The sequence below is a fragment of the Varanus komodoensis genome, unplaced genomic scaffold, assembly GCF_004798865.1.
Source record: "Varanus komodoensis strain SLA01 unplaced genomic scaffold, ASM479886v1 scaffold230, whole genome shotgun sequence".
Taxonomy (NCBI): domain Eukaryota; kingdom Metazoa; phylum Chordata; class Lepidosauria; order Squamata; family Varanidae; genus Varanus; species Varanus komodoensis.
The window spans coordinates 1-100,961 of record NW_025335628.1 but is presented as its reverse complement, the minus strand read 5'-3'; the positions used below and the strand labels follow the sequence as shown (position 1 = coordinate 100,961).

The following is a 100,961-nucleotide window of genomic DNA, read 5'->3' as shown; positions in this document are numbered from 1 at the left end:
TGTCAGGATATGCTGAATGATGTGGTCCCAGTCTCTGCACCTCCCTGCAGAACACCCGTTTGCTCTTTCTCCGAAGACAGTTTGCTGACTTGGAAAAGCAGCTGGTATGGCTCTTTAACTGCTAGCTACAATGTAGAGAAGGGTAATCTGGGTGCAGATCCCCAGAACTGAGGTCAGAGCACTGTCACTGAGCTCAGATCTGGAAACTAAGGATCCCATGGCCCCCTAGGCACTGTCACTCTGCCCAACAATAGACAGAACCATGAAAATAAAACATACTAAAACATTAACAGTGCAATCCTGCGCTTTTAATATGTTTACTCAGAGGTCAGTTCCATTACTGAAGATTATTCCCAGATAAGTGAGTATGGGTAAAGTGAGTTTCTAGCATTCAAAATGTTAAAAACTTTAATCAGCATTGTTACCCCTAATGATGTTTAATAATGCAAATTCAAAAAACTTTTGAGATAAAATCCCATAAGATTTTTCAACTCTTCAGGGACCATGAATATAGGTCCTCATAAAATTAAGTACCTACAGGATAACAGTCCCTAACTACTATTTCTACCAGGTAAGAAGCCTCAACAGGTCATTTTCATCGAAAACAAAAGGCAGACTGGAACAGAGAACTGTTCCTCTCTTTCTTTTTCATTTCTACACTGCTTCCCTTTTCACATCCGATATGAACTTTTTCCTCCTAACAGAGACAGTACAGCTTTTTTCACCCTAGCAGAACAGGGGCTACAACAGGACCCTCCTCCAGCCCTTTTCATTTTGAATTCCATCCTCTGTGACAATCTTCTCATTTTACTTGGGTCTGCAAATCTATTTCAACCCTTAGGGCTATATCCAAACTGACATTACCTCTAATGTAAGTTATGTTGCACTGGTATAAGTCAGCTCTAGTGCAATGCATGTTGTTTTCCTGATGTGAAAGGTTTCCTGGGGAAACCCTTTGCATCCACTAATGCTGTGGGCATTTCCCTATGGGTCTCGTGCACCAATGCAACATAATTTATATTAATGGGAGTGTCAACCTGGATACTGCCCCCGTTTCAAACACTAATCAAGTTAAAAGCCCTGTTTAATTTTTTCTGAGTCCTGAAGAGTTAAAATGAGGTAATTCAGAATACCATACACAGAAAGTTGCATCTTATCCAAATTTAATACAAGATTTTAAAAAGACTTGTAAAAATACCAACACTTATGCCATAAAATTAAGAGAAATAAAGATACAGTATTGCTGTTTTAATGTAATAAAAAGGTGTTTTTAATAATAAAACAAACTTGCACTGGAGCAAAATGATATAAATTCAAATTGATTATACTACCTGTTTGGCACACACATCATAAAAACAGTTAATACGACTTGGTTTGTCAATGCTGGGAACTTATGGTGCTGGGATCTGATTTCATCACAGCTATGAATTTTTGTTGACAAGACTGTCAATTCAAGAGCAAACTTATTCTGAACAGTTTTCACCTTTGCTAGAACAGACCACTGTTATGCATTAAGAACCATGTAACTTAAATTTAATACTTTGCATTCAAATAGCATTGTAAATGTATGTGTTATGTTAACAAATACTGCAGAGTGAAATTCATTACCCTTCACCAACTTCTGGCCAGGGTGACTTCTTTTCTTTTCTTTTCTAACTTCTTCATATTGTTTATATTTTTTATTTATTTTATATTATTAATTTTAATTTTATATTGTTATTTTTGTATTGTATTGTATTTTATTGTGTTGTAAGCCGCCCCGAAGCTTCGGCAAGGGGCGGCATAGAAATGTTCTAATAATAATAACTAAGTATAAGAATCTAAGAACCAGCCTTCCTACTTCCCTATTCTTTAATTCATTATGATCTTGCTTCTTTTCCCTGCTCCCTCTTGGACTTTTTACTCTTTTTCATTTCCCCACTGCTCTCTCCTTCTCTGTTCACTCTATCAGCCTTGCCTTCTCCCAATCCTCACCCTGCAACACATCAGTTTCATCTGATCACAAGCTTCCAACCATCTCTACATTGAGATAACTTGTTTTATTTTCATTTTATTGCAACAGCAACAGCCTATCAAAATTTTTTTGCTGAAGAAAATATGTGAACAGTAACATAGATCTGAACAAATATTACTACTCCTTGTTGATCCTGCAGGCAACAGGTGAATTATTGGATCTGTTAATTTATTGCCAATCACTTAGCTTCACTCATTCCTCTCCTTACCCACACTGTTTTCCTTGCCCACCATCCCTACTCTAAAATATATGGAAGCACCAAGGCAAAATAATGTTTTATATCTAAAAGGTCAGCTGATAGTGTTCATTAATTTGTAAAATAAACTGGAAACCAATCAAACCTTGGAAAACTTGCAATAAAGACAAGGAAATATTAAATTCTGTAAAATAATAAACATTTGCTTACTGTACCATCTTTGCATATTTCTCTCTAGTTTTACATGAGGCATTGGCTACTCTTATACATGGACAAATGAAATTCACAGCAAAAGATCACTGGGAATAACCAAAACTGTTTTGTATCTTTACAGATAACAAGCACTTGGCAAACTTCAAGGGATGTTTGGGCTGCAGGCCTGATGAAGTCAAAGTGATGTTAGTGAATTGGAATGAGTTCAGTATGCTGATAAAAGGATGCCAGTAGCCACACCTTATTTAGTAAGATATGTACACAGACATTAACTTGTTGCTACAAACAAAAGCTTTCAGAAGGTGTTATCACCAAAGGAATAACTTTCCCCCTTTCCATATCATATCATATTCTGTTCAGCTTGGGAAAAAAGATAAATCATATCATTTCCAGAATGAAAAGAGCATCTAGAAGCCATCTGAAAGTAAAACTGCAAAGCATTCAGTATTGTCGTTTAGTGGAGTTTCCATGATATACAAGCTTAGAGGGACACACAAAATACAGTCTGAATAGCCCACAATTAGTAATTAGTTTCCCACAATTAGTAATGTTCTCTCTACTTTTGCACATATTCCACACAGAGAAACAAATACAATAATGTTCTCCAACCAAAGCAGATGGGGGTGAGGGTGGGTGGGAGTATTCAAGCAATTTCTGAGACGCTTAAGACAGTCTCTCCACATGCTGTTCTACTAAAATCCGGAGTAAGCTGTTTCATTAGTAATGCAAGTTCAGTATAACAGAATCAGAGTGACATCAACTGAACCACATTGATATAATCTGGTTTTTAGAATGAAGAGTTTGGGTTAATAAAAGGACCACCATTTGGAAATTATTTAGTTAACTTCATAGTATTCTACTGCCAAAATTTAGAGGATATTTTTTAATTTACCTGGAGATTTTTTGCTTGCTCTTGATTGCATCAAATAGGCATGACGAGGCAGTAAAGGTGAGGATGGCAAAGACATGGAAACTCCTTTGGCCAGGTTCATTCTGTAGACATCCTCACCTTTACTGCCTCGTCATGCCTATTTGATGCAATCAAGAGCAAGCAAAAAATCTCCAGGTAAATTAAAAAATATCCTCTAAATTTTGGCAGTAGAATACTATGAAGTTAACTAAATAATTTCCAAATGGTGGTCCTTTTATTAACCCAAACTCTTCATTCTAAAAACCAGATTATATCAATGTGGTTCAGTTGATGTCACTCTGATTCTGTTATACTGAACTTGCATTACTAATGAAACAGCTTACTCCGGATTTTAGTAGAACAGCATGTGGAGAGACTGTCTTAAGCGTCTCAGAAATTGCTTGAATACTCCCACCCACCCTCACCCCCATCTGCTTTGGTTGGAGAACATTATTGTATTTGTTTCTCTGTGTGGAATATGTGCAAAAGTAGAGAGAACATTACTAATTGTGGGAAACTAATTACTAATTGTGGGCTATTCAGACTGTATTTTGTGTGTCCCTCTAAGCTTGTATATCATGGAAACTCCACTAAACGACAATACTGAATGCTTTGCAGTTTTACTTTCAGATGGCTTCTAGATGCTCTTTTCATTCTGGAAATGATATGATTTATCTTTTTTCCCAAGCTGAACAGAATATGATATGATATGGAAAGGGGGAAAGTTATTCCTTTGGTGATAACACCTTCTGAAAGCTTTTGTTTGTAGCAACAAGTTAATGTCTGTGTACATATCTTACTAAATAAGGTGTGGCTACTGGCATCCTTTTATCAGCATACTGAACTCATTCCAATTCACTAACATCACTTTGACTTCATCAGGCCTGCAGCCCAAACATCCCTTGAAGTTTGCCAAGTGCTTGTTATCTGTAAAGATACAAAACAGTTTTGGTTATTCCCAGTGATCTTTTGCTGTGAATTTCATTTGTCCATGTATAAGAGTAGCCAATGCCTCATGTAAAACTAGAGAGAAATATGCAAAGATGGTACAGTAAGCAAATGTTTATTATTTTACAGAATTTAATATTTCCTTGTCTTTATTGCAAGTTTTCCAAGGTTTGATTGGTTTCCAGTTTATTTTACAAATTAATGAACACTATCAGCTGACCTTTTAGATATAAAACATTATTTTGCCTTGGTGCTTCCATATATTTTAGAGTAGGGATGGTGGGCAAGGAAAACAGTGTGGGTAAGGAGAGGAATGAGTGAAGCTAAGTGATTGGCAATAAATTAACAGATCCAATAATTCACCTGTTGCCTGCAGGATCAACAAGGAGTAGTAATATTTGTTCAGATCTATGTTACTGTTCACATATTTTCTTCAGCAAAAAAATTTTGATAGGCTGTTGCTGTTGCAATAAAATGAAAATAAAACAAGTTATCTCAATGTAGAGATGGTTGGAAGCTTGTGATCAGATGAAACTGATGTGTTGCAGGGTGAGGATTGGGAGAAGGCAAGGCTGATAGAGTGAACAGAGAAGGAGAGAGCAGTGGGGAAATGAAAAAGAGTAAAAAGTCCAAGAGGGAGCAGGGAAAAGAAGCAAGATCATAATGAATTAAAGAATAGGGAAGTAGGAAGGCTGGTTCTTAGATTCTTATACTTAGTTATTATTATTAGAACATTTCTATGCCGCCCCTTGCCGAAGCTTCGGGGCGGCTTACAACACAATAAAATACAATACAATACAAAAATAACAATATAAAATTAAAATTAATAATATAAAATAAATAAAAAATATAAACAATATGAAGAAGTTAGAAAAGAAAAGAAAAGAAGTCACCCTGGCCAGAAGTTGGTGAAGGGTAATGAATTTCACTCTGCAGTATTTGTTAACATAACACATACATTTACAATGCTATTTGAATGCAAAGTATTAAATTTAAGTTACATGGTTCTTAATGCATAACAGTGGTCTGTTCTAGCAAAGGTGAAAACTGTTCAGAATAAGTTTGCTCTTGAATTGACAGTCTTGTCAACAAAAATTCATAGCTGTGATGAAATCAGATCCCAGCACCATAAGTTCCCAGCATTGACAAACCAAGTCGTATTAACTGTTTTTATGATGTGTGTGCCAAACAGGTAGTATAATCAATTTGAATTTATATCATTTTGCTCCAGTGCAAGTTTGTTTTATTATTAAAAACACCTTTTTATTACATTAAAACAGCAATACTGTATCTTTATTTCTCTTAATTTTATGGCATAAGTGTTGGTATTTTTACAAGTCTTTTTAAAATCTTGTATTAAATTTGGATAAGATGCAACTTTCTGTGTATGGTATTCTGAATTACCTCATTTTAACTCTTCAGGACTCAGAAAAAATTAAACAGGGCTTTTAACTTGATTAGTGTTTGAAACGGGGGCAGTATCCAGGTTGACACTCCCATTAATATAAATTATGTTGCATTGGTGCACGAGACCCATAGGGAAATGCCCACAGCATTAGTGGATGCAAAGGGTTTCCCCAGGAAACCTTTCACATCAGGAAAACAACATGCATTGCACTAGAGCTGACTTATACCAGTGCAACATAACTTACATTAGAGGTAATGTCAGTTTGGATATAGCCCTAAGGGTTGAAATAGATTTGCAGACCCAAGTAAAATGAGAAGATTGTCACAGAGGATGGAATTCAAAATGAAAAGGGCTGGAGGAGGGTCCTGTTGTAGCCCCTGTTCTGCTAGGGTGAAAAAAGCTGTACTGTCTCTGTTAGGAGGAAAAAGTTCATATCGGATGTGAAAAGGGAAGCAGTGTAGAAATGAAAAAGAAAGAGAGGAACAGTTCTCTGTTCCAGTCTGCCTTTTGTTTTCGATGAAAATGACCTGTTGAGGCTTCTTACCTGGTAGAAATAGTAGTTAGGGACTGTTATCCTGTAGGTACTTAATTTTATGAGGACCTATATTCATGGTCCCTGAAGAGTTGAAAAATCTTATGGGATTTTATCTCAAAAGTTTTTTGAATTTGCATTATTAAACATCATTAGGGGTAACAATGCTGATTAAAGTTTTTAACATTTTGAATGCTAGAAACTCACTTTACCCATACTCACTTATCTGGGAATAATCTTCAGTAATGGAACTGACCTCTGAGTAAACATATTAAAAGCGCAGGATTGCACTGTTAATGTTTTAGTATGTTTTATTTTCATGGTTCTGTCTATTGTTGGGCAGAGTGACAGTGCCTAGGGGGCCATGGGATCCTTAGTTTCCAGATCTGAGCTCAGTGACAGTGCTCTGACCTCAGTTCTGGGGATCTGCACCCAGATTACCCTTCTCTACATTGTAGCTAGCAGTTAAAGAGCCATACCAGCTGCTTTTCCAAGTCAGCAAACTGTCTTCGGAGAAAGAGCAAACGGGTGTTCTGCAGGGAGGTGCAGAGACTGGGACCACATCATTCAGCATATCCTGACAGCATTCCAACCCCTCCCTGTCCGAAGCACCTCAGCTAGATGGCCCAAGAATAGGTTGAAAGCTTACCCAGTTGGATTGCACTATAGTATGTATTTATTTTATTTGTTTCAATCTACTTCTATGCTGCGCTATAACCTGAAGTTTATCTGGTTGTTGTTTTATTGTTTTATATTTATAAACTGTCCTAAAAGCACCCACCTTATGGGTGGTCTATGTATTTAATAAAATAAATAAATTGATAAATTTCTGCAACTCTTTATAAATGGATGCTGTTTTCTGACTCTGCAGTTTTAAACTATGTGTTTAGATATGATTTAAAGTTATTTTTAAGTATGAATGCCTCTCCTTTCTACTGCAGTCTTTAGGCTGGCTTACAATAAAAATGGTCAGATAAAACCCACATAAATTAATGACCAATCTAAAAAGCACATAAACTTGGTAAAAAAGAACCACTAGCGACAAAATTGAAGGCAGATTCAATCCAAAAGAGAATAAATTATTTTAAGTTGGCATTTGAAAAATAGGATAATAGGTCTTTCGACAGTGTATTCCATAATTGGAATGCCACAAAGAAGGCCTGTTTCCTAGTAGCCACCCCTGTAATTTCTAGAAGCAAGAGTCCTTGGAACTGCAGGTTATACTTACATTGCTTTGAACATGGCAGGGTTGGATAGCAAGAACCTGGGAAACATTTCTAAAAAAATTAAATCATATATTGGTCTGTATGAGTTTCTTTGCAAATTCTGGTGCCTGCTAAGAAAGAATGCAAGCTTCTAGTTTTCTTTAAAAGTAAGCTTTTAATCCCAGTGAAGTACAGAATGTTCTCCTTCTCTAGACAAAATCTGAATTTAGTGTTTGGAAACAAGTGATGGCAGGATGAGCAGGGAAGCTATTCTTTTGAAGACTGTTCTAACAATAAAATGCAATACTTTGCTGAAATATCATCCGCATCTTCCATTGGGCTGTTAACATATCTTCAGGAATACTTCAGTCCTGCATGTGTTTACCCAAAGGTAAACCCCAATGTATTTTAATTGTTAAATTACAGATTTTTATAAAAATTATATTCATATCTTTGTTTATTATTTAGTTATTCCTTATTTTTGTTGGTTGGCTCAGCTTTGGGACTGCTGAAATGTATTGTTATTGAAATGTATCATTATTGTATTGTTACTTTATTATTATTATTTTAATTCTTGTAAACTGTTCAGAGCGCCAAATTGACTATGGAGGATGGTATATAAAAGTTTATATAAATAAAATGAATAAATGTGTTCTGTGGGAGTTATTCCCAGGTAAATGTGTAGCCCAAGTTTGTAAAATTTCAATAGACTGTAACTTATGTGTATATCAGTAGATGTAATAATTTAATTTAGGGTATGATTCTACCAAAATTAAGGGTTTCTAAGTCTTGTTGCTTTCAGTTGGAGCCAGTAGGTTAAGCATATGCTTAAGGCTCTCATTTAAATTAGTGGGGGTTAATAATGCATAATTGTGGCTCAGTTTTGTATTTTCTCTTGAAGAGGCTCAAGAGATGATTTCCTCCCTTAACTTCACAACTTCTTTGCATTCAGAAAGGCTCATCATTCCGGTGGTGGTGTCTGTGTGTAGAACATTAAAATACAATGCCAAACCATGCTGCATGCTTCCTTTTCTCCCCCTCTCACGTGTCTACTCCTGATATCTGATTCTTGCTTTCAGTAAACTGATGTGTGGCAGTTCATCTACAAGACAGGGTCACTAATCAGATTACTTTTTAGGGAAGCAGAAACTTAGTCCACTTTGTAGATAAACTGGAGCACACAGTTAACACTGTGAGTAAGAAGGGAGTGTGCAAGCTCAAGACTGCCCAGAGTTCATACAGTAATGACCTATTACAATATTACTCTGTGGCAAAATGACTTAATTAGTCAAAGCTTCTTCCATCTGTTGTGGCTTTTCCCTGTTCATCCTGATATAGCATATCTCAAGCTGGGTGCAAGGAGCTATCTTTTGAGGTTGATGGAGGGAGTACTGACTGGCTTTGGAATCAATCAATCAATATAGGAACACAGAAACAGAGCGAGTCAGAAGGGGTCTCCCGGGCCATCTAGTCTGACCTCTGGCACCAGCCGGTTCCACTCACGACATGCCCACCATGTGGACGTCCAGCCTATCCTTGAACACCCGCACCGATGGGGCCTCAACGACCTCTCGTGGAAGCCCATTCCACACCCTCGGGGTCCTCACCTTTCTTCCTGCAATGGCACTTAAATATTTTTAGTATATTCAAGCCTTCATATATTCAAGTTTCTTAACTACTCTCCAGTTCTGAAATCCTTTCAAATGTTTATATGTAAGGGTTTGCAGCATGCTTAGAGTTGGGTTTGGTTCTTGAGAAGTCCCTGAGAGTATAGTTTATGCAACTCTTTTTACATTGCTGTAACGTGTCTATATACACTCTTGAGAAATGCGAGTGACTAGTTTTAAAAACCAGCTAAGGAAAAAGTGACCTCAACACTGAGTTTCCCATGTTCCTGCAAATGTGAAAAATATTGTAAGGGAAGCCATGCAACTTCAAATGCCAGCATTACTACCTTTCATTTTGATACTGTCATTTTACTACCTCTCGTTTATTAATCTAATCCTGATTAAAATGGTTGCCCTTTACTATTCTAGTTTACTGTATCTAATTATAGCATTGTTTGATGTAAAGAAGCTAGAACAATTGTCTTTTGAAAGGATGTGGTTTATATATGTTCAGTTATGTATCGAAGTGGCACCCTCTGCTGGAAATTTATGTGTAAACCTTTTCTTTTTAGATTTATTAAAAAATCTTTGACATATCTCTGTCATTTTTCTTTGCATTTCATTTGCCTAGGAGCTGTAAAATAGAGAAATATTGAATTGGTTTGCTGAGTTCCATTTATATCAGAAATTAAAACTGTAAATAAGCTATGCAAAGTAAACAGGATAAACTGTGCATCAGATGTTTTACTGCATGCATACCACTGAATTCTGCCTCATACCAGCGAGGTGAAAATTTGTAAGCATGCCAAGTAAAGACTCGCTTTAGTCCCAGCCCCAATCCCAAAGACTCCATTTGGGGCAGGAGGCAGCATAGAAATGCAAAAATAAAGAAAAATAAAGAAATGTTTAAAAATTTCATAATGCAGGTTCCTTGCTGCATAACATCTTTTTAACCCTTCTATTGTACTCAGAAACTGTATATTTTTGGCTGAAGTGGTGATTGTAATCTACATTAATAATTGTAGGTGTTATTTAATATGGAAGAATATAATGATGTGATTTTGCATACATGATATTAATGATCACAGCTGGCTTCAGCTTTGTTGATTTGAGAAATAAGGTGCATTTCTCCCATAGAAGTTTATCTGGTGAAACCTTGATGTGGTTGCATAAACCAGCTGGAGGCTGGTGAATAAGACCTAATCTATTGATTATCCCAAAGTAACACTCTTTGAAGTACTTTCATCCTTGAATTTGTTTGTACAATCAAAGGGTAAATCTAAGGTTTAAATCATTTAAATATGCTGAAAGAAATGTGAGTATTATTTTCTCATCTCGCTTTTATTGTCTTGGAGAAACTGATGATACATTTCCATCAGTATTTCTCATCGTATATGAGGGGAACATGCTGTCAGTACCAGAGCTGAAAGAGATAGAGTTGTGCCAGGGAATGACTGTGTTCAAGATATAAGCCCATTTTTCATATTCTGTGTCTTCCCAGCACATTTAATATCAAGAGAACCCTAGAGGACAGAAGAGAAATGAACTTTTCCTTATTCTTAGTATATTAAGTTGGTAGAGCAAACGTGATTTTCTGGCTGTTGGTTCTAGAATCTTGTCCCCTGTCCCCTTCCTCCCTTCAAAATCTAGTAACAGCTTTAGAGCGTAATGCAAGTTACTTGAGACCCTGCTTGCTCAGATCTAGATCCCTGCCTGGCCTTCAATAACACATCTGCCTGTAGGCCTCTTGCTCCTTTATTGCTAGTCAGATATGCAAACCCTCCCCCTTTTAGAGCCCTCTCCTTCTTCCCACCCAGTTACAGCCACTTTCTTTTTTAAACTTCTTGTTCTAGATCTGGAGTACCTAGAATCTGATATTTGCTGAGGCCTGAAAATAGTGTGTGTGACTTGCTCTGAAGTTAGATATACAAGCTCCATTATGGATGTTAACTCATTTTTACTCTCTTTCATCCCCACTCACCCCCCACCCCCCTACATCTTGAAAGCTTCTGAAATTGCCTTAGTATATTCTATGTTCCTTTTGGGAGAAATGGCCCCCTTCCCTGTGTAGTCGTGGGAACACTCCAGTTTTGGGAGAAATGATTATAATTAAAGATGTGACAGGGTAGAAAAGGAGTCCTCCAAAGCATGCCTTCCTGCTCCACCCATCCAGAGAGGGAAATCTCTTTGGCATTTCTCGCTGCAAAGAGGAGGTGCTGGTGAGTTTGGGACGGTGGGAGGAATGGAGATATTCATGGTTTTTCCACTTCCGCAGAGGTCCTGTGTTCTTAACCCCCGTGAATGTATAGGGCTAACTATATGTGAGCTGACTTACATCAAATGCAACTTAAAGATGAATTTCCATTTTCTCAGGAATAGAACTTGTTCATAACCCAGGGACTGCTTGTATTTTCTTTCTTGAAATGCAACTAAAATACTTCTAAAGCAGGGTTTAAAACAATGCTGTTCCAGTGAACTCATGCTGCTGATCTCCTGAATCTAAGATCGAATAGTAGCAATGCTAGTGATAACATTGCTACTGAGAGTTTAGTAAACAAGTGCCTCTCTTGGCATTTGATGTTGTGAAAGTACTTTCAAATGTTTCAGAATACAAAACATCTTCAAGTATTGTCCCAGGAGTACAACTTGGGGCTGCGCCAGGCATATTGTTTTTGCTGCATGCTGGTAAGACAAGGCCTTTGCACAGTCTTTGACATTGCTTGCTTCTTCACTTAACTTGCCCTGCAAACTAGGATTGTGTAGTAGGATGAGGCAAAGGAGCTTTTGAGGTTGTTGCTGACTGCTGTCTGCCAAAACATCAAGGAAAATTGCCCTCTTTTGTTGCATGAACAAATGTCCTTGAAGATTGTGAAGCTCACAAAGATTAATAGTTTACCTGCTTTATAGAGTTCCTTAAAATTATAGATCAAAGCAGATAGGTAGCAGAAATTATCAGTATTGCCTTGACATTTTTGTGAAATGTTCCTTCTTAATATAAGGATATAGGAAATAGTTGCCACATTTAGACTAGTTAGTACTTGGTATAAGGAAGAGGAAGATGGGTCTTGTTAATAAAAGCTTTACAGACTGCCAGGCTGATCTACAGAGTAAAAGTTGTTCTTGTTTTAGGCTTTGGGGGTGACATTTATGTTCCAATGCAGAAGACTGCTAAGATAAAACCTCCATGCATTAAAAATTTGTGTGTGTGCATGCACACACACACACAGACACACACACACACACAAAAGCAAGAACACAGTGTTCAGTGTAATATGAATTCAGAGTACAGGAGGATTATGGATTATTTAATTTTAAAATCCTCTTTGGTTAATTCCAGCTTGTCTTTTATGTTTTATGTGTGTATTTGTGAGCAGAATTATAAATATTAAGTACTTATTATAGAATTCTAGAATAGTAGGAAGAAAAGGAAAGTAAAACTTATATAGTCCATTCTACCAACATACGTATATGTTCATAGGGATGAAGTGGGGAGAAGATGTAGCAAAATTATATATTCTTGAGGAAGTTAATGGAAGAACACACTACAGGTCTTCAGCACTTTCCTTAAACTGATTGTCAGGTGGTGGTGGCAGTTTTTAAGTAACCCATACTTACTAAAGAAGCACTTAAACCTTCTGGCAGTTTCAGTAGGCATGGGAGCCATCTGTTTCAACAAGGAGATGCTTAAATTATGCCACGTCCTGCTCCCATTGCATCTATACAGAGTCCTCTAGTGGAGCTGATTTTGACCTTTATTATAGTGTAGCTCAGCTTGGGACCAGAATACCCGAAAAGCTGCTTGTTTCCGCATGTGCCTGCACGTGTATTCAGATCTTCAGAGCTGGCTGTTATTTGATTGCCCCAATATCTAAGATGTGGCAGGTGACCACATGGCAAAGGCCCTATTCATGGTAGCACCATAAATGTGGAAAAGAAATGTCCCCAGGGACGCTCATCTAACCAGGAAAAGAAGTTCTGGATGATTTGTAAAGCTTGTATTAGTTGCTTTTATGTTGCTTGGCGTTTGTTTATTATATAGGAGCCTTGTCCCCCAAAACCCTCCATAAACAGCACATTGTACGCCTTCCCAACTACTTGTCTTTTTCTGCAGATGCTTTCAGCTTTTGCAGCCTGAGGATGTGGAGAGAGCTTTTTTAAGTGCAAGGCTGATTAGATTTGTCCCTTGCCCATTGTTGATTGAGGGCAAGGACAGTTGAGGAAATACAGCTGTTAAATATGACCTTGAAAGAGGGTATAGCTTCATTTATATGTCATTATGTAGCATCCTCCCAAGGGGGGGTGGCAGTTGCTAGTAGGATTATTTATCTAAAACATTTGTATGCCGCCCACTTGTGCCACAGCATCTCTGTGCATTTCTCTATGCACCTCTGTGCAGAAAAAGATTGAACCAGAAGAAGAAAAAGGAATCACCAGGTTGGGGGCACTTTGGCTGAACTGTAGTTCAAAGCAGACTGAAATTGATGGAGATGGTCAGTCTTGTCCCAGAAATATATGTATTTGAGTTTTTATTATTTATTTATTTTATTAAAACATTTCTATGCCGCCCCTTGCCGAGGCCTCAGGGCGGCTTACAACATCAAATAAAATACAAAATACATTAAAACAATAACAATTAAAATATATACAGTAAAATAAAATAAGCCGCCCTGGCCGAATAAAATTCAATAATATTAACATTTAAAATGCTGCTTAAATAAAAAGGTCTTCGCCTGGCGCCGAAAAACAAATAACGACGGCGCCAGGTGGACCTCTCTGGGGAGCGCATTCCATAACTTAGGCGCCACCGCTGAGAAAGCCCTCCTCCGAGTAGCCACCCTCCTAATTTCCTTCACTGAGGGCTCCCGGAGGAGGGCCTCTCCCACTGATCTCAAGGGGCGGCTGGGCATATATGGACATAAGCGCTCCTTCAGGTAACCAGGACCCAAGCCGTTTAGGGCTTTATAGGTCATCACCAACACCTTGAATTGGGCCCGGACTTCAATGGGAAGCCAATGAAGCTGCCAGAGAACTGGAGTCATGTGAGCATAGCGTCCAGTTCCCGTCAGCAGCCTGGCAGCTCTATTTTGAACCAATTGAAGTATCCGGACCGTCTTCAAGGGTAGCCCCACGTAGAGCGCGTTACAGAAGTCAAGGCGGGAAGTCACCAGTGCATGAGTCACTGTTGCGAGGCTGTCGTGCTCCAGATAGGGGCACAGCTGATGGATCAGCTGAAGCTGGAGGAAAGCGCTCCTCGCCGCTGCTGTTACCTGAGCTTCGAGTGAAAGCTCCGGGTCGAGGAGCACTCCCAAGCTGCGGACCTTATAAGTTGCTACGCATGTCTAAGCACCATGCCTTTAGAATGGGATATTGAATGTTGGTTAGGAATTTTCAAGGATAATTAGGAAAAGGTGAGGGCTTTTTACTACCCCCATCATTACTTTAGCAGTTATTTGGCTGGCAGGAGAAACATCATAGCCACAGCTTAGAAAACCATTTCTCATAGACTGATGAGGAAAAGATACACCAGTCTTCCTTCCACCATCCCTCCAGTTTTTCTCAGCCTTGTATGGCTAGACTGAAATAAAAACTAGATGAGTGAGACAGTTATTATTTTTTTATTCTTCTGGACCTCTGCCTTTAATACAATTGACAATGGTATTCTGGACCATCTGACCAGAATGATTCTTGTATATGTAGATCTAATTTGTCCTAGAGTGCTGCTTTCTAATTTTTGCTTGACACAATGGTGTTTAGATTATATTGATACAGTGTTCAACTGTACAATAGACCATTGGGGAAAATTAGTATGGGGAGCTGGGGTTCAGTGTCATAGGTATGCTTATGAAATTCTAGATCTTAGCTTTCTCTTCCTTCCTGTTCAAATGTTTTGTTTTATTTTATTTATTTATTTATTTATTTATTTATTTATTTAAACATTTCTATGCCGCCCCTTGCCGAAGCCTTGGGGCAGCTCACAGCAGAAATAAAATACAATAAAATACAAAAATAACAATATAAAATTAAAATAAATAACAGTATAAAAAGTCACCCTGGCCAGATAAATAAGCAAATATTGTTAACAATTAAAATGACGTTTAAATAAAAAGGTCTTTGCCTGGCGCCGAAAAACAAATAACAACAAATATTTATCGATTTATATCCTGCCTTTTTCCTACAAAGGGCTCAAGGCAGCTTACATCATTCTCCTCCTCCATCTTATCCCCACAACAACCACCCTGTGCGGTAGGTTGGGCTGAGAGTCTGTGACTGGCCCAAAGTCACCCAATGGGCTCCTTGGCTGAGCGGGGACTAGAACCCAGATCGACTGAGTTCCAGTCCCGTGCTCTTAACCACTACACCACACTGGCCTAACCACAGGATGGTTGGACAGGATGTCTCCTAACAGAGAGACATAGCATAGGCAAGTCAGTAAGACTACTAATCATGAGATAAGGATGAAGTCTCACTGGGGCAGGGTTGCACCCCTTCTGAAGAAATCCACATCTTAGGAATGCTTTTTCTGGATCCAGTGTTGCTTCTGGTTGGCCAGGTGACAACTGTGGCTAGGTGTGCCATTGCCAAGCCTAGTCTGGTAGACCAGTTGTGCCTGCTGCTGAAAAAGGGGCACTTGGCTATAATCATGCATGTCATAGTTATTTCAAGGTTGAATTACTGTAGCATACCTTTGAAAAGTTCAACTGTTACAAAATGTGGCAGTGAAAGTGATAACCAGAGCCAGATTTGTGTAACATATTTCTCCATTGTTCTGCCCATACTGGCTTCTAGGTAATTTCTAATCCTAATTCAAAGTCTTTTAAAACTTGATCAGTTTGGGACCAAATTACCTGAAGGATCTGTTTGCCAAGCCTTTGGATTCCCTGTCCTGTAGAATCAGAATGGCCTTTTCCCTTGGTGGCCTTTAGATACCAGACCAAAATAGCTTTTCAGTATGTGGGCCTTAATGATTTAACTCATTCCTTAATTTGGCTGAAGAATATTACAGTTCTTGTTATTTTCTGTGTTGTTCAGTTTGATTCCTAGTGTTTAGCTCACATGAATTGTTCCCAGATTATTGTGTAAACTGTTTTGGGCATCACACTGTGAACTGGAAACATGGGATATAAATATTTTAATAAAGATGTACAAAAATATTGATTAAAATCAATAAGTTGCCCTGATGAAGATTATCTGTCAGTATTCTAATTGTACAGACCAGCCTTTCCAAAGCTGGGTTCTCCTGATATTTGGACTGCAACACCCCTTAGCTGCTGCCTGGGTGACTAGTGGTCAAGGTTGACTGGAGTTGTAATGCAAAACATCTGGAGGGAGTAGATTGAGGAAAGCTGGTATAAATGATCTTACCTGCACGATCCTCTCTGGCTGGACAGTTTAACAAATCATGCAAAATAAATAAACAAACCACCCATCTTTTGTTTGAACAGGTTTATCATTTCTGCTTCTCTGACTCTTACTTGAATAACATATGCAAGATACTGCAGGCATCATATCTCATAGTGTTTCCCTTTGTGTTGGCAGCTAGCTCTTCAATTGGTAGTCTTTGATGCTCCAGAGAAAGTGACAGGAAAAGGGGTGATTCTGTTAAGGTGGGTGGTCAGTCTTTCAATCAGTGAGCCATGACAAGGGTACTGTAATAAAAGACAAGACTATGTTAAAGTATGTTTTCTACTCTGTCTTTAACCCAGGGTGGCTTTATGTTCACACAACTGTTCTGAAATGCTTATTTATTTATTGTTGTGAGCTGCCCTGAGGCTTAGGCGAATGGGGCGGCATAGAAACTTCAGAAGGAAGGAAGGAAGGAAGGAAGGAAGGAAGGAAGGAAGGAAAGAATGAATTCCACCACTGCATGCAAAACATGGTTAAAGGCTTACAAATTCGACCTTATTTTAATATCCACATGTAGCCATTATGCAGAGTTCATCTAATGTTCCTCTGCTAATGCAGACACACATGCATAACACCTCTAATGTCTTAGAATTCCACACAAATTTGTAATACGCCATTTGCTGAATAGTACCTCAAATGTGAACAACTGAAATTTTTATAGCTACTGTTTACTGGAAAACAGGGCGTCTTAATTATTTACACAGCAATCATATGCACTAGTTACGCCTGCTGAATGGGGAAGGATTGTTTCTAAATCCTATTGTGTCCATGCAATTAAAAGCTGCAACTGCACGAAGGGCCTGGGAAGAAAGGAAGCATCTTGTTAGAGCATGAATGTGTCATACAGTTACTTGGGTGAGACGGTTTCTATGAGCCTATCATTCTTTGTGTGTCAAGTTGCATATGAGTGCATGTACATGTCTTTTTCTTCCCAGACTTTTCTTCTGGATGCCTTGTAGCCAGCTTGCAAGCCTGGAATGTGTTGTATATTATTCCACTGAGCTATAGTTTCCCATACATCCTATTCAGTACTAATCTATATGCCTGAGTTCTTGAGCACATTGCTTGGAGTGAAGGGGCATTTCATCGGTTAGGTCTGCAGGGTGCTACAAAAGTCCCATTGTGTACTTTTTTCTTTTTGGTCTGGCTGTAGCTGTGTGGTTAGGGTATTGATCTTCAGTATGAGAACTTTTGATTATAGCCTGCTGCCTCTGTGTATTGGCTTGGTTGCAATGTCATGGTTATAGTGTTGCCCTTTGTAGAAAAGCCTGGCTCAGATCTGCAAGACCCAACTCAGGAAGATTGGTCATGTATTTGCCTTTGCATTTTAATGGGGGTGGCCTTTTTCATGCCAAAGCAAATGAAGCAATGGATTTAGTACCAAATGCAAAAATGACGGCTTGGAAGATGAGATTGAAGCAAAGCTTCAGACTAACAGGATCTTAATTTTTCAGTAGCGGCTGAGCACAGTAATGGCTTGCTCAGCTCTTCCACTTGGCAAATGGACTTGACAAATGACCTCCCATTCTGAGCAGAGTTTCTCTCTCAAAATCCAACATCCAGACCTGTCCACAATCAAGATGATCATTTGCAGAATTTGCCTATAGCTGAGAAAATAGCTTTACCCTCAGGGTTACGTGAACTTTTGACTGCTGTTAGAAAACCAACCATGAGTATATCCTGTGCAAAAAAGTGGACTTCTTTTTAGAACTTTGTAACTGCTGTACAGATCAAACCCTGCAACTGCTCTGTTGAGCATGTTCTTAATTTCCCTTTCTTTTTGTTTGAAAAGGGTCAAAGGTGTCTTCATTGTGAGTCTGTAATTTTGGCCTATCACCAGCCTATAGATGGTTCCTCAGTTGTTTCCTCACCCAGTTATCCAACCAGTTATTCATGGAGTCAGCAATGCGCTCCATTGATCTAGAAGCTGGTGCCTCAATGGATTCTGTTGGTTGTTCTCCATACCTTTGTAGGGAAAACATCTGAGCCACTGGAAATGACAGATCTCCACCTCCTCTTTTGAAGAGCTGCAATCTTGCTAGCAGTCACCTCAGCTAGGAGGGCAACTGAAATATGTGGTGTCCAGATTGGCCCAGCATATGTCGTGTTCCATAAGAATATGGTGGCTCTTTGTTCCAGTATTGCTTTTCTGCCCAGGGTTGTTTCGGACTTCCATTAAAACAGGATATCAGGGGGAAAAGCCTGTCTTTTTTTCCTGCGGCATTTTCAGAGATGGAACAAACGTTTTACACTTTGGACACCAGGAGGGACCTGGCTTTCTACTACCCCAGAACTAAATCTTTCCCTCAGTCTCCATGTTTATTTTCTTGTAATGGGGGGGGCAAAGGAAAGAGCTTCCTGTTTCTAAGAGACTGTGGTGGATTGTCCAGACTATCCCACTAGCCTATGAGCTGGCAGTCTCTAGCCTGTAAACTATGTGGGAGTACATATTGCAAAGGAATGCACAACCTCCATTTCATTTGCTACAGGGGTCTCAAATGACTGCCAAGCTGCAACTTGGTCTGTAGCATTAACTTTAATTCATCACTACTGCTTGGATGTCCAGGCAAGGGCTCTTTTGGTCATGCAGTCATAACTTAAATACTGATATGATGTCACCAGAAAACAGCTTCTTATTGTCCTTATCTGTAAACACTCAGATAACCATTCAAAAAACTGCAGCCTGTCTTTACATTCCCAGGAATGAGATTCTGACCCACACATTTCCTATTCCTATTGCATTGCCATTTTCCACTGGAATACCAGTGTTCTTTGGTAGCTTTCAGAAACAAGCTGCTTTTTGTGGTGTGCCTGTTTTCTTGTCTTTCTCCATTGCAAAATGCTTGCTCCATCACACTGATGCTAATGCATATGCGGTACTGGTATCACAGTAGAATTTGCAGTCTTCACCTGTGGGTTCTTCATGTGACCCCTTAACTGCTGAAATAGAGAGAGCCCTGTGCTGGGGAGGCATTGTGGCTGCTCTTGGGTGTGTGTATCTGCAATATAAGTAGCTGGAATTGTGACTAGGATCTGTGATGAACTGGTGGAATCTTAGCAAACACAATATGTTGGGTATCTTTCCTTGGGGTGAATTGGCGGGGGGATGTGAGAGTGCAACTCATTGGTATTGGTTTGGATATTATTAGTAATAGTATTATTTCATCGTTTGATCTTCTCTACTACAGAGGCTAAATAAAATTCTAACTTATTAACACCAGGATCATAGGTTAGGCCTGTTAGATTTTTAAAGCAGTTGCTTCACTATTTGGAGCATTTCTCTAAAAAACCCTTAGATGGCAGTATTGTTCCCACTGTGGTACTATTTTCGTGAACAGAATTTCTGTTGTGCATTTAATGTTTCCTGTAATTGTTGCATTCAGTAGAGTGTGCTGCCATTAATAATGTAAATACTGAAATGAAAGTAGTGAATTCATTTTCTTAAGTTTGATGAACATAAACTGTTGATAAACTGTTTTCCATCTCAACCCGAAAACTAAATAGATGGCTTTAAAATGCCAAGCATGTTTTGGTTTAATTTTACTAAAATTGTTGTCTCCCTTTCTTTTTAAATGAACATATTGAGAGCTAGCTGCCAAACAGATCTTTCTCCTCCCCACCCCACCGCCCTCTTACAATCAACATTGTGCGTCATTTGCTTGGGTAGAAATACTGTACTCAGTAATATAAAGCTGCTGGATGGGAATATTTGGAGTGTTAAATGTTGCAAGCTGTCTGCTTTGTAATCCTTGCCTCCTGGCTTTCAAAGATTATACTAGTAAACAGGGTTATCTTCAAATTGAGGTGGAAAACAGAGGTTCTGCCTAGAGAGGCTCAGTCTGAGGCTGTGTGTGTTTCAACCATGTCAGAGTCACACTCTTTACATATGCTAGAGGCTGCTTCAGAAGCATCACAGCAAGGAAACTGCTTTTGTTCCACAGCAGAGTTTACATTCCAAAAAGTGAGCCTGACTAGAGCTTGTTGCTGCTGCTTTTTCCCCCTGACAACAGACTGCAAGAGTGGAAGTACGAGAGAATTCACTATCTTTCTTATAACATGGGTAGCGTCTGCATCACTTAGCTTTGCTTTTGGAGTTGTTCTCCTCCTCCACCTGTCTTCTGAAATTTGTGTCCTGTCTGAGCAATAGTAGGTGAGCTAAAATGTTTCCTGTTGCAGGTCCCATCAGGAAGCCCAAATACGTGGAAAGCCCCCGAATACCGGGGGATGCAGTCGTCGTTCCAATGAGGAAGGTGTTGGAACCAACTGAACACAACCAGAATGGTGAGTATGTGTGTTTAGAGTGGTTTTACCTTTATTAAATGATTGGACTTTGACTTGAAAAGGAAATGGCTATAAAAACAGTAAAAATTGTACTCTTTGTATAGAACCGTTTTGCAGATATTGTGCTAGGTTAATATGTGCCATGTCTAGCAGCCCAGAATCCTAGAATGGTGTAAATATTCCAGTAAAATTAAGAATAAGATTTGTGGGTCGCTATTACTGTGCGAGTAGTACTTGGATTTTGCTTGCTTTCAGTCTTTCAAGTGAAAGTGTTCTACTTTGCTGTGTTAAAGAGATGTGTCTTGCCACTGCAGTGAAAAGCTTACTAAATCAGACAGCAAATAACAATAGATGACTGTGTTGGCAAGGCTGGTAATAGCCCAACCCTGGAGTTAATTGGTATTCTTGAAAAGTTCCAAGTTCATTAAATTTGACTACAGCATAACAGAGCGTGGTTTCAATGAATGTCACTGTGAAATGAGAATCAAGATACTCTGTTAGTATTTGTACAATAATGAGGATTTCATATTCACTGTGATTTTAGATTTATAGCCTAATTGATACCAGTGGACTCAACATACACCTTCAAGCTAAATACACCTTCCTTGTTTTTCTGGAGCTTTCTATCTGAGACTGAGTTCACAACATCTCTTTCCATAGTGGTAAAAGTTTCTAGGAGAGACAAACATTCCTCTGTGGAACCCTGTCCACATTTTTTGTGCATATCTGGATTCGAGAGCAGAGTATGGCCCCATTCTTTTAAATTCACATCAGTGTAACCTATATTTTGTGACTGTCTGCATTTTTCTGCACTCTAGACCTTACTTTTCACAGTTAGAAAATCTGTTGAACTTTCAAAACATGTTAAAAAGTATGCTCTGTCTAATTTTGACATGGAGATTTTATCCCAACTTTTTATTTTTATAGCTGTTTTATTCATTCATTTTTGTACTGGCCATGGCTGATTGACAGCAAATTATGTTGTTGTTGTTGTTGTTAAAGAAGAGCACTCTTTTTGCAGAGGAAGCTTTGTAGTTATTAGTTGCATGATAATGGTTTATTCTTCCATCGTCTCTTAACTCCCACTGTTTAGTGGTTCTCTTTTTGGACAAGTGGGCCTTGCTCTTTTGAGCCCAAAAGGTTACTAAAGACCATCATATAAACCCTGAGAAACAGATCACTGTTTGCTAATTTAGATGGCTTAAGTCTCCATCCTCCTGCTTCCATATGGCAGCAGATTTCACTGTCACTTGGCCACTAGCCTGCATAGTATATACAGTTAAAAAAAAAGTAACATCATCAGAGATGGCAAAGGAACAAAATGTCTAGCGTTTTCCCAGCTAGAGGACATGTACCACTGGTGACTAAGAGGCATGCCAGTAGTAGGAGTTTCGTTTGCCTACACAAATTGATTCCAGTTCCACATTTATTCTGTGGCAACTAGCATTCTCATCAGAACACATGAGCAATAGCGCTTAGTCTTGTGGGAGGCTCTTTGTAGATGGATTCAAGGAAACAGGTGAGATAGACCATCTGTATGAATGCTCTGTCATGTCTCTTGCATCACATTTCAGGCACAAATCCATACCACTGCATTGCCCATGATGTGTTTTTTTTTTCTGGGGGTGGTTTGTGCACAAGTAAGTACAAGTGTCATAAAGAAAGGCTTCACACATTCCAGGTATTTCTTCCACACGTGCGCACACACATGCACGCACACACACACAATCATGCACTCACGCAGTTATTGAGGGACAGACCCAGCCCCTATTTTCCCCTCTGTGCTAATACAGTTACATGTGATGGCAGGTAACTGTGGAAATGTGTACTCGAGCTCCACTTTCCTTGCAACGTTGTGCCCGTTTTCTCCCTTGCTTTCCCCAAAGCTGATACAGACAAAGACCAGCATAGAAGGAGCCTTCATGGTACTTCTGGCTAAGAAAAAGTGTGCTCCCCACTCACTGTCCTTGACCTTGTACTCTGCTGTGGCTGTTGATCAAAAGATGTGCTTACCGGGGTTCAGATGGTTGTCTCTTCAGGCTAAGTGTCTGTTTGACATGAATAGCAATATTAGCTAAGATGACACTGCTTTGAAATGTGGAATATCTTTGGTGTCAGGATCTGGACTTCCCTGGGGCTCTAAATGGTGGCCAGAACCGGTAAACCCACCAGTATTTGCAGGATTGGTCCCAGGCCCTGCTGGAGCTCCTGGCAAGTTCTTCCCTCCAGAACTTACTTCAGCAACACAGGTCTTCCTGTCTGCTGTAGTGCCTGCACCGTGTCCCACCCAGATCCTGTCTCACCTCAGTAATGCAAGTCTTCCTGCCAGTTGTGGTGTGGCTTGGCTCCTATACCTTGCCTGACCCTGCTGCATTTGGACCCTTGCTGTGAATCTTCCTTTGCCATGTTGCGTCAGCAATGCAGGTTTTCCTGCTACCTTGTCTGTCCTTGCCATGCATTTTGCCTTGCTGGGTATCCTGCCTAGTTACCCTGCCTCAAAGTACCTGCAATTCTGTTTGTCTTCCTGTTCCTTGCCCTGCCCTGGTATGCATTTCTGGTTCCTGAACTGGCCTGCTCTGTGACTACAACCTGGACATGCGATTGAGCCTTGCTATTTGACTTGGACTCTGTCTTGGCTCAGGTTCAGTTGCCCTTGTCCTGGTGCCTCCGTCTTGTGTTTTGCTGCCCACACCTCAGCTGCTTCATTTGGTCCATTTGTGGCAAAAATATGTGGGAAATGAGAGATGAGATGTGTGGATTTATTTTTTACACTGCTTAGCTTTTCTTTGTATTAGGTAATGATAGAAACAGAGAGTAGTAGTTCTGCACTAAAATATAAACACTAAATATAAATGAAAACTGAAGTGGAGGGGAGAACCCTTTTTTCCCTGGAACCTCATGCTAATTTTAGTCAGTGGCACTAGAATTTCTGAGTTCCTGTCCATAGAAAATTCTGAACCACTTCAGTAAATCTAAATATATTTCTTAAGTTTTTTGTTGGTTTATTCACATCACTACTTTTTATTTACACTTTTTGAAAAAGTATGTGGCTCTTAAATTCTTTAAAAATCTCATAGATTGAATTGGTTCAGGAGTAATGCTGACCCATGATTGTTGCCCTACTTCTGACAGAAAAACAAACCATGGCTTGTTTTCTTAGTTTGTGGCTTGTTTGTTCTGTCTTCTGCCTGCTCCCTGGGATTCCCTTCTGATTCCCAGATACCTTTGCAGCACAGTAGTATCAATACGTAGAGCGGCTTTTTAAAAAACTGCTTTTGTCTAATGCCTTTGCAGCATGGCACAACAATCCATGAACAACCCATGGTGCTGCATTCTTTCAGGAGTGTGTGTATTCATATTCTGAATATTGAAGTTCAATCCCCTCCCTGCCATCTCTCTCTCTTTCACTGAGGTTTCAAACTCAGTCTCCTCTGTATATTAATTTTGTTCAACATTCTATACTGGTAATTCCCAAATGAAAAATTGGGCCTTACATGTTTATGGAATTCTGTCAATGGTTTGCCATCAGTACTTATATCAAGAAATGAGAAAAAAATGAATAAAATGAGCAAAAGGCTTGGCACCTCCACCACACTGTGTCTTAGTATATCTCAGTGGACATTTTATTTTGGCAATTTTTGCTATGAAGTCTGTGACCCTGAAATTATGCTTACAGAAGTATCAGGGCCTCTGGTCATACAAAAAATGGGCCCTCACATTTGTACCACAGGTTCACAAATTTTCTATAACACACAACATAGGCAGAATAAATAGAGAAAAGGCAGAATAAATAGACAGTGGATACAAGCCTGTGGGTGACTCATAAGCCCCAGAGCAGAAGATTATGATCATCCTATGCAGAGTAGGAGTTATGGGAGAAATGCGCTTTGCCTCCCTGTTCTCTCACCCTGCATTTTTGCTAGACATTCTTTTTTGACTATCTAGCAAAGGAGTTTTGGAGGGAGAGGAACAGAAGCTGACAGAGGCTCAGAAAAGGTTGTATCATGTTCTTTTCAGTCTCCACTTGTTCTTCCTGACACGCCACTTGCCCCTTTGTCCCTCTTTGAGGTAGTATTTCCTACCTTGAAGAATCAGCTAGTACGGCTCTGCATGTCACATGCAGTAGGGAGTAGGAGAGGTTAGGAGCTCTGAGGCTGGAGGTCTGGACACTCTCCAACCTCAGAACTAAACATCCAAAATACCCTGTTGTCCCACAGACTCTGTCTAGAGACTATAGGTTTGCTCCCTAAAGAGACCAAAATCATATCTAGGCCAAAACTGTTCCTTCCTTGTTTACTAGCTCTCCATAGGTCAGATTCTTTATTAATCCCAGACACCTGACTAGGAGTGAAGTTTCCATGGTAAAACCCAGTGAGGATTTCTGAGCAGTAAGTACTGATTTTATCAAAGCTTCATAGGTAAAGAAAAGTTTTACAGGGAAGTTACATGTGAAAATATATCAGTATTGCAGGAAAGGTTTGACCCACAGTGATAAATCCATCTTCTGCCAGAACATGAGGAGGAGACATCAGAGTCAATTATATGAATCAGATGTAACTTATCTTTTATGATTAATTGTATTTGGTCACCCAGTGATTTATTTTCAGTTTCCATTGGTACTGAACACATTACCAAACTGGAATATAAATTCTGGATATATTTAACATGGTGAAGGGCAAAAGAAAACCAGCTCTTCTGTATCTTGGGCCTTGATGAGGCAGTACACGACAGCAGTTCATTCTTCTGGGTCTTCCTGGAGGATGTGCCCCCGCCCCTATGTCTGTATTTGCCCTGCAATTGCAGCAGGGTGCAGGAAAGCTGTGTTGTCTTAGGGCTCCTTAGGAAGAGACCCAGGAGAAAGTATCTTGTGACTTGTTGTGGTGGCAGTTTAGCAACAGGAGATGGGTCATGTCCTTCTGGATCTCCTTTGCTTGCTGCAGTGACAAGGGGCATAAGCCATAATCTCCTGGATCTTCTAAGGACATGGCCTGTATTCACATGTCCCCATTGCTGAGTGGCAGGAAAACCTGCCCCTGTTGTTAAGCAGCCCCCATGGCAAGTGATGTGGAGGGAACATGAGTTATGTTCACCTGAGTCGACTTGAAAATGCTGCTTGGACTCTCTGGGCAACAGTGATCCTTATTCAGTCCCCCTCAGGGCTCCCTCAGTGGTCCCTCGGATACCGGTGCGATGACTGAGTAAGGTGGAAGTGCCTCAGGATTTGCACTTTGCTCCATTGTTTGTCAGGCACAGCAGAGGCTCCAGAGTAATTTGACAGCTCAGGTAGATTAACAAACTGTGGTTTCAATAAACTGGGTTAGTATTATGTGCAGTACGACATCATTAAGCAAAGTATTGTATCTGCTTGTGCTTGCACAACCAGTAGAAGAACAATGCTGGCTCTTCTACTGTTTCCACGAGCCTACTGTTAGACAGAACTCATTGTTAATGGCATTAAGGAACAGAAGATTACTTTCTATAAGGATTAGATATTGTGTAAACTAAAGCTCTGAACAGTTTGAATGATTGAAAGACATGATGGGAAGAGAAACAAGGAGGTGTTTTCATCATTTGGAGGATATTGGAAAAACTGTTAAATCCCTTCCATTGAGGGCCCAGGCTGTTTTGATAGTTTAGCTCAAGATTAAGCAGATGTCTTGTCCACTACAGGCAAGTGGAATTGTCTTTCAGTAATTCCTCCTGAGCCAGTTGTTGCAATTCATTTAAGATTCAACTTGTCTTATTAAAGGTCACCTCTGTTTTGTCACAACACTACTTGGATACAGGAATTAAAGAAAAAAGGCATTACCCAAAGAACAACATTTACTTGCTTGCAGCATCTATAGGCCGCCATAAAACAAAGAGTTTATAACATTAAATAAAGCAAGTTGAAATGCAACAATGGAAATAATAAATTATGACATGGATTAAAACTCAAAGCTTGACAATCTCTGAACTGGTTGTATAGAGGCAAAAAGTTGATAGAATTAGTGCTTAATTGTCTACTCTCTGACTCATTTCACAGAATTGATTCTCAGTTTTCCTTTAGGCCACTTCAGGGATATGTAAAAGTGTTAGTTGGCATAAGTGAAGCACTTTGACGACCAAACTGGTGTGAAATGGGAGATTTTCAGTGGATTGAGTGATCAGCATAATAATAAGTAGCTCCATGAAAAATGGCAGAAGAGGAAGAGGCTTTTTTGTCCATTTCTGCCACAACATTTCCATATTCTAAGTCTTCCTTGAAGTTACTGTTACCTTATAGTGAAAAACCATGCTGGCATTATAGTGGGTACTTTTTATGTTTTCACCCATTAAGATCATGGCAAAGTCAGGTAGGACGTGTAACAAGAGACCAAGTTCAGGATCTCCAGTGAAATTCTCCCTATCCAGATTACACTTCCCCTGTATTCAAAGCAGCCCTACATCTTGCTTTTTAAAGTAAATCACTGGAGATCTAGTTTGACACGTGGATTCAAAAGTGATAAGTGCTGGGATCTCACCCAATGCAATCAGTGGGACTTAAAGACAATTCACATTAGTGGGGCTGAGTCCTAGATTTTAAACCTTGGGACAGCTACCTCTAATATATTTCTGCCATACCCATCCGTTAAGGTAATTGACCGTATTTGTGGGGGGTCATGGGAAATACAGTCCAATACATCTGCAAGACAGCAGGTTGGGGAAGGCTACTTTAGTATAGAATACTCTGGAATATAAGAAGGCAATACAGAGTGATATCCATTTCATACCCATATTTGCTCCTCTTTTGGAAGCTGTAGAATATTTGCTTAGAAAAGAATTCAAACTTGAAAGAACGTTGCTTCTTGTTAGTCTTTCAAAATATATCTCTGCAGCCCTGATTTATAGATTGTTTCTTCTCTTCTTCTTTGTGTGTGTATGTGTGTATGTGCATGTATGTGTGTATGCCGGCACAGAAACAAAGTCAGAGAAAGAATCAAGCTGTTCACCAGCGGCTCAAGAACTGATGACAAGGCTGGGATTTTTACTGGGAGAAGGGATTCCAAGCTCTGCCCAGATCTCTCCAGAAGAAAAACATGAAACTATGGTATGCTAGAGGAAATAAGTTATAAATAGCAGTGTGGCTCAATTTAAGAGGCCAACAACTTCTTTACTTGAAAAATATTCAATAATAAAGTTGTTAGCATACAGTGATATTTACTTATACTAATGCGTATGCCTGTAACATGTGTCGATAGCACTAATGAAAAAATAGAGCTGTGAGTCCATCTTCTCTGTGGCTTTCAATGTATTTATAAATAAATAAATAAAATAATTTAAGTTGGATGGAGTTCTGAGTGCACATGGCATGTTAATTTTAATCAGAAGCTTCCAGAGGATTTAAAGTATAATAGCAATATAATAATATTAATGCTTTAGTGTGTGTACCTCCCTGACAAGCATCAGAGGCAGTTGCAATAAATTTAGGGTGCTATCTGGCATGCTGGAGATGTGTAGAAAAAGGGAGATGGATTTGCAGCATACACAGTTTTCATTTTTGCATTTGGAAATCAGATTGAAATAATGATGCAGATTACATCTTTTTCTGTATAATACAGCAGCCATGACTCACTTGTTTATGCCATCTGCTTTTTCACATGTATATTTTATATGCACATGTACACTTCAAATTTTCTTTCAAAGGTACGTAATTATCTAGCCTTTTGTAGGGTCTAGGAGGTGAAAAGTGACTCTATAATATGACAGAAGTGTGTCTTATTCTAAAAGCTTTTTAATCATTTGTGACAAAAGCTTTTAAACCATGTCTTCCTTGTTCTTTTTGTTTCTGAATACCCAGTGAAGCATGGTCTGCATTTGGCCATCATCCTGAATAAGGCCTGGATTTTGCATTATCATTTCCAAGTGTGGTTCATCTGATCCATTTTTTCACTGTCACTTCAGAAATGATGTACTGAACTTTACAAAACCTGGTTACAGTACTAAGGGGCCATAAGCGGGCATAGTCTCAAAGGTAGCAACTGATTTCCCTGCCTTCTTGAGAAGGATTCAAAAGATCCTTTAAAATGTTCTTTAGAAGATCCATGTGTTTACTTTAAGTTTGTTTGGTTTTCTTCTTGGTATTAACTGTGTCCTCATCATAGAGGTATATGCAGCACTTCTGTGGGCTGATTCTTTGTTTCATTCATTTTTCAGTGCACGGTAGCTAGTCAAAGAGTCAGCCCCTGTTCTACACTAACAAGCAGCACTACGTCGCCTAGCACCGATAGTCCTTGCTCAACCCTGAATAGCTGTGCTGGCAAAACAGCAGCCAACAAAAGTAGTCCCTGTGGGACCATTAGCAGCCCGAGCTCCACATTAGAAAGCAAGGACAGTGGAATTATAGGTAAGCAGTTTAATTCGTAGTAATGCACTGGCTTCTAGCTATCTGTTTTGTTGCGTGCTTTTCTGTATCAGTAGGTGGGCTGCTGTGGGACTGCCTGGATGTATAGAGCCAGAGCTAAAGCTCTCTAGTCTTGATTCCTGTTAGTACTTGGCTCCACTTTCAAAATCTCCATGCTCCAAAAATTTTTAGAGAGCTCTTTCATTTCAATTAATTATGCTGTCCTCAGTGGTTCTCTTGTCTTTTTCTTGTAGGCATTTAGTCATGCTTAAACTTCCTTTTGATGAAAGCGCTTATTGCATTTGGATGGGACTGAAATTCTGAATTTCTTCACTATAGTATGATAATTGGATTCCATGATGTAGACAGCAAAGGATGTGGTTATGCTGCTGAAAACTATATGCTGGTATAATACAGTGGTTAAGATTGTTCATGAGCAGTGAATCTCTAAAATCACAGTTCAGCTGTTACTGCAACTATGAACTTGCTAGATAGCCCTAGGTAGGACACTGTCTTTCAACCCCATCTATCATACAGGAACAATATCATCCAGGAAGGACTGCCCAAAAGGTTACTGGAATAATGTCTGTGCAGCATACTGAGAACTTAGTTAAAGCACTAAAAGATTATTTTCTTATCCTGACATTTCTGTGTTCTGTCCTTTGCTAACAGCTGGAACAGGCCCTTCCTGGAAAATTCTCTGTTCTTTTTATCACTGCAGCCATTCAAGTTCATGAAATGAAGTTACAGCCTAGCAAAAGTGGGCAAACTTGTTGTGTGTGCTTCTGTGCGTAAGAGTGTCTGTTGTGGGGATGTGTAGCTCAGGTACAAAGCACATACTTCTTATGAGGAAGGTTCCAGTCTCATTCCCCAGGTATCTGAAACCCTGGAGAGCTTCTCCCAACCAGTGCACATACTGAGCTAGAAGAACCAATCACTCAATTTATAGAAGCATCCTGGTTGCATAAGTATGTATTTATTTAGGGGGCCTTTAAACTAGTAGTACCTGACTGTTCCAATTCTGCAGTGTTTGGAGAAAGATGCTTCATCCGTAGCAATACTTTACTAAGTTGGAAGTTAGCCCAACAGGACTTGTCTGACTGGAATTTTAGTTGTCTTCTGTAGCAGGCAGAATGTTGTTACATGTCTGGTGTGAAACATGAGGAATATGTAGAAAAATGTTGTAGTTTAAATACCTTGGTTTTAACCATTACCGTCCAAGAATGCATATTTGCTAGCAGTACTTAGCAGAGCGTATTGACTCTCCTTCTCCTGAATCTCTGGGAAGTCCAACAGCCAAGCTGGAACACTGGATATGTTCCTTCAGTGCTTGCAAAAGGCAGTAGTTACTCAAAGAGGTATCCCAGTGAAGGCAAACAATGGAGATAAATAGTGAAATGTTGTTTCTGTGCTAAGGGAGGCTGAAAAATTTCCTATCTACATGTACTTGTGGTGGAAAATATTTGTACTGAAGAGTAGTTTGAATGATTAATTCAGAATTGGGAAACCGACATAGTGCAAGAGAGGATTGGGCAAAATAAAACCTTTAGAACATACAGAAATAGTTAGGATGATATGGAACTGTATATGTGTATGAGTGTGCATGTGTTATACATGCCTCAAGATGTTATAGAAACACATAGGATGTTCTGTTGTGCAACAAGGCTGATTTAAAAAAAAATACCCCCACATACTTCCCTGAAAATACTGAAAGACAGTAAAGGGTTTGAAAGCTGGGCTGCACAGTATGTTTTTCAGACCTGTTTCCACAAAGGGACAGAAAAGAAAGTAGGATAGAAATGAAAATGAACTTGTACACCCGTCAGTATCCTCAGTCCCATCTATTTCTTATAGAGTTACTCCTTCTGCAATTATTTAGGAGTGGGGAATGTAGATTTCCATTTTCAAAGGAACCTTTGCATTTTCGGAGAACTCTCTAGCTGTTCATACAAAGATATTAAAATATTAAATGCTCATTCCATACAGATTTAACAGGTATAACTTTTGTAACAGTTGTTGGCAGACTCTACCCAACCGCAACAATAGCTTGTTCTTCTATACTACTTAAGTAGACTTCCATTGTATTTCCATTCCTGCTGTGTTATTCTGGGCCAGTAGACCCTTTGAGGGGAGAACTGCCCTTACCCTCCCTCTCCCACACTTTCTGCTGGCTCAGGCTTCTTGCCTTCTTTTTTAGTGTTTTATTGCCTTAGTTGAAATTGTCTCTGCCTCTACTGACATAATAGAGGTGAGGGCAGATTTTCATCTTTTTCAGTGAGCTAAGTAAGAGAAACGTCTGGGCTAGAGGCCAAAATGAGAGGAGAAATCTGGCAATATGCCTTCTTTTCAGTATTAGAAACTTGAGTGGAAATCTTTCTTGACCCACCTCTTCCTCTGAATTATTAAATGAGAAGGAACACTTAGCTCATAATATATCAAAAGGCCAAGTTTTTTTCCCTTTAATCGAAAACTGTAATAATTCTATCCTACAGAAGCACAGGCTAAGGTTTTCATCAAACCTGCACAACTATTTACAGTTTTTGAATTGCTAGTATTCTTGAAATGGGGTCATGTATTTCATGCCATATACCCTTAAATCTTGAGGTGTATGTAGTTGTAACCATTGTGAGCTGTCCAGGTGTGCTGTGGTACAATTGGGCACCATACAAATATTTTAAATTAATAAATAAGCATGCACAGTGCTTTCTGGCCGAAAGCTACCTAAGTATTCTGATCTAGTGTGTCTTGAAAGAACTTGTCAGCTTCCTTCGGTCAAGAAATACTGACAGAAACAGAGAAGAAAAAACTGACAACTAGTGGGAGGAGTAACTGGAAAAAATGAAAATGGCTGAGGGAGGGATGCAGTGGGATGGTTCAACAAAAAGCAGGGAGAAAGGGACAGGAGATGGTACCCACCACAGGCGAAAGTATATTATTGTCTGGATAGCTAATTTCTTGGTTCACACTGAGAAGCTACTGTAAAATGTCTCAGGGAGAGAACCGAGAGGTTCTCATGGACATTAATGAAGTAATACAATATTTTAATGTAGCTGCCTGGAACTCAGAGTAAGTGCATCAGCCCTAGCCCTAGGAAACTGATCTAAATAGAGAAAAGTGGTTGCTGGAATACTCTGAGCAGAAGGGTTCCACACTGCAGCATTTTGTTACAGTGCCCCAGTTGGTCCAAGACTTCACACAGAATATCGTTCTTTTTTTATTTTTGTGAAAGAAATCACTAGTTGCCTCCTTCCTTTCTGTCTTTCTTTCTGTCTTAGCAACAGTTACAAGTTCATCTGAAAACGATGACCGTAGTGGATCCAGTTTGGAGTGGAGTAAGGACGGGAGTCTCAGAACAGCTGCGCATCAAGGAATTATTCATGAACGAAGGGCAGATAATTGCTCACCAGTGGCAGAAGAGGAGACTGGTGGATCTTCAGAAAGTTTGCCAAAAGTAGAAGCTGCTGGAGATGGCCCTGTTACATATACTCAAAGCTCTGGTTCATTAGTAATGCCTCGACCTAATTCTGTTGCAGGTAAGAAAAACTGAAAAGGTGTTGATGTGTTCAGGATCTACCTACCTACCTACCTATTTTTAAAGCACAATTCCTTTTAGTGCTGTATTCCCAATAGTGTGGACCAGTTCCCATCAAATTGTATCTGATTTCCATAAAATGGAAATGTAGGTGAAGGGTAATGCACAGACTCTAACAGAAAACATTAAAAACAAAGTACAAAGGTCTGCAAAGTGGTGGGATCATGCTGTGTGGAAATGAAGTAGTTTTCCGTATGCTCATTACTGTAAAAAAAAGATGTAAGGAGTGAAATGTGCTCTTCTGCTAGAGTTATAGCAGGAAGCACTTTGCCACTAAATTAAGTTAGAAAAACAAACCATAAAACAGTTTTAAAAGATACATGCAATGATGTAGGGGGATAGTGTCACCTGTGCCATCACAAGCAAAATCTAAAATGGGACTCAACTATTATATAGCCATATTTCATCCACTGCCTTACCAGTTGCAGTGGAACTACTGACTATGTGAATGATCATTTTATCCTAGCAACAAAACAACACAGGTTGAGTGCATGGAAAAGGGTGATATTTCCCAGTTAAGTGCTTCTGGTACAGTAGCGAACAATCTGAAAGTGTAGCATGGTGGTAAATTTGCTGTGTTGGATGGACATGATAGCTGCGAAAAGAGCTTTTTCATACTGCTGCAAGAAAAACTTGCAAGATCTGTTCAATGGCACTATGTGCTTTGCTTTCCAAAGGAGTTTTTGCTGCCACTTTCTCTGATATCAGTAGATGATCCATGATCAGGCTCTACCCAAGATCTCCAATTCAGCCTCTACTCAGATTTTGGTTGCACAGTCTTCTGGGTCTTGTAATGGGGCACTTCAAAGGATTTGGATCTAGCCTTCACATCTAATTGACTTTCTGTGTGCTGGCATGTTATCTAAGGAGTGGCTTCAGATTTATAATTTGGACTCTTTCAACAATCTAAAAAAGAGGAAGAAAGGAAATAAGGCTGTTCAAGATCTTTCATGATCGTACTGACTGTAGTTCTGACTCTGAGCTCCAGTGTTGAAAGCTGTTGAGGCCTTGTGCCACTGGTCTTTAGTAAAGTCCATCTGTTCATATTCTCTGTAATCAAAAGAACCTTCTTGGTGTGCTTTGGGTCACTTTTTAAAAATTCCAAGAAATACATCTGTTACTGTGTGAGGAAGAAAACTTTAGTGAACTGCTAATAATGCCCACAATTAATCTTGTTTATTGATTATTGGAATATACTGATCTTTACAGTAAATTGATTATCTCTGTAGAAAGCACTAAGGAGTTTCCTAGAATTCTAGTCAGGGAGTTAATGCTCCTGGCATTCTCTTTGAGATTGTCCTATCTGAAAATGTCTTGCAAGATGGGATGGACATCTTCCTGGAAGACTTGGTTTTCTCATATCAGCTGCTTTTTTCACAGAATGATCCTAGAGGGGGGATATTTCCCAGTCACGTGCAGGAAACAGTAAAGCCCTTGAGCTAGCTAATTCAGGGGCATATACAAACCTTGCAATGTAAGGAGCTATGCAATCGCTGAATGATCCTAGGAAAATTCCTCAGCTGCTCAAGGTTTGGTTCCCCCTGGAGTGCCATTGCATCCTTTCCACAACCGATGCAATTGGTACAAGATGCTTTTTTGCTACAGCCAACTTTGCTGTATCTGTCATTGAGACATAATTTGCTGAATGACTTGTTATGTCAAGTCACTTATGCTTTTGTAATACTTGTTTAATTAGTCAGGTGATATTAATTCTAGTTCACATACTAGAATAAGATGTGTGTGTGTATGTGTGTGAGTGTGCATGCGCATGTTTGGTGCATGTGTAAATACATGTTTTCTTCCTTTAAATGATAAGCTTGGAAATACCATGATTTAAAGTACAGAAGTAGATTTTCTTTAGATTGTGAAACACTGATCTGAATTCCACTTATATTCCAGTACTATTGTTACTTCTCTTTTATGTAGGGTACACAATTTTTACAGCTCTGAGGGCCAGGGTTAATGGGGCTGGGGAGCTGCATATGTGTGTATCCATATCTCCCAGTGATCCTGAAATAAACCACTCTTCTGCAGAGATATGGACAGAGCTGTGCATTCACATACATGGATATGCATGCTCGCTCGCTCTCACGTGCGTGCGCGCGCTCGCTCTCTCTCTCTCTCTCTCTCTCTCTCTCTCTCTCTCTCTCTCTCTCTCACACACACACACACACACACACACACACACAATGTAAAGAAACATTCTATGAAACAGGGCTGCAAGAAATATTTTGCAAGAATAGAAAACCACCTTCTTTCAAGCTTGAATTCTCTCATGGGTTAATTAGAATGCAGCTTTCAATTGAAGGGCAAATGTGAGTGTGAAAGGGATATCAGTGGGTATTATTTTGTTGCATGCCAAAGCCAGAGGAAGCATAATCTCTATGACTATCTCTGGAAGAAAAAGTAAAGTTTACCCATGTTTTATGGTTCTCAGTTTCAAAACACTTAGTAAACATATTTTTACTGTAGTGTAAAGGTAAAGGTTTCCCCTTGACATGAAGTCCAGTCATGCCTGACTCTAGGGGGCAGTGCTCATCTCCGTTTTCTGGCCGAGGGAGCCAGCATTTGTCCGCAGACAGTCTCCGTGGTCATGTGGCCGGCATGACTAAACACTGAAGTGCACGGAACACTGTTACCTGCCCACCGAAGTGGTACCTTTTTATCTACTGGCATTTGCATGCTTTCAAACTGCAAGGTTGGCAGGAGCTGGGACGGAGCAATGGGAACTCACCCCGTTGTGCAGATTTGAACCGGCGACCTTTCAATCTACCAACCCAGCAGCACAGCGGTTTAAACCACTGCGCCACCTGCAGTCCTACTGTAGTGTAGTTAGGATCATTAATTAGTTGAAATAGGGAAAATACCTTCTACATTACTTAAAATGAATTCCTTTAAAATTAAAATCACCATTGTTTAACTATTTTGTTTTGAATGCCTTTATTTAGTCTAATGCCAAGGTGGAGAACATCCTGTGGACTGTGTGCATGCCTTTGCATACCCCCACCATCACACTCTGAAATTTGGTGCAATGGCAAAAACATGGACAGTTTACAAATGGTTGTCCTTTTTTACCACCAACACCACTAAATTCAGAAGGAATGTGGCCCATGGAGCAGGGGAATCCAAGGGACAAAAATAATTCCCCTGGCCCATGGAAGTTTTCCATCCTGATTTAATAAGGCAGTAGGATGGTAGTTGTATTTAAAGGGATGGGCACTCCCTCCTGTTAATCCCTGCCTGATATCCATGGACCTCCCTCCCTTTGGCCTTAGAACGGCCATGCAAGTACATGCTTGGGTCCAGCAGCTTTTCTTTGCACTGTCCCAAATTTTGGAGGAAAGAAGTAGTCCCTCCCTCCCTCCCCCCCTCCCTCCCTCCCTCCCTCCCTCCCTCTTTCTTTCTTTCTTTCTTTCTTTCTTTCTTTCTTTCTTTCTTTCTTTCTTTCTTTCTTTCTTGGCATAGCATAGCACTACTGCTTCCAGATGGACTCTTTTCTGTTTTCCTGCATGTTGCAAAGTTTTTCGTGCTGACAGTGCCATTGCTATAATATTTTGGCGCACAGGGCTGTTATAGAGGTAGTGGCATTGTGAACCCCTCCTCCCTCCGTGAATCTCACTGCAGCACTACTTTGTTTTTCCAGCTCTTTCTTTCATCCAACTAGAACCATGTGCCTGATTGGTCAGGACATGTATGCATGTTCATCATTTCTTGTCCAGTACAAGAGTCTCCATGTTAACCTCGAAAGCTGTTTTTGATTACTGAGGTAGCTGGTGGGTGGTAATGATGCCTGTGAAAGTTTCTCGCAATGTAGAAGATAAAAACCACAGTTACTTAGGTATAAGGAGGGGATGAGATCATCACTTGTGGATGGATTTTACCAGGAAATTACCCCCTAGGACCACTGCCTGAATTTTATTTTTTTGTGTATTGGGAGAAAAAGCTTGTCTTTCAGCTGATAGGAACAAAAGATTAACATAGTGAGTAGATCAAACAATTTCCCCCTGCTTTCTATGAGAACTACGTGTGATTGAAATGGTTGAAATACATTCCTGTGAATGTGGTGTTCTTACTGGGTTCAGATGCAACTGGCTACACATGTACTGGCTTATGTATTGCTTCTTACACTTTCATGGGGCACATGTGAAATATCTCAGAAAGCCTGAATGAGATTTGGGTACCATTTTGAATATTTATAGTATTATTTTGAATGCTGGCATTAAGATCTTTGTGCTAAAATATGCTAGCATTTTTTATATTTTGGACCCGCTTTTTTGCTTTCAACCACATCTGTCACTACAATGTGCCCCGCAAAGGAGTGGAATTCAACCCTTGGGCTGAAAAAAGTTCTGTACTCTAGAATAAGAAAATTAACTGATATTTTGTTCAGCTGTTGGTATAAAGTGCTTTGGTTGCTTCCACCTTCTGTTCTTCATTTTTAACTTCTTGTATATTGTTAAAGTGCTTTATAACAATATGTAGTCAGTTTAAAAACGATCCAGAATGTTGCTCATATCTTCAGGAAGCTGGTCAAAGTGATTTTTCACAAAGAAGAAAAGCCGTAATAAATGGAATAATTGAAAAGGAAAACCTCCAGATAAGAGTACTTGTTTCATGTAAATACTTGGTAATAATTTAATGTTGGAATTAGCCATTGCCATAAGGAAACAGATTTCAGGCTGAAATAGTCTTAAAAGAGTTTTAGTAGCTTTATTCATAGAATAGTGGAAAGTCTCTTACATACATGAATTCTTGTCCCAATTGCTGTCATGTCAAAATAGGTTTTTTTTAAAATGAATGTACTACTTTTTTCATTTCTTCTAGGAAGAGATGGATTTCCCTTTTAGATTTTATTGGCACTGCAAGTAAAATAAACAAAATGTATGTTGGTGTCTATTTCATTGAATACTTTCTAGGGCATATGAGGTAGTAGGGCAAGTGGATTCCTGCCAATGGAAGGCCTAAATATGGTAATTCTTCATTTCAGTGAAGAATTTCATTTGATCCCTCAACAGCCTTCAAGTTAAATTACATGTGATGTGGACAGTTGGAAGCATCATGCAAGCACTGAAGTTCTGATAATCACTGGACAATCTCTCTATGTCTCCTATATGTTGCTTATTATATTTGCAATGTACTTCTGTTCATTTCAATAGGGTTATGTTTGAGAGATTTTCCTGGTAAGTTGCAATAATGAACCACAGGTTTATTTCAGATTTCCATTGTGTATGCTCACTGTGCCTAAAAGGCAAATCTCTTTTTCAGTTTTAAAAAGCAACTTGATTCTAAAAACTTCAGCAAAAACTCTGATTATGGTACAGTTCTTTCTGCACATGAGCTTTGGATCATGTCCGTTTTTTAAAAAAACTTCAGTACTCTTATGTAGCTGCTCTTATTAATTTGTTGAGGATGACCAGTTTATTTTCCAGTACATTTCACAATGTCTTAAAAGCTTTTATAGTTTGGCATGTATATATCTTTGTAAAAAAAGAGAGGCTGAGAATCTTCCCTTTAATGGGAGACTGTTGATGTTCCGGATGCTGTGAAATACTGTACAAAGTGTCTGCCTTTTTCCTTGTAAGCTTTTGGACTGTCTGCTTGCAAGATTTGAAATGCCAGTAATTCTGAATTGAAATCATTGGGGCAGAAGATTCATGTTTAGCTACCTTGCTGTGTTTTAGTATGGAAATACTGAAGCTTTAACAAATATTTTGACTGCCAAACTGGCAATAAAAATACATTGTGCTTGTCATCTCTTATGTATCACCTAAAAGTAAATCAGCCATTTTAAAGCTTTTCTGATGTCATTTTATTTTTTATGCATACACATCATGAAGGAGTATGTTTAATTCAGAGAATGGGACCTTGAACCAAATATTTAATGGCAGAGGTAGTATATTTCAAAAATTGTTTCTTACTCTTTAGAAGTAGAAAAATATACAAGCTTTAGGGTTGTTTCCATGCACAAAAATATTTCCCACTGAAGAACATCATTGTTCATACAATGATTTCTTAAGAATACTGGGTAGTGTCTTGAATACACAATATTTTGTACATTTTATCAAAGGTGGAGGCATTACAGGAAGCATAAGCAGTCTTTAGAATTTTAATGCCTTGGGAAGTTGTGTTTGATCATTAAAATAAAATTGTAATGTAGCTGGTAACTAACATGATTTCTATAGAAGCTCAAGAGCATGGTTTCCAATCCAAAGTGCTGTTAAAGGAGAAGATAAGGTGTTGTGTTGGAAGAACTTCAGACCGGTTTTTGTTTTTGTTTACTATGCATTGTTTGTATCTTACTCTTCTTTGGAGAAACTCAGCATTCAATGTTAACTTGACAATAACTTTCTGAAGTCTCAATGGGACCAGGACCTAAATGTTATCTATATTGAAGAAGCTTTAATGCAGCGGCTAAAATACATTCTTTTTGTGCAGAAGATACCAACTTTGATTCTTGGTCAGTTTCTCTTTGATCTCTTTGTGCCTGAAGATGTGTAGCATGTTTGTGCATTAATGTATGCTCCCAAATGACAAAGGCAAAGGCTGAGACCCAACCCTTTGTACCAGTGAGCAATTCCACCACATATGCAGGTAGAAGCCACTGGTGACTCTACACTTCCAACAAATAGGCTCCATATTGCAATTAAATTAGTTCTGCTTTAGTGGTGTAACATGGCATCTATAACTCACCTTCAGTGTCTTTTGTCTCACTCTGTGTAATACAAACTTCATGGGGCCTTAGAGCATATTATTATGCACTGTTCTGATATGCTAGTTCAGTAAAGGACTTTTTCCCATGCTGGATTTGCCCCTTCTGTTTTGCTAATAACCATAGCATTTAACAGCATGTAAATAATTTCAGTAAAGCCCTTTGTTTCAGATTTTGCCTAAGCCACTAAACTTTCAAATTCATTTAGTGTATGACCTGAGAATTTATGGCTGCTGTAGGTGTGAAATGAAGAATATGGTGTCTCTGAAATCATGATATATCTTCTGATAATTGTTCTCTTACCTGTTTCCCAATTTCATATGTTTTCATTGAACCTAAGTCTTTAATTATCAAAAACAACATGTAGAATGATCAAATGACTTGATTAAACATTTGTTCAGGTAAAATCACAGGTAATGTTTGAAATATATTTGTTAATTTTGGTAATATTTCATCTGAATCACCATTTTCCCAACCATTTCAGTTTGGACCATTGTTTCAATTTTTGTTTAATATATTTGGGCATGGATTGGTAATTTAGTTTTATCACTTGATGGATCAGTTGGTATAATTACTCATGAATATTTTACCTTCATAGTCTCCATCAGTACCCCTGAGTTTTTTCCTCAAAAGTAATTGTTATTATCCATGTCTATACATAGGCTGCTATGTATTGTCTTGCATTCTGCTTCTTGTCTAAAGTCTTTTATGATTTACACGCCCATTGTTAAGCTCCTAATAGAATTTGATAATGTTAAAAAGATACTGTTCACAAATTATCAAATTTGGTAATATTAGCATGAATCCCTTCTACTGATGGAGAGCTGAAGCATAAGTTTGCTACGTGAATGGCAAATCCATACTGGGGAAAAGAGGACAACCTTGCTTAGTTTTCCTGTTAATCTTAGTATGAGAGGAATCTGTTTCATTTGATGTCTGCTTAGTTTTGAAAGTATAATTGAGAAAGACAATTGTGAAATCTATATCCCATCATCTTATGCTTAAGGAAAATAACTATGTCCATTCTAGCTTATCAAAAGCTTTAGCTGAGTCTAATAATGTTATAGCAAAAAGGATTGTGCTCTTTTTCATAGATTTCATTTCATTGTATATAAACTATGTTATATACTCTTCTCAGGTCACCTATATTACATTTTCTAATAAAGCAAATTCATCTGCAGCAACATGTTGTGAATCTGTTGTACTTCAGCCAGATTCCACATGAATATCTTCAGATCCTGATTTAATAACATAATATGGAAATGTGAATCAGTTTTTTTCAGAGTTCCTCCTTGGTTTATGTAAGAGTATAATCTGGGAAACTTGTAAAATGTGAGGCATTATATTACGTATAATTCTATTGAATAGCACTATCATGTAAGGTGTGAATCTGTTGCAATATGCTTTATAGAAGACTCCTATAATACCTTAAATCCCAGGTAATTTATAATTTTTAATAACCTTTTCTACTTCCTTTTCTGTAATGACATGTTTACATAAGTTTGTCTGACAACTATTTCATATTTGCTAGAGCATATTTTTTGAATTTGATTTATTTCTTGTTGCCTAGATGTGCATAATAGGATACACTTATTAGATTTGTTATTTTAACCTCAATTTTCCTTGTTGGGTCTTAACCAAGGTTATACTATTTCTGTCTCAGTCTAAAAGCTAATAATTTCATACGTCTATTTCCAAATCCATAAAAAGTGTCAATATATTGGATACGATTAGTTATCTGATTAATTCCCAATGATTTAAGCTCATCTTTTTTATTTATTTTTATTTAATGCTTTCTTCTTTAGCATGTTTATATACTGCTTCTAAATTTTGAATTTCTTTTGTAAGCTACTGTGCATAAAAATGAAGGTACTGTGCATTTTTCCCTAAAGTAGCTTAAAGTGTTTATGTATTTTCCTAAAACTGCAGCTGTAGTGCATCTTGTAATGCTTTTGAATACAGTATACCCCTGTGAAGTCACAGTTCAGCGTTTGCTGCTTCAATCTTTCGCGGGATTTTTCTGCGAGCGAGTCCAAGCCGATCTTCTCGTGAGTAAGCTGGCACCTCACTTTGCAGCGGCTTACTCGCAAGGAGATAATTTCTTCCAAGTTTGGACTCGCTTGGAGAAAGTGATCTCTATGTGCCCCTGCCTCCCACCTGCACCAAATTCGCAGTTTTTCACAATTCGCAGGTGCTTTAGGAACATAACCCCTGCAAATTTCGGGGGACTACTGTACTCACATCCTGAGCATCATTTTGCTTTGGAGTTTATTACTGATCCATGCTGTGAAACAGTGAATAGCCCCATCCTTGCACCCCTCTGTAGCAATTTTGGATTCTGAGAAAATTAGATATAAACTTCTATGCCTTGTGGAATAAAATAAGACTTCTCATCTGAAACTTGACATGTCCGTGCATCTATCAATTTATATTTTGTAAACTACATAATAATACTTGATTGTGCTATATAAGTGTTGTTCCATGTCACTGCCCTGTTTTCTTTCCTATTTTTCTATCTTCCTTTCAGATCTTGTTGTTTCTTTATTCCCCCCCCCCCAAATTTCCCATGAGGCATTTAATAATTGTAATACAAGAACAATCACATAACACACATTCATCCCTTCCTTCTCTGCAAAACCCCTTGCTTCAGGGAATTGCAGTAGGAGTATTTGTTCACCATTGAAAGGAATAATATATCTTCAATTGCCGAAGTCTGGTAGTTATTCTGTGATGTTTCCTGAGATGTCTCACAGGTTATTTGTGTTTGTTTATTTTGCAATGCTGGTAGAGAGTTGAGGGAATAGGCAGCCGTCTTGGTTGCAAGCTGATCTCACATTTTTACTTGGTTTCTGACATTTGCACTGTGCCTTCTTAAAAGAACCTAAGGTGATGGTGGTTCTTCTTTTTTAAATATACTGTGCAGATCACCCTTTTGCAGCATTGATGCAGTAAGCTATTTTTTTGATTTTTTAAAAAATTGCTTCCTTCCCATTCTTCTGTAATGGAAAACAATGCGGTATACATAGGATGTTTTTTCTTGCTGATATGACACAAACACTACCCCTCTACCACTGTTTGTAATGATAAATAACGCCTTTTATTGAATAATGTGCCTTTCAAAGGAGACACTTCAGAAAAAGAATTTGGGGGTCATGTGCACATGCTGATGTGCACTTCTGGCACACCGCGACTCATAAGTATTATAGTTCAGCTATTTACATGTATTTGCCTCTGCCCAGGGTAAAAGAGGTATGTGCTTTGGAGAGATAGTAGGGCTATTAGTAAGCAGTGTTCAGTGTTTCTGATGGGCCTATAATCCAGGCTGTAAGAGGAACTGGAAAGCATTCAGTGTGTGTTCTGTTTCATAATACATAGCTTACCTGATGTTCCGTGATACATAGCTTACAGCCCATCAGTCTAACCATATAATTTTATTATTACAGCAACAAGTTCCACAAAACTAGAAGACCTAACCTATTTGGATGGACAGAGGAATACTCCACTGCGGACCTCAATTCGCTTACCTTGGCACAATACTGCTGGAGGAAGAGTTCAGCAAGAAATAAAAGGTTATAAACACAAATTAACAATGCATTGTCCTTATCTTAAAATGCCACAGTTACCTAGTTGGAGGCCACAAGTGTTAAGTAGTGGTGTTTTCTTTGAGAATTCCATTTCTGCCTGTCTGTCATGTACTGCTGAAACTTCATTTAGTACACCTCACTCTTACCTGCCACTTGGGTATTTATCCAGTGGCATCTGCTGTGAATATATATGTGGAAGGCAAATAGGGCTGATTTTGGAATATCGGGTTCCCCAAAGGAAGGGTTAGTGGAATTAAAGGTGAGGGCTGTGCCTCAGAATCAGAATGGCAGAACACCTTTTCTCAGGGTTACCACTTGTTGCCATGATTTTGTTTCTATCTGAGCCGATGCCAAGACATTGCAGAAGGTCCTAGTTGTAGTGTATTAATGTTTCTTCAGTTATACTAAGAAACAAGATCCACGCATGCAAATTTTGTCAGGAAGCAGAGAAACAGCCTTGATACAGTATTGAAATCAGATATATTGTACATACTATATATTTAAAGTAGATGTCACTATGGTTACTTATTTTGTTGCATTATGTTTTTTTAAAAAAAATATGTACTACTTCTCAAGAATCTGAACATGTTTTATACTGGCCTCCCATAGAACATAACCATGATATCTCAAATGATCAGGTTCCAGATATAGAGATATCCAGCTTTTTTAACAGTTCTGCATTGTAGAAATCTTCAGTGGAAACTTTAGATGTTAAGTATATGAAATTAAGTTTGCATTGTCTAAAACTTGAATACTGTTGCCCTAAATCAATTTTTCCCTGCTTAAAATATTGCCTTCTAATAAGTTCTTTCCCTTGTCTCAGCACGTTTTGTCCCCTATAAGCCTCAAGATATTTTGCTAAAGCCACTGTTGTTTGAAGTGCCAAGCATAACAACGGACTCTGTGTTTGTCGGGCGAGACTGGCTGTTTCAAGCAATAGAGGAAAAGTTGAAGAATACAGAGCAGGCAGAAACCGGGGGTGCTGTTGTTGTTGGAAATGTAGGATTTGGGAAGACTGCGATTATTTCTAAGCTTGTGGCGCTCAGCTGCCATGGAAGTCGCATGAGACAGATTGCTTCCACCAGCTCTAATTCTTCTTCCAAAAGTATGTTTAAATTTTTGTTTGTTTTAAGGATTATTTTTGCAAGTTCAGAAAAGTCAACTATTGTAGCCATACTTTAGGATGCATGTGCTACTTGAACGGGTATTTATAGAAAGAAAGTTTCATTAGATATTCATAACACTGATAACACCTTCCTCCACCCCCCACCCCAGACTGTTTTCTTTGTTAGCAAAAGCCCTGTTTCCTTACCTAGCCCATTGTCTTCTCAAGTTTTGAATCTATACCCTTCCCTAGTTTTTCCAGCTCATGCTTCAACCCTTCCCCAACGGCCCCAACATAAGACATGCTGAAAGCCACTCTGACTTGCATCAGAAGGGGTTCCACCCCTGTGTGATGCATAGATACCTTCCCTGTGTTTATTGAAGGTCCACCAAGGGCAGTAGCACATAGAACACAACAGAGCTGTGGAGATTCTTGAAAAACCAAGCTCTCCCAGTATTTCACATAGCTACCCCACCTCTGAGATGAGTTAAGAGCTTTGTATGGAACCAAATAATCTGTTGTATTGTATGCTGCTTTAGTGAGCAATCCAGTTGAAAGATTGACTGTGCATTGTTTAAATAAATAGCAACATGGTACTATGTGCAGTACTGGCTCTCTTCTTAAAGTGCAATCAGTCTGATTTCTCTACAGTTTTCAAACACTTCTTTGTGTACCAGACTTTAATTCACACAAGATGCCAAGTACCCCATGGTCCATGCCTTTTTGCATCTTATGCTTTGTTATTTTTTAGTCTGAGAATTTGAACTAATGGGAAGGCCAGAAGGTTTCTGTTGTTTGCTGCACTGAGTGTGACAAGATTATGCACTTATTTTCTGCACCTTTGTTGCGGGGGGAGGGGTATATATAGTTTTTCCATTTGAGAGAAAAAGTGTATTCACAGAAATCCTGGGTAAAGTTCTGAAAGCTGTAGGTCAAGAAGTTAAAACTGTCTTCTGAAAGCAAACTTTGAGGAGAATTAAGAGTAGCCAAAGAAAGGGGAGTGTGAATGAAAGGGCTATTGTGTTGCCTGTGCAGACTGCCATTCTCTTGGGTCATAGTTTGGCATGCAGAAATGGAGAGCAACATCTCTTAACAGGCAGCAAATAAAGGAAAATGAAGCACTGGGTTGAGCCAACATCCTGTACTGTGTCAGCCCCGTTTCTTCTTAGGCCTGCCTTGAGCAGATATGAGAGGCACCTAAGATGTGCAGGATGAATTTGAAGGCAGGTGACAGCAGGTGCTCCTTCACACTCCCAAAGAAATGATTTGCTGAGGACTGTAACTGGTGAGTGAAGGAAAGTGCAAAGCATAAGCTGAAGTTATTAACTAGGAATCTTTAGCTGAAGAAAAGTTCGTAAGTCAGTTATTAAAATATCAGGAACGCTCAGTGGAATTCCTTGGAGCTGAAATAAGGAACAAATCAGGTCTGTTTTAAAAGAAGAGGGTGTGAACGGTGTGGGAAACCTCCACAGTTAAAAGAGAGCTTTGTCTCTTACTAGTACAGTTCATTGGCAGTTCCACCAACTCAAGTTTGTATTTATTTGTTTTCTTTTGACCTGATGGATGCCTCAGGAGAAACTCTGAATTGTCCCAATTTATAGTGATTTTATTTTTAAGCACTAAATGTCCCTTTGGTTTACCTTTGCCAGCTCCACTCACACACACAGAGTCCCTCACAGTTGGATCTGGAGAAGAGCCTGTGGAAGAGGATAGGCAGGTGACTTTCTGCTCCACAGTATCTCCTCAGCCCCTGAAGAACCTCCCCCAAGGGGGGGACCATGCTGAATGAGTCAGGCTTTGGCATGGAAAACTAAGAGGAAAATACTGAAATCCATTCAGTATGACTCCATTCATATAAAATGCCTCTACTTGAATTGGGGTGGGGGGAGCTGCCCTCTTTTAGTGCCACATACTACAGCTCCAAACCACAGGATCCACATTTTGGGGTGGTTGATGGGGTTGCCAGGGGTAGGAGGGGTGAAAAATGGGTTCTCCACATGCTTTTTCAACTCTTGCTCCTCGTCTGGGATTTTTGCTAGCTCACCTTAATAGGTGAGGCCACAGAGTCTCACACGTAGTGCATACCCAGTGCTCATGCAGCTTTTCTGGAGAGAGGCTGTGGGTGGTAAAATGTGGTAATGTTTAAAAATATATATTTAAGGATACAAGTGATTCTATTTATAAAGAAACCAATGTCTTTTGAATCCTCATATTGGAGTTAACACTGGAAAGGAAGGCTTGCATGTGTGTGTGATGCTTTCACCCCAACCAAACCATGTGGGGATGCGTGTGTCTGTACAGATATAGCTGTCCTATCTGATACTGGGATGTTGTTACACCGAGACCCTGCAGTGAAATGTAGCCATGGGGTCCATTTGAGCAGAGTGTCTCTTATTACAGAGGAAAGCAAACGTGTGTTTTTTTCCTTCTGTTTTTCATTTGGCTATTGGCTGTTATGGCATCACTGAATTAGCATAGTGTATCTTCAAAGAAGAGTGATGAACATGTGCAGCTGCATAAATGAAGTCATAACTGCTAACACATGAGGACAGGCCGGGGAGTTCAAACAATGTTTAGCTTTCTGTAGAAGACTAAACATCGCCAACATGACAGATACCTAATTTATACCACAAAATAAGTATCCCTGCTTATAACGCTGGTGTCTGCCTGTCTCTCTTCCCACAGCCAGTGACCCCTGTCAAGAGATTCCTCTTAGCCAGTTACCCCCTTCTGTTGTTACCTCAGCTGGTACCAGTACAGGCAAGGCTTTGAACTTCCCCCCTGCTCAGGAACATCAGAACCAAATGGACGAATCAGTTAGACGTCTTGCCTCAAAGGTAACACCTGAATACCTTTTGTGTTGTGTTCCCAAAAAAAAAAAAAAAAAAACATCTGTATGTAACTAACCTGATACTGGGTTTCCTTTAGAAGAGTTCAGGATACTTAGAAACTCTGTGTTAGGGAACCAGGTAACATGTTTTTGTATTCTTTCTGCAGCTTTAATAAAACAATGAAATCACTTCCTGATGTTCTGTGCACAGGTCATGAAGAGATACTGGTTTTCCTTTTCTCTCTCTGCCATTTCCCCCTTCCTTTTTGTTTCTGGCAACACGATGCAAAGCCATAGTTTTCCTTGAATTCTGGGAGTATTCTTTTTTCTGTCTAGCTTTGGCAGATGGTGATCCCTAATTCCAGAGGAAACAACTTCCCCCACCTATTTACTTATTCAGTGTAGCTTCCTGCAAAGCATGTATCAGGAAGGGGTGAGGAGAGTAAAACATTTGATCTAGGCAGCTTACAGTGTGTTCGTCACTCATGTATCTAGTGGTTATATAAACTGGAATTAACAGCAAATTGCACTGCAGGCATTCTAATGCTTTATTTTCGAAGAAGGGATTGTGAAAGAAGGAAAGCCTTACAGAGTGTTGAAACTAGAGAGGATTTCCTTGGGTACTGCAGCATTACTTAGTACAGTCTTTATGTAAGAGATGTCCTAATGTTGTCGTCAAAGCCACTGCTATATTTAGAACGTGTCAAAATAAAAATATATTAAGTTGGCCCCAACCGATTTAAGCTACAGTCTTATGTAGCTTTACTTGAGATTAAGCTGCATGGATTTTGGTGGAATGTACTTTTGAGTTAAAAGCGCATAGGTTTGCCACAGTTAGTTCTAATGTCCTGTTTGTAGGTGCACAAGGAGAAACATGTAATTCTCTGATACTGCATTTTAAAAGAAACAAAGTATGATTGTCAGCACTCAAAATTTTTAAATTGATTGAATTAGAGCAGAGTGCTTTCCAGATGTTTTGGATTACAGTGCCCATTAGCCCCAGCCAGCATGTTCATTGGTCAGGAAATGTGTGAGGTGCAGCTCAAAATATTTGGACCTCACCGAATTACTTACCTCTGAATTAGAGCGTAGCCATATAGTCTAGTAATCTTCTGGAAAAAGTGGACCAATAACAAATTCAATGGCTAAGTTAAAAAAAAAAAAAGACGACTTTCAGGGGTTAGGCAGTGCTCTTGTGGCATTCTGTAATTAACAAGGACCATGTGGTGTGGCCTGGTTAGAGACTGACCCAGAAGAGCTTGTTGTAGTCCCTGCTTGGCCATGAAGTTCACTGGCTGAGCTTGAGTGTCAGCCTGGAGCAGTTGTTGCAAAGATGAAGTGGAGGGAGCGAGAACTTTGTTAACCACTTTGGGTTCTTTACAAGAAGAAGAAAGATGGGATAGAAATGTAAGAGGAAGAGGAAGATGATATCATTTTGGCTTCACTTACATGTCAGTGGGAACATTTTACCTGCCTTGGACTACTAGGTCTACTTTGCTTTAGTCACAGATTTGAGTGCTGTACAAGATGGGCAGTGCTTGCGCACATGCGCGCGCACACACTTGAGCATGCACAAATTGCCAGCATGACACTTCTAATCTATACCGGATCCTTAGCATGGAGAGTTTTCATCTCCATTGCTGTGGTCTCTCTTTGGATTGGGAACCTTGCATTTGCTGTTTGCCTTACCATTAAAGGGTCTGTTTGTTACAGCTAAGGTAATAATAAGCAGTTTGGCTGTGATTGTTCTTTAACTGGATAGTCTGCATCCTCCAACTTCTCTATAGTTAGGGCCATACATTTATGTGCAATTGTGTATTTGATCTTATCCCAGAATTGATCTTGGGGAATCTGTTTCACCTAGTGAGAACCCAGAGAGAGAAATGGCTTGGGAGCCATTTCTTTTAAGGATGACTTGTGCCCACATGAATTGCTTTATATATACAAATGGAATAAAAACATAAATTTATTTTTATTCTGTTTGAATATATGCTTATTATTGTGCTGTTTTAATAAAGTTTTCTTTATGTTGGGAAGCCACTTCAAGTGCAACGTTTTCTTGTCACAAATTTGTGTTTTCTTTAATACAAATTAAATAAACACAATTTGGTTGGCAGGGACAAGAGATAGGATCTTTCCTGCAGTGGCCTCATCCATATGAAATTTGTACCATGTAATATGCACCTAGACTTCCCACAAAACTGTTTTTAAATGGGCTTCAAAGACATTACTGTTCCAGTCTGCTTTTAAATGAATATCTGTCTATTTTTATTTTTAAATGTCATTTTTCATTGCTGTTACTTTAAGAACCTGTTCATATGCACCAGGTATGTGCCAGAGGTATGCTGGGGTCATTTTGAATATTCAATCCAGATTGGGCTAATTAGGCGTTGGTCCTGATTTACTGTGGGTTAAATGAATATACAAACTTCAAGTTAATAGTTTAATGTGGGTTGTTTAACCCTTGATTAACCTACCCTGTCTCAGATAGCATGCGGTAACCCCCAATTGAGCTGATCAGGATCGAATATTCAGAAAGCCTTCTGAACACATCCAGCATGTGCCAAAAATACATTTCTTGATTAACATGCAACTAACTACCATTACATGTCAACATTCCCTAAATGTTTCAGACTTTAAAAAAAAATGTATTTTATTGTTTTCATTTTTTGCTTGGTAAATGGCCTGGAGGAAATTCTGCCTTGAAAAGTACCACAACATATTTGAAAGGAAGAAAGAAAGAGAAATGAATTCTAGGGAGTGAGCATGGCTTGGACCAGCTTTCAATTTACAGTCCCTGGTTTTGAAGGAGCCAGCATACGTCCAAAAATGGAGCTTTTGGAGAAAAGCTTGAAAAAGTTTTACCCGTAAAATAGACATTACACTTAGACATTTTTTCTTAAATAATAATTTTTGGTTAGGTGATGGGTACGGGTGGGTTTTGGAAGTTACATTCTTCGCATATTAATGGTTCAGATTTCCAAAGGTTCCAACTGTTAATGGGGAAGAAATGTGATGTGTCTTTTCCAAGGCAGTATATCTTGATTCAATGATAAGTGTTCTTAAATCCCATTAATCTTAAAAGAATTTGAACATGCTTTCTCAAGTCATAGTGTAATCTGTAGAGCACATAAAAGATGCGGGTCATACTTCTCTCAAGAAAACCAGTGCAAAAACTTCTATCTAATGTCTGTCCAAGAGATGTTCTTGCAGAATTCTTCTTAGCATAAAAGATAAAAATAAACTCATAAAAAAGCTAAGAAGAATGTATCTGAGTCATTGAAGATTTCCAAGAAGTTTTATATCAGTGTCTTAGATGCTACAGCCTTCAGCACTTCCTTTTTTGGAAAGAAAAAACATAGAATCATAGAATTGTAGAGTTGGAAGGGGCTATGAAAGCCATTGGGTTCAACCCCCTGCTGTTGCAGGACACCATGTCCTGATCCTGATCCAGTGTATCAGGGCGGAGAATAAAAAGACATGTATAAGTGAATTACTACAATTAAGACAAGTTTATTATTATTCTGCTTCTTCAGAGAACATAGTCTTATGATACTTCTATTCAACAGAGAACCATATTGGTTCTATTCAACAGAGAACCAATGCTGCAAACTAGATATGTAACTAATGATGCTTGACAACTGAACCTACTTTGTCAAATTTTAGCTAAGATTTGAAATTTAATTGAGATGAAATTATATATCATAAAGGGATTGTGATTCCGCATGACTTCCTCTTGGTTTTACCATTATAATTTGACACTGCCATTCTAAAGTTTCAATGGTATTTTGATTGCACAAAACACGCTTCAGTTCTAAGCAAGTTTACATGTAAGCAAATTGATGAGGGTGTAAGCTTAGGCTCTAAACCTTTAAAATCTTAAGATGTGAATCAGAGGCCCTTCTTAAAGAACTGTCCCCCAAAGAGGTGATGGGAATGGCAAATAGAAGGAGGGCCTTTTTAGTGGTTGAGCCTCACCTCTGGAATAGACTCTCCATATAGGTTCACTCTAACCTCTATTAGATCTGATAGACAGAGTGCCGGAAGAACTATGCACAGAGGTTCGCAACATTGTTCAAAAGGTAGCAACTAAAGCCATCTCAAAGAAAAATAAATGCAAGAAAGCAAAATGACTGTCTGAGGAAGCTTTACAAATAGCTGAGGAAAGAAGGGAAGCGAAAGGCAAGGGAGAAAGATACACCCAATTGAATGCAGAATTCCAGAGAATAGCTAGAAGAGATAAGAATGTCTTCTTAAATGAACAGTGCAAAGAAATAGAAGAAAGCAATAGAATAGGGAGGACCAGAGATCTCTTCAAGAAAATTACAGATATGAAGGGAACATTTCATGCAAAGATGGGCATGATAAAGGACCAAAATGGCAGGGACTTAACAGAAGCAGAAGAGATTAAGAAGAGGTGGCAAGATTACACAGAAGAACTATACAAGAAAGAGCTTAATGTCCCTGATAACCATGATGGGGTGGTCACTGACCTTGAGCCAGACATCCTGGAATGTGAAGTCAAATGGGCCTTAGGAAGTCTGAGCAACAACAAAACTAGTGGAAGTGACAGTATTCCAGCTGACCTATTCAAAATCTTAAAAGACGATGCAGTAAAAGTGCTACACTCAGTATGCCATCAAATTTGGAAAACTCAACAGTGGCCACAGGATTGGAAAAGGTCAGTTTACATTCCGATCCCAAAGAAGGGCAATGCCAAAGAATGTTCAAACTACCGCACCATTGCACTCATTTCACATGCTAGCAAAGTGATGCTCAAAATCCTACAAGGTAGGCTCCAGCAGTATGTGGACTGAGAACTACCAGAAGTAGAGGCAGGATTTCGAAGAGGGAGAGGAACTTGAGATCACATTGCCAATATATGCTAGATCATGGAAAAAGCTAGGGAGTTCCAGAAAAACATCTACTTCTGCTTCATTGACTATGCTAAAGCCTTTGATTGTGTGGATCACCACAAATTGTGGCAAGTTCTTAAAGAGATGGGAGTTCCGGACCATCAAAGGAGCACTTGCGTCCATATATGCCCTCCCGCCCCCTGAGATCAGCGGCAGAGGCGCTTCTCTGGGAACCCTCCGTGAAAGATATTAGGAGGGTGGGTACCCAGAGGAGGGCCTTCTCTGTGGTGGCGCCCCACCTATGGAATGCGCTCCCCAGAGAGGTCCTCCTGGCGCCGTCGTTATTTGTTTTTCGGTGCTAGGCCAAGACCTTTTTATTTAAAAGTTATTTTAATTGTTACTTGGCTATTTATTGGGTTTTATATTGTGCTGAGGTGTCTCCGAATTTTAAGGTTAATTGTGTGTATTGTATCTGTTTTGTAAGCCACCCCGAGGCTCTTTGCGAATGGGGCGGCATAGAAATCTTTTAAATAAATAAATAAAACCTTATTTGTCTCTTGAGAAACCTATATGCGGGTCAAGAAGCAACAGTGAGAACTGGACACGGAACCACTGATTGGTTCAAAATTGAGAAAGGAGTTCGGCAAGGCTGTATACTCTCGCCCTGCCTATTTAACTTATATGCAGAGCACATCATGAGAAAGCCAGGGCTAGATAAATCACCAGTTGGAATTAAGATTGCTGGGAGAAATAGCCACAACCTCAGATATGCAGATGATACCACTCTAATGGCAGAAAGTGAAGAGGAACTAAAGAGCCTCTTGATGCGGGTGAAGGAGGAGAGCACAAAAGTTGGCTTGAAACTCAACATTAAGAAAACTAAGATCATGGCATGTGGTCCTCTCACTTCCTGGCAAATAGATGGGGAAGAAATGGAGGTAGTGACAGATTTTATTTTCCTGGGCTCCAAGATCACCGCAGATGGGGACTGCAGCCAAGAAATTAAAAGACTCTTGCTCCTTGGGAGGAAAGCCATGGCAAATCTAGACAGCATAATAAAAAGCAGAGATATCACCCTGCCAACAAAGGTGCGTATAGTCAAGGCTATGGTTTTCACAGTTGCACTGTATGGCTGTGAAAGCTGGACCATAGGGAAGGCTGAGTGCCGAAGGATTGAGGCCTTTGAATTGTGGTGCTGGAGGAGACTCCTACAAGTCCCTTGGACCGCAAAGTGATCGAACCGGTCAGTCCTTGAGAAGATCAACCCTGACTGCTCTTTAGAAGGCCAGATCCTGAAGATGAAACTCAAATACTTTGGCTACCTAATGAGAAGGAAGGACTCCTTGGAGAAGAGCCTAATGCTGGGAACAATAGATGGCAAAAGAAGAAGGGGATGGCAGAGAATGAGGTGGCTAGATGGAGTCACTGTAGCAGTTGGTGTGAGCTTGAGTGGACTCCGGGGGATGGTGGAGGACAGGAAGGCCTGGAGAAATGTTGTCGATGGGGTCGTGATGGGTCAGACATGACTTCGCGGCTAACAACAACAGAGGTTTACTGGGTGCTTTCATTACCAGTGCTTTTGCACCAGGAGAAGGCTGTTCTTTTCTTCAGGTATTTTAATAATTGATTTTTATTGCTATATATGTATTTGTGAATTTTAAACTGATGTCTTTGAGCTGCTATATCTGTCTATATTGTAGTACTATAGTATTTTATGGAGTTATTTATTTTATTTTTGATTTTATTGGAAATTACATTGCCCACAGAGCCTCAACAGGGCTGTAGGTGCGGTCTATAAATTTTAAAAATAAATAATATTTTTGTTTTTTTTTTTAAGGTTGTTGCCTATCACTACTGTCAAGCTGACAACACTTACACATGCCTAGTCCCAGAATTTGTGCATAGTATTGCAGCTTTACTTTGTCGGTCACATCAGTTGACAGCATACAGAGAATTTTTGATCAAGGAACCACACCTGCAAAGTATGCTTAGCCTTAGGTCCTGTGTTCAAGATCCAGTGGCTGCATTCAGAAGAGGAGTTTTGGAACCATTGGTGAACCTTAGGAAAGGTAGGCTAAATCCAGTATATTTCTAGAGTTATTTCACCTATATCATTGGGCAAAAAAACAATTTACCATGGCTTAAATAATACACAGTTGTTGTTTTAATCGGTGGGTATGCCAGGTCCCATTAGTTTAGTTAACATGTCATCCTAAATCAGGAGGCATGGTTTGTTTGAAGGTGAAGCAGTCCTCAAATAACCCAAGAACAAGTCATGGGTTTTTATGGTTTGTGTCTCCCTCGACCTAGCCATGCCACCCAGGTTTCGATAACAGAACTAGCTGCACCCAGGTAGATAAATGGGCTGATGGTGCCCAGGTTTCATCACCAATTTAAACAAGCCACCATGGTTTGTTTTGAACGTGTAGACTCGGTCTCTGTGTTAAATATTCCTGTTCATTACTGCTGAATATAAGAACAGTTTGAAAACTAATAAATGAGTGTTCTGTCTTGTTTTAAATAAGGTATCAGTGCCTACCCAGAAAATAAGGTATTTCAATCTTGTGATAATACTCATATATTGAGGAACACACTTGGAAAAAGATAATACATTGAAATATTATCCTTAAATAAATAATGAACTTTTGCATTTGTATCAAATATTATTAGGCTTATGATCTTAAGCATTTACTGCTGTGCTTATAAGTTGTCTGTAAATTATTCATGAAGCGCTGTGAATCCATTTGCAAAATGGACCCTTAACAGAAGCTGTGATGGCAAATGTTGTTTGTTCTGTTACAACATAAACAGCTCCAGAAAGGCAGTGGCATAGCAAAGCAGCGCTCGATGTCCAATAAGCAGCAACTACTGTTTCTGCATTTCATAATTCTTACTAGCGCAACTAGACATTCAGGAGCAAGCAGTGGTCTCGGGAACCTGGGCTGCTACTTATATGCCAAGGCATAGAGCACCTAGCCACTTTGATCTTCTGTATTTATCTTATGATTCCACAGTGATCAAAAACTATTTGCTTTGTCTTTCTTAGCCATTTACATTTATAAATGTATACAAGACCTGTGGCTTTTCATTGTGAAGTTTAGTGCCCAGTCTTGCCTTGAGTCCTTTTCAGCATAGCTAAAATGGCTACTGGCACTCATCAGGTTCTGATGTGTCGCTGTGGTATGCCAATGAACACATTTTACAATGAATGATAAAACTTAATGTTACCAAGGTTTTATATTGATTATTTAAATAGGAAGATATAATTAGTTTATGTAAATCTATCTGTGTAATGGAATAATGTCATTTATCATTAATGGCAGCACATGATTAAGAATGTGCTTCATGCTTTCAGATAGTAGGAAAAAATTCAGGGTTTGTTTATTAGTAAAAAGAATCCCCCCCCCCCCAAAAAAGGACTTGTTCTAGTGAAATAAGTAACTGCCTAAAAAATGTCATTCTAAAATGTACATGCCCAAAAGGGTCAGGCAACTAGCAGCTAATTTTTCAGAGTGTGCAAGTATATTTTTGCCTCTCTTGTAACTTTCTCTGTAGAAGAATGCAACTTAAAACACATTCTTGTCATGTCTAGTCTTTTCTTCGATAAATAGCTTGCAGCTGCTGACAGTAGTTGCTACATTCACACTATTGCTGAAATGTAGGCATTGTACGAGGGAAATACTTTAGCTTCCTAGCATATGAAGAAGAATTTAATTCATTTATATTTGAGCATTTCCTTTTTTTTTTTCAAAGTGCATATAAGAATATCTGCAGTTGGAAGTGTGTATCTTCCACATTTGCCTGTAGAAGTTGATATACTCTGATTTTTCCCTTACCTTGGAACCTTTATTCAAAAAAGTACATTTCCTTCAGATTTTTGCAAGAAATAGAACCAAGCATTTATTCATACAGAAAATTTAAACATTCAGAAAGAACTATATAAATAATAAAGCTGCACATTATTTACAAACATTCAAGAGGTGGATCTGCTTGGGATACCAGAACTAAAGTAGTTTATAGCTATGTATAAGTGTGTATATAAATAGTTTCATCATAGGCATATTGAAAATGGGACATACCTCATTTGGCTAGGAGAAAAGAAGCTGTGTGTACAGAGAAGAAGGTATCATTCTGCCATTTCCTATAGACTGGCTCTCCATATAGGAACACTGAATTATTCTGGGATTTTCTGTTTTCTAACTTGAAAACAGTATTCTAAAATATATTGGGAAGGTACTCATCTTTATTTTTTTCACTATCTTGTCTTTCAGAACAGAAAATTCCGGAAGAAGAGTACATAATTTTGATAGATGGCTTAAATGAGGCTGAATTTCACAAGCCTGATTATGGAGACACTGTTTCTTCATTTATCACAAATGTTATTTCTAAATTTCCTCCCTGGCTAAAACTGATTGTGACTGTGAGAACAAACTTTCAGGTACTCTTTAAAAAAAATGTTCTAACTGCTGTTCCGAAAGTAATGCTGCATTGAACTAATAATTTTAATTGGTAAGAGGCTGAAGTTACTGCTTCAAAGAATAAAAAAATCACTGACTTTCCAAAGTGCCTGCTTTATTAGTCCAGTTTGCATGGCACAGTGGGTTGTTTGAGCTATGGCATGTGCAGCTGCCATTTTGAAAAAGTAAAACATAGCATGCTGTAACCCCCAATCACCCTAATCAGGAGTTGTTTATTCAAAATGGTGTTGCAGATGCTCAGCATCCACCATAGCTCATTGTTGGTTAAATTAGGACTTCCCTGACTTGGTCAAAAGACAACTAGTGAAAAGAGCGGACCAGTTAAGAAGTGTCCAGCTTCCAACTATTTATCCCTCAAGCAGCAGGAGCCACCTGTAGGTCAAGTCAGAATCTTTTGGAAAGGGAGCAGAAGAAGATAAATTTCAGTTTGGATTAAACTCTTTACATGGGCAGATGCTTCTCTCACATCTCAAAGAGAACACTATGATGATTGGTGCTATTTTGTAACCTGTTGAAAGGACTGTGCTTTAAAAGTTTATCTGAGTTTGATAAAAGTTAAAAATGGGAAGGGAAAGATCTGTTCACAAGAGCCATGAACAACCCAGGAACTCTGGCTCCTATTCTAGAACAATCCACACCATCATCCTTCCATTAATGTAATGTGGCTCTTCTGCATTTAGCAAGCACAAACCCATGTATATGCCTATGTATATTATATGGTGCTATAAAATACTTTATTTTTTCCTCTCTCTCCCTTTGTAATACAGGAAATAATCAGCTCACATCCTTTCTTCACAATCTCCCTAGATGATTTCCCTGATAGCAAAGAAATACAAGCAGATTTGAATGCATATATTCAATACAGAATCGGCGCCAGCCAGGAAATTATAAACAATATATCTCTTAATGGTAAAGCTGATGCAGCTATCATTGGAAAAGTGAGCAACCACCTCATCATGAGAAGCATGGGATCTTATCTCTACTTGAAGCTGACCCTGGATCTCTTTCAGAAGGGTCACTTAGTAATCAAAAGTGCAAGCTACAAAGTAGTTCCAGTTTCACTGTCTGAGCTTTATTTGCTCCAGTGCAACATGAAGTTCATGACAAACTCAGCATTTGAAAGAGCTCTCCCTGTGCTGAATGTGGCTTTAGCATCCCTTCATCCAATGACAGATGACCAGATTTTCCAGGCTATTAATGCAGGACAGATACATGGCGAACAGGACTGGGAAGAGTTCCATCAGAGGATGGAGGCCCTTTCGGGCTTTCTGATTAAAAGGCGTGACAAAACACGCATGTTCTGCCATCCTTCCTTCAGGGAGTGGCTCGTTTGGAGAGCGGATGGTGAAAACACAGAGTTTTTGTGTGAACCAAGGTAAACTGACTCAACATGACATGTACTGGATACTTAATGGCTGCTGGTTTTCTTTGTATTGCATATTGTAGGAAAGAGGGTGGTGATACTACTTTTACTGTAAAAGAGCATGTGTCTTAGAACCAGGATTTATGTGTGAGGACAAGACTGAAGTATGTTGCAAAATAAAACAAGAGATGAAATTGCCTACTTGAAAAGTAGGACTTGTACTTTCAGATTGGACAGTACACGTCATTGCTTCATTGGCATTGTGTACTGTGGAAAATGAGACTATGAAGTTTCTTTATAATTTTGCAGGCATCACCTTACAAGTTAACTGCTGGAAATGCTATATGTTCGTATTTCTCCTTATTTAACTACAAACCCTTCTCAGGCTTATAGACATTACAGGCACCAGCAGAGACAGCATTACATGGTAGATAGAAGCTATACAAAATCTAAATATCTATTCAACAGTAACTTGTTTCTCTCATTGTGCCCTACTAATAGTTTGTGAATCCTGTAAGATCAGAAGTGGTTCGGTAATGGGATTATTGTCATCTACATTGGCATTCATATAATTTGAAAAAAGATTCAGCCTTTTCAGGCTTATGGGATCATGCAGCAGAGGCTCTAAAATTAGAGCCAGTTCAAATTTTAATTAAGGGAAATGAGTATCTTGGCTGCTTGAGAAATATGCTTTCACTTGCTGCCCTGCCTGCATCTATTTTGCTTAGCAGAAATGTCAACTGTACATTAGAGCTGGTTTTAAGAGCTGTTTCTGTAGCTGTTCTCTATCCCAGGTCAGAACACTGGAGTATGGGAAATATGGAAGCCAGTTCTGGGCAAGGAAGGCCACCAGTTGGAAGTCCAGTTATCTGGAGGACCATATAACTGATTAGATGCCCCCAGTGGGTCACTGTACTTACGTTTAGTCTAACAAAACCAGACAGTTTTCAAAAGCAATTTGTGAAATGGCTTGAAAGGAGGTTATTATTCTAAAGCTGGCACATGCTAGTAAAGTAGCTGACTTCAGTGAGCTTCAGCCCCAGCAAGAATTGCTGCTGTAATAGCCCTGTTGAAAGAATTGATACTTTACAATAGTTGTGATGGCCTGATAGATTCTACCACTACTCTTTATTGTGCAAAGTATTTTAAATATTATAGATGTATGGTTTTAATTTACACATCAAGCATGGATAAAAGAATATATTAAAAGTGGCAACATCTTTGCCTCAATCCAGCAATAACTTTTATATTATCCTAAGTTTGAATATGTTGGTGATGCTTTCATTAACGATAGAATGAGAAATAAGAAGGATGCTTTTTCAGGAACCTTTAAGTGTTTCTCTGTATATCTCGCTACTGTTTAATACTGTCAGGAAATGACACTGTGCATTTGCAGAATCTTGTAGTTTCCCTATATAAGTTGCTATCCTCCTCTCTTGTAATGAAATCAAGATACATGGTATGTGGTGACCTTGGCAGACCTCATCGTACACTAGTTTACATCTCTCTTGACATAGTTTGATCTAAATGACACATGAACAGCATAAGCTTTCCCACAGAAGGGGCCATAATGTCTGAGAACAGTCTAGTGCAAAGTACCTTTTCTCTTCCCACGTTTACTGCTCGATACTTATACTTTAGAGGTAGGGCTGTTAAAATGAAAAATGTCAGTTGAGGTATACCAAGGGCAAACAAATGACATACTCTTAGTTAGGCCCCAATTTAAAATGCTCTCTGCCCTGTCTTTCTGTTTCAAAAATTAGGAATGGGCATGCTCTCCTGGCATTCATGTTCTCTCGGCAGGAAGGAAAACTAAACCGTCAGCAAACTATGGAACTGGGGCATCATATTCTTAAAGCTCATATCTTCAAGGTAAAACTTAAATTTTAAGGAAGAAGAGGATGAGAGTGATTTTGCCTTTTGGTGTGTTCTTTCTTTGCTCTTTCAATCTTGTTGCCTGCCTGCTCTCTATTTCCCTGGCTTTCCTCATCCGCTCTCTTTCTGTCTGCCTGCCAGCCACCCCTTTTCCTGCTCCACCTCATAAGCTCTCTTGTGTCTTTTGTCCTCTTGTTTACTAAAGCTGTTGTGCAATATTACAATCACATTCTCTATTTTGCTGTCTCCTTCTAGAAACCTAGTTTTAATACACAAATACATTTAAGATTATAATGAACAAAGGACATGCACCATCCCTTTCACAGTGTTAATTTCACCTTTGAAAAACAGACTAGAAAAGGTGGTATGTAGCCTCCTATACATAGTTCTTGTTCGCATTGTCTAGGTATTGCAGTCGAACTCATGTCACAAGATATTTGGTACCAATTACTTTAATTATTAAAAAGACACCATTGATATTGTAAAAATTGATGCACATAGGGCAATTACAATAATTTGTCTTCCTAATTTAAAAAAAGAGAGAGAAAGATAAGTTTTACTGTGCCTCTCTGCCTGCCCCTCCCTCCCTCCCTCTCTCTTTCTAAATTCTTATTTATTATATGTTTCAGGGGCTCAGTAAAAAGACTGGAATTTCTTCCAGTCACCTTCAAGCCCTGTGGATTGGCTATAGCACAGATGGCTTGTCAGCAGCTCTTGCATCTTTGAGAAATCTCTATACTCCTAATGTAAAGGTAAGAAACAAAATATCTTCAGTAGTCAAATTTGCATTGTGCTAATTCTAATTTTAAGAGGAAAGAGTCCCAAACTCTGGAAGGCTTGGCACAAACATGGATTTACAGGCTGGCATTTGAGTCCATCATAGTTACTAACAAATGTTAATAACTTGAGCCGGACTGGATCAGATCAAGGGCCTGTCTAGCCAGTGTTCTGTCCACAAAGCGGTCGACCAGTGTGGTGTAGTGGTTAAGAGCATGGGACTGGGACTCAGGCGACCTGGGTTCTAGTCCCCGCTCAGCCATGGAGCCAACTGGGTGACTTTGGGCCAGTCACAGACTCTCAGCCCAACCTACCTCACAGGGCTATTGTTGTGGGGATAAGATGGAGGAGGTGATGTAAGCTGCCTTGAGCCCTTTGTAGGAAAAAGGCAGGATATAAAATAAATAAATAAATAAATAAATAAAAACCAGCAGCCTGTGGAAAATCCACACGTAGGCCCTAAGCACAGTAGTGGCTGCCCTTCTGTTCGTGTTCCCGAGCAATTGGTTTATGTAGGCAGGCTGCCTCAGATGTTCGATGCAATGGCCAGTAGCTGTTTAAATGTTCACCACTCACATAGTTTCAGATTTTGCGTGGTATAGAAATAAAACTTTTTAAACAATTATTCCATGAATATCCCTAATGCCCTTTAAAAGTCTCCAAATTGGTGGCCATCACTGCATTTTATGTCAGCAAATTCCACAGATATATGTGCTGCGTGAGGTTTATGTATTCCGCTTCACTGGGTGATCCTGTGTTCTAATATTTGTGAGGAAAAACTTTTGTATCCAGTCTTTCCACACAATGCATCATTTGGTATATCCGCATCATATCCTCCCTTATTATGCTAAAAAGCCCTTCATGTAGGGTTTTTTTCTTAGGGGGATTTGTTCCAGGTCCATTAGTGTTGGCTGCATTTTTTCCAGGTCTACAAAATCCTTCTTGAGTTGTTGTGACCATAACATTCCACAATATTTTAAGTGATTTAACAATAGGATGGTATTATAATACAACAGGACTGTAATACATAATAGTATTAACAGTTTTATTTTCAAATTCTCAAATGCTTTCTTAATGATCCCCAGTGTGGATCCGCCCTTTTCACAGCAGTTATACAGTTGACTGTCCACCACAACCTTGAGCGCCCTCTTCTGTTCAGTTACCTCAATGGTTAGGACTTTTTGCCTTGGCATGTATCACTTTACACTGACTTATATTAGTTATTTTCATATACAGGTAATCCCCAGTTTATGAACATCCAGGTTACAAACAACCTGTACTTATGAACACATGGACTGCCATAAACCCTATATGAATAACTCTAGAAAAAAGCTGTGAGTATCTCTGGAGAACCACCTGATGCGTCATCAGTGGCTGTGTAGTTCCCTAGAGATAGTCTCAGCTTTTCATTAGAGATATTCATGGTTTGCTATGGATGGTCATGAATATGTCAAGTGAACTGCACAACACACCTCTAGGAAACTAAGTGACATGTTTGACAATGCATTGTCACTGACAGTCTACTTCCCTAAAGATACAGTATTCACAGTTTTTTATTCTGGGCATCAGCTCAAGTGTACTGAAGCCAGTGTGTTTCAGGGCACATGTAGGGTGTGTAGGTTCCCTTGGTTTTTGTGTAGCACTTGCTCTTGCAACCAGGCCCTCTGTTGCTACAAGGCTATTTAAACTGAGAAAAAGAAAATGGCTGCTGAAGAAAGTGACTCCAGTGGTAACTCCTTGCTCTCCAGCAGCACAATCAAACCCTGACTCACCAGCACCAGGTCCTTCTCCACCATCACCATTAATGTTAGGTTTAATGTTGCCTTAAGAATCTTCTAAACAGTTTTATGAACAGTTTTGTTTATTCGTGTTTTACAGTATTGTATATCAGCACACTTACAGATTCTTTCCCTCTTCGGTACCTGTAGTTACTTTATTACTGCTATATTTTGCTGTATTATCATCATGATTACAGTGTTGCATTTTGTTTAAAGTGCATTTTGTTTAAAGTATTTTAGTGAATATGGAAGCGTTTCTTAAGTGTTTTATATGTATAGAAAGGTCTCTCTCTCTCTCTCTCTCTCTCTCTCTCTCTCTCTCTCTCTCTCTCTCTCTCACACACACACACACACACACACACACACACACACACAAGCATGCACACCCAAGACAAACATTTGACTTACTCATGTGATCCTGACTCATATACAAATTCAACTTAAGTACTTTCTCAGGAATGGAACTTGTCCATAACCCGTTGACTTCCTGTACCACCAAAGTATGTTAAGGTGTCACCAATTTATCTGGCTTTTATCTGAAATGTGGCTAGGATACTGCAAAGGTTGTGTTACAGTTTATTATTGTTGCTGCTGTCCTAGTGTGCACTGGGTGATTCCATGATGCCATCATGACACTATAGGTCAGCCTACTTTAACCTGGCGCACCCCAGATGTTTTGGATTTTGACTCCAAACTTCCACAGCCAGAATGGTCAATGGTCAAGAAGACTAGGAGTTGTAGTCCCAAATTGTTGGAGGGCAGCAGGTTGGGGAAGGTAGCTATAGATTATACATGACATTGGAAGAGCAATTACTGTGCTATATCCTGAATAATTTTTGGTGTGTTAGCTCATAAGCATGAGCCTGAAATGTAATAATGCGAATATATCCATTGGATTCAGTGGTTGTATAAGTGGAAAACTGCTTGTGGAACTGATGATTTGGTGCAATGATTCTTTTCCTTTAAGCCATGTGGAATGGAAGGAAGAGATTGTGTCCATTTCATTCATGAGTTTTAAATTATTAAAAATGTAATGGAAGTGCAAATTTATTCTAATTTTGGCTCTAAATAAGATAGGTGTGGGTTTTTTTTTTTTTTTTTTTAATCCCAGGTGAGTCGTCTGCTGATTTTGGGTGGCGCAAATGTAAATTACAGGACAGAAGTTCTCAACAATGCTCCAATACTATGCGTTCAGTCTCATCTGGGTCATGAAGAAGTGGTCCTCCTCCTCCTAGAATTTGGTGCCACAATTGATGGTGCATCGGAGAATGGGATGACTCCACTTTGTTGTGCAGCAGCTGCAGGCCATATGAACATAGTATCATTGCTTTGTAAAAAAGGAGCAAAGGTAAGCGTCACAGTTACATTGCCATCAGATGTGGCAGCACTGTTTCTTTTCTTTTGGCTTGGACCCATTCTTTGCATTTAGATAGTGGTCACCTTCCTCATGTTCCTTCTGTGTGTCACTGCTGTCATGTGCAGCCGAGGTCGTCTTGATTCTTTGATACCAAGGATGAAATTGGTAGCACAGGCTTAGTAACCATTTACGCCTAATGGAAGAGTGGTATGAGGACCTGCAGTCCAGGCCATTGGGAAAGCAGCATAGGGTGGCTGTTTAATGCCACATACACCTTGTCTGCCAGTGGAATGAGCATAAGGAAAAGTGGAGCATCTTGAGATCAGGCCATGGTTAGGCTAAGTATCAAGCACTGGACATGCACATGGTAGGCATATCATGAGCAGCGCCGGCTGGAGCCCGGGGTCAGACTAGTGGCCTGGGAGGCGCCTTCTGACTCGCTCTGTTTCTATGAGTAGTAGCCATATATGTAGTGAATAGTGCTGAGAGCAAGTGTGATGATGGGGTTTGGCAAGTGTTCCTGCAGAATGGCAGTCATGCCACTTCTGCTGGTTCAGATTCAGAAGAGAATATTTGTGTGGGATCGAGGAGCAGGAGGTTGTTCATGGTGTCCTGGATACAACATGCAGAGGAGGGTAGCTCAAGGGCAGATGCAGTGGCAGGCCAGGCAGAAGCTGGGGCTAGGGTAGCTCAAGGGCAGATGCAGTTGCAAGCCCGGCAGAAGCTGGGGATCGCATGGGGATACAGCTAACAGGAGGGGCTGCTGAGAATGGAAAATCCTCAGATAGGGATCAGCCCTTCCCCTTGGAACTGTCCCTCATAGCAAGAGGCTCCATTAGACGAGAAGCGGGTGGGAAAGAGGTGTGCTTGCTTCCACAGCATTCCTCCCTGAGGGTTGGGACACAAACATGCTCATAGGGAGAATTTTGGGAAGTAATCTCTAGAAAGGCGTATGCTCAGAGACTTGCCTGGACGATTTATGCTTGGAAACAATAAAGAACGTTTGCAAGAGAAACAGGCAGAGACTGGTGATTCTCAGAGGGAGGAAGTGTAGCTCACAACAAACAGTAGCACAAGATTGATGTTCTGCTTATGTATAAATGCAGATATTTTTCTAAAATTGTGTGGAAGGATGAATTAAAGAAGGAAAATGTGATGTATGATTAGTTATTTAAAAATTTTCAAGGAAATTGTTCATCCTGCCATATTGAGATCATGGAAAAAACTGGAAAAGTCTTTATTGTTTTTAAAGATAATTTGTTTTATTGCTCTAAAATTAAATATATAGTTATATATAATTATACTTATATAATTATAATAACATGATATTTGTTGAAATACTTTGCATAGATTCAGTCAAACAAAAACTGCTGTGGTTTAGGTTTATTTATCTATTTATTTCATTTATATGACACCCAATAATGGTTGATGCACAGTTCCCCACAATCATTCAATGTACCATCAAATTTTCCAAAATACCTATTAGTTTGGCACAAAATGCTCCTTCCTAAGGTTTGGGGTAGGAGCATATTCTCTGAACTGACTCACTATGAATAAATTGCTTTTTATCTCTTTTCCTCTCTTCCCTCAACCTTTAATGTAGATTGATCACTTGGACAAAAAGGGCCAGTGTGCTTTGGTCCACAGTGCCCTAAGAGGCCATTCGGATATTCTTGAGTATATGCTCAACCTGGACTGGGTAACACCTTCCCATCAGCAGAGTTCGCTGACGAAGCGGCAGGCACTTCAGCAGACCCTGACAGCATCTTCAAGCATGGGGCACTCTCAGGTATCTTTCTTGTACCTCTCTTAGCTTTGGAAAGTGCTCAGAGTAACTCAGTGACCCATCCACTGCTATTGTCCTGGTGATACAGAAGGGGCATTTCTTTCCTTAAGTACAAGTGTATGCTACATGTTTATTTAACATGAAACTAGTTTTAAAACAAACATGATGTACCAGTGCAAGTGCCATGTTGAAACTGCTGTTTTGTGAAATGTCTACTTGCAGAAAGGAGCCATTGTGAGCCTTTGAGCTTCCGTGATTTCCTTCCTCTTCTCTTTTCATCCAGCAAAGAGATCTTTAGCAAATTCTCCCTGCTTTTCTCCAATCACAAGTTTCTCTGTTATCCAAACCAAAGATAATGGTGTCTAAGAGTTTCCACCTTCAGACTATGATTTCTGAAGCTGTCTTGCTAAACTACCCAGTCCATTAAAAACTGTGATTCCTGGTCTGGATGATGTGATGAACTGAGATTTGGGAAAAGCAAAATCTGTGGAAGCAAAGTAGAAGAAGCAGGGAGCAGGCAAGCCCGAGGCCTCTGACACTGCTTTACCACCCAAGTGTGTCTTGCTGACAGATAATCTTCTAGGACACTTACTAATCTCTTCTTCAGTGGAAACTTCCTCAGCAAATGTGCATCAGTAAAACCAACTGCATTCCCCGCTTCTAGAAAGGCTTCAGTAATGTAAGTGATTGCTGTGAATGGTCCCGACTTGCTTGATGGGAGTTTAGGATGGTACTGTAGCTATTGGACAGGCTGTACTTGCATCACAAGAAGCTCTCCGTAAAACAGTGGAAAATTACAGTAAGATTTCTGTCTCAAACATGCAGCTTTAAATAATTATGTAACCATAATGGAACACATGAGGATGCGTTCACATGGTACTGTTTGCCATCTGCCTTCTAAAACTGTGGAAGCTTCTGTGCATGTATTTATGGTTTATGCAGTCTTGATCTTCCATATTGTTTTATCATTGCTGGCAGGGTGTAAAATAATGCACTCCGTACTGGTTGTAAAGACAGGCTGTTTCTTCTGTACAAAATGGAAGATTTCCATTTGTTCTTAGTAAAATTCAAAACAGAGAAAAGTTCTTTTGAAACTGCTGCTGCTTGAAAAGTATGCTTCTTCCTAGGAAAATAGTACAGGAGAAATATATGAGTGCTTATTCCTCAAATTGCATTGGTTCTGTTTATTTAACAACAAACATTTATGACAGGATTAATACCATACCAGTTTGTTTTGCTTGTTTACATTTTTCTTGATTATATTGTCATATTTGGGAGCTCGTTAAACTAATTTGCCATGGCAAACATGAAAATGACAATAAATTTATAGCCATTTGTCTTGAGTAAGGCAAAATGACTTTGTATCCAAAATAATGGACTAGCATTGATGGACTCTGAGCTAAAGCAACTATATCTTTAGAAGATGGGCATATATAAATTTTCTTTTAAGTTGACATACCATAATGTCATGATACATTATGTGGATGCAATGTTAGTCCTGTTCTCTACCTTTACTGAGTTCAACTAAATCATCAACATTCAGTCAAGTAAAAAATAAGCACACTTACCATGATTTTAAGCAGGTTCTTGAAATATAACAGTGGTTTTCAAATTTTTATACTTAGGGAACACTTTACACAACGATATATCTGCTGATCAATATCCGATCATCTCCTGTGGAATTTCCCTTCACATTACAAAAAAAGATCTTGAGTGCATTCTGGGTGCTTGACTTAGGTGCTGGAAGGCCTGCTGGGCTTCACGAGCACCTTTATTGACATAAAGTGTCCCCTGGAAAGCAAACATTGTGCCACTGACAGCCGCACACTGCACAGAAGTAAGATTGGTAATGGTGGACAAGTTGTCTCTCAGGGCAGCCTGTCGATCAGGACTAAAGATTTCCTGGTTCAGGAATGCCAGGGCTCTCCAGAGCACTTAGAAAATCCCTCATTCTAGAGTCTAGCAAATGCTTGAAAATAAAGGGCAAAAGAGCTGCCTTCTGCATAACAAGTAAGTCTCTCTTGCACCAACTTAGGTCATTAACTTACAGAGGTGCTCTTGAATAAGTAATATGCCCGCTAGGTGAAACTCTCTCTTTGTATTAATGAAGTGCTACAGTCTATGACTATCTAAATACTTGGTTTTCTTGTTGTTTGTAATGTTGCAGCACATTAATATTTTTCTCATTTTGTCAGGTGGTTCAATTTTTGATAAAGATGGAAAAGGAGCCTAAAATTGACATCAATGAAACAGATACTCTGTGGGGAGAAACAGGTATATACATAAAGTATTTTTTTCTTTCAAAGCAGTAATGAATTGCTGAACTGAGGGTACTTGTGTAAGAAGCGAAGTGTAGATTGATATATACCCATGGCAGCCAAGGAACTACAGCTGCTTAACAGTTGATTTGACAGTATTGATAAGCCGAGCTGAAAAAGCAAGGTGCCAATTTATTTTTGCCTCTGGTACTTCTTGGAGGTAGAAGTCAAAATGGAGATTCAGAGCTGTCATGCACGTTGGGGTCATAAAGATGATCTTTATCTCCTATCCCAGGATGCATCCGATCAGCAAGGAAAAGGGATGAGTGCAATCTGGGCTTTTCTGTGGACTTCCTTGGGAATAAGCCATGTTGAAATTAGTGAGACTTCCTTCCCACTAGACTGATCCAGAAAGCATGTTCTCTTTCTGTACAATGATACAATTTCTATACAAATACATGTGTAGACCTCTGTAGCTTTTACCTGTGCTAGTAGAATTAATTTAATTGGTGATAGTCTTGATTTTCATACTGAGCATTAAAATAAAGGGCATATGTTGAGGAACTGCTTTTTCAAAAAGTAGTTGGCATAGACCAAAATTTGAGGAATGGATAACAGGACTCAGTCCTAAACACAAGAGGATGAGCTTTACATACGAAATTGGCCAAGTGCAATCCTTGCCCTCTCCGGGTAAGACTAAAAAGTGTTCTGATCCAGGTCCTGGAAGAGCTTCCTGTGCTTCAAACCCTAAGTTCTGAAATTGCAGCGCTGAGACCCTGAGCATCCCTGTTAGAGAGGATATCAGAAACATAGTGCCTGTGAAAGGGGAACACTATCAAAATGCCACATCAGATGCCACAAAATGTACTAGCCATCTTGTCTTATATATTCTGTTTCAGCAAATTCCAGCCATTATGTTTATCCTGCCTTTAAAAGTTTCCACTCCCTCATGCCAGTTACCACTTCCCTCAACATAATTGGCAGCAGACCAAAGATCTGCCAAAGATTATTAGTTATCATTTAGCCTAATGGGCTGCTTTCATATTTTCCATTCTGCATCAGTTGCTTGTTTAGCTGCTCATTAGAATTTATTTTCTATCTTGAGCTAAGAGTGGGGCATTCAGTTGCAAAGTACATTAGACAGAACAGAGGTGGGCCTTTTAGCAGAATGGAAGGCATTCCTGAGCATAGTTTTCCTGAGGATCTTGTTTGTTTAAGCCCTCTGCAAGCTATTCTTCAGTCTTGCTTTTTTCCGAATATGGTATACTTCAAAAACTTTGTTTTTGTATCTCAAGTGACCTGTGAATTCAAAAGCTGTGAAAGATAGTGAGATAAGTGTTTGTTTATATAACAACCTTGGTCTTATATATCCAATAGTTATAAATTTGAGAATCCTAATAAAAATAAAAAAAAAAAATACTGTCAGATTGTTTGGGTCTAAACGCTCAACATAATCCAAAAATAAATTGAGTTATCCTGAGTGTCAGATGGTATTCTTAAAATAATCTGTTTCTTGCACACTTGCTTTTCAGAAAGAGAATTCAGGTATATAGGATCATAGAGCTGGGTAGCACCATGTAAGCCATTGAGTTGAGCTCCCAGCTTAGTGCAGGAATCCTGTTTAAAGCATCCATGACAGATGACTGTCTAGCATCTACTTGATACCTCCACGGACAGCCCAACACCTACCTAGGCAGTTCATTCCATTGTCTGAGTACTCTGGACAATGAGTTGTTTTTCTTGATGTTCTCCTTCCCTTATTTTCTGCTCAGTTTTGTGATTTTGACTGTTGTTTGCTCTGCTAAGCTATCAGTTAGTTCTCACTCAGTTTTGGGTTATATGCAGATTTGACAAGCATCTCTTCCTCCAAGTCATTAATACGATTATTGAGGAGGCAGGCCCAGGACCAAACTCTTTGGCACCCCATTCAATACCTCCCTCCAGTCTAGTGGTGTTGATGATATTACATTTATACCCCGCCTTTGGCAAGGTTCTCCTCCTCTCCATTTTATACCCACAACAACCTGTGAGGTAGGGTAGGTTAAGAGTCCATGACTGGCTGAAATAAGCTTCATGGCTGAGTGGGAACCAGGATCTCTGGAGTCCTAGTCTAGCACTCTTAACTACTACTCCACAGTGCTTCTGAAGAACCACTGACAAGCACTATTTGAGTAGGATTTTCTGGCTAGCTGTGGATCCACCTAGTAGTAATGCCATCCAACCGTCGACAGGCTTTGTAATCAGGATATCATGGGATACTTTGCCAAGATACGTTTACCTAGTTTGGATGACAGGACAGCCTGCACATACATGTTAATGTTAGGGGGGCCGTCATCTTGTGCAATAGGAAGCACTTTGAAAAAATCCTCCTTTTGAGATTGAGTCCCATAGGAAGCGTGCACTTCCAGCATTATCACCTGTCAGCATTTTGCCATCCACTCAGTCATGAAGCCCACTGGGCCAGGTGCTGCCTCTCAGCCTATCAACTCACAGGGTTCTTATGAGGATAAAATGGAGACGAGGAGAACTTTGTAAGCCTTCATGGATTTCTTGCAAGAGGAAGAAAGGTGGAGTACAAATGCAGTGTAATGATGATAATCTTTCCTGCATAGCTAGTTTATTGTTATCTTTGTGTTCCTTTTATTTCTAACATCTTTTTTGTTATTTATAGCATCAGTTGCCAACCTCAGCTAATTTGAGCTTTATTTTTAATTCATTCTGAGTAAAATAGTCCATTAAAACCCGGGGAAGGGGTTGGGGATGTGTCATTATGTAGCCTGTATCTTATGTCAAGAAAAGTGGACATCTTCCACAGCATACTGATTCAATGAGTGTTATTATTTGGCAATAGGGTTCATCTTGAAAACACATATTAATGGCTCAGTGCCATCAGCAGTAATCCATAGATACCCTTTGGTTAATGCCTTCTTTACTCTTCCCCATTCCGTGCATCTAATAAATCTTTCAAACTAAAACCATTTTTCCTCTTCAGCGTTGACTGCGGCTGCTGGGAGAGGAAAACTGGAGGCATGTGAGCTGTTGCTTGAACATGGAGCTCTAGTGACACGGACTAACAGGAGAGGAGCACTACCACTTTTCTGTGCTGTGCGTCAGGGACACTGGCAGGTGGGACAGAACTTTATGCATAGAACAGTCAGCTCCAGCTTCCTTTTGGACTAAGGGAAACTTCTGTACTATTACATTAGAAGTGAGCTGCTTATAGCCTTCTAGATGTTTCAGCCTTCAACTCCCATCATCCATAGTGAGCATAGTCAGTAATGAGGGATGGTGCAAGTTGTGATTCTCCAGATGTTTTGGCCTGCCATTGGCTACGATGGTCAAGGTTGTTGGGAGTTGCCTATCCGTGCCTTAGATGGAGGCGAGCATTCTTAAAATTGTTCTTGCTTTCGAAAATTATTAATCCTGGATTATTTATTTATGAAAACAATGCCCTGGTTTGGACATAACAATAGGACTTTGTCATTACCTGTAGACAACAGGGAGCATCCCGTCACTGCTGGTGCAACAGGACCGATGCTTGTAAAAGAATAATCTGAGACGTTTGGGAACACTTGTACCTTCAATGGGGCTGATCAGAGTAGCTCACCAAAGGGGGCTCTGCCCTAATCCATTTGGGCCTGGGGTTATTTTTTAAAGTGCCATTGCACACACACAATTGCCGATACTCACAGGCTCAGCAGAAGCAGTAGACATGAGATGGTCCCATGAGATACCACCGCTTGAGCTTGTGTTTGAAACAAGTCGGCTTCATAACCTGTGGTCTTCTCTCAACTACCCATGTAAAAGACTTGGCAAATTTTGTTCAGGTTCTGATACAGTGTGCTTTATTTGAAGCACATGTTTCCAAATGCCTTATCTTTGCAGAACCAAATGAGAAAGTGGGGGTGGGGGGAGTGTGTGTGTACAAGGCTCACTTAGGATTGTCCTCATTAACAGTAAACCAGGCATCATGGTATCCAAGCACAGCCAATATGAAATCCAAAGTTTGGTTGTGATTTGTCAGTTTCAATAGAAGTAAACAGACTAACTTTCTGCAGAGCAGAGAATCCACAGTAGCTAAACTTAAAATATTGTAATGACTTGAGTACCACTCTATGAACTTCACTTATAGAGAACCATGAATGTGATAAATGCGTATATGCTCATTGCTACATTTTGCTCCCCTACTGTAATTTGGGCTTCAGATGAGTAGGATCCACATATGGATTGCTATTGTTGGGATATGGCATGTATTTTATGGCAATTTTACAATGCTGTGATGGCAATTTGCACACTTTTTTCAGATTGCAAAACTTCTGTTGGAACATGGGGCTGATATAAATTTAAGTGACAAGCAAGGCAGGACACCACTCATGGTCGCTTCTTGTGAAGGACATTTGAGCACTGTTGAATTTCTAATCTCCAAAGGTAAAATGATTAACTGTTCAAGACTTTTAAAAATTGTCCTATTGATTTTTCTTCTATTTTAGGAGAGGCAAGCCAGCTTGCCACTTCAGTGTTCAAAATGATTCAAGCATGTTTTATGAGTTTATTCCAAAATCTATACTGCATGCTAAAATTATATAGTCTCTGTTAGGACTATGGTAGAGAAAAATCAATACAATTTTAAACTGAGGTTATTATATTTAAACTTTGGCTTAATGAGGAGTGTTTTTCCCTCAAAGAACACATTTCTGGTTTCTCTGTTAGGTGCAGATATTTCCTCTCTGGACAAGGAGGGCCTAACAGCACTAAGCTGGGCTTGTCTCAAAGGACACAAGAGCGTGGTTCAGTATTTGGTTGAAAAAAATGCCGCAATAGATCAGACAGACAAGAATGGAAGAACCCCCTTGGATCTAGCAGCTTTCTATGGAGATTCAGATATTGTAAGTCCAGTCGAACACTGTGCCTCTTATTAGCTTTCACCAACTTGAAACAAAGCCAAGCTCCTGAGATCTGACCAAACGGAATGCTAATTAGGCCAATTCAGGCTGCCTTTTTCATGCATTTGAGGGTGTGGAAATGTTTAAGGAAGAAATAAAAGAAAGATTCCTTTGTTTCTATCAGCATCTAGGAAACATCTAATGTAGGGTTTGTGTCCTTCATTTTGTAAAAAGTATTTGGTTGGAAGGAGGTGCTACACAATCCTTTGGTTTGGCTCCAAGTGGCTTCCCCAGGACAGATCCTAATGCTCGGTCATTCCATAAAATAAAGCTGGTGCAACCAAGGGAAGGGAGAGCAATGCCTGTCAAACTATATCATTAACCCTCCATGGACCTAATGGCAGTATTCATAGATTGTGTCTGTGACATTCAAAGCCAGCACTTGAGTTGCTCCAAGCATCTGCAGGCTTTCTCGGTGCTCCACCTGGTCTTCCAAACTGAGCCAAGTCGATGAGCACTCACAGACCCATGGCGGGGCAACTGGCAACCTCTTTCGAATCAGCAGCAGCACCAGACCAGAAGGCCAGCACCCTTTGATGCAGTTGCATCCACTCAAATGGCAGCTGCTCCTGGTGTGTGAGAGGGGCACTGCTTGCGGGGAGTGTGTGTGGCAGGGGAGTGCTGCACAGATACTGGGCATGCTTGCCTCGAATTTGGATTCTGGGCTACTGCAAAGCAGATTGGAGACTGGACAGCTGAGCCTCAGGAATCTGATAGGTTCCTACCACTGGACAGAGACTTCCCACATCCCTAAAACAATCCTAGAACCGAGTGCCCTAGTTCTGATCCTGTGGAAACAACCTACAAATGGAAGTCTCACAATGTGCATTCCCAGAACTTGTTGGTTAATTAACTCATGAATTGCCACCGAATACCATCCTTCTGCCTGCATGAGGCTATAAGATTGGAAATGTGCGTTGCTTGTCTTTTTCTGTTGCCTTACATTGAAATTATATTATGACTTGAGCAAGGTTTGTGAGTGTAAAGTAATTATTAATATATTCAAGATCAACAACCTTTTGGCATTAAGGAAGACTTAAAGTTCTTACAAATTTACTTCATTTTGAAACAGAATGGAATTGGTCAGTTAAGGCTTTGGTGTTAATTTGTGCATGCTGTAAGCAGCTGTTATGCAGGAGTTTTGCCACCTTCAGTCATGTGTGACTTAGGAAGCAATCCTGTGGCTGCTAAATGCTGTCTAGACAGGTTAGAGGCCCTGCTTCAGCTTTGGAAATGTGTCTCACAGTCAGAGATGGGACTCTACCCTGGCAGCCATGTTCCGCTGGCCATGCCTGTGAAATTGCAAGTGTGGTGAGACTCAAGGAATCCCAGCGGTACCTCAGCTGCTTCTCCTCATAAGTAGGGCCAAAGACAGACAGCCGGAATCAAATGTCTGTGTCTTCTATAGGGTGGGAGAGGTGTGGTGGCAGCCCTTGCCTGCGTGCTCCCACTGCTCTTGAACAGAAGCTTGGAGGGTTATGGGTAGCTGTGTTGGATGGCACCTTGAAGCTCCATTCATCAACACATGCTAGCAATCTGCATTGCACAGTTACTGATTTATATTGAATTGGTGCTTAAAGGGAATATTAAAGCCTATAGATTAAGCCCTCTTATCTCAAAATGTTTTTCATTGGCATTCTATACTGTTAAGTAGTCTCCAGCTTACATATGAATGCATGCTCTCCAGAATGCCCTGTCCTTCTTGGCCTTGGTCAGCTTTTATAAGCTCGAGGCTGTAGCTTTATTTATGGAATCAACTGATGAGGAGAGATGCCTCTTAGTCTGGTGCCTCAGCCTTGACCGCTTTGTCTTGGGTGACCCTGCCAGGAATGGGAGGGTCTGGCCTTGTGGCAGCATTGCTCTTGACTTCTCTAACATCCTCAAACACATGAAGGCATTACTCAGAAGAGGGGACTTCATAATGTACAAAGTTCTAAATCTCTTAGTAGCCTAAGAAATAAACAATGTTTTAGAGGAGTTTGTGCAAGAAAAATTCCTAGTAGATGATAGCCATTACTGCAAACATATATTTAAAAGAATGATATTCTTTTGTTCCATTATTTACAGGTGCAGTATTTAGTTGACAAAGGTGCGGTGATTGAACATGTTGACAACAGTGGAATGCGCCCACTGGACAGAGCGATTGGATGCCGAAATACTTCAGTGGTGGTCACACTGCTTCGAAAAGGGGCCAAATTAGGTTAATGAAAAATAACTCTTCTTGCCAAAACAGAACTGTTTTCTTTCTAAAAGGAACATTTACTATCTTATAAAAAACCACATTAAACCTTTTGTACTATACTGGCTTGTAAAATGCTATCTAAAACAATTTACGTATTTCCTAGTAATTCAGATTTTATCTGCTTTTAATTGGAGCAATTTAAGCCTCCTTACTGATTTTGAAATATTAGCAACCACAGTGGAGACGGAAAGGCAGATTAGTGAGAGCAGTGTGGTCCAAGGACAGCATCTGTTTGTGCTATTAATTTTGGTCTTGTTGCTCATTTTGGGTAATAAGTAAATGTTCTAAATTTCAGGTAATGCTGCATGGGCCATGGCTACTTCAAAACCTGATATTCTGATCATCTTACTGCAAAAGCTAATTGAAGAAGGAAACGTAATGTACAAAGTAGGTGGATCCTTGCTTTTGCTTTTAACATTGAATTTTGAGTAAACAAAACTCTGTCATACAACTATGGCAAAAAACGGTGATTCTCTGCGCTCTCTGGGACTCACACATACCGGCTTCTGTCCCTGTGCAGAGCCTTTTCTAGGCTGTATTGGAGCAAACATTTGGCTGCAGCAGATGCATGAATCTATAGTATTAAGATCAGAGTGTTAAAAGAGCAGATATGATGATGGCAGGTATCAGATTCAGGCTGCTGAACTGCTGCAATGATTGCAGCCTTCCTTAAATGTTGGTTTGTATTTCTTGAATTCACAAGACATCTGGTATAAATATATAAAGCTTGTTAGTGTAGCTCTTCTTCAAATGGCAGACTTTGCAATCAAATAAGAGTGCTCTCATCTTAACCCAAAGAATGAGAACTAAACAAGAGAAAAACAGCACTTATATGTGCAAAAATAACTTTTTCATACAAATGACCAAGTTGCATCTGTAATCAGTGAGCAGTAAATAAAATTGATAAAGTATCCAGGTGGTATTGGATAAATTAAAAAGGTATTGATAACCCAAGCGTGCTTTAACCCAAACAGATCTTCAGGGTGGAAATGTACACACTGAAGATCTTGCAGCCTTTGAAAAGAGGCTCCCTAACAAATTCGTAAAACCGTAAATCTAGAATAGTTTTCTTGTAAGGTATGTAGTACCTGAAAAATATGTGTCCGAAAGACCTGCACACAGCTAGGTATGGCACACTTTAGGTGACAGGTAAATTCCTGACCACCTTAAGGAAATATCATTGTTGTCATGCAACAGATACAATGCTAGTCGCAGTGGACATATAAGGACTAAACTACTAATATAATGCAAAAGAAGATTCTTAACAAATGCTAAGCAATAAGTATGTGAACACTTGACCTGTTTCCCATGATCGCTTTCAGTCACGGTCTCTTAAATAAGCCACTGTGGTTTGTGGCCCATGGTGGACAGCCACAAACACCAGTCCTGTAACCCATCCCCTGCTTGTAAGTCGCCACGCCATGCAACCCTGGTGAAGGCAAGTTAATGTGGTTAACAAAAGCATATGCAACAGTGAAGCAGCCCACGTGTTCTAAGCATATTGTTAACCACTCCAACAACAGCTCTGGATGAATCTACAAATGGAGTTGGGTTACAGAAAAGATACCCATTGGCATTTGGCATACGCCCCAAACAACAGTGGTTATTTAAGCTGCCATGGCTGAACACGCCTATTGCAAACCTACCCAAGGACCCAGTTTGAATGACTCAGACAAGCCACGCAGCATGTTGTGAGGTGTGATGTGCTGAGTGCCATTTGCATAAGCAGCATTCAAGATACCTTATTGTACTGTTCAAGCCTGGGCAACACACTGTATATATTGGCATGCAAGACAACCCTTAATAGCAAAGCAAAATTGGGGGTTGTTTTATATGCCCGACACCGGAAAAACAGCCCAAAATGCTGATCTCATTTTATACATGAGCCACCTTATACACCAATATTTACAGTATTTTGTCAGAGGGCTAAACAATCATCAGTAGCCCATAGGCTGTATAAACTTATGGTGGGCTTGTTTTGATCAGGCAGATCAGTCCTTCAGCTGAACTAGCCACTGCTACTTCGTGCTTTGTGTTGGAACATGCATGTAAGATCAGCAGCTTTTTCTTGGATAATAGCACAGCATGGTGGCCTTCACAAGAGTACCTTTAATCTCTGTTATTTACTCCGTGAACTTTTTGCTTTCCAAAATACACAAAAAGTAGTTTTCTTGTCGGAAACAATTTTCCTGTCCAGGTAAAAGATCAGCACTGTTTTCATATCTAATAAATAAATGGATCACTCCATGTTGTCTTTATTTTTTTTAAAGAGGCCAGTGTTATTTTAAGTGATGTGAAACTGCGACACTGCTTTTGAAGTGCAAATCAGAATAGAGGATCATTTTATTTACTTATATCCCACCTTTTTTCAACTCAAGGCAGTTTACGTAATTCCCTTCACGATCTCAATCTTATCCCCACAACAACCCTGTGAAGTAGGTAGGGCTGAGAGTCTGTGACTAGCCCAAAGTCACACAGTTGGCTCCATGGCTTGAACCAGATTGCCTGTCCCACACTCTCAACCAGTTCACCACACTGGCTCCAGAAAGATGCTTCAGATAAGAGGACTGGATCTGCAAATCTACGAATTGCTTCCCAGTTTCTTTATAGAAGTATCAGTTATGAAACAAAGTACAGATTGATAGTGGTTTAACCATGAAGGCATCATATTTTAATTTTCTTGAAAATGTTTGATAGTTTTATTAATGTCCTTCACAATGTACAGTTGTGGCTTTGCAAAAAGTCTTTACAGTTGCTCTGCCTTAAGTGTTTCTCTGCATTCTGCAAAATGCTTGAAGGTTTTAACATAGAATTACTGCTTGCAAAGTGGTATCCTGTGAGATTTAGTATTATATGCTTGCCATTTATTTCTGTGCAGACACAGATACTCTTCTAAGTGAAAAATGTTTGTAAAATGCAAAAATAATCTAGCAATTTAAAATTCCTAAAGCTTAGCTGTTCTGAGAAATAAAAAAGCAAGGCTATACCCTTTGTGCTGTAGTGGTTAAGAGTGCTAGGTTGGAAATCAGAAGATCTGGGTTCTAATCCCCCCTCAGCCATGGAGCCTCCTGGGTGACTTTGGACCAGTCACAGACTCTCAGCCCCACCTACCTTACAGGGTGTTTGTTGGGAGGACAAGATTGAGAGGGGGAAGAGGAGAACTATCTATCTATTTATTTATAACATTTTTATGCCGCCCCCATCGCAACAAAGCCTCAGGGCAGCTCAGAACAAAAACAAAGTATACAAATATAACAATTATACAACAAAAATATTAAAACCCAGTGCATCTCGGCTTAAAAGATTTAAAATCCTATAAATACCAATAAATTAACAATTAAAATAAGTTTTAAATAAAAAGGTCTTAGCCTGGTGCCGAAAAACAAATAACGACGGCACCAGGCGGAGCTTTCTGGGGAGCGCATTCCATAGATGGGGCGCCACCGCAGAGAAAGCCCTCCTCTGGGTACTCACCGTCCTAATATCATTCACAGAGGGTTCCCGGAGAAGGGCATCTGTTGCTGATCTTGGGGGGCGGGAGGGCATATATGGATGCAAGCATTCCTTTAGATACCCAGGACCCAAGCCGTTGAGGGCTTTAGAGGTCATAACCAACACCTTGAATTGGGCCCGGACTTCAATCAGGAGCCAGTGGAGCTGACGGAGAACTGGGGTTAAATGAGAACAATGCCCAGTCCCCATCAGCAGCCTGGCAGCTCTGTTCTGCACCAATTGAAGTATCTGGACCGTCTTCAAGGGAAGCCCCACATAGAGCGCGTTACAGAAAACTAATTGGGAAGTTACCAACGCGTTTGTCACTGTCACCAGGCAGTCGTTCTCCAGGAAGGGACGCAGCTGATGGATCAGCCAAAGCTGAAGGAAAGCGCTCCTTGCCACCGCCGTCACCTGAGCTTCTAGAGACAGCTCAGGGTCGAGGAGCACTCCCAAGCTGCGAACCCTGTCCCTCAGAGGGAGTGCAACCCCATTTAGGACAAGGCCCAAGTCCCCCATCCCGAGGCCCGAACCACCCAACAACAAGACCTCCGTGTTGTCTGGATTGAGCTTCAGTTTATTGGCCCTCATCCAGCCCATTACCTTGGCCAGGCCCCGGTTCAGCACAGCCACCGCCTCACCTGGATTGGTTGAAAAAGAGAGGTAGAGCTGGGTATCATCAGCGTACTGATGATTCCGCAGCCCACACCTCCGGATGACCTCTCCCAGCTGTTTCATGTAGATGTTGAATAGCAAAGGGGACAAAATGGACCCCTGCGGTACTCCATGGCATAGCTGCCATGGCGCAGAGCCAAAGTCCCCCAGCACCACCTTCTGGAATTGGCCGTCGAGGTAGGAGAGGAACCACTGCCAAGCAGTGCCTCCTACTCCCAGTCCCACTAGCCTATCCAGAAGGATACCATGGTCGATGGTATCGAAAGCCGCTGAGAGGTCCAGGAGAACCAACAGGGACGCACTCCCCCTGTCCTTCCCCCTGCACAGGTCATCGTACAGGGCGACCAAGGCAGATTCAGTACCGTACCCGGGTCTGAAGCCGGACTGAAATGGGTCCAGATAATCAGTTTCATCGAAGAGTGATTGGAGTTGTGCCGCCACCACCCGCTCTAGCACCTTGCCCAGAAACGGGATGTTGGCCACCGGTCTGTAATTGGCGGCCACCTCTGGATCCAGGGATGCCTTCTTTAGGACTGGCCGGACTACCGCCTCTTTTAAAGAGGAAGGTACCCGACCGTCTCTTAAAGAGAACTATGTAAGCCACCTTGAGTTCCTTGGAAGGAAATAGGGCGGAATATAAATATAGTACCTAAATAAAATAAATAGTACTCTTACAGTAGTGTGCTGTGTGATTGTGTATGTGATTAATGTGTCTTGTGTGATTAATTCCTATGCACCATTGCATGTGTGCGATTAATTCTGATGCACTATCAGTGCTTCACACATTACTATGACAGTGTTGGCCAAATTGAATTGACATTCCCATTATTTTGAGTGGATCTAAAACAATACAAAATTACCAAGTTTTGTCATAAAGCATTTATTTATGAAGCTCATGTTCCATATCATATGATGTTGCAGATCACTGGCTATACTCAGTTAGGCTTTAAGACATAGCATTTTTGACAAGTAAACCTATATCCAATTTGTCTTCAAAATTTACATTCCAGTTAAGACATTGTGTTTATCCAATGTGTATATAGCAAGAACCATTTGGCATTAGACTGCATGATCCAACATAAATATTTTCTTAGTGAAAGATCTGTTTAAATATTACTCCTTTTTAAGATACAATACAGCATTCTTCTTTTAAGTCTTCTTTGCAGTGGCTTCTGATGTAATGTCAATTTAAGATGAAAACAGCATTTTACAAACTAGATTGCCAAGCCTTTTTTGCTGTTGACCCTGCAGAAAGGAAAGATGAAGGAGGCAGCACAGCGGTACCAGTATGCTTTGCGGAAGTTTCCTCGAGAGAGTTTTGGAGAAGAAATGAAAGCTTTCAATGAGCTCAGAGTTTCCTTATATCTAAACCTGTCAAGATGCCGCAGAAAAACAAATGTAAGTTCCTTCAGCCAAGCATTTATCCCCTGTTGCAGAGCACGAGGACATCGTAGACAAATACCCTGTGACTGACCATGTCCGTTCAGGTGACATGCTAGGGAGTGCTCATGTCACTTCCCAGTAACAAGGTTCCATAATGATATGATTTTTTAAACAAATGTGTGAAAACAATGTTAATTTAGCTATTGTTATTTATATGCCATCTCTTTGCTAAAAAGCCGTAAAGGCAACACATAGCAATTTAGAGCAGTAACCCCTTAGAACAATACGTGTAAGGAAGTTAAAACTGCTACATAATGTAGAAGTGTGAATCAAAGTCAAATTAAACCAGCTGCAGCATGATACAGAAGTGCTTTGAAAGGATAAAGGGGTGTCAGCTTGGCTTGCAATACACATTCATACAGTAGAAGAGGCCACAAGGGCAACATCTAATTGCATGCAGAGTTGCTGTAGTACAGTGTATTGTAGTAATTTCTGTAATCATGTTAAGATTGAACACTTGTGCTCCTTTGGTTCTGGCAGGATTTTGGCATGGCAGAAGAGTTTGCTACCAAGGCACTTGATCTCAAGCCGACATCCTATGAAGCATATTATGCCAGAGCTAGAGCCAAGAGAAACAGCAGGTACTGACAGCCCCTATCTATCTATCTATCTATCTATCTATCTATCTATCTATCTATCTATATCTACTTACTTACTTACTTATTTGCTGCCGAATAATCTGATAGGGCTTTCTAAGTGATGAACAACAAGATACAGAATGAATTTAATTACAATTGAATAGAACATTACAATTTCTATGGGGAAAACATTGACTTTGTAGTAAAATTTACACAGGATGTGTAAGAATTTAAGAAGAAGCCCTATCTTCAAATAAGATTAGACACTCTTCACAATCCCTGCTCCCTATTATAGTTTGACAGCAGGAGGAGGACTTTTCAGTCTGTGTACTAAGCTATGCCCATTTCTCACTTAATGGCAATTCCATGGTCAGTACGTTTATAGTTATGCTATGTTTAATCCCAGTCTTAGAGTACCAGGATAGTGTTTTCAACTGAAGAATTGATAATTTTGAAGACACCTTCTATAGGATGGTCTTTGGGAGAAATGGTAACTTTACTGCTATCCAAGTCCTATTTTTAGACAGAAGTAAAGAAACAATTTTATATGATGTGTTTATTTTGAAATAAATGTCAGTTCAGGCCAGAAAGGGAAAATAAAAATTAGTATCTAGCACTTCTATGTATTATCAGAATATTAAATGCCCTGCAACAACTCTCCTTCTCCCTTTGGCTTAGTATAGTTTGCTAAGAGAAAAGAAGGCAAATGGTGGGAGAAGGTCATGTAGGTGCAAGCTTTCACCTCTGCTAAAAATTTAGACATTGTTATGTGTAACTTCTTACCCTATTGCGATTGTGGCTGTGCAGGTGCTCGATCTCTTGGAGTGGGAGCGCAATCCTGGGCCGGGGCTTGCATTTTCATGGCAGTGGGATGCGGCATCATCTGAGCCAAGCCTCCCTGTGCCTGGTCTCCTAAGCTGTCTGAATTGTATCTTTTAAGGATCTTTGGGACCGATAGAAAGGCACACGCGATATGTAGCAACATGTAACATGCTACCACACTGGCCTGTTGGTATGTACCCGTTCAATTGTTAATGTGCCAGATTTATTTCACTCATTTTCCCTTCTTCAGGCAGTTTAACGCAGCCCTCTGTGATCTGCGAGAAGCCATAAAGTTGTGCCCTGGTAACCAAGAAATAAAGAGGTTACTAGCTCGAGTAGAAGAGGAGTGCAAGCAGCTCCAGAGAACACAGCAACAAAAGCAGCCATGTCCTCAGCCGGCACCACAGAGCAATGACTCTGACAATGAGAGGGATGCTCTTGTGCAGGATCACTTCAGCCTGGAAGAGATAGAAGAAGAAGAATTTTTGCATGAAGATGAGTCTGGTTTATGTGAGCCGAGGCCTCCGCTTTCTCAGGGTGCTTCATCTTGCAACAGAAACCCTCAAGAAGGCAGTCAGCAGAAATTTAGATCTGTATCCCCCCCAAACAGAGCAGGCAGTAGATATCTGCGAGAGCCTGGTTTAACCATGCAACCTACAAAACAAGCCCAGATCGTAAAAACAAACCAGCATCTGAATTCTGTCCAGTCAGGGCCAAGAACTGGATCTGTTCAGTCTGGCACAAAGACTCAGCCCCTTCAGTATCTTCCTCCGAGCCCTGTGCCCTCCAGACACCCAATGAACCCAAGCAACAACAAAGGCCAACATTTGGATGGGGCAGGCACACTCTCAGCAAGCATTACTGTAGGCAGTAGCTCTGCATTATTCAGCGAAAGACTGACTACTATCCAGGCTCCCTACTTGCAACACAGTGAAAGGGGATCTTCTCACGCTTTTATGAGTAAGTCCAAAACACATGAGAGGCTAGCTGTTCACACGCCTCCAACCATGGAAAAAACAAGCCCATCTCTTTCTCAAGGCACTGGTGAATTAAGGCAGCAAAGTTCTCTCTGTTCTGGCCCACTTTCTGCCAGCATGGTGCCGTCCAGTTCCACAAGCAGCTTGTCTTCAAGCAGTAGCTTCTCTGAGTCTGTAAAGGGACAAGGTCCAGACATGCGACTGAAGGAAACCAAGACTAGCCAAAATCAGAGTGGATCAGCAGAACACCGGCCTCGCAATACTCCCTTCATGGGGATTATGGATAAAACTGTACGGTTCCAGCAGCAGCAGATAAACCCATCAAATCGCAGTTGGCACGGCCAAGCTACAGAAGGATTTCTCAAAAGTGCTGGGGCAGCTCTGTCCTTGAATTCTGAGCAGTTCTCTGCCAAACAGTCAAACATCTCTGGCACGCAGGGTGCAACTTGCTCTTCTTCTTCCCTTGTGATGCCGGGAGAGAGTATCCAGAATGGAACTCAGTCTAAGGAACTTGAAGAATTAAAGTGCCAAGCATCTGCTAGCCCACAAGACAGCAGGTTAGCTAAGCCAGTGGCTCATTTGTATCAGGAAGTTCTCTCTAAACAACATTCTCAGCTTAGCAAAGACATCCATTCAAGTCACATCACTTCTACAAAGCCAAAGCGATCTTTTGTAGAATCAAATGTGTGATTAATACTAGCTGTTTTATCAAAAGCTACTAATAGGGATGAACCATGTTTCCTTGGTTATAAAACTTAGTGCATAGAGATATATAAGTTAGTGATATTAATCTCTAGGGAGTATATAACAAAGACCTGATCCATCTTGCCACTTTCCAAACATTAATCAGGCTGTCCAGGATGACCACTAGTATTAATCAAGAGATGGATGGCCACTACTTAGTTATTTGCTGATGCAGTGGAAGCATTCCATCATTCATGTTAAGCTTTGGAAGAGAAGATTTAAATAGGTGTGCCTGATTTGAAAAAGGTAAACAAGGCTGTATTCCTGTGCACACTTACTTGGGAGTAAATCCCACTGAACACAGTGACTTCTGAGTAAACATATATTGGATTGCACTGTAAATTTACTTTGTACAGCCATGTATATTATTGTTTAAAATGTATTAATTCAAGCAAGATTTTTGGTGGGAACCACAGAACATCTAGCTCTGTCCATGAATGTTTTCTTATCGGGAAGATTTCGTACTACTCTTCCGAGTTAATAACGATGCAGGTGTAATTTCAGGAAATCCATCACCTTTGTGCAAATTGTTTGAGTAGCCATCATGTGACTGAGGTTGGCTTTAACTATTGCAAGGCAGGGAGAAAATTACACAGGACTTTGCATGCATTTTGTTCAACATCCTGGTTAATTGCACTGAGTAATATTATGACATGTTAACATCATATAAACAGCACTTTACATAGTTTATCTAAACACCTCTTGAGGTGCAAAGTCAGTACAGGATGGAGAAGAAAGCAGAGGAATGTTAGTCTTGCTAGTGTTTTCACAGAACCCCAGTGAACAACTGAAGGACAAGTAGGGTAATTTGCTTTTCTAGGAACATCTGATACTTCCCCAGTTTTTCAGTTGGGAAATGCTTTTTTAAACGACAAGGAGGTTTTTGCGATGGCTAGTTTGGGAGGACATTCCTGTACATAATAAAGGTTGGGGTTGTCATATAAGCTGGAGTATTCTGTTGCCCTTTAACCATTATTCCCATGTGTACAATATGTGTGTACATTATAACAGCATTCTCGCACGATTTTTAAAAAAAATCCATAAAGGATTTTCAATTTTGAAAGGAATTGTTATTCTCTTGCTTATTTATTGTTTATCTTGGTATTTGTACAATCTTATTTTATTCTCTCGTTCTGTAGATCTATTTTTTGCACAGCTACTGTATTTTTCCCATATGAAATAAAAAGATTATTAATATAGTTTCTTTTTGAGTGCTATACATTTTGTACTGATACAACTCTTGAAAAGGTAAATCCAATGCAACTTTATAGTCCGAGTTAGTTCAAAATGAGGGCTATACAAACCTTCCTGTTTGTACAAAATACTGTTTGAGCTCAAGTGAGCAAATTCATGACATACATCTGGTACGTCATTCGCTATTTAATGATCAGCTCCTTGGTTTGCTAGTTGCTTTGACTTCCCTTGGTTGTTAGAATTGCTCTGAATTGCTTGTTGCATCTTCCATCCATGCATCATTAAGCCCCCACAGTGGCATGAAATAGTATTGGTGATGATGTGTTCATTTAATTTAATCTCTCCACATAGTGTAGTGTAGAAGTGTGTCATTTAGTTCCTTGACCATGCTCTGTCAAATATTGATTCACCACCTAATCTCTCTCACTAATGTCAAATCAGTAAGTAGCCCTGTGGAACAAATGTAACAAAGAAGCACGTCAGTGGGCTCCTAGCCAGAGGAATCCTGAGATTCACTGCTCACTGGTATCCCCTACCACATAGAATCAAAGAGTGCATGCTCAGGAGTAAATCTCACTGAGGTCACTGAGATAGTATTGTGGCTATAGCATTGCAGCCTGAATTCGATAAATGAAAGTCCTACTTGGCTCAATATGCCTAATTGTAAAGGATGTGAACATCCTCTCTCTTGTCCTCAAAATTTCACTGTTAAAGCATACATGTTTTTCCAATAATGACTAACTTGCACAAGTCTCTATGGAAGGCAATCTTTAAAAAAAAAAAAAAAAACCTTCCACAATTCCCCATTAGGTATGCAAATGTCAAGGTACTTAATTGTTCAATGCAATGCAAACATGAGTGAACTTTCCATTGGTACTAAGCATGATCCAGCATTTCTTAAGTTCTTACAAATGACTGAGGCATAGTGCAGTCCTGTGCATGTCTGTTGTTCACAGAAGCAAGCCTTGGCAATTTCGATGGTAATACATAGGTTGCAGCCTTCAGATGATTCAGTAAAACTCAGACATGAGTTTAACAAATATAGCAATTACGTAAGTATATTGATATCTGAATTTTTTAAAATTCAAATTCAAAGGTACTTAAAATTATACAGTTCTCACCATGTACACAGTGCTAACGTAAGTAAAAGAAAGGTACTAGCACCAAGTTCATAACTGAATTTATTTACCTACTTCAACTTCTTTGCTATTTGAAAAAAATATTTAGGATGATAGCTGCTCATTGTATTTTGGGTGAGTTTCTAACCAGCGATTGATAGCCATTTTCAGACTTCTGTTTGGGATAAGTACAAGTTTCTGAAGAGGGAGATTTGTCATGGGACTGGAATGCCTTTTCTTAACGATCCAATTTTCCATTGCTTGCTTCTCATAGGAATAGCCATCTAAAGAGAGAATTACAAACTTCACTGAATGCAGGGATATCAGCTCAATTTTTTGTACTACCACACTTTTAAGACACTGCATTATTAAAAAAATATCTGAACAGTACACCACATTGCAGCAATGTCTTAGTGTACAGCACTTTAAAATAATGAAGAACAAAATGACATGCATCAAGTTTACTTCCATTCAGACAGGAAAAGTCTTAACAGGCTGACTCAATGCAGCAACCTATTAGACCTCCAAACAGAAAACATTATAGTTCGGGAAGAAACCATTTTTGAGTCCAATAATAGCACTCATTCACCCTGAAAAAGCTAGAAATTTTGACTAGGTTGTTCCATGACAAGTAACTAGTTCAAACAAAGAACTAGTACTATGCATGGAAGGTAAACCCTCGGGATCTGGGATTGTTTTTGTTAGTGCTTTTTAGGGGGTGGGTGCATTGATGGTCCAAAAGCTACAGCATGTATTTGACAGATGGTAAGATCACCACAGTTTCTCTCGGTGCTAGCAAATCAGTAAAAACCCCTGTAGAAGACATATACATAAACAGTTTAATAGTATTTTAATAATGGTACTATTTTCCTTCTTTAAATGCACTTTTCTATAGGGGAAAAACATAAAATGATATGTAGATAGTTTAGAAGGAATATACATATGCTTTAGATGCCAAAGTCAAGATGCTGTTTCTTCAGTTAAAAGAATCTTACACAATGGAGCTAGGTATCATTGGTGCAAGCTGCAATAGTATCATCCTGGAACAATATACTCAGTGACTTTATGCTGTATAAAACAGCTACTTCTAACATGGTGCAGAATAAACATTTATTTTGATTCACATATGTATGCCTATGCTCTCTTTCCAGGGTTACTTCACACTTTAGAAGCAAGCCTGAGTTTGCTCACATGTATGCATCCAGCAGGGAGCTATGGCCAATCAGAGCTCTATACCATATCGAAGCCACACTGTAAAAGTAATGCGGAGAGGGCCCCAACTCCTCTTATCAATGTGTCCCTCTATTGTCTCTATTGCTGGACAGCAAGTGCCTCAGACTAGGGACAGATTATTTGCATATGGTACTCTGCAACACTGTAGACATGCTGTAGAAATATACATTTGAAGATATTTATTTATTTATTTATTTAAACATTTTTATGCCGCCCCATTCGCCAAAGCCTCGGGGCGGCTTATAACAATTAGTTAAATAATTATAATTAAAAATATAAACATTAAAATAAAATACATACAATATAAAATAAGCCGCCCTGGCCAGATAAAATTCAATAATAGTAACAGTTAAAATGCTGCTTAAATAAAAAGGTCTTCACCTGGCGCCGAACACCAAATAACGACGGCGCCAGGCGGACCTCTCTGGGGAGCGCATTCCATAGATTGGGCGCCACCACAGAGAAAGCCCTCCTCCGAGTACCCACCCTCCTGATTTCTTTCACGGAGGGTTCCCGGAGAAGGGCCTCTCCTGCCGATCTCAGGGGGGCGGCTGGGCATATATGGATGTAAGCGCTCCTTCAGGTAACCATAGATAGATCGATAACTAGGCAACAAATATTCCCTGAACCTTAGCTTACAACTGCATTTATCATAACAATATAATTATTTTTCTCAGGTGGAAAAAAATAATTTCTATGAAATTTAAAGTCATAGACTCAGAAGGTGATAGACAGCAGTGGTGGATAAATACACCCACCCACACCTTTCCCAAGCAGTTATTTAATGAATGCTAGGATTCTCAGTGTGCCTATTATTTAAATATTAATATTATAAAATTAGTTTCTAAAAGTTCATCACAAAGCTATCAAGGGGCAGAGCAGAGCTGCTATGCAAGGGCCCTTCTGTCCATTGCTTTTCATGTATAAAACAGGTGAATAGGTAGAAAATAGCAATGGACAAGCTGCATTTTAACAACTGTCAGAACAGCTTAAAAGAAAAATATTTGCGTTGCAAGTTTTTGTAAAAACCACTGCTTGCTTCTGCTTAAATCACATACACTTTGTACAGAAGCATGAAAATACTTCTTCAGTGATTTACAAAGCCCTTGACAATCACATGTTTGCCTTCACTATCTTCCTTTTGAAATAAGATGAAGAAATTAATCTCAGCAGCATGCACCCAAAGGTGTCTTCACTTTAGCAGAAAGGGCTTTTGCTCAAGCTAAGTAGCACACCAGATTCTCTGAGCTGTCCTCCTACTCCAGCTGCTCCAGAGTTGTAGGATCCTGAATCAGTTTGAGTAAACGAGCAACACCAACTCAGGACCTGAATGCCTAGCTGTCAGTGAATCAGTTTTTCCACACTTTGCCAGCTTTGCTTCCTTCTGTTTCTGTCCTCCTTGATACCTTCTCTTCTGTCTGGCAGGTCCCTTGAAATAATAAGTGTCTGATGATCTTGTCATACAACTTGGGCAGGGCAGTATCTTGGTGGCAGGGCATGTGCTTTACATGGCAGCTACCTCTTACCAGCCTTGCAATGTCAGGCTGCAAATACTCCTGTTTAAAATGAAAGCATGCTGCTGCTGGTCCATGAACGATACAGAGCTAATGGAACAATGGCAGAACTCAAGGAAGTTTCAAGGTATTACATTATCTTTTATGGCTTGTATGTGAGGAAAGTAATTGGGGAGTTAATAAATTACTTGGAATTCTGCAAACGACAACTGTTGCCATGTGTGATAGGCAGACTGAAGGACTTGCCTTAATAATACTTGTAGAGGCTTTCTTATTATTATTAATTATATTTCTATACCACCCATAGCCGAAGCTCTCTGGGTGGTTCACAACATTGAAGTCCCCCATCCAGATTCCAACCAGGCCTGACCCTGCTTAGCTTCCAAGATGAGGCGTGATCAGGCCCTTCAGGCTACAGACTGGCACAACATAATAAAGTTGTCTATGATAGCGTTCTGTGTTCTATTTTCAGTGGAAATTATTACTGAAAACATTTCTTAGCTGATCTTAAGTCAGAGTTTATAAGAAATAAAGGAAACACATTAAGGAACGCAAAGCAGCAGCATTCCAGCACAGGACAAAAATTGAGCAATCTAAGGAGGTATTTTCCTAGTGGGGAAATTCTAAAGGCCAATTCCAACAAGAGGCCTTATCACTGGTCACCGCCTGCATTTACCTCAGACGACAGGATTGGTGCCAAATGTTGAGGCCCTTCTTCAAACTCTACTAGCAGGAAAATCCTAAGGGCAAGAGGTGAAATAAAGTGATGCAGCCATGTCCAAGCCTTGCCAGGTCGCGCAAGCCAGAACAGGAGTGCTCATAACTGTGGCCCTGTGGCTCTCGCAATTCCACAGTGAAATCAGGGCTGCAACAGATGCTCCAATCAGAGCATTCAAAGATCTCCCAAAGCATTCAAAATCCAGCGGATTCCATCTGTCTCCAGGTGTGGACCATCTCAGCTCCTTGTGTTATTTCAATTTAATGTGTTTTACATTGTTTTCATGAATCCTGTGGGTAAATATCTGCACAATGTGCCTTCTTCAATGTAGGCTTCAGTCCTGATAACTGGGTATAGAATACATGCAAAATTGCCCAACACTCCCACCTGTATTACAAGATTGATGGAGAGGTGCGGTATTAGCCAAACTGGGTAGCACCAATGGAGACTTTGTATTTCGGTGTGGAGCAGTGTTCCTAAAGCAGCACTGGGAACTTCAGTGGTACCTCGGCTCACAAACGTCTCAGTTCACAACCAAATCAGGTCACAAACAGAAATGTCTGAAAAATTTTGCCTCGGGTCGTGAACTCTGCAAGTAACGATTGCAATTGCACCTGCCTCCCCCCCCCCCGAGCACACCCACAATCACACCCGCCTCCCTCCCCAGTGTGCCCGCGATTGCCTCACCCCAGCCCCCACAATCGCACCCACCTCCCCCCAGCCCGCCAGCGTTCGCGCCTGCCTCTCCTCCAAGCAGGCCCACGATCGCGCCTGCCTCCCCACTTAATGCACCAGCAATCACACCCGTCTCCCCCCCGAGTGCGTCTGCCTCTCCCCTGAGTGCGCCCGCGATCATGCCTGTCTCCCCCCCTCAGCGCACCAGCTTCAAATTTTTGTGATTTAAAAAAAAAATAGTTACAGAATGGAATAACCTTATTTACATTGAACCTTATGGGGAAATTTGACTTGGCTCATGACCAATTTGAGTCATGACCAGAGTCCTGGAACGGATTAAGTTCATGAGCCAAGGTACCACTGTACATCCTCAAGCTTGGGCATCCAGTACAGGATGCCTTCACACAAAGCCTTGCCGTATGTAGGCAGGGCTTGATTGTACAACAGAAGATGAAGACAGACCCTTGCTGCTTCTAGCAAAGGTGTCAATCAACTGAATGCTAGGCCTATGCACAGATTTTCTATTACATTTACAGAATAAAAATACAACTAGTATGTATTTTTATGCACACCTACCTGCTGCAATGACTGGCTCCTTCATAAGCTCCCTTGTTATGGGGCACAGAAATTCATCAGGGATACCGACACAGGCAGAGTTCATTTCAGTCCTCAGCTCACTGATTTTTCGCAACACTTTACTGCGGAGACCTAAGGATTCTAGAAAGGAATACACATATTGTCCACGTTAATATAAGCACCAAGACATCTAAAGTTAAAGATAAATGTTCAGTCTGTGGCACAGACTGTTGTTTAGAATTCAGATAGCATTCTTGCCCGTGAAGCTTGAATTAGTTCCCAAATTACTTCAGTGACCTGCAACTATATTGGCTGATACCTGATTGTTCAAAGGCAGACTAAACACAAAAGAGGACTGGTCATGACCAATGTTTATGGAGCACCTGAGAGCCTGGTGATGTTTCAGAAACAGTTGTAACTGGGGGTGGCGGCAATGCCCGCAGCCAGTGTGGCTATATTAGCCTTTCTTAATCCTATTGTGTAATGGCCATGACTATGAGTGAATGCAAAATCCTGTACTTTGCTTTGCTGTCCTAATTTCACTGTTGTTCATCTTACATGGCAATTAGTTTGGAAAATAAGCTAGTTCTATTTGCATGGTAATAAAGTCATCTTTCTAAGAGGTGTCAAAAACAATCAAACAGGCTAATGAAATGCCACCTGCTGGTCACCCTCTCTTCAATTAAATGCTTCTGGGAGAAGAGAAAACTAACGTAAGAGGACAGAAACAAAGCAATTCCCAGAAAGCAATGACAGAAGAGTGTGTGTTCTGCGCTTGCAAACTTTATTTCATTTTTATACCCTCCTATAGCTGAAGTTCTCTGGAAGGTTAACAAAAGTTAAAAATACACAAACAAGAAAGAGAAAAAAACCATATGACAATAAAACGACAGCATTTGCAACCAAACTAAGACAGAGGTATACTAGCAGTATAGGATAAAATATAATATTAAAACTAAAGTTAAAAAGTTAACTGTTAAAATATTGGGAAAATAAAAAGGTTTTACCCAGCACTGAAAAGAATAGAGAGTAGGCACCAGGAACACCTCTTTGGGGAGCTCATTCCATAGCCAAGGTGCCACAGCCAAAAAAGGCCCTTTCCCCTGGTAGCCACTCTATTTATTTACTTTGGAAAGGGTTTCTAAAGAACCTCCAAAGATGACCTACGGTCCAGGGCACCTATAGAACAAGGTGTTCCTTCAGGTAACCTGACACTAAGCTGGTTTGGATTTTGAATGTTAATACTAGCACTTTGAATTGGACCCAGACTTCAACTGGCAGCCAGAGCAGCTGGAAGGGGATTGGGTAATATGTTCTCGCAAGCCAGTTCCCATTTACAATCTTGCTGCCCTCTTTTGGATCAGTTGAAGTCTCCAGATCATTTTCAAAGGCACCCCACATAAACCTAATGAGAGGTTACTAGAACATGGATTACTGGAGCTAGGCTCTGTCTGTCCAAATAGGGTTATAGGTTGTGTATCAGCTTAAGCTGATAAAAGGTGCTCCATACCATGAGTTCACTAGTGTTTCAAGTGCCAGTTCTGGATCCAGGAGCACCCCCAAACTACAAACCTGGTCCTTTAGGGAGAGTGCAACCTCATCCAGAATAGGTTGAATACCGCCCAACTGGACAGACGAACCACCCACTAACAGCACTGCCATGGCGTTGAAGAATAATCTTCCAGCACCATGTTTGGGAATTGGCTGGTCAAGCAGGAGCAGAGCCACTGCAATGCCATACCTCCTACTCATAGCCCAGTCAGTCTATCTGCAAGGTTACCAAGGTCAATGGTATTGAAAGCTGCTGAGCAGTCCAGGCAAATCAACAGAATTGCAATGCCCTTGTCTTTCTCCTGGCAAAGGTCATCCCACAGGATGACCAAGCCTGTTTCAGTTCTAAAATCAGTCCTGATTGAAATGGAGCTAGATAATCTGTTTCATTCAAGAGTGTCTGGAGCTGTTCAGCCACCACCTGCTCAAGCATTCCGTTCCTTGCCCAGGAATGGAATGCTGGCCACATGCCTATAGTTGTTAACTATAGGATAGGTTTTTCCAGGAGTAGCTTAATTCCAACCTTTCTAAGGAGACTGGCACCACTCCCTCTCTCAAGGAAGCATGTACAGGCTCCTGGGCCAAGCTACAAATCCCTTCCTTAATTCTTGTAATAAGCCATGACAAGCAAGGGTCAAGCACACAGGTCAGACTTGATCAAGCACCTTGTCCACATCCTCAGGCTTCAGTTACTGAAGCTCAAAGTCTAAACCTCAATAGGAAGGGATCTCACCATGACAAGGGAATTGATGTTAAACCGCTGCACTCCAATATCACTATCCTCCTGCCCAGTAAAGAAAAGCCGATCAGGAGTGTCCTTTCACATGTGTTAGGCTTATAACATGTTAAGACAGCCATGGTTGTCATGGCAGCCCCAGATAAAGCATTCCTGGCATGGAGGTCGAGATCCTCCAGAACCATCATACTGGGGATCCTCAACACCAGATTCAAGACCACCTCCATTACCTCAAGCAGGGAACCTGATGGGCAGTGGGGTGGGCAGTCCACCAGCAGAATCCCTAATCTGTTTCAAGCACCCAGCACAAGATACAAGAGCTCAAGACCTGTCCCGAGGAGGAGATTGTATTCCTATAGGCCATGGCCTCCCCGCTTCCCCAGCCCTCAAGTTGATGCTGGTGCTGTATGGAATGCCCAGGAGCCACAGCTGAAAGGGTGACCCTTCCCAGATTACCCACCCAGGTCTCAGTGATACAAGCCAGGTCAGCCCCTTCATCCATAGTCAAGTCATGAATGAGGGAGGTCTTCTTATTTTGGGCTGACCTGCCATTCAGCAGCAGCACCAGAGCTGAGGGCAAGGTGGTAAGGCTTCCAGGAATCATCCGGTAGGTGGAAGAACCAGAAGAGGGGATAGCTGTGAGGTATCTAGCCCTCTTCCTTGGCTGGTTTGTTAATCCCCCACTGCCATACCGCACCCTACCTGTGACCCTGGTAATTGGGGTACCCGTTGATCCCCAAAACTACACAGAAGCATAATTAAAATGAGTATGACAAAAGCACGAAAAAAAACAAGCTGCTCCAGCTCTATGGCAGTCGATTGCAACTACTGTGCAACTCTTCTCTTCCCCTGCCAAAGCCCAGCACCCAAACAGTCACCAAACAGGCACTGTTCAGCCGCTGCCCAAGGCGACTGCCTTGGCCTTCACTCCTCAGTGAAGTAGTTGCTTGTGGTAGGGCCCCACCATGAGCACGGCTGCTGCCTCTCCAGTGAGAGCAGACAGCCACTTCACCAGGCAAAAGGATCCTTAAATCCAGTTCATTTTGAAAAAGGATAGTAACAGCCCTATCCCAGAGGGTCAGGCACATTTTAAGTTCATTGATTTCTATAAGCTTACACATGTATTCCATTGTCCAAGCTGTGAAAGAAGACAACGAGAAGTACAAGCATGCACACAAGCAAAGTCATGCTCTGGCTAGGCTCTGACATTCAAATACTGACACATGCTATTAGCACAGAATGATATTCAATTTTCTGAAGTATGAAATATTTTAAATGTTTTGTATCCCAAACTTCAAATAAGAAATTGTGCAGCATGAAACCTTGCCAGCATTTAGCAGAGGATAATCTCAGTGAGGTTTGTACAAGTTCCCTTGGACTTCATCTTAAGGCTGCTCTAAACTACAGACTTCTTTAGCACTTACTATAACACTTTTCTCTCCACATGAAGCTATTTGCTTAATACGGAGCCTGTAGAATAGTTCTGGAAGGGTTCAAAGCATGCTCATGACTTTGTGACATTCCAGTTGGTTCTAATACAAACATCAGCCTAAGATGACTTTCAAGCTGTTGTATGTATCCCACCTGATGGCTACTCATTTTTTTAATCTGTAACTTTACACACAGTAACTACTAGAAGCATACTTCCTTGTCCTCTCCTTGCCACCTCTCCAGCTCTCTGATATTGCTACACAGAAGGGCTGAATTTATGTGTAGAGAGAACCTCCCCAAAGTGGCAGCTTCCATGAACAGAACCCTTCCATCCATAGAAGGCAGATGCTGGACTCAGCCCATAGATCTCAATGGATCAGCTCTCTGTCATTGGTTTGTGTCATGAAGTCATCTCCTATGAATGTGTACCCTCCAAATTGTCCTGCCCTTAACAGTCCTACTCAGTTCCTGCAAACGTAAGGCTGTGGCTTCCTTTCAGAATTGATCCATCTCTCATCTGGTTTTCTTCTTCTGCCTTTGATTTTTCCTAGCATTATTATCTTCTTTAGCTTTTTCATGATATGCCCAAGTAAAAACAGTTTCAGTTTTGTCATTTTTGTTTCCAGGTAAAGTTGTGGCTTGATTTGATCTGTTCTGCTTCTTTCTGGTGGTCTGTGGTACTTGCAAAGCTCTCCTCCAGCACCATGTTTTAAATGCATTTTTTTTTCTTTTAGCATTTTTCACTGTCAACTTTCACACCCAAAGTGATCAGGCATACAACAGTCTGGATGATCTCAGCCTTGGTCCCCAGTGAGGCATCCTTACACTGGATACTCTTCTCTAGTTCCTTCACTGCTGCCTTTCCAAGTCTCAATGCTTCTTGGCTGCAGTCTCTGTTTGAATTGATGACTGAGCCGGTATATGTGAAATCCTTCACAACTTTCAATTATGCAGTCTATTTGATTTCTATACTGGCCATCTGTTGATGTCTATGTGTACAGTCATCTGATCGGTTGCCTGAAATATGTATCAGCAATAAAGAGATTGTTGGCTTCACAGAATCCTTTTCGTCACCTTTCCTCATGGTGTTTGTGCAAATAGATTTGGACTCTGTGCATGGAGCCTGTTGTTGGAAAGATTGTGCAGCTAAGAGAGTTTCGACAGAATTGTCCACTCAAGAGGCTCTGGAACCATGCCACGGCTCAAATCCATCTCTGCCTTGATATTGGAGGGAGAGATTTGAAATATGCCACCAATCTAACCCCCTTCCAAGCTCTGGCTCCAAGCCAACCAGCCACTCCATTGCTGGCACATTTCCACACCAAACCATTTGGGACCAACCACTGAAGTGACTGTTCCCATCTCGGATTGGATCTGCCTATTTGATCGCAGCAGCCTACTGTAGGTTCTATATCCTGGGTGCGGGGGGAGAGGTACCATCACCACAGCCTCGCCTACAACCTGCCTATTGGCCCAAACTCTACAGGAGGCAGGAGCAATTCTTCATGCCACCAACTTTCCAGAAAACACCACCTCTGCCTCCACACCCCCAGCACTGATTTCTCAACCCATCCAACTTCAAGGGATCCGCAGAGCCTCCAGTGCTATGCCACCATGCTGATCCAGCCCTCCTTCGCTACAAGTCATTTTTCTGAACATATACAGCCAAAGAGTGTTAGACCCTCTTACTGATGCCGTGCAGAGGGAGGAATTGAAGCCACTGCCAGTCCCTTCCTCTAAACTCCACTATAGCTCATCCAGCAATCCTGGGAGGCTCTGTCCACAATGGCACCAATGCCCAAATGGCTGGAAAGCATTTACAAGTTGTCAGAGAAGGATGTGGCCTTCCTTTTTCAACACCCCAAACTGAATTCTATCAGAAAGCCATGTTGAGGACACTCCATGACGTATGATGCGGGACACTTTGGGGAGGCACATCTGAGCTATCTCAGCCTTGAGACTCAAGGTGGCCAACTACCAGGCTACCATGCAAGGTTCCAGCCTTTCCTGTAGGAGAAGCTAGGAGCTCTGTGTGACCACTTACCGGAGCAGCAAACTCACAAGCATTTTCTAGGCTGAGGCAGTACATCTCTCCAGAACGCAAATTAACATTGCAAGGCACCAATGTAAGCATGGCACAGAGGCTATGATAAGAGCAGTAGCACTGTGGAGGCACGCTTGTCTACACTCGCCTGATCTCTCTTAGGGGTTCACTCCCATATCAAACTCCCGGCATTTGATAGGGAAAGGATCTTGGATGCAAGGATGAACAAGTAGATAGATTTGACCTGAACACCATGAGAAAGATGAGGATCTACCAGCCTCCCCCTCCTTAAGACCACATAAATGGCTTTGGCCCAGTTCATTTGATGGCCCAGCCTTGAGTCCCAGTAGACAGACCTTCACTAATGGAAGAAGCTTAACATTTGCTCTGCTATCAAGGCAGAAAGACAGTCCCAGTCAAAACTGACAAGGACAAAGGCACCCCAACTGTGGACTATCTCCCTGGGCTAGCCCCTTTTATTCTTCAATTTGTGTGAGGACCATTTGTCTCTCTTCCTGCTTGCCAGGAAGCAATAACCTTGGGTATCTCAGTTCTGTCTACTGTGGACAGAGATTACAGGATCAGGTCAGACACTCTCATACCCCTTGGCACCATAAGAACTATGGTTCCATCAGCAACCTTGCTTGCGGAAATAGTCTCTCTGCTAGCCAAGAAGGCCACAGAACAGTCGATGTCCCCCAATCTCACCTGCGCTTTTTTCCCGTTATTTCATGGTACTGAAGTGAAATGGAAGGGTCTGACCATTCTTGTACCTGAGAGGTCTTAATTCTTTCATTCTATTGAAGAAGTTCTGGAGAGTGACGTTGCAGGGCAACCTGACACAACTTCAACAAGGAGACTGGTTCACAGCAGTAGATCTGAAGGGTGCTTATTTCCACGTAGCAACAGTATGCTCTCCCATGCAACCCCTTCACTTCTAGGTCAGAAGAGAGACCTTCCGGTTTTCAGTTTTGCCTACTGGGCTTCCTACTGCCCCAAGAGTTTTTACAAGATACAAGGCTGCTACATCCATTTATGCCTCCAGAAAGTCCAGGAAAGGACTACAATGAGGTATAGGTATACCTATACCTGGACAACTGGCTTCTGGTGGCATTTTAGTGGAAGGCTGAATCTGTGTTTGAATGTTAAAAAATCTGTTCTCTCCTTTTCCTAGTCTCATCTTCTAGCGCTATTTCTTGTTTCATTTTAGGAGATACCAGGTAAGAATATTAAGAAGTGGTTTATCGTTGCCTTCTTCTGAGCATTACTAGCCAGAGCGAGCTTAAGCTTTCCTGTCATTATCTATGAAAGGTCCTCTGCCAGTGTCAGCTTCAACTGCCACTGCTGCCCAGAAGCTTCCCTTCAGGAGTTTCTCTGCCTACACTACCACCAGAGATACTGATTCTCTTCTATTGATGTGACCATCCCTGCTGAAGAGGGTGGATGCAACTTAGTCTGATGTCTTGGTTTGGACCATTCTGCCTTGGCTGACTCTGGAAACTGGCCTAGTGAGAGAGAAATCTGGTTTCCTGGAGGCACTGCTCTTGGCCTCTCTGCCACTCTCAGAAGTTGCCATTGATTTATGCATCCATGACTGGGGGAGGGGGTACTCTAAATATGACTAAATCTAGATCCAGGTTGAAAATCAAGTAACAATTACCAGACTAAGGAAACATGTAACTCATCACATTATTGATACTGCACCAAAAGGCAGACTGCAGAGCTTCATTATCATACAGATTTCCTTTCACTCTAGCTGGATAAACTAGATTTCCTTTCACTCTAGCTGGATGAATTCTGAAGAACTCAGAAGGCTTTTCCCTAATATATGACATTTTAGTTGCTCTAATAAAGGTATTGTCCTACTTGGATTTTTTTCTTATGGTTCAATATGGCTACCTCCACTGCTTTTTAAAAATCCCTTGATAATGGGAACTTTGTCATATGGCTGTCTTAAGAAACAGGAAAAAACCAAATGGAAGAATCTTGCAACCATAATATTCAAAGTAAATCAGAATACAGTCAGTCCCCAAATTATGAATGTCTGAGTTATGAACAACCTGTACTTAAGAACTGCCATAAATCCTATTAGTTTTTAAAAATTACTGCAGAAAATCATCATCACCATAGAGAGGGAGGAAGCAAGAGGGTAGAGAGGGAGAAATCCAAAGAATGCCTTCCTGCCCCATTCATCGAGAGAGGGAAAACTTGCCAGCATTTCCTTGCTGCAAAAAGGCGGCACTGGTGAGTTCAGGCGTGTGTGTGGGGTGGGGGCGGGGTAGAGATGTTCATTATCTTCCCACTTTCATATGCAAAGTGGACTACAGGGGTCCTGTATCTCTAGCTGCCATGAATGAGGAGGGCTGACTATGCATAATCTGACTTGCATACAAATTTGACCTAAAGACACATTTCTGTTTTCTCAGGAACGGAACTTGTTCGTAACCTGGGCATTGCCTGTACATACTGCAAACAAGTGTAAAGAAATTGTGAAGGTTTTTGTCATTGTTAACAGCCTTACCAATTTTTAAATCATCTGCCAAGCTCTCTTTTGTAAGACTCAGCAGTTCTTTACCATCAATGTTGTTCCTTTTGAAAATGTCAACTAGGTCTTGTAAATTGTGTGTGCACAACCAAACTGAAACTTCTTCTTCAGACCAGTTATCAACAGGCGTCTTTGGTTCCTCTGTCAGTGTGCCTCCTGAGAGAAGATGAACAGGAAATTTTGCATACATGAAGTACATATTTTAGATGAAACTGCCAAAATATTACACAGACTTTGAAAACTGCTCTGAAAAAAATCCCTGTGATTCCATCTTTTTTGTGTCAGACTTTAGAAACTGCTTCATAATGGGAATTTCCTCTGCATACTCTGCATTTACAAGAAAGCAAATAGTGCTTTAATCATTATCTATTATTAATGGATCCAACCAAGATTTGTGCTTAACACAGCTCTGCTTGTGCTGGAAGAAGGGGAAAGGGCAGCAATTTTTGTTGATTCCTATAAAAGGCTGTTCCAGAAGGCTGTGGAAAAGTTAACAGTAGCATCAGAGCTAGTACATACTGGGGCTACAGGAGGACCTGGTGAAACTTGCCACCCTGATCCTTTTTCTAACAAAGAACCTCTATTGCAGTGATGGCGAACCTTTTAGAGACCAAGTGCCCAAACTGCAACCCAAATCCCACTTATTCATCGCAAAGTGCCAACACTACAACAAAACCTGAAAACTGAGGTTTTAGTTCAGTTCAGCTCAGACATGTCTGAGCTGTGAAAGCTCAGACATGTCACGGCTAATGAGTCACGGCTCATGATGTCATCTCCTGGTGCTGCTACTCTGAGCATGCACATGGCCCCTATGTGCGCTGTTACCCGATGCTGGGGAGACTTGGCTTCTATGCCATAGGATTTGCCACCACTGCTCTATTGCATCCAATTCTTTTCACTAATGGAAGAAGCCCTCCCATGTGCAGGGGGAAACCCATGAACCTGTTCAGAGATGTGGCATGCCCATGGAGCCCAGCTTGCATTTTGACTCTGGGAGTGGCCATGTCATGCATAACTCTAAAACAGGTCATGGGTTATGAGAAGGGTTAGCTCTTGGGTTGCCTACGCGCTTGAGTTTGCACGTCACAAGAACCCAACTTGGGTTGCATTTCCAAAACAGTGGCCATACACATTCCACATGTGCTGCAACCTGTGAGTTAAATTAATAGCCCATGGCAGATTATAATATCGTGTGGACACTGTATTAGGTGGCAATCCTATGGCTCCCAGACATTGGTTGAGGGGCCATAGGATAGTGGGCATTCCCCACTCCAAGGTCAGATACAGTATTATGACCTCAGAAAGGGAAATCAGAGATCCAACTTCATCAGTCCTAACTCTTCAAAGCCATCACTGAAGGAACGACATGGGCTAGCTTCCACAGTCAGAAAAGCAATGTCAAAATGTGAGGGAAAGAGGTGCTCAAATGGGCAGGAAGGGAAAGAGACTGAAGAGGCCAGGATACAAGCTGTCTTCCCCCTCTGTAGTGCCATCACTAGACAGAAAAAAAGCCTAATGAAAAAATGCAATAACTGGAAGATGGGAAGGTGAGGTTTACCTCTGCCATTCTACTGCCCTGCCAGTTTTAGCCCACCAGGTCACTGGATACACTCAGTGCAAGATGGAAGATGCTGGAGGCTGAATGCAACCCATTCAACTGTGCCATTATATGTAAAATTTCAAACAACTAAGACAGTTATAGTAAGATACTAGATTGCTAAAAGCAGATGACATATGGATCTGATCATATGCTGCCAAATGTGTAAATTATATTTGCTGCTTCCTTGCAGAAACACTTGAGATGGTCCCACCTATATCTTTAAACCATCTTGGTACAGTGGCACTTTGGCTCACAAACTTAATCCGTTCCAGGACTCTGGTCGTGACCCAAATTGGCGTGAGCCAAGTTAAATTTCCCCATAAGATTCAATGTAAATAAGGTTAATCTGTTCTGTAACTACTTTTTTTTAATCAGAAAAATGTGAAACAAAGTGACAAAGAACAACAAAGATCACGGCCATCTCCCTCCCCCACACACACACCATGAGCACGAGCGCGGCCATCTCCCTGCCCCCCAGCACAACCAAGATGGCACCCGTCATCCCTGCACACACCTGTCATTCCGGTGCGCTGGGAGGGGGAGGAGATGGGCTAGGAGAGAGGGGAGCGATCATGGGCGCGCTCGTGCTGGTGGGGGGAGATGGCCAAGATCATGGTTGTGCTCATGCAGGCGCAATCTCGGCCATCTTCCCCCACCAGCACGATTGTGGCCATTTCCCCAC

At 40.4% G+C, this 100,961-nt stretch overlaps 2 protein-coding genes across 6 annotated transcripts; one reads left to right on the top strand and one right to left on the bottom strand.

Annotated features, from left to right (window-relative positions):
* The first annotated feature begins 3,353 nt into the window (after nt 1–3,353).
* LOC123024450 (protein TANC1-like) lies at nt 3,354–84,543 on the top strand. Of its 3 annotated transcripts, none has more exons than XM_044432160.1 (24): nt 3,354–3,489; nt 20,614–20,718; nt 27,657–27,787; nt 28,894–29,083; nt 32,356–32,613; nt 42,825–42,950; nt 43,789–44,070; nt 46,756–46,907; nt 53,594–53,825; nt 56,028–56,194; nt 57,002–57,609; nt 59,361–59,469; nt 60,102–60,224; nt 63,139–63,375; nt 64,988–65,173; nt 67,366–67,444; nt 70,421–70,554; nt 71,733–71,856; nt 72,139–72,314; nt 74,439–74,571; nt 74,909–75,000; nt 80,032–80,178; nt 80,704–80,804; nt 81,874–84,543. In XM_044432160.1, exons 1-24 carry the CDS (start codon nt 3,459–3,461, stop codon nt 83,288–83,290), a joined length of 5,340 nt encoding a protein of 1,779 aa, XP_044288095.1. In that variant the 5' UTR covers nt 3,354–3,458; the 3' UTR covers nt 83,291–84,543. The 3 variants fall into 3 exon arrangements, with proteins under 3 accessions (XP_044288095.1, XP_044288093.1, XP_044288094.1); XM_044432158.1 differs by lacking the exon at nt 3,354–3,489 and adding an exon at nt 20,278–20,462; XM_044432159.1 differs by lacking the exons at nt 3,354–3,489; nt 60,102–60,224 and adding an exon at nt 20,278–20,462.
* LOC123024451 (WD repeat, SAM and U-box domain-containing protein 1-like) lies at nt 84,525–98,907 on the bottom strand. Of its 3 annotated transcripts, none has more exons than XM_044432163.1 (4): nt 98,656–98,907; nt 90,373–90,513; nt 85,728–85,940; nt 84,525–84,988 (listed from the first exon to the last, which is right to left on the bottom strand). In XM_044432163.1, exons 1-3 carry the CDS (start codon nt 98,876–98,878, stop codon nt 85,762–85,764), a joined length of 543 nt encoding a protein of 180 aa, XP_044288098.1. In that variant the 5' UTR covers nt 98,879–98,907; the 3' UTR covers nt 84,525–84,988; nt 85,728–85,761. The 3 variants fall into 3 exon arrangements, 2 of the variants coding, with proteins under 2 accessions (XP_044288098.1, XP_044288096.1); XR_006414930.1 differs by lacking the exon at nt 84,525–84,988 and adding an exon at nt 89,080–89,143 and having other exon boundaries at nt 85,848–85,940; XM_044432161.1 differs by lacking the exon at nt 84,525–84,988 and having other exon boundaries at nt 85,702–85,940.
* Between the last annotated feature and the right edge of the window lie 2,054 nt (nt 98,908–100,961).

Coding starts and splice junctions, on each gene's coding strand:
- LOC123024451 (XM_044432163.1), bottom strand. CDS start 98,878: ATGTACTTCATGTATGCAAAATTTCCTGTTCATCTTCTCTCAGGAGGC. Junction 90,514..98,655: donor GGCAGATGATTTAAAAATTG/GTAAGGCTGTTA, acceptor ATTCCTTTCTAG/AATCCTTAGGTCTCCGCAGT. Junction 85,941..90,372: donor GGAGCCAGTCATTGCAGCAG/GTAGGTGTGCAT, acceptor TTCTCTCTTTAG/ATGGCTATTCCTATGAGAAG.
- LOC123024450 (XM_044432158.1), top strand. CDS start 20,300: ATGTCAGAGTCACACTCTTTACATATGCTAGAGGCTGCTTCAGAAGCA. Junction 32,614..42,824: donor TCGACCTAATTCTGTTGCAG/GTAAGAAAAACT, acceptor TTATTATTACAG/CAACAAGTTCCACAAAACTA. Junction 70,555..71,732: donor TGCGTCAGGGACACTGGCAG/GTGGGACAGAAC, acceptor CACTTTTTTCAG/ATTGCAAAACTTCTGTTGGA.